The sequence below is a fragment of the Diabrotica virgifera genome, chromosome 9, assembly GCF_917563875.1.
Source record: "Diabrotica virgifera virgifera chromosome 9, PGI_DIABVI_V3a".
Lineage (NCBI taxonomy): Eukaryota > Metazoa > Arthropoda > Insecta > Coleoptera > Chrysomelidae > Diabrotica > Diabrotica virgifera.
In genome coordinates, this window is record NC_065451.1 from 44184726 (window position 1) to 44326879 (window position 142154).

Genomic DNA, 142154 nt, shown 5'->3' on the forward strand with positions numbered 1-142154 from the left:
TAACCATTGCTGTTACGGTCTTCGTTAACTCCACAGGCTGTCTGTCAAATTCTTCATTTAATAAACTGTAAAAATACTTCCTCCATCTCTTTTTGACATCATTTTCGTGAAATAGTATTTTAATATTTAATAAATACTATTGGTGTTTTCTTTGTTTTCCTTTTGGTGATATCTACACGTATCTATTTAGTCTCATTGAGTTTAATTTGCCATTTCTTGGTCCATGCCTTAACCTCATTGAGTGCATCTTGCAGTTTTAGTTTTGCTTCAATTTGATCATAATCAGCTGCTAATATTCCGTGCTGGCTGTATTCAGCTGTGTTCCATGGCCTTCCTTATCGTGTCATTCCAGGATAGTCTTGGTCTTCCCCTTTTCTTCCTACCTGGGGGTTTTCATTTCAGTAGTTTCTTTGGCCATCGTTGTTCGTCCATTCTAGGTAAGTGACCGGACCATTTTAGGCTTCTTCTCTCGAGCCTGTCTATCGCTGTGTCGTGTGCCTACATCCTTCTTATTTCTTTGTTACTTACTTCGTCCAATCGGGAGATTCCAACACTTCTAGGTATGTAGTCCATTTCCACAGCATTTATCCTTCTTCTGGACACTGCTGTTAATGTCCAGACTTTTGCTTTCATACATTAGCACCGATTCAACAAATTTAATGACTTCCCTATTCTTAGTTTTGTAGTTCTGGATACATTTTTATCCCACCACACGGAGTTCAAGCAACCTGCTACCTTGTTACTTTGTTCAACTGGCCTTTGGATTTCTTTGTTGCCTAGGCCTTTTCTGTTTATTAAAGCTTCCAGGTATTTAAATTCTTCAACCTGTTTAACTGATGTGTTCTCTCTTATTAGGATTTCAAAGTGGGCGTCAGAATTCACGACTAGATATTCTGTTTTTTCTATATTTATATTTAATCCCCATTTTTTAATGGCTAAATACAGGCGGGTTAACATGAATTCCATGCCATACGACTCTTGTGCCAGTACTGCTTGATCGTCAGCAAAGCGGATGTTAAACAGGCAGTCATCTCCCATCATGATTCACATTAGTCCACAACTTCTTTTCCATTCTCTTAAAGCGACTTTCAAATAAATGTTAAATATTAACGGTGATAAGCTATATCCTTGCTTCAGTCCTTTTTCTATTTTTATTTCTTCAGATAGTTGTGTGCCAATCTTGACATATAATACTTTATCGCTGTACAATGATTTGATAATATGTATAATAGCCGGACTCACTTTCTTTTCAACAAGGGCATGCCACAGCTTGTTTCTATGGACGGAGTCATATGCCTTTTCCAAGCCTATGAAGGCGGGTCTAGGACGTTTCATCGCCGCCGTTTCGATGCCGCCAGTTCGATGCCGATGCCGGCCGATTCATCGCCAGTCAATTAATCGCTATCTGATATATTTCCGAATTTTCAACAGTTACAATTATTAGTTATTTTTAGTACTAATTAGGAATTCTAGGAAATGCGAGATATGACTGCGATGAAATGGACTGGCGATGAACCGGCGGCATCGAAACGGCCGGCGATGAACCGGCGGCGTCGAAACGTCCCATTCCGATGAAGGCAATGTGGGTTTCTTCATCTACACTCGTCCTTTTCTCTATAAGTTGTTGGATGACGAAAAGGTTGTCCACACATGAGCGTCTTGCGGTAAAACCACTTTGATCTTTACTTATTCTCCCTCTTGTCTCTACGTCTAATCTGTTCTTTATTATTCAGCTAAATAGTCTACTAATAGTACTGTTAATACTAAGGTCTCTGTAGTTAGAGGGATTACTATGTTTCCCCTTTTTGTAGATGATCGAAATGTTGGAGATTTTCCATTCTCGAGGAAAATAATTAGTTGCAACACATCTATACCTATACGTTTATATACCTGCAAATTTTCAAAATCCCTGTTTGATTTATGCTAATGCTGATTTATCCTGATACTTAGTTGTATTGTGGTTTCTCCCACATAGTAATAATTTAACACGTTGACGGACAGTGCGTCAAATGTATAAGCAAGTGTTGTGACACTAATATGTATTTTGCATAGAAGAATAGAGGAAAATGCAACGTCTTTAGACGTTGGATCAAAATCCATTAATGAAAATTAGACGTCTATATAAGTTCTGTCCATCAACGTGTTAATTATTTAGTGTCATTTAATATAAAATTTAAATACGTGGCAATTGTTGTGGAGAATTTTTATTTAATATAATAATCAAGAACATACAATTAATAATTACACTAAATTAAATTTAAAGATTCGCAAAGTCCTTTTCCTCTTCTTTTTATCGTTTTGTTAAAATATGATATATTTCTGAAAATAAAATATGCTTAATATTGAGAAATAAAAGTAGTAATAAAAATTTTACCCCTGGGTTTATTTTGTAATGGCATTTAGTCATTTCCAGAATCTTTTTATTTATTGGTACGTCAGAGCCTAAAACAAACATTTGTTTTCTTAGTAAGTGAATAGTATAAATTAACTGATCAAGTTAATACGATCTCCAAAAATGCAATAAATAAGAAAATTGTTCAACATGTCGGTTATTTATTAATACGTCAATGGTTATGGCAGTGGCGGCTCGTGGCTTTAGGGACAGGGTCGGAAAGGTTTTGTCTCCTCAGATAGGTGTGCCATCTAATAAAAAGGCTTCAACTTCTTCAATTTCATGGGAGATTTTTGGTTTTTGTTTATTTTTATTTATTTTTATTTTTTTTTTGTTTTTTTTTTGTTTTTTCCTATAAATTTAGAACCCAAACCTGTTTATAAATTAACTCTAGTCTATTTTGTTTCGAAGTAGCAAAATGGATTATACCATCATTGTAAAATTTTTTATTGTTTTGGAGAGATTTTAAAAGTGTTTTTCTATTGACATTTGAGGCAAGCTTGACAGTCTCTCTTGTTTCATGGTGTTTCGATTATACGTTTTGACTCTTTTGAGACAAGAGAAATCCCGTTCATTTGAGGCAGAATTTGCCTACGTTTAAGAACAATAATTTATTAATTTCGGGAACAGTTTGTTGTACCTAATTAATTGCAGTATATAAAATTATACATATTTTGTAAGTTATCCCACCTTCCGAAAATATTTGGATCGGCATATAAAATTTCATTTTCTTATTTTATTTGATTAAATAATTAGGATAACTTTTAATGAACTTTTCTAATAGATATTTTGAAAATAAATTCTTTAGCGTAACTTAAATTTTGAATCGTCTAGACTATACAATTCACCGGACATCAAGGCAACGCTGTCATAAATTTGCCTTACCAATTTATTTTTGATATCAAAAAATTTTAATCTGTCCTTTAAAACACCAAAAATATATTTTGTCTTATGGCTTCTACTCACGTCTGAAAACCTAAAGGCCTCTCATAAATATTAGACGTAACGCGTATCGAAGAACAATTGATAATTGTGAATGACATGTTACCTCTATCAGTAGTTTCGTCTACTTCTACCCAAAAAGGATCAAAATGTAACTACTAATTGATTCTTTCATTCTGTGCTGTTTTAGGTACGTCGCTAAATCTCTTCGAGACAGAAAGTAAAATAGAAAATTCCAGGTCGTATTTGTTAAACAATTTCATTTGTTCTCTATAATTAACTTGATTTACCGAATACTCCGATTCATTCTGTCCCCTAAATGGTAATTCCTGGCAACTTAAAAAAACTACAGTATCAATAATTAAACGACGTAAAACTACTTATTTCATAGTTTCATCTCGGGCGCAGTACGTGGCTAGGTACGTGCCTTACTGCCGTTTGCCAGATCACCTATCGGCAGAATGGTATCTGCCGGACTTGCCATTCAAATGAATACGGCTAATGTATAATTGGTTGCCTCTCGGCTAATATTCCATAGCTTCTTATTACAACCAAATCGTCAATCTGGGGTGCATGGCTATAGGATCATTAATTTGAAAAGTCTCTTACGCACAGCGCACAGGGATCATTTAACCTATCGGATCGATCGAATTCTTTTCAAAACAATAAATAAAATTTAGTCTGTATTATCTCCCAGATATTTTTTTATTTCACAGAAACGAATATCATCAACCCTGATTAAATTAAATATTTAAAAAATCTATAATGTGTCCATAAATGTGTGGGTCGGCACTGCCGACCCTGATCAGCCACCAGTGGGTTATGGGCAAACAAATGTTGTGCATATTAGTTTTTATTGTTGTGAGGACACAGACAAAAGCAAGTTTATAATTGTAGTGACTTTTTAAATAGTTTTTAAAAGCAACAGGTACATAATTGTACATGTTTCAGTATTGTAATAAAAAATTACGTACAGTGCTAGTCAAAAGTCCGTACCCCCTCGTATCTTTTGAACGGTTATAGCTATAATAGTGAAATTTGGAGGAAGGAAATAAACGGACGTAAACTTCTTAACTAGTCATGACAGGCTATGTAACAGTAACAGATGACTTTACAGCGCCACTGTGACAGATAATTTTAAATGGGACCTTATGGCAAGTGATACCTCATTTGAAAGGTATTGAAAATACCTATTCAGTCATACTAATTTTGTTTGAGTTTGAGCTAATTTTGATGAATAAATGAAATAAATATAAAATTGTAGTTTCGCATTTAATTTAAAAAATTCAAAATTCCGCCTATGATTATTTGTCAAAAAGGTTGACGTTGACGTAAAAACTACTAGAGAATTGAAAAACGTCATCTTTTTGACAAAAAAACCCATAGGCGGACATTTGAATTTTTATTAATTAAATGCGAAATTAAAATATTATGTTTATTTAATTTTTTCACCAAAATCAAAATCAACTTAAACCCAAAAAAAATTAGTATAACTGAATAGGTATTTTGAATACCTTTCAAATGAAGTATCACTTGCCACAAAGTCCCGTTTAAAATTATCGGTCACAGTGGCTCTGTAACGTCATCTGTCACTATTACGCCACCTGTCATGACTAGTTAAGAAGCTTACCACCGTTTATTTTCTCCCTCCAAATTTCACTATTATAGGTATAACCGATCAAAAGATACGAGGGGGGTACGAACTTTTGACTAGCACTGTAGATACTTATCTATTGGAAAATGGAAAATAGGTACTACCTACCTCGTAGGTAATGCTTTGATTTACATAATTTGATTACCAACAAAATTTCTACCAATCTTCATCTAATATATTGTTTTCTTATTCTATGTTTTGTTGTATTTTAATATTTTAATTCCACAAAAATCAAACTAATTTAATTAAATTCAGAACTGTCAAACCGTAATACGTTTAGTTGGCCCATCTTTCCACATGACGGATATGTGTCGGTGAGTAAATGAGTAGAGTCTTCGATTACAAATCAAGCACCCTAAATATGCGCGGGTTCGATCTCCAATGCAAGTTTTTATTTTGTTATTTTTTTTATATATTTTATGATTGTTATAATTTGTTATAATTTTTTTTTCAGAAAATGCGCATTTAGCTAAAATTTTTGCCAACAATTATTGTTCAGAAATCATTTCTTTGAGGCATTTTCAACGTGTTTGTGTGTGTTTTATTCTTTTATTTTTTTAATTTTTGCTGTTGTTTAATAAAAATTTTTGGAAAGTAGTAAGTATTAAAATTAGTTTAATATTTAAATAAAATATAAATAGACTGTTTAAAGTACATATATTAATTACGTTGAAACCACATAGAAGTATAATTTCTTACGTATGTACAAAGTACACACACACACACACATTTTTTATGTGACATGTTTTAAATAACAAAAAAGATGTCTCATAATGTACATACTGAAGATATTTCTCTTCAATTCTGACGTGAGGCAGTGTAGTAGTCAACGTGATGCAAGGGCGGATCCAGGACCAATTTTCGGGAGGGGCCATAAACTTTTTTTGGGGAGGAGTACCGGAGGTACGGGGAGTAATTTTTAAAAATTAGGGTTACAATGGTGAGTTTTAAGGCACTTTTCACACACTTTTACCATGTGTGAGAAGTGCCTTAAAACTCACCATTTCTGCCATAGTACCGACTCCTACACATTTCTTCGGATCTAAGTGCAGTTCTTTCAACAAATTTAATACTATTTTTCCCAATGCTTCTCCTGCCAGGCTTTGTTCTTTCCCTCTTTCTTGATTTTTACTAATTATTTTTAGGTTCTCATAAGCGTCAATGAATTTGACAAAGTCTTCACGAATGTTGTTATTGTGTATGTATCTCAAATTTAGAGAAAGCTGTTCCACGTGGGATACGTTGGTCGTTCCACCACATGTTAATAATTGATTTTGACTGCTGCTACTAATGTGTGTTGCTCAGGAAGGTGATGTGGATAGGTGTTATTTAAGAGTCTTATCTCCTGATGCGATTTTAAATCTTAACAATTCCCCTCATTACTAGGTTCAGCATCTTCTTCCAGACTCAGAAGGCCATCATCACGATGGTGTATTAGCTTAGAGGAATATTTTGTCGACCTAAGAACACTATAGACTCTAATATTGGTCGTAGTCTTTCTTTATTTTTTTTGTATCTGTTTAGACCTCTTAGAGTCTATCTGGTTAATGACGGACTTTTGAGGGTTGCGATAACTTTGTAGAAAATCCAGCTCAATCTGAACGCACTCCTTGTGGTATGATGTTTTTCATGGGTTTATATGGCTCCGTCTTTGCTCGTGAATTTGGCGAAAGATGTTAAAGGTTTCGTGACAAGGCTTTGGGCTGTCATCCCGTTATTGTGACCATATTTTTCATTAGAAAAATAAAACACAATACTTGTAAAATTCTTTTGACTGTGCGAAAATACCAACCAACTCCTTTGTTTTAAGTGCTAGTGACCCAAGTAACGCTTCATTTCTTTTTTATTCTTTGTGTGTATAGAATATGGAAATTTACATGATTTTGATGGCTGTCAAGGTCGTTCTAACAATTGACACTTTGTAAAATTATCAACATTTTGATTTTGATAAAAACCCAAGTCATTCTTGAAGCTTCAGTTACTTCCTTTTTTCAACTCTAGTCCAGAAAACATATTTATCCCCTCTTTTGTACATATTGTCCATATGTGTTTGAAATTAAAAACATTTGAACTGCAAATATTTAAATTTTTTTTTAAATTCTCGGAGGGGGCCATGGCCCCCATGGTCCCCTCCCTGGATCCGCCCTTGACGTGATGTCGTTTCCGTCTTCCCCTGGTCAGTTCTTTTAACTCATGCATGGTGCATGAATCTTGCATATTCCTGTAATTTGATCGATCCATCTTGTTGGGGATCTTCCTCGTGATAATACAAAAAATAATTTTATTTAAAGTAAGTCAATTTCTGTTACCTTGTCATAGCTTCAGTTACCTTGTCTGAGCTTTAGAATTAAGGTGCAAAAGAACTTATAAGTATACTCACCTAATTCTCTTGCACTTTTGGCACATGGTATAAATTGGCTTAGTTCTTCTGGTTTAATTACTTTTACAGGCCAGTAGTGCTTCAACCTCTCAGGTACTGCTTCCAAGTTGGGTTTTAACTGAAATGGTCAGTATATTGTAAAATTAAAGATAAAATAGTAGTGGACGAACAAACTGAATAACGCATTTGTTAGAAATTCATAGAATTACTCAATAATACAACTAAAATAACTCATAACAACGACCGATCCTGCATCGATAACTATAATGTTGTATTCAATGTGAGCTTCGAATATTTTTAATATTAACAAAGCTTAATATAAGTTATAAATTGTGAATCTCAGTGATATATTGAAATAAACTTTAAGTGTACAAACTCTTTACATAATATCCAGTAAAATTAGCATTAAAGTCAGCAAATTGCAATTATTTGTTATTGTTATCAATAGACACATCCAGTTATACCAGCAAAATAACCGCTTTTAGTAAAGACCGATCTACCTGTTTTAGCAGGTGTACAGGGTTGGACTTACTTTTCACTTAACGTTTATCGAAATGAATTCAAAACATGGAATCCCACAACAGTTCTACAATACAAGACCATCAAAGTCAAATAAACGCATCACAGTCATATTCTTTGGTAGCGTCGAGAGTGCAATTTCCTGTAAAGTCCCAAGCAATTATCTTTAGTGCCTTAGAAAACACCAAACTTCAAGACTACCTTCTCCCACTTGGAAATATGATTCAACCGAAAAATATAACCTTCTCTTCTAGATTATCTAATAATCGCATATATGTATGTATTTATCCAATAAACCAATAGTGGATGATTTTATGAATAATCATGGTCAAACAGAAATACAAGGTGAAATTGTCAGAGCAAGAAGGTTAGTTACACCAGCGGAACGACTTATGCTCTCCGGCGTATGTCCTTCAATACTGCACGACTTGCTAATCAATGAGAATCCCTTCCATGACATTCCTCAAAATTAGTGCTTCTATGCCTGAGTTCAATCACATCCTTAGTTTTCGAAGACAAATCTATATCAGTCCTCACAGTCTAACACTACCAGAGTCATTTACTCTTGTTTTTGACAACACGATATATAGAATATTCATCTCTAAAGACAGTTTCGTTTGCTTTAGATGCAAGAAGCCAGGTCACATTGCATCACAGTGCTCCGAACCACTAGCTCAACTAAACCCCAACCAAAACCATGAAGCATCGGTATCCAGCGCAACAAATATATCTTTGCAAGCACCCAATGATACAAACCCTTTTCAGTGTGAACAAATGTCTATTTCCAATACGGAGATACCGAACAAAGAAGATGCATCAAATAAGGACAGTCACATAATTAATCAACCAAAACGTAACTTTGATGAAATTATTTCACCTGAAGCAGATCCATCTTCAAAAGAATGTAACATTTTTCCACCAGCTAAAGTCCAAGCAAAATCTAAAAAAGCTAAAATTAGTTCAGCAAGCACTTCTGAATTCTCATTTTCTCTCTTACTTGACCCTGCTAAAAACTTCATAGAAAATCACCCTCTACCTTTCCCTCTAAACTTTGATCAACTAACATGCTCCTAATGAATATCACGGGATCAACAGATCCTATAACCACAATTCAAGAATATACCACAGACCTATGAGCTTTGTCCCATATGCTCAGTCTAGTTTACCCCCATTTAAAGGAAAGGTCCATAAAACGAAAATTTACGTCTATAAAGAAAAATAAGAAAAATATTCATCGTAATCTTGGCAGTGAGGCGTCAGACTGGGAAAGTGGCACATATCAATTAAGCCAACATTAAGATTCAAGTTTCTACTTTAAAAGAATATTGATGGAATTTTTTATCGCCTGTTATGCTCCTACATCTTTCTCTGAATTCCAGCATCTATACTGCAGAGCCCTTTGGTTTGTTTAAAGCCATCAAACTATGTATAAATTAAAAACCTCCCTTGTTGCCCAGTCCTTTCCGACTCTCTTAGCACGGTCAAAGCTATGCAAAATATATACCATAAACATCCCATTGAGAAAAGAACCAAGACCGAACTAATGGAAGCTCAAGAAAGTTTCAGAAGAATCGTCTTCCTGTGAATACCATCCCACACAGGCATTGAAGGAAATATGAACAAGCAGATACTAGTGCGCGTAACGCTATCACTAATGATGCATCAGAAAGAGAGTGTCGGAGTGTCGCTAGCCATCTAAAAGTTCATTCCGAAAATAAAGTGTTAGTGCGTGGAATTTAATTATTGCCCAAAGGTTTAATTGTATACAAATTGTAATTCATTTTTACCAATTTTTGATTTAATATTGTTACAAATGTTACAGAAATGTCGCTAATAACCTTCGGGTGGATGCGACTTTGGCTTTTTAAATAAAAAAACTCATAACAACTAATAAATACACTCATTAAAATTACTCCTTAAAACTAGAACCATCGTTAAAATAATTACGCATATTTCTTCTTTTTGAGAACATATGTACATAATAAGAGCATTTTGTTGAATACAAAAAACTGTTAAGTTCATTTGATTCATACCTATTGTCATTTTCCTTGGTACGACTACGTACCAGAGCCATATTAAAAAAAAATGGTTATTAATTTGAATACTTACCACTCCTGATTCAAACCAAAGGCATGATATGTAGGGCTAAAAAATACAAATAATAAAAGGTTACAGTAGTATTCTATCGTTCTAATAAAAGCATTTGAAAAAATAAAGTAAATTATATTCCTTAGTAGGGTGGTTCGAAAAAATGTTTTTTTTTTATTTCAGATCGCTATAGTGCACAAGAGTTTCAATTGGTATAGACGTGAAAAAACCACTAATTATTATCTTTTTATTACTTTGTCTTCCGGTTGTGCAATGTCATCGAAATTAGCAAAAATTGTGAAAAACCTTAATTTTTCATGTTTTTTTTAAGCAGGCCAGATGGTCTTAATTGCGTTCCTATACCATGAATTAACTACTAAAAGTACGTAAAATCAATATAAATGCATGTATTATACATTTGCTTCATATCTTCCGGTCGCGCAACATATTACAAAATGAGTAAAATTAGTAGTTTTTGCAAAATTTTAAAGTTTGACTGTTTAGTACAATTTAATCATACGATTTTTAGAGATGATATAGTTTAATTCTGTTACAATAATATAATTAATATCAAAGTATATAAGATAAATTTTTATGTTCAAGCGAAATTCGGTCGCGCAGCTTCGTCAGACATAGCAGACTACCGTGACACGAGGCGAAAGTGACGAATGCCAGCGAAGCGCGAGCAGCCACAAATAGAGATACATGTGGGAATACCTCTACATTGGAGTACTTTTCTTCTCCATTACAACGAACTATCTTTCCGCCACCTTTATCAACACTTAGATGGAAATACAACAGGCCCAATAGGATACTCCGGACCAATTGGAAAGGCCCTATACCTGATTGTGAAAGACTATCAGTTATTGATTTTAATCCTATTGATTGTGAGATTCCAAAAGTTGACAAGCGTATTCTTAGCAAGAACCAATTGTACTTGCTTGAGATATCAGAAGTCATCAATTCAGGACATTGTTCAGAAGACTTTGTAGTACGTGATCCTGGCCCAATGTCATATTCAAGATGACTTAAAACTGCAAACCGAGTTTTGTGTTTCTACATCAGTGTGTCCAGCTGTTCTGAAAATCTGAGAGAGATTGTCACATTCATTCTCAAATGTTATATGCCTATGTGGTTTGTACCATAAAAATAAACTCCAAATTCATAGATGGGCCTAGATATGTTTACAAAATCATTGAATCTACAAGGTACTTACCAGAAGAGCTGGGCTTCAGTCGTATCGTGAAGACAAAGCAAAGTGACTATCAGAACCTTTAAACCACCAAACTTAAACTTTGAAGCTAAAGAGTATTACGAAATTATCAAATGGACACTGTACACTGTACACTGACTCCTCCTCCACTGTGAAGACCATTGACTAATGAAGAGATAAAACAGTATGTGAGCAATGACTTCAAGCCTGTAATGAGTATAGATGCTTTCCCATGCCATACACGTGAAGTTGAAAGATGCATTAAGCTAGTGACCGAACCTTCAAGTAAAGTATGTGCACACAGTTCCATATTAGAACCACAGTATTGCACCGCTCAGCGATGCCAACTTTGACATTGAGCCAGGATCACGTACTACAAAGTCTTCTGAACAATGTCCTTACTTGACGACTTCTGATATCTCAAGCAAGTACCATTGGTCCTTGCTAAGAATAAGCTTGTCAACTATTTGAATATGTATTACAATCGATAGGATTAAAATCAACAAATGGTAGTCTTCCGCAATCGGGTAGGGGCTTTCCAATCGTTCCGGATATTCTATTGGGCCTGTTGTATTTTCATCTAAGTGTTGGAAAAGGTGGCGGAATGGCAGTTCGTTGTAATTAAGAAGAGAAATATTCCATTGTAGAGGTCTTCCCACATGTATCTCTATTTGTGACAGTGTGCGCTTCCCTGGCATTCGTCACTTTCGCCTCGCCTCTCGGTAGTCTGTTGTTTTTGATGAAGCTGCGCGACCGAATTCCATTTGAATATAAAAATTGATCGTATATGCTTGGATTTTAAATATATTATTGTAATAGAATTAAACTATTGCATCTCTAAAAGTTGTACGATTAAAATGTACTAATCAGTCAAACTTTGAAATTTTTCAAAAACTACTAATTTTACTCATTTTGTATTATTTTGCGCGACCGGAAAATATGAAACAAATGTATAATAAGTACATGTGTATTGATTTTACATACTTTTAGTAGTTAATTCATGGTACAGGAACGCAATTAAAATCATCTGGCCTGTTTAAGAAAAATATGAAAATTTAAGGTTTTTCACAATTTTTTTCTAACTTCGATGGCATTGCGCGATCGGACACAAATTATTAAAAAAATATAGCCTAATAAAATAAAAAAAAGTCAATATGTAAATTCGTACAGGTTAAAACAAATTTTATATCAAAGTTTAGGTGGGTACAAAAGATATTTTCAAGAAAGTATCCAAATCATACAAGGGGATCATTGTTTAAATAATTAAAAAGGGGTCATTTTTGCAAAAAAATTATTTTTTTAACTGCTGAGGTCATTCAATTACTAATGAAGGTCTTTAGGATTTTTTCTGCAAAGTTGAAGGGTAAATTTTTCACATAAGACTTGCTAAATTAAATTTGACCCCCTATTTATTTAAATAATTATACATAAAACCTTAAAAACAAATTTGCAAAAAATTATTTTTAGCGTTTTAAATAAGCAATATAAAATATGTTATTTTACAGAATAAGTTGCGCTATATTACCAGTATTAAGGAAAAAAATTGGTCGAAAAATATTTAATATTTTTTGAGATATTCAATTTGATTATTAAATGTTACTATATTTTCAATTGCAAAAACGCGGTTGTTGCCAAAGAAATATTCATCTGCTTAAGATCATATTATTTTTATTTTTATGTATATTTTCGATAAATGTATTGATAAATTCAAATTTCAGTTAAACTCACCACTAAAATGGCATTTGAAAATTCTTCAAATTTGTATATAATTTGTTTTTTTAATAACGTCGCGGGGATTAAGCATTTTGAAATGCCGTTTCCATAATTGGATTCCTGGGAATTTTTTACTAATTAACAAAATTTTTTTGTCATTTTTCTTCTTCTTTTTTTTTTCTTTGAGTTACATTACTACGGGCCCTTTTAGGATTAAATTTTATTAAGAATGTCGAATCTGTGAGTTGTAGATTCTAGACCTAAAAATATTAAGATTTAACTAAAATCTCTTAAATAAAATGTGGGTACTTACTGAGTTACAGGGTGTTTTATTTAAAAATTTAAAAATTATTGTTACCAAATACTTTAAAACTATTTGACGTATCCTTATCATACTTGGCAGAAAGTGTGGCTATTATACACCCTATTAAATTGTGATTAATAAACGTTTCTAGCTAGTGCCAGAGGCGTACGACAGGGGATAGAGGATGATTGACCTTTCCCAAATTCTACGCCACTGAGTGAATTACTATTGTAGCGAAATTTTTCGATTCTCCAATACTTTGTATGTAAATAACTTTATTGGTATCGATAAAGTCATCAGTTTTGAGAGATATTGGAAATTTAAAATGAATGAATGAATGAATCAAAATAACTATGCCGTTTTATTTTTAACGACCAGTATCTCGAAAACTAATGACTTAATCGTTACCAGTAAAGAGTATATTATTTACATAGAAAGTATTGGAGAATCGAACAATTTCGCTAAAATAGTAATTCCCTCAGTGGCGTAGAATTTGGGAAGGGTCAACCATTAACTGGCCCTGTCGTACGCCTCTGGTGGTAGCTAGAAACTTTTATTTATCACAATTTAGTAGACTGTATAGTGCCCACACTTTCTGCCAAGTATGATAAGGATATGTCAAATAGTTTGAAAGTACTTGGTAAAAATAATTTTTAAATTTGTTAATAAAACACCCTGTAACTCAGTAAGTAGCCACATTTTATTTAAGTGATTTTAGACCAATCTTAATATTTTTAGGTCTAGAATCTACAACTTAGAGATTCGACATTCTTAATGAAACTTAACCCAAAAAGGGCCCCTAGTAATATAATGCCAAGAAAAAAAAAGAAGAGGAAAAAAAGACAAAAAAATTTGTTAATTAGTGAAAAATTCCCAGGAACCCAATTATCGAAACGGCATTTCAAAATATTTGATCCCCGCGACGTTATTAAAAAAATAAGTTATAGACAAATTTGAATTATTTTCAAATGCCATTTTAGGGGGAAGTTTAATTGAAATTTGAATTTCTCAATACATTTGTCGAAAATATACATAAAAATAAAAATAATAAGATTTAAGACAGGTAATTATTTCTTTGATAACAACCGCGTTTTTTCAATTGAAAATAGAGTAACATTTAATAAACAAATTCAATATCTCAAAAAATATTAAATATTTTTGGACCAATTTTCTTGTAATAGTACTGATAACATAGTGCAACTTATCCTGTAAAATAAGATATTTTATAGTGCTTATTTAAAAAGCTAAAAATAATTTTTTGCAAATTGTTTTTAAAGTTTTATGTATAATTATTTAAATAAATAGGGGGTCAAATTTAATTTAGTAAGTCTTATGTGAAAGACTTACCCTTCACCTTTACAGAAAACAATCCTATAGACCTTCATTAATAATTGAATGACCTCAGCAGTTAAAAAAGTATTTTTTTTTGCAAAAATGACCCCTTTTTAATTATTTAAACAATAATCCCCTTGTATGATTTGGATACTTTTTTGAAAATATCTTTTGTGCCCACCTAAACTTTGATATAAAATTTGTTTCAACCTGTACGAATTTACATTTTGATTTACATGTAGTGTAATTTTATTTTACTAGACTAATAATAATTAGTGGTTTTTTCACGTCTATACCAATGGCAACTTTTGTGCACTATAGCGATCGGCAAAAAAAACTTTTTTTTCGAAGCACCCTATTCCTTATTTAGATCCAGTAATCAATTTCTAGATGGTTTAATAAAAAAACGCCAAAATAAAATCTCTTCCTAAATAAAATCAACTTTTTATTTCCGGAAACTTGACAATCAGATTTAAGTCGTACGATTTAGTGTCACTCTAAGCCGAAAATTGACCCAACTACCTACTTGATCAATAGAATTTAGCTCTGTTATGTTATCTCTTTCCATGTTGTCGAGCCCTAGATGACATAGTACTTCTCGCAGTATCTCCGAGTACTATACAGTGTGTCCCCGAAAATAGTACGTTCCTTAAAGGTATAGGTAGAAGGCAACATATAGAGCAAAAAAGTCTTATAACATTTTTTTCTAAACTCAACCGTTTGGCCAAAAAACGAAAATAACGTTTTGTTATGAAAATTGAAATCTGACAACTATGTATACAAAATCTAAAGATAGACACAGTCACAATTCAAAAATAGTTGCCCCATGGTCCTTTAGTATTTACATTACACCCTGTCTTCCTCCTCAACAAACAAACAAATTCTTGTTTTGTTTGATTTTTACACATAGGGTGGTATAACTATTTTGCAGGTATCTACTGTCTGACCTACACTGCTGGTGTCAATAACCTAAGTCACAAACAGTTCTTGTACAGTGATGTCAGATTAGTTCATATTATGAAAATAAAAGTTCGCTTATATAGAGAATAGAGAACAATGTATTTTTTTTTTGGAAAAGGTTAACTTAAAAAAAAGTGTGTGTACTTTGTACGCAGGTAAGAAGTTATACTTCTACTATAATATAATCTAACTTCATATTACGATTTCAACGAAATCAATATACCTATCTACTTTAAACATTTTTTTGACAAGATATTCTTCCTTAGCGGCGAATCGATTGAGGGTAAAATTTGATTGATCCCCACGCATGCGCACACCGACAGTATGGTATTAGTTGTTATACGGGCTCTGATTGGGTGTTGAAATTTTGAAATGATCTGTCAATAATTGTTCAATATGGAGGTTATCGGTAAACAAAAATATTTTATAATATTAATTTTTATTGATGTGCGGACAGAAATAAAATCAAATTTATAATTATAGTGACTTTTTAAATAGTTTTGAAAAGCCGCAGGTACGTAATTCTAAATGTTTCAGTTGGAAATACCTAATAGTTTCAATAACTATCTATTTGGAAAATGTAAACAAAATAATGTAGTTACCTATTAGTAGGGAATGCTTTAATAATTTACATAATCTGATTACGAACAAACTTTCTACAAATCTTCATCTCATATATCGTTTTCTTACTCTACATTTTGTTGTATTTTATTTCGACAAAAATCAAACTAATAATTTTATTAAATTCATATAAATTTATGGTGTAAACGTTTAGTTTGTGTATATTCCCACATGACGTATACGAGAGTTTGGTGCAGTTTGAAATGACGTCAACTTTCGTACGGCGCGGTAGACGTGAAGTGGGTTCAAGCCCCAAGCAAGTTATTATTTTTTTATTTTTTTTTTATAGATTTTATGATGGTAAGTATATTATTATACAATTTTTGAAGATATTCTTCTTTCCTGAAAGTGGTAGATAAGAAAGTTAGTTTGATTTTTAAATAAAATAAGCACAAATAACCTTTTAAGTATATTTACTTCGTTTAAATTACCTATTATATAATAGAAGAATATCTTCTTACGTGCGTACAAAGTACAAACACATTCTTTTTTTTTGTATTGTATTTGAATAGTAAACTAATTTTAGATTAGAACAAAAAGAATACAAAAAAAAGGATATGACTTTGTCCGGATTTGAACAGGGGACCTCTCGATCCCTAGGCGAATGCTCTACCAATCAGCTACCACCGCTTTTGTATTCAGTCGATAATTTCTCGGACATAATTACAATCACGGTGACAGAAACGTTAATTAAAAATAAACATTTTCAATAATACTTATTAGGAGGAAGACAAATTTACAGACATATAAATTATAATAAATATATTTACTAAAAACACTAATTATATATTATTTTCACGCACACCTTATTTGCGCTACATAACTTAAAAGATGTAGTGACTAATACCATACTGTCGGTGTGCGCATGCGCCAGGGAATGTAAAAATTCACCCTCGTATATAAGAAGTATGAGTTCAAAAATGTTATAGGACTTTTATTTGTACATTGTGTAATATATCCATACCTTAAAGAACGCACTATTTTCGGGGACACCCTGTATATTGTATAACCTACTACTTCCTTCGGTTACGAGATTGTTTAATTCTCGAGAGTGTCATCAGTGTATCTTGTGCTGTTGAGTCGCTCTCCATTTATAAGTAGTTCTTCGTTTGATAATAAGAAAATGAAATCCATTGCCACATTTATGTCAAACAAATGTACAAATATGTCTAAATAATTGCAGATAATAAAGAAATGCAGCTTAGAATCATCCCTGCTGTTAAAAGTAATCCATAGTACTCCAATGGAGCTCATGGGCACACAAGCTTCAGAATCTCTAGCAGAGACCCTGAACGGACAAATGTATTTTGCATCACTGAAATGCATTCAATGGCAGACAGAAAACACATTTTGGCGACCACTAAATGACTTCAAAATTACAGGCAAATGTAAAAACAGAAGAATAAGTAAACTTGTTAATGACAATGGAGAGATAATCGTGGACAAAGAGAGTATCGATAATACCTGAAAAAATTACAATAAAAATTTATTTTTTGATGAGAGGGAGAACCAGTCCCCAATACCTACGGAAACGGACCACCTATACTAGTTGCAGAAATAAGCGCAGAAATAATATCACTAAAAGAAGGTAGAGCTCCAGGACCAGACGGAGTACAATTTGAATTTCTTAAACGTCTTGATCATGAATTTTTACGAATACTATGTAAAATCTTTAATAATATCTATGACACAGGCAATATCCCAAAGAATTGGCTAGTTTCAGAATTTATTACCTTACCAAAGAAACAGGGAGCAAAAAAGTGCGGAGAATATAGGCTAATACGTCTAATGAGCCATGCATTAAAACTTTTTTAAAATTATAAATCGTAGAATATACAAGCTATGCGAAGAAAGAACACAAGACACAGAGTTTGGATTCATGAAAGGCGTAGGTACTAGAGATGCACTGTTTAGTCTACAGGTTTTATTTCAAAGATGCAGAGATATGACCTGCGATATTTACATTTGCTTTGTAGACTACCAAAAAGCATTTGATAAAAATCAACATCGAAAAATAGTGGATGTTCTAACAAAGCCCAAATGGATGATAAAGACCGACGTATAATACAAAATTTGTACTGGAACCAATCAGCCACAATAAGAACGAATCTTGGAGGTGAAACAACGAAAGCGATCCAGATTCTGCGAGGCGTTAGACAAGGTTGTATACTTTCACCTATATTATTTAACCTATATTCAGAGGAAATACTTAGTGAAGCCTTGGAGAATTGCGAATATGGAATACTTCTAAATGGAGAACGCCTTAACAACATCCGCTTTGCAGACGACACCGTTATTTTTGCAGACAGTTTGAACAGTTTACAGCAACAAATAAACAAAATAGATGAAGTAAGTGAAAGATTTGGACGTCAAGTAAATATATCAAAAACTAAATTTATGACCATCAGCAAAAATAAAATTAGAGACGCCCAACTACTTATCAATAATACACCAGTGGACCGAACAAAACAGTATAACTATCTTGGACCAATAGTAAACGAACAATGGGATCGCTCACAAGAAATGAAATGTAGAATAGAGAAGGCTAGGAGTGCATTCCATAACATGGCCAAACTTTTTAAAAGCCACAACCTTAATCTGGAGATGAAAATAAGGCCCCTACGATAGTATATCTTCTCAATATTGTATTACGGAATTAAATTCTGGACACTCACTGAAGCAATGGAGAAAGAACTTGAAGCCTTCGAGATGTGGCTATACAGGCGAATCCTAAGGATATCATGGACGGGCAAGATAACCAACCAGACCGTATTACGAAGAGTGGGTAAAGAAAGAGAGGTGATGTATACCATTAGAAGGAGAAAGTAAGAATATCTCGGACACCTAATGAGAAACGGCACTAAATACAGATTACTGAAGGAAATCCTTCAAAGGTAAACTAATCAGAAAGCGAGGAATTGGGAAAAGAAAAATATCATGGTTAAATAACCACATGAGGATATGGTTCTCCACAACAACAACTAATATATTTAAAGCATCAGTTAATAAAATAATCATAGCCAGAATGATCGTCAATATTCGAAACGAATGGGCACTAAAAGAAGAAGAAATTACTTCAAAAATATGGTACAAGCTAGTACATGCACTTACCGCGAATGATTCTGGAAACATACCCTGAGCAGCAGCGTCCACTTCTTCTTGAGTCGTTCCAGTTATAGCCCGACATTTCTCGACCCATTTCGCACTATCAGTTGTTAGGTGAACACCATAGTCCTAAAATAAAAAGTATATAGTTGTGTTAAATAAAGTAAATTAACATAAAGTAAAGCGAAAGTTAGGAGCAGTAATACATTTATTTAATATTATATTCGAAAAAAAAAGACAGTTCTTATTTATACAAAAATAAAAAACCGCTAAACGCCGTAAAAATGAGTGGCGCATACAATATTCCGGCTACAAATTATCTGATATGAATATTACGTGGCGCAAAAATGTATTTTCATTTTGATGCAAAACAAAATTCTAGTTTTATTTTAAAAGATTTTTCCATAATATTTTCTCAATTTGAGGTAGAACGCGCCACAAAAGAGTAACTTTGATACAGTTTCAATTTTGAAACTCTTTTGTGGCGCGTTCACTTCAAATTTAGCAAATATTATGGAAAAATCTTTTAAAATAAAAATAGAATTTTGTTTTGCATCAAAATGAAAATACGTTTTCGCGCCACGTAACATTCATATCAGATCTTTTGTAGCTGGAATATTGTATGCGCCACTCATTTTTACGGCGTTTAGCGGTTTTTTATTCTTGTATCAGGAGTTTTTCAAAGTTATTTATAAATTAAATGTAAGTTGAATGCAATGTTTGTCGATTACACGTTAAGCTTTATAAATGGTCGCCTTTGTCGCATTACCTCCCAAATGATTTAGTGTCCATCGAATGTACATGTAGATGTGAATCTAGATTTTTTTTCTATTCGAAATAGATTGAAAAAAATGGGGATGGCCAGTAAATAAACTCGGATTGCCCGTTGTCAGATCAAATTTAGCGTCGTAACCACTACAACTACATAAACCATTTCGGGAATAATCGTTAATTGGATTATACGTTTGTAGCTTAATAACTTCTAAACGGCTTAACCGATTTTGATCACTGAACATAAGTTTCAAACGTATTGACAAGTAGTATCTGATGCATCTCAGGTTAGGTATGATAACTGAAGCTATTATAGGAATTATTAAGCTTGAAAACTTGTTTTTCCCATAGATAATAGATTTGATCCTATTTATGAAGACTATAACTTAAAAATTCGAAATTTTCCGAATATGATGTATACACCGTTAGATTTGTCTAGAGTCCTCCTACAAACACTCAGTTATTGGCGCAATTCGTAGGTTGAAATTTTGAGTAATTGTCGAAAAACCAAAATTTTACAAGTTTAGTTTTTCAGTTTTTCGGCTATACTGAGCCGTGTGTATGTCTGATCCTGACGGCTTACACATAAATTGAAAGCTTATCTCAACACTATTGATTTGGTGTATGTATTTGCGGTTCTCCTGTATCTTCTTGAAGCGAAGATATTTACCCCCAAAAAATATGCCGTTTTGTACCTACCAAGTCCTATAAATAACTGGCTTATGGGTGAACAAATGTCACAAACTACACCGGTTCTGAATCGGCCCTGAACCACTCTTCAAACACAGAAAAAAAAATTCAGATCGGTTTAACTTTTCCACAAACATACATACATACTGTTGTGATCTTACTTTTGAAATCTAATGATGTTCTCAGATGTAATTTATCTTAATTAATTAATCAATAATTATCTCATTAATCAAACAGATCAAATACCAATATAGTGTCAATCTCAGAGCTAAATTATAATATCAATTACTTACTTCCGTGGCTTCAAAGTATTTCTCAGTGGATTCCTAATCGGGAGAGATAAAAGAGAGTAAAATAATACACACATACGGATTTCAATTAGAAATTATAGAAAACCTTTATTTTATCTAAATGGCAATATCTGCTTAATATTTCTTATATCTTATCTTTCTATCTTTATTTAATACAACAGTTACAAAAATGGGAATCTTATTTCTTTTTGTCTCCAAATTTATTTTATTTATAATGAACTATTATGATTTATCAGTAACAAATTGATTGAGGTTTGATGAAATTTTTATAGTGATTGTGTAGCTCAATTTTCAATGTGTTATTTAATACAAAAACCATACATTCATGTCATAACAAAATAGACTGACCTTTACTGATGATTTGACAATGTCTTCACACAAAACACGTTTCCTATTGGCTTGGGTTGCGATCCAAAGACTCGTCCCAGTCTTCCAGTAATGCCTCTGCTCCTTTGAAAACTAAGCCTCGTACAGCCCTCGTTCCTGCCTTCTCCTGATGCCGTGTTTTACCTTTTTCAAGCACTTCCACTAAACCGGGATACTCTAGACTCAAGGAGTTATATACTATCTCGACTCGGTCTATCACTCGTTCCACGATATCTTACTTTTTATTTTTTTAAATACAAAACTAACCAACCCGGCGTTTCACTTTTTTGTCACTCTTCTCGAAGACTAGACTTCGCCTCTCGATCCCTCCAAACATTCTGACTCTCATTGCTCATTCATTCTCCTACTTCCCCAAGCAACTTTCACAAGCAACTTTCAATTATCCGTATTTACCAACACAAACTTTCCTTTTTCTAAATATCTTAATGGATTTCAAGAAAAAATAATATTCCCCATTTCAATTTTACTTTCCACATTAACCCTCTTTACAAATTCAATAACCTATTATCTTATTTGCTAGAATATGAATTATCGGTGGTTATTCACACCTTTCCACGAATACTTTCTTTTTAAACATCACTCTAATTGTTTACTTGAGTCGTATTGTTCCTGGGGTTCGTAAACACTTCTCCGAAACACTTTTTTAAAAACTACCTATACATAATTTGTTTTATACAGGGTGTTCCAAATTTACATGCCCGCGGTAGAGAAACGAAAACCTTTATTTTTATTTGAATTTTAAATATAACTATAGACTTTTATTTCTTATATCAAATAGGAATATAACAATACATATACATAATACATATCCACAAACATTTTCCTTTTTTAAATACAAATTGAATCATAACTATTTATGAGCCGGCAACTTTTGAATTGTACAACCGATTTTCAAAATTAGACATGCGTTAAAAAGATAATGATCAGTACTATGAGAAGTTGTAAAGGTTGGATTTAAATTTTCGAAGTTTTTGGGAGTTTTGGGGACGAGAACGAAAAACAGACCCTAAATAGGAATGGCCGTAAAATCTACACCCTTAGACCAAAATGGATTTGATTTTTAATTTTTGGCCCAATTTTCCATTCAGTCAGATTTATAAAATCGAATATTTCGTGTATATACAGGGTGAGTCACCACTAACGCGACGGAAGATTACAGCGAAATGGTAAGAGATTTAAAAAAAAATTAATTAGTGGTTTGTAAGTTGATAAAATCTATATTTTAAAATTATTTTGAAATATACAGGGTGTTCCAATAAATGGCAGCGTAGCAAAGTTTTATTTTTTCTTACGTAACACCCTGTATTTTATTGCATTTTTTAATTGTCCGCAAAAAATAAAGTATAGTTTCATAAGGCTTCCCTATACAGAGCTTCCCATACTATGTACAGAGTGTTCTGAGTTATGTTGACTTTTCTTAAAATGTAAAGTTTTAAAAGAAGGCTTATTCTCAATTTATTTAAGAAATTATAAAAAAATACTTTTACATCTAAATAGTTGGATATTGGTTGAATATATTCCATGATTGATTATTACACATTTATTTACAGGGTGTTCAACATTTACAATTTCATTATTGGATTATTTAATGTGTCATATGATGCTTATTTTAAATAGAACACCATATATATTAATTATTAATTATATTAAACGAAGTTGCCTCTTTCGAATGGTATATAGATGTCCTATACCTAGGTCTAATAGTTTTTGCGTAAATTACAATTATTTAAATTCTTAATATGTAAATCGATTTTAAAACAAAAGATGTAACTCATTGTATGACATCGTCATTTTATGACAGTGCGGTCTGGTAAAAATTATCAAAAATATAAACTTCCATGTATGATATTCAAATTTAATTGTTCCTAAAAATGAATAACCACGTTATCTACGAAAGAGTAGACATGGTACTTTGCATTGGAGAGTGTTTGCAAAATTGTATCTTACTTTCTACAGTTTACGCTCAAAAGTAGGTATTCTCATAGGAGAGACCCAAAAAAGGAAATTTTTGAGAAATTTCGAAAAGTTAAATAAAAATAAACCAGTTATTTGTGATCACGTCAAGGAACTTGATGTCCCGCTTTCTGTTACGGAAAACCCAAATATTAGTAAAGAAAAAATTTCGGGTAAATCAGTCAAACGACTGTTAGAATACTTAAGAAAAACCACTTTTATCCGTATAAAACTCAACTACACCAATATTAGACCGAACAGGATTATGATAAATATTTAACTTATCGTTAATGGACTTAAGACTTTAAGCAGATCCTGATTTTTTTTAAATGTATTGTATACAGACCAATCTACCTCCTTTTCATAATAATGGTCTAGTAAGTAGAAATAATTTTTATTTCATTACCAAACATTTCATTCCATTAACAAACATTTATTTCGTACAGTTTAAAAATCGAGAGTGCATAAATATTAATTTTAAAATCAATTTACCGTTTAAGAAAATTGTAAATTAGGCAAAAACTATGACTCCTAGTTATGGAACATCCCTATACCATTCGAAAGAGGAACCCGTGTTTAGTATAATAATTTATTAACATACATGGTGTTTTGTTTAAAATAAGCATCATATGACACATTAAATAATCCAATAATGAAACTGTAAATTTTGAGCATCCTGTAAATAAATGTGTAATAATCAATCATGGAATACATTAATTATAAAATAATTACCAGACCGTACTGTCATAAAATGACAATGTCATACAATGCCATTAATTAACTACATCTTTTGTTTTAAAATCGATTTACAGATTAAGAATTTTAATAATTGTAAATTACTCAAAAACTATGACACCTAGGTATAGGACAACCATATACCATTCGAAAGAGGTAGATTTGTTTAGTATAATTGTTTATTAATCGACATGGTGTTCCATTTAAAATAAGAATCAAATGACACATTGAATAATCCAATAATAAAACTGTAAATTTTGAACACCCTGTAAATAAATGTGTAACAATTAATCATGAAATACATTCAACCAATATGCAAATATTTAGATGTAAAAGTATTTTTTTTATAATTTCTTAAATAACTTGAGAATAAGCCTTCTTTTAAAACTTTACATTTTAAGAAAAGTCACCATAACTCAGAACACTCTGTACATAGGTATAGGGAAGCCTTATGAGTCTATACCTTATTTTTTGCGGAAAATTAAAAAATGCAATAAAATATAGGGTGTTCCATAGGAAAAAATATAACTTTGATACGCCGCCATTTATTGGGACCCCCTGTATATTTCAAAATAATTTTAAAATGTAGATTTTATCAACTTACAAACCACAAATTAAAAAATTTTTTCAAATATTTTACCATTTCGTTGTAATCTTCCGTCGCGTTAGTGGTGACTCACCCTGTATAATGTCTCGTATATAGGGATGTGGGTGTGCGCCACTGGCGAGAACTGCCGTTTTCTGGTAATCGTTTAAAAAAATAAAAGGAAGAATCATAGTAGTTAATTTAACTATAAACCGTAGTTTAAAGAAACTAACAGTGAAGAAAAAACTTCTTAAAATCTCCTTTTGGTAAATAATTTAAAACATCGTCCCAATGGATTATAAATCTTCAAAGCGTGTTCGAATCAATTGCACATCATCCATGAAACATCTTAATAGTAGTTGAAACTAGCCACATTTTTGACTATAAAATCCTTAAATTACGTGATAGTTATTATAATAACATATAAAATTTTGACATGAGGTCGATGTTAAAGCATCCACTTTAAGAGAACTAACATACTTGCCTCTAAAAATGGACAAATCTTACAATGAGTGATGCCAGCCAACTAGTTGTTGATAATGATAATACATACTAAAAATATGGTATGGAATTTTACCGGAAGATCCTTTCGGACAGATTGATGTTTAACAATAGAAGCACCAGCATTTTTGCATACCTAGAAGCACCATAGCGGTCAAGATGACGGGTATTAGAATTTTATATCGCCAGTCGTTTTTGTATCCTTTTTTACTTGAAAAAAAAACCTACATTGTGTTAATACCTACTAATAAAAGACATATTTAGTTAATTTAAATAAATTATTAAATTATTTAACCACAATTTATGCAGTAGCCAATTTTTTAAATTTTGCTTGTACAAGATATACACACACAAATTTTACATAGGTATATGCCAAATTTCACACGTTTTATTTTTGTTACAGTTCCCTGTTTGCCACTGCCTACGTGTATTATTTAATTCAGGTGTTGTATCTCTGATTTGTACTATCTAGAACATTTTTGATTATTTTTCTCTGGTACAACTGGTTTCCATGGTTAGCTCAAGTCTTCGTGTTTGAAAATTTTTGATTTGTATAATTCCATCTTTTCGTTTTTTTTTATTAACGGATAAATTTTAATATCCTTTATTGCTCGGGTTATTGTTATCAGCTGCAACACTGCTGGTAGCCCTTCTTTCGTAATACTTTTTGTGCATCATGACAGTACTTCTTTTATTCATAAATGGTCCCATTAGATGAACTACATGTTCCCCTAGAAGTTGATTGTCTGGTCGTTGTTTATCTATCCCTAGGTAAGGAAATCCGTTCAATTAATATTTGGACTAGACATTAGCTGTAAGCCAGTACTGGGTGAAGTGACATTTTGCCTTCGTGGGAAAAAGCTGTTCGTCAATAGATATATTTCAGCCAAATATAGGTATAGCAAAATATACAATTCTCAATAGATGGGTTCCATATTACTGACACAAGTGCAAATGTATCTGTTGATAATCGCTCAGATCTGGTACTTTTTCTCCATAATAAGGACGGCATTTTTTTATAGGTAGACTTCATTATATTCAAAAAGTAATTACACTAAGTACCTACCTGTAAAAGAGAAATTGTAATCCTTAAATAGATGTACTAAAGTCCTAAATTATCAAGTTTCCAAAATCACTATGAATAGGTAATACAGGTCAAAAATAGAAAGCAGTCAAAATTACTGCCCTGGTACTTCTAGGTAACACATCTCAAAAAGTAATTACGCTAAGTACCTAAAAATGAGGAATTATAATCCTCAAATCAAGGAAAAGTCCTAAACTATCAACTTTCTAAAGCAATTATGAATTAGTAATACAGAGAGTCAAAAATAGAAAGCAGTCAAAATGACCGCTCTGGTGCTTCTAGTGTTAAATATACTAAATTTAAAATCAAGATGCAGTAGAACTAAACAAACCAAGACACGTTAAATGGTACTAGGAGCAATCACGAATAATAATTTACAATGTATATACATTGTAAATCCCAAAAATAATGATTTCCAAAGTTTATAGATTTTAAATTATGATTCGAGAGTGCTCCTATTAGCATTTAACGTATCTTGGTTTGTTTATTTCACTACTGAACCTTGATTGTAAATTAAGTATGACATCTTTAACCTTGTTTCATCTAGCTAATATCGATGCATACTAGCCCAGGGAGACCGACGTTTTTACATGCCCTCCAAAGGCAAGGTGAAGGGCATGTATCGTATTTAGAAATAACAGTGTCGTTGTTCGAAATCTGCTAGCTTAGGGTGCGTTCACTACAGAGACCAAAGGGTGGTATCCTAGCCTAGAGCATGGTATCGTACTCTTTATATTCGTGAATTCTCGCATTTAAAATAATGTATTTATTTTACTTTGCTATCGAAACTATATTATCGATCTCTATCTAAAATAAATCTCTCTCTCTCCTGTCGTTTTCCCATCACTGAGGATCGTGATTTCTTCCAATATTCCTATCAATGTTTCTACATTGGTCTCTATCTTCAGCTGCTCTAAGAGCTTCGCAGAATGAGTTTCCAGCTGAATGCTTTATTTGGTCAGACCATCCCATGTAAAATAAATGCATTATTTTAAATGCGAGAATTCACGAATATGAAGATTACGATACCAAACTCTAGGCTAGGATACCATCCTTTGGTCTCCGTAGTGGACGTACCCTTAGGGTTTGTTTACTACGGAGACCAAAGGATGATATCGCTAGTATCCTACTCATAATGTTGGTGACCGCGCGCATTTAAAATAGTGCATCTGGCGATCGATAATATGGTATGAGCAGTACGAGGGATACCAGGGAGCGAGCGTCGGCACGTCGTCATGATCACAACTTTAGCCTTTCAGTGCTAACGCATGGTCTCATAGACGGAGCTAACCTATTCATACCTATAATTAACGATCTATTCCGATATTCGGGCTAGGTCATTCAATAGCTTCATATTTTACCTAACCGTTGTTAGTATTTAAATATTGTTGAACGTAGATACATAGTTCGTTCGTTACACAAGATTTCGGTCTCAGAGACGGATGTTAGCTTTTGCGGCTGTACTAAAGGTAAGCATTGTAACTTTTAGCGTTGTATTTTTAGTGAATAAAATATTATTTTTTTACTTTTTAGAAATAGAAATGAACTACGGAAGGTCGAAAAACAAAGTACAGTTGTTACTAGTGTAATAAATTTATGTCCTTAGAACACATAAAGGGTATATGTGTGGAATGTTCAGAAAAAGATTGACTTTTTTTAAGTTTAAAATTACTTCGTATTATTAGAATTGCTTAAGTGTGGTTATTATAAGTGGATAATTTCATCTTTAGTTTAAAAATAACTCAGCAAATTTTTTGTTTCTATTAAGATTTTAGAGTTTTTTTCTCCCTTTTTAGAATAGTTGCTTGTTTTTGTTAAGGAATTATTTTTGTCAAAATAATTTTTTATAAATATAATTTTTAAATAAAACTGCATTTATTTTAAATAAAAAAGTATTTAACTAGACCCTTGAAGTAATTAAATTTTGAAAATTTGTAAAATTTACAGTACTAGGGCATGTATAAACATACGGTCCCAGAGACGGACGTTAGCACTTATGTCAAAATATTTCACGTTAGCACTGAAAGGTTAAAAACCCAGTATCTAGCAGTTGAGCTACGTCTATCCACGGATCTATCTGATTTTCTGTAAAGAGTAAAATATACCTATATCACTTATTACCTGCTTGTTAAGGGCACAATTTGATACTTGAAGATATATGCATATTATAATAAAAACACCCAGTTTGAAAGCCATCTTTGCTCTAAAAAGAAAAGACATTAAACAGTCGTTAAAAAAAGAACTATTAGTTTATTTTTTTACTTAAAAGTAATACATTTTAATATATTATTATTGAGTTTCAACTACCAAATCAAAATATGTTAAAAGATAGAAAATAAGGTGTATTTAGGGACAAAACACTAGAAATATTATGCTAGTGCTAGAACATGAAATAAAGGCATAATACAATTTGAAGCAATATCTAGTATTACTACAGACACTGCTAATGAAATTCTTGGAAAAACCTCAGAAAACTTTCAAAGAGATCTGTTAGTTGGTTGTCAAATAATGTTAAAAAAATGAAAGTAAAGAAAAACTTTTATACACACTAGCAAAAAATAGGTGGGATGCGTATTTTCAAAACTGTATTATGGGAGCGAACATAGCTGTAGCAAAAGCTAAAGCAGAAGGGTATACACATCATACAATCCACCTCATACAAGGGGTAGTGAAAAAATATGTACAAAATAGCCAAACAGAGCACAGAAATCGACAGATTTTAATCAGATTAGATGTATCCAAAATGAAAACAATAAAACATCCTACATATAATGTACAATAAAATATACTATAGTTAGTTCAAAAAACTGTTCATATCAAGCGATGAATAAAGTGTCAAAAGTATTTTGAAAGTTTACTAAATTAAGGATTTGACACAAACCTGGATGATTGTAATAACAATGGTAAACCAGCTTAGACTGTAATAACAATGGTAACTCAAGGAACAAGAGGGAAAATTTTTCAAGGATTTTAAAAAAAATATGATGAATAATTTTAGCAAACACAGAAAAATTGGCTAACCGTTTTATTAAAGAGAAACAAATGCTAGACGAATAATGTATCGTTACCTGTTTTCAAAAACAAAAGAGATATACAACAATAAACAAACACAAAATGACTGAGTGAAACCATAAAAATATGGGAGAGAGGATAGATTAATTATTGATAAACGAATACCTGAAGAATCCAAAATATCCGATAATCAGTTTGATTTTATACAACGCAGATTAACAGCAGATTCAAGTTTCAGAAAAAAACATTAATAAAGAAGTAAATGATCAAATTATATTAATATTTATTCATATTAAAAATTTGATTATATGATAAAGGAAATCTCTCGCACTATTAAACAAAATGCTATGTGACCAAAGTATCTCCAAAGAAAATAAACATAACATCCATAACAGCATTTTTAAGAGCATTATAACATATAGTAGATAGCGAAGTTTGGCCACTTAAAGAAAAATCCGAAAATATGCTCAGAACAACTGAAATGGATTTCTGAAGAAAAGCTGCTGGTATATCAAGAATACATAAAATGGGAAATATGAGAATATTAGAGATAATGGATGTAAAGCATAGAATAATGGACGATATAAAAACAAAGCAACTAAAATGGTTTAGCCACGTACAACGTATGAAAGACGACAGATTATCCAAGAAAGTGCTACGATGGGCACCAAAATGACGGCGGAAAAGAGGAAGACCTAGAAAAAGCTGTATAGAAGGAATTTATAGGGAAATCAGAGAAAGAGGCTTGAACGAAGACATGTGCTACGATCGAGAGCAATGGCGATTGGGAATCAGAAGACGTCGTAGAAAGCTATGAACCGATTATATATAATATAAAAAAAGGATATATGGTAGAGTCTTTGAGGGATTGTGTAAAAGACGTTTATAAGGGAGAGATATGTATATTGTACATATATGTACACTATTTTTTACAGTGGGATAAGAATTAGTCAACTTACTTTCTAGTTGTATATTTTTCAACACCTACACCGGAACTGCCATCCTAATGAAAAATTTTTTATTTATATGTGTAAAATATTTCACATGAAATAAAAGAATATAAAAATGTACTTTTATGGATCACATAAAAAGCACATTAAACAATAATTGAAGGTTTATTCAAAGTAAATATTTTTTCTTCTGGGAGCACTAAAATTGTTTAGGGGATATTTCAAAATAATCATTTCGGGAACTATGCAATAACTATTTTTAAGTATAATTTATTAGAGATTATAGTCTAGAAACCAGGGGGGGTGGGTTGAGTTTGCACTTTTATGTCACCTCAGTACCTTGACCCCCTTTTTTAACACTAGAAAGTCGGAGGGGCCACTTTGGCCCCCTCCGACTGTGATTTGCGATTTGAAGATTTTTTTATTAGAGGCAATAAAATTTTTTTTATATTTTTTGACTTTTAATATTGTGATACAAAGTCTTATTTAACAAAAAAAATATTTTTTACTAAATTTATTAAAAGGTTTTTCTAACAAATCTACCATATAAATCTGAAGGGGCCAAATTGGCCCTGTGTAAGTTATTATCGTTTTCTCGGAATTTCGACGAGCCTTTATTTCAAATTCCTGTCGGATGAGTAAAGTTATATTTATGTATGTTTGTTGTTTATCTATTATAAATGGTTACCGTTATACTGGTACTCATCATTTATGTAATAAAGATACAATTGATGGTGGACACGTTGTTTTGCGGATAATGGAAAATCAACTGGAAAAATGCAAAAATGTTGCGATAGATAACTACTTCACTTCGTTTAAATTGGCCAATGCATTGCTAAAGAAATTAATAAGTCTTGTGGGTACTTTGAATCGCAACAGAAAGGAAAATTTTCTAAGCGTAAAATGTGAAATTAGAGCTGAATGTAAATTGCTGCTGAATCCGAATATGAAGTTCGCGGACAAAATTTCTTGCCGGAAAAAAAATTTCAGCTTTTTTCCGCTTTTTTGCTCAAATCTCGAGAACTATTAACTTTTAGTAAATGACCTGTTAACAGAAATTAAAGTACTTAAACTTATCTACAAATATCACTACTTACTTTTTTTTTTTTCAGACGAACCGTTCGGTCTAAATTACAAGTTGAAAATTGACAATTTTTAACGGTCTCGGCAAAACCAACATTTTACATTTCCAAATTTTATTTTTTATTAGAATGCTGTCATTTGATAAATTTCTCCTAGTTTTCTGTACAAATAATAAATGTTAGTTCATAGGTATGGTATGTCTCTTGTACAGCTCCCATGAGTCCATTCCGTCCTAAGAGGCCGGGAATGTCTCTGCTTTTCCATTAGAACCACAGAAGATCAGGCACATATGGAGTCACAGTTTCAGTTGGTGTGAATATTTCCTTCGGATCTGTTATCTTGATTTCTAATAAACCTTGAGGTTTTGTCCTTTTAAAATGAATTAGTTTAACAGCTCCCTGACTTCCATAAACCTCAGGCGCGGGTTTCTTTTTTATCCGAGGAATGGATGCTACTGTATGTTTTGGTGCAATACAAGAAATGCCACAAATGACGTGAAAAGTGAGGTATTCGTCGATTGTATGTACGTTAAAATCAGCGTTATCGTACACCTGCTGTGTAAAGCATGGCAGGTAAATTTTCTGCGGATCATCTGTGAATGCTGACACTTTCAGGCGAACAGCTTCTGTATAGGATGAACAAAACCCCAAAGAGGAAACTACATCAACCTATTTTCTTGAGCCGTACTTTTTGTAGAGAAAACGGCCAACCCTTCAAGGAATGGTGAGACCAACTGTCTGGGCCTTACTGCCGCTACAAGACTTTAAGCAAGCGCGTTGCTTATCTGGAAGTGTCAGCAATCGCAGGCGATCCGCAGAAAATTGACCAGCCGTGCTTTACACAACAGGTGTACGAAAACGCTGATTTTAACCCTTTCTATGCCAAGCCTTTATTTGCATGTTGGTCCCTCAATCCCAAAGGTTTTTTCATGCTTAGGGTCCGATTGTCTTATATATACGTCGCATATAAATAAACAAATATATGACCAAAACATGTTTTTAATGAGTTTTTTTAACCAACTTAACCGTTTTCTTTTTAAAAGTACTCATCAGAGAGCAAAACCAACTTGAAAAAATGTAACTAGGTAACTTTTAAAAAATAATGTAATGTACATTAACATTAAAATTTTTCTTTTGTGTGGTACTCCTCAAAACATGACACTACGCAAAGGTCGACTCCGCATCTTGCACACATGTATCTGGATTCGCTTCGTTTTTTTTCTGGTCTTTTGTGTGACTACAAACGCTTCACCTTCTAGCAGCTACCTATAAGCGTTGCCACCATTGCTACAATATAGCATATATCTAAAATATGTGAACAAATATATACAGCAATGGGTCCGCATGACCTGTCTTAGGTGACAACATTTTGAGGCTTTGGGAACAATAATCTAACATTTTTGGACATATTTGCCTATATGATGTCATAATGAGTCTAAAATTTGACCATAACACCAATTTGAAAATTGAGACCATAACACCTTGAACGTATATGTACGGCGGCTGGGAATACAGACTCACTTTTTCAAAAACATATATATGCAGCACGCTGCAGCGTTGGGACATAAAGGGTTAACGTACATACAATCGAGGGATACCACATTTTTACGTCATGGGTGGCATTTCTTGTATTGCACCAAAATATGCAATAGCTCCTAATCAATCCATTCCTCGGCTAACAACTAAACCCGCACCTGAGGTTTATGGAAGTCAGAGAGCTGTTCAACTAATACATTTTGAAAGAAAAAAACCTCAAGGTTTGTCAGAAATCAAGATCCGAAGGGAATCTTCACACCAACTGCAACTGTTACTTCATATGTGCCTGATCTTCTGTGGCCCTAAGGGAAAAACAGAGACATTATCCGTAATTTAGGATGGAATGGATTCATGGAAGCTTTGAGAAGAGACATACCATATGCATATTATAAGCTAACATTTATTATTTGTACAGAAAACTAGGAGAAATTTATCAAATGACAGCATTCTAATTAAAAGTTAATTATGGAATGTAAAAAGTGGGTTTTGCAGAGACCGTTAAAAATTGGCAATTTTCAACTTGCACCTTAGACAGTTCATCTGAAAAAAAAAGTAAATAGTGATGTTTGTAGATAATTTTAAGTACTTTAATTTCTGTTAACAGACCATTGACTAAAAGTTAATAGTTTTCGAGATTTGAGCAGAAAAGCGGAAAAAAGCTGAAATTTTTCGATTTTCTCGCGATTTTTTCAATGTTCCGGTAAGAAATTTTGTCCGCAAACCTCATATTCGGATTCAGCAGCAAAAAACCAATTTATAATGAAAGAAATCAGAACTACCCCAAAACTTTCCCACTAGGGAGCTCGTAGAGTACAAATTGACTGAATCATAATTCGATTATGTCGCATAATAAAAAAGTTAGGTACTTTAACAATTAGCAAGGTTATTCATCAATACAGGGTGTTTCTAAATAAGTGCGACAAACTTAAAGGGGTAAGTCTGCATGAAATAATAATGACCGTTTGCTTTATAAACATAAAATATCCGCAAATGCTTTGTTTCCGAGATACGGGATGTTGAATTTTTTCTTACAAACTGACGATTTATTTATTGCTCTTAAACTGGCTGAGATATGCAAATGAAATTTAGTAGGTTTTAAGGGATAGTTATTGAGCATTTTTGTCTTACAATTAGGATTTTTATATTCACCACTGGCGTGCATACGGGTATAAACATTTTAGATACATCCCGTATGCACGCCAATGGTGAATATCAAACTCTTGATTGTATGTCAAAAAATGCGCAATAACTACCCCTTAAAACCTACCAAATTTCATTTGCATATCTCAACCAGTTTTAGAGCAATAAATAAATCGTCAGTTTGTACTGTACTGTAATTCAACATCCCGTATCTCGGAAACAAAGCATTTGAAGGGCATATGATTATAAAGCAAACGGTCATTATTGGTTCATGCAGAATTACCCCTTAAAGTTTGTCGCATTTATTTAAAAACACCCTGTATTGATGAATAACATGGCTAGTTGTTAAAGTACCTGAATTGAATTGAAAACTCGTCGTTTATACCCCGTTTAGGCTTAGGCCTCTTCAAGGTGAAGGATCCTCCTTTTCAGGAGTGTGGGAGATTGCGTCGATGGTTGTGGAGAAGCAGAATTGCTAGTGGATTGGGTTAAGAAGGTGGTTTTAGCGCAGAAGCTGTAGAAGCGAAAGATAGAAATTGCCATGCTCAGCAAGCGACCAGTCAGTGAGGGGGTTCCAAATCTGTCACCTTAGAGGAACGGCTCTTAGATCAGCGTGTGGGGATGCAGTTGTTTATCTGCGATACATTAAGGGAGTTTGTTCAAGTATTTCGTAGTACTCATCGGGAAGTTCGTTTCTGGCCAATTGTAGAAGATTGGCCGGAGGGAATGGAACTTTGTTTTTGGGAGTCCCGGTGAGTATATGCCCTCGCCGATTGCAAGGGGTAATTAGGACATTTTTAGCCCTTTGGTTGTTACCATTAATCGTTCGTATGACATATTTGTTGCTGAGAGAACGGATTCTCTCATTTATGGGGGGTAGTTTAGCGAGTGGATGTACCAATACCGACGGATATCTCCAGTGTTTCCTGAGGCACTTTCTGAGAATTCTACGCTCGCATCCGAGGATTTTATTAGTATGATGTTGATTTAGCGAAGCATAAAGGAGCGCTCTGTAGTCGATAATGGGCCTTATGAAGGTTTTGTAGGTGTGCAGGAGAGTCTTGCTAGATGTGCCTCCAAACGTTCCAGATAACGCACCAAGGAGTTTAGCTCTGTTTCTTACCCTGTTTAGGGTGTGTTGGATGTCGATGTTCCAATTGAGTGTTCTGCTGAAGTGGACTCCCAAGTAGACCACCGACGGACGATATTCAAGAGCTTCTCCTTGAAGGGTTATTCTGGTTGTTTCGTACCTAGCACTACGAGGGTGTCTGAAGGCAATCATTTGTGTTTTGGCTGGGTTGAGGATGACTCTCCATTTATTGCACCACCTCACTACCTTGTCTAATAGAGTTTGGGCCCTATCGAAGGCAGAGGGCCGTGTTAAAGTACCTAACTTTTTTATTATCCCACATAAGGAAATAAATCAAAAAGCAAAATGTTAAGAAAGCCTAAGTCTACAGTTGAGTTTTAACTTCAATATTTCATATACGCTAGAGTATTCCACAGGGTGTTCCAAACTTTAAGGAAAAACACACTATCATTTTTACAACCTGTATACAATGACTCTTAGCTGTTTAGCATTAATATTATTACATGGATATTCTTAAAGAACAAAGCTATAACATACTAAAAAAATCACTAAAATCGGATAACAGATTTAGGAAATACGAGCCATCAAAAATGTCCCATTTTTAAGCTGGTGCGTTAATTTTGATGCTTAGTGTATTATCGTTATATTCCAGAGCGACAAAAAATAACACTTACTGAGTACCAATGAAAGAGTGATAAAAATGTGATTTTGTTGAACTCGTTACATCAATCAGTGGATGTCGGTGTCTGTGGAAAAAACTTCCTGAAACAGTATATTTTTATAAACAAACCATATATGGGGTTGGTGAGTGTAGAGGACCAAATGGCGCGTCTTTATACTACGAAAGTTGTTACAAGACAATGGTCTATGCGCATGTTTTATTATACTATTGACTTGAGCAATAAATGCATGGATTATTTTTAAAGAAGTAGATGAACGTAGACTCAGTCTTCGTAAGTTTAATCTTCGGCTGTGTGAAGAATTATGGCCTCCATACCTTGCCTCCCGAAAGATGGTAATACACCCAGCAACACCAGTTCTACCAACAACCAGCAGTTTTTATCCAAAAACAAAAAAAAAATGTCACATGAAAAATTTTTTAAAGGACATCATACTTCCAATCAGTGCCACTGCTGTGACAAGACAATGTGTGGCAAATTTCAAAAACTGCAAACTGTATGGTGTTCCAATTGTTTTTGATAGGCAGCGAACGTGTTAAACAATGAAACTAAAAAATCAAATCCGATTTTATCGTCTAGAGTTGATATAATTTCCTTAAATTAAATTCTTATTGATTTAAGAACTTGGGGCCAAAATGATCCCCTCAGGGTTTCTAGGTAGGTATGCTAACCCAGAGTTTCTATTGTTAAACAAGGTCTTGACGTTTTCTTATGTCTTTGTGGACCGTAGATTGGATTTTTCGAGGATACAACGCTATCTCCCCTAAACTGTTAGAGAAATGGATAATAATGCAATATTCCATTCTGCGTTTAGATTTTAAAAAAATAATTATTAGTTTTCTCCGGATTCGAAAAAATAAATGCATTTAAAACACATTGACACGAAATTTTGCGCCTATGCCTTTAATGGGATAGGCAAACAATTTCGGCTTCAATGCTTTTTGAATATATTCATTTTTTCCGAATTCTGAGAAAACTAATAAGTATTTTTGAAAAATTTGAATGCAGAATGAAATAGTATGTTATTACCGAGGGCCAAAAGTTCCTGAAAATTTTATAATGTATATTTCAATAAGTTACAAAGGGTGAAAAAAAAGAAAAAATTTAGTGTGATTTTTAATTTTAAAAATCTCATTAAAAAAAACTTTTTGTGTATTCTAAAGGACTTTCAGCGCTTGGTAATAATATAGGTAATCTTTCATTCTGCGTTTAAATCTTTGAAAAATATTTATTTCTGGATTCTCAGAATTCGAAAAATGAATGCCAGTTAAAAGCATTTACGGACTTAAATGTCATTGTGTTAATAATTTTGACCAAAAGTAAAAAAATTTAAAAATCGTTTGAACATAAAAATACTTTTTGGTGTCAAATCTATACAATTTTACAGAGTGTTAATATTGCTACGAAATTAATAAAAAACATATATCTCATTTAAATTGTCTTGTATAACATTGTAAAACGTTAAATTAAAATAAGTACTAAAATATCCATATATGCTGTTCCACTAAAAAAACATTTTGTGAACACATACACACATTATTAAAAAAAGTAAAATTTTTTGCTTTCTGTCAATATTGGTAGTTCTGTATGTATATTTGACAATATTTTTAAGATAGAGTTATATCTCTATGATCTCACTTTGACAATAATAGTTTTTTTGCATCTCTTATTACAAATAAGTAATTGATCGCACTCTTTTATGCACTAATGTCCCCCTTGGTACAGTTCCTTTTGCTAAAATTTTATTTTTGAGACCCTGCCATTGACAGAGTATGTATCAATAGTGTCCTAACCGTAATTGGCCACTTCAGTTACAGTTGATTTGATTTAATCAAATGAGTTATCCTTCAATCGAATTACCAAATTACCAATGCGATTGATTGTATTGGAGATCAAAGGAGAATGTTAAATCGGTGAGACAATGAGCCTTAGGAACATAACTTCCATTATGGGCAATAAAAATGTAAAGTATAATATATTCATTCATTTCTATTTTTTGTTTCGAACGTAAGGTGTAATTAAAATCTTGTAATTCTTGTAACTAAAGTACGTACTCTTGTAACTAAAATATTACGTCTGTCTATGGATTTTTAAGTTTTGACCCTTAAACGCCCAACCTTTTTTAGGTTCCATGTACGCCCAAGGGTGGGTAAAAAATGTCCACCTCGAAAGTATCTAATATATTTATTGAGAGTTGTTGGAAATGAATTATACTTAAGATTCTCATGCTTAATAAATACAGCATCCTCTAAAATATTAATATAAACAATTTACAAACCTTACAATAAAATTACAATGTACATAAAAGTTACATACCAGTAAAAGCCACTAATTCAGATTTGTCGATTTTTTCCACATTCTTCCTTTCAATCTCCTCATTGGCGGATAATTATGTAGATTATGTGATTATACGTCGATAATTATATGGATTATCTTCCTACCAACCAGAAATTATATAGAAATCTTTAGTTACAAGTTTTACCAAGGGTGTACTTTTTATGCCCACTCATATTTAACTCAAGATACTACTTTTATTTTCAAAAATATCGGTAGAGCCAAATTAACATTCGATAAAGGGCTGTATTTTTAACAATAAATAATTTTTTAAAAATTTTTAAACACGTAATAAATATGTTACAAGGGAATACGCATTAGGTGGACATTTTTTACCCACCCTTGGGCGTTTAAGGGTTAAGAGAATACAGTAGCGCGTCATCAATATAACTTTGGGAGATATTAGCATACCCTTTTTCAAAAGTTCTGCGAAACTTTGGCAACAATGTCAATATTTGACGTCATCTAAGTTCAATATTTTGACATATATACTCATAGCCGCGCTAAATGGAAGTAACAGAAATCAATTTTAGTATTAGTAAATAAATAATATTTATAAAAATAAAACAAAATGGGTGAAAATTTTATGTTAACATAGGTATTTGCAAGAAATAATAATAAAACAATATTAATAATCATTTCGTTGTAAAGCGAAACAAGAGCTGTCTTATTTTATTTAGTTCATAGAGCGCTAAAAGCCCTCTATCTAGTTTCAACCTTTTTTAATAGAACTTTAAAGGAACTTTTCATTTTTTTAATAATATTTTTAGAATAAAAATCCTCCTAAAACTTTATATACTCGCATTAGGATTCGAAATATTTTTACGTAAATATACTTACCTATAAGTAAAACTCACAATTAAAAATAATCTATTTTTTCAAATAGTAAAACAACTTAGTTCTATTACAAAAAAGATATAATAAATTAATTATAAAATAAACACTACTTCCCTATGTGTGTGTTCAAAAAGAGGGGATGGCATCTACTTGTACTTCCCTATGGATCAGTGCTGGATTTAGGGTATTTGCGGCCCTAGGCCAAATTACCCCGAGCGGCCCCCGATATCTTCACGATTATGTAATTAAAGGATAAAGACTTAATAATAATAATAATTAAAACATTTATTTTAATTTTACTTTTTAAAATTCGTAATACAAAGCATAACATAAATGAATAGAAATGCCTCTAATGTTCTATTTGAATACGGACATAAATATGTTGAAATGTATTTACTAATTAAATAATCTTGGTTTGCAAATTTGTCTAAAACCCCAAAACAGCTCTAACAATTTTTACAGCGTGTCTACTTAAGTTGGAAACATATGGGAAACTTTTTTATTATTAATTTTACGAAAAAAAGTTATTCTTTATAAAAAGTTCTGCATGCCCCAAAACCTAAGATTCAATCATCAGATATCAAATTTTCTCAATATTATACGAGGTATGTCAAAAAATATGAATTTCGGTCAAGGATAAAGTACCTTTATTTCTCTCAATATCGAAAATTCTTATGATAAAAAGTTGTTTGGAAATAAAAACTAAGATCAAATATGCAATTACATGCTTCTAATTGGAAAAAAAGTTTCTCAAAGTTATGGATACCCAACATCGTTTTTAATTATTACAAATATAACTCGTTTATTATTCATTTTATGAAAAAAAGTTATTCTTCATAAAAAGCTTTGCATAGTCCAAAATCTAAGACACAACCATGATATATCAACTTTTATTAATTTTATACGAGGTGTGTCAAAAAATATGAAATTCGCTCAAGATTATAGTACCTTTATATTTCACAATATTTCAATTAGAAGGATGTTATTGCATATCGAAACATAGTTTTTAATTCTAAACAACTTTTTTAATAACCGTTTTCAATATTGTGAAAAATAAAGGTGCTTTACTCTTGAGTGAAATTCATATTTTTTGACATACCTCGTGTAAAATTAATAAAATGTGATATATGATGGTTGCATCTTCGGCCTTAGGACATACATAGATTTTTATAAAGAATACCTTTTTTTCGTAAAAGTAATAATAAAAGAGTTATCGTATGTGTAATAAATAAAAACGAAGTTAGTATCAATAAATTTGAGAAAAATTTGGAAAATATTTTTTTCCAATTAGAACCATGTAATTGCATATTATTTGATCTTAGTTTATATTTCCAAACAACTTCTCATAATAAGAATTTTCGATATTGAGAGAAATAAAGGTACTTTACTCTTGAACGAAGTTCATATTTTTTGACATACCTCGTATAATATTGAGAAAATTTAATATCTGATGATTGAATCTTAGGTTTTAGAGCATGCAGAACTTTTTATAAAGAATAACTTTTTTTCGTAAAATGCATAACAAAAAAGTTTCCCATATGTTTCCAACTTAAGTAGACACGCTATATTTATAGAAATTTTGAAAAAGAAAATTTACAGAAAGAATTCTATATTTATAGAAGCCTTTGAGATGTTGGTTTTTCGAAGGATGCTGAAGATCTCTTGGACCGATCACGTGACCAACAACGAGGGGCTGAGAAGAAAGGAGACTTGTAGAGAATTCCTAAATATTGTAAAAAACAGAAAACTGAGTTATCTATAAAATAATTTACATAGGGGAAAGATACAACTTTTTACGACTCATAATGGAAGGGAAAGTGGAAGGAAGAAGAGGTTCAGGAAAAAGAAGATGCTTCTGGTTAATAAACGTGAGAGACTGGACAGGCATGGACACACATTCGATACTAAGAACCGCTCAAGATAGACAACAATTTGCTGTAGTTATAGCCAACCTTCAGTAATGGAGAAGGCACCTTGAGAAGAAGGTAGAGAATATATAGTTCAAAATGTTAGCAAACAGCAGTTATTTGTAAAATTATTAATATTGCTAAAATGATTATATTACAAATAATTAGTATTGTAGTTAATTGTTAAAATTAAATACCAAAAGAACAAGCAAAATAATATGAACTGTACTAGAAATAGGCTACGGTACTAAAAAATAAAAATATTGATACCTGGTTACACCAACAAATTTTAAGCTCCAGCTTAACCCAGCTCAGCTTATAGATAGGGACGATTTAAGTATCACATACGTTGCACCATAATTTTCAATTCTTATCAATGCAATCCACATGACAATCCATTGTGGCAAGCTGAAAATTGATCTAAGAATCAATGGTGCAACGCACATGTTTCGCTAATGCACGCCTTAAGCTTAAGATCTGTTGGTGCAACCAGGCATAATAATACAACAAATAAACTTTTAGATTGTTCAATTCATTATTCATTATTCTCTTATAACAAATATCATATCTAAACTCTAAAAACTCACTTTTCTAGCTTTTTGGCTGCAAAGTCTTTATCAAATTTTTAAAGTATAAAGCTTGAAAAAGCTCAGCATTTGAAACAAAACTGGCCGAAATATACAATCTAAAATCTTCGTCAGAAGTCGAGTTACTCAAGTAGTTTTTGATTCTTTTCAACACGCTGCATGATCTTTCTCCAGATGCATTAGATGTCATCATGCACAGTAGAATGTCGAAAGCCGTGTCCATATTTGGAAATAATGTTGACTGTTTTTCATGAATGATTTTCAGATACTCCAAAAGTGTATTTCTCGGAAGCTTGGTAATCTTGTTGTCATGAGGTTCTCTTTCTTCATCAAATATACCTTCAACAAAGCTGTTGAACTGTACACACTCTTCTCCAAAGTCGTCATCTATGTCGATTCGATACTTTTTAGTCAAAATAGAAACGTTTACCCCGAGTTCTTCATTGGAAATGATGAAAGTGGTTTTAGTTCTTTATTTTTCATTAAGACTGAAATAAACTTCGGACCTTTCATTCAATTCTGAATAAAGCGTGTTAATTTCAATATTCAATCTTTAATGTTGTTCTGAAGCTATTTTCTTGTGGCATTTTTATGATTAATTATTTATATGGGAAATAAGCCACAATTAAAATGAAAAAAATAATTTTATTAACGTTTCGACGCCCATATCGGGTGCCGTTGTCAAAATACAAAATATTACTAAAATAAACAAAAGTGTTGTTGCTAAGCAAAAAAATTCTTCTAATAATTTATTTAATCTCACTCATTTATATTGGCAATTCAGACATATATTAAACATTTTAAAGTAGAAGACTTTAAAATGATATTGCCGATATTTATGAGTTGCGTTCCTGGGACGACTTACTGAAAGATAGTTCATTCGATTACATGAAATCAACCCCAACTGAAGAATATCCGTCATAAAAAATTATAGCATGTGATTTGTCTTTAAAAAGACAACCAAATGCAACGACAGTAAAATTCTCGCGTTAGAAACTTCATAGTAAATCACAAGGGAAAACCAGGAAAAAACCCTGTGATACTATCCCGACATCGTAAGTATTTGGTCTTACATTAATTTACTCTCAAAAAATTATACCAAATTCTGACTTGTAACATGTTTAAATTATAAATAATATTAATAATACTAGATATATAAGTAATACAAAATATAAACTATGTACTAGCTCGATATTATTGACTTACTAATCTTGGTATTTTCTTTCTATTGACTTCCTCTTTCAGTATGGGTAACCACATCCTACTATGCAAATTCCTCGGTAGAATGCAGTAGAATGTGGTTACCCATACTGAAAGAGGAAGTCAATAGAAAGAAAATACCAAGATTAGTAAGTCAATAATATCGAGCTAGTACATATTTTATATTTTAGTATTACTTATATATCTAGTATTATTAATATTATTTATAATTTAAACATGTTACAAGTCAGAATTTGGTATAATTTTTTGAGAGTAAATTAATGTAAGACCAAATACTTAGTCGGGATAGTATCACAGGGTTTTTTGCTGGTTTTCCCTTGTGATTTACTATGAAGTCTCTAACGCGAGAATTTTACTGTCGTTGCATTTGGTTGTCTTTTTAAAGACATATCACATGCTATAATTTTTTATGACGGATATTCTTCAGTTGGGGTTGATTTCATGTAATCGAATGAACTATCTTTCCGTAAGTCGTCCCAGAAACGCAACTCATAAATATCGGCAATATCATTTTAAAGACTTCTACTTTAAAATGTTTAATATATGTCTGAATTGCCAATATAAATGAGTGAGATTAAATAAATTATTAGAAGAATTTTTTTGCTTAGCAACAACACTTGTGTTTATTTTAGTAATATTTTGTATTTTGACAACGGCACCCGATATGGGCGTCGAAACGTTAATAAAATTTTTTTTTCATTTTAATTGTGGCATATTTCCCATATAAATAATTATTCAATCTTTAAGTTTTCTGTGCTATTAAAGTGGGTTTCAGTGGATATATCTTCTCTGTTTTAGCCAGGGAGAGCTTTTCTTTTCGGGCGTTTTTTATTTCAAGAATATGGGTTTCATTTTCAGACAACTCTTTTCCTCTTTTTTCATAGGAATCAAAGTTGTCTCTCAGACTCAATCCATACTCCTTTAGAGATTTTTATGTTGCAAGTCACATTCAAGTCTGTAGCAGTTAATGTTTTGCTGCTCTTGTCAAAACGTTGTAAAATAATCTTTCTTGCCTTTTTTCATATGTGGCGCCGTTTTTATGCAAAAAAATTAAACATCTTAACGTTTACAAAGTATTTGAACTAAGTTTCTATGCATATGGAAACTACCTCAAATACTTGGTAAGCGTTAAGATTTTTTATTTTTTTGAATAGAAACGGCGCCTCGTATGAAAAAAAGGAAAGAAAGCTTTTTTATCGTAAATTGAACGAGGAATTCAAAAATAATTTTTAGTTTGACATATCTCGGTGGCGTACTATTTTTTTCTTCAAAAAATTCAGACCATTACCCGTACGCGCGCCAATGATGAATATAAAATTCTTCTGTTATCTGTAAAGGAGATCATTTTAAACATTTCTTGCAGCTTTCCACCTAGTTGAAATCTTATTAGTAATATTTTCTGTTATTGTTCCAGTTTAGTATTATTATATTGGATAGTTCTTGATGATGTATTAAGAAATGAGAAATACGCGCCAAGATGATTTATTTTTCTGCATAAAAACGGTGCATCATATGAAAAAAAGGAAAGAAAGGTTTTTTATCATAAATTAGACGTGGAATTTAAAAATAATTTTTAATTCGAAATATCTCAGTGGCGTACTATTTTTTTCTTTAAAAAAATTCAGACCATTGCCCGTAGGCGCGCCAATGATGAATACAAAATTCTAAATTGTATGTCAAAAAATTTGTAATAACTACCTCCTAAAACTCACTAAATTTCATTTTCATAGCTCAACTGGTCTTAGAGCGATAAATAAATTGGCAGTTTGAAATAAAAATTTCAACACCCCGTATCTCCGAACTAAGCATTTGCGGACATATGTTTTTAGAGCAAACTGGTATTAATTTTTCATGTAGAATTAGCTCTTAAAATTTTTTATACTTATTTACTAACACCCTGTATATATTTATTAAAAATTTTTATCAATTATGATATAAATAACATTACTTGGTAGTTGTAGACTTAAAACAGGGTAAAAAAGTAAATTTTTTTGGAAAAAGTTATTTAAAAAGTTTATAAAGAAAAATTGACGATACGTTTGCATAATTATTTATTACTTATAAATGCATTTTTGTTCACTTTTTTAAACAATGTTGAAAATGTATCTCATGCTCTTTCATTTGACACATGTGGAATGGTTTTAACGTTAACGGACTTATGTTATTGCAAAAAAAAATGCTCTCTGGGAAAAACAATTTGAATAAAATTTAAACAATTTCGCTTTGAAATGAATCGCTTTGAAATTTTTATCACATACTAACCCCCATTTGACAAAAATTTCAAAGCTGTACACTTAGTCCAGAAAGCCACTGCGCATCCGCTACGAAAAATATTCTAATTCGGATTTTTTGCACAATCTTACTCAAAAAGGACCCCTTTTAACAAATTTGCATGTTGCCAGGACCAAAAGTTGGTCAAAAATTGTTTAAACGTTTTTTTTTTGTTTTTTTCCTAAAATTATTTTTTTTTGCATGGAACAAATTTTTTAGGTTTTTTGGATCATTCCAAACAGAAAAGGTCTTTAGTGACTTTTCTCAAAAGTCGATAGTTTTTGACATACAAGCGATTAAAAATTGAAAAATTGCGAAATTGGCCATTTTTAACCCTCAAAAACTATGTGAAAAACTGAAAATTTGAATGTTGCCAAGGTAGGTAGATATTATTTAAACATCGATCGATGAAATCCCGAAGAGTTTTTTTGCAATACAATATCAAAAACTCCTTTGTTTTTTAATTGCCAATCAAGCATGCGCGACACTTTTTTCCACCGTTGCATGTGTATGCAGTATGGTGCAAATGAAAGGAATAAATTCGTTATTTCGTAAACCGGCGACTTTAAGGAAAAATCCTGAAACAAGCCGATTTTTATTTTTAAGTTATGATATTGTGACATATGTGGTATACTAGTGACGTCATCCATCTGGGCGTGATGACGTAATCCATGATTTTTTTAAATGAGAATAGGGGTCGTGTGCTAGCCCATTTGAAAGGTTCTTATACAGGGTGTCCAATAATTTAATTTTTTTGTCAATTTGCCAAATGATTTAATTAAATAAAAAATGTTTGGACACCTTGTATAAATAATTATGTACATGTTTTTATTACTAAATAGAGAACTGAAGGACCTTTCAAATGAGCCAGCACACGACCCGTATTCTCATTTAAAAAAAATCATCGATTACGTCATCACGCCCAGATGATGACGTCATTAGTATGTCACAATACCATAACTTAAAAATAAAAACCGACCTGTTTTGGGATTTTTCCTTAAAGTCACCGGTTTACGAAATATCGAATTTATTCCTTTCATTTGCACCATACTGTACAGGGTGAGGCAGATAACTGGCCTATTAGAAATATCTCGAGAACTAAAATCAACAGAATCATGAAAATTGGAATACAGGGGTTTTGAAGGATGATCCATTAAATGAAAATATTTTCATCTCTTTGCAACTTCCGGTTATACCGGAAGTTGCTTATAACTTCGTTTTTTTAAATTGGACACCCTGTATATTTTTACATTTTTGGATTCTCTTCGATGTCTTCTTTCTTAAAATATGAGGATTTGTAATGTTATACAGGGTATTTTAAAAGATAATTACGTTTGTTTATTAATTTCGTAGCAATATTCACACCCACTAGAATTGTAGTAGTTTGACAACTAAAACTGTACTTACGTTCAAATGATTTTTAATATAGTCTACTATTGTTAAGAATCATTAGTATAGCTAAATTTTTAATTTTAGTATACAGGGTTGGTCGAAACTCGGAATGAGTATTTTCTGAGTTTTCTTAAATGGAACACCCTGTATTTTAGTTTTGTAATGAAATGATATTTTATGGTACTTTTTTATTTCTTAAGCATTCCCTATACCTAACTGCTTTAATTTGTGATTAATTGTTAGTCGCACCAACAATCTTAAATACGTAGCTATTTTGATAGCTAAACCATTATTGGTAATTTTAAGGATCGGTCTGGATTAATATGTATTTATTTCTGAAAAATTGTTTGTGATTGAATATTTTCATGGCCAACCTAATAAAATTTTACGTGTTTTTTGTTGCAATTAATGTTTAGCTTGAATCACCAATAACTCACAAATTAAAGCAGTTAGGTATAGGGAATACTTATAAAATAAAAAAGTACTATGAAATATCATTTCATTACAATACTAAAATACAGGGTGTTCTATTTAAGAAAACTCAGAGAATATTCATTCCGAGTTTGGACCAACCCTGTATACTAATATTTCAAAATTAGCTATACTAATGATTCTTAACAATAATAGACTATATTAAAAATCAGTTGAACGTAAGCAGAGTTTTTAATGTCAAACTATTACAATTCTACAGGGTGTGAATATTGCTACGAAATTAATAAAAAACGTAAATATCTTTTAAAATACCCTGTATAATATTACAATATCTCATATTTTAAGAAAGAAGATATTGAGGAGAATCCAAAAATGTAAAAATATACAGGGTGTCCCATTTTAAAAAAACCAAGTTATAAGCAACTTCCGTTATAACCGGAAGTTGCAAAGAGATGAAAATATTTTCATTTAATAGATCATCCCTCAAAACCCCTTTATTCCAATTTTCATGATTCTGTTGTCTTTAGTTCTCGAGATATTTCTAATAGGCCAGTTACCTGCCTCACCCTATATACTGTATACACATGCAACGGTGGAAAATAGTGTCGCGCACGCTTGATTGGCAATTAAAAAACAAAGGGGTTTTTGATATTGTATTGCAAAAAACTCTTCGTGATTTCATCAATCGATGTTTAAAGAATATCCACCTACCTTGGCAACATTCAAATTTTAAGTTTTTCACATAGTTTTTGAGGGTTAAAAATGGCCGATTTCGCAATATTTCAATTTTTAATCGCTTATATGTCAAAAACTATCAACTGTAGAGAAAAGTCACCAAAGACCTTTTGTGTTTGGAATGATCCAAAAACCCTAAAAAAATTTGTTCCGTGCAAAAAAAATAGTTTTAGGAAAAAAACAAAAAAAAAACATTTAAAAAATTTTTGACCAACTTTTGGTCCTGGCAACATGCAAATTTGTTAAAAGGGATCCTTTTTGAGTAAGATTGTGCAAAAAATCCGAATTAGAATATTTTTCCTAGAGGATGCGCAGTGTCTTTCTGGACTAAATAATTTTTACAACAGTTACTGCAAAAATATTTTTTTTGCAATTCCGACCTTTTTTGCACTTATATTAACAAAAAATGAGTATATCAAACTTTGTAATACGTCATTTTAAAGCTTTTTCCATAATCTCTAAGATATTTGTACTAAACAAATCATAAGTTTCACTGTTTTCCGTTGATTTGAAAAAGAAGGGCAAAATGCCATTTTTTGACAGTTAATTGTTGATAAATAAAAATGGCCGCCAAATCCTACGCAGGAAATAGTTACAATTTGTTTCTATATGTATTACCTGTCGAAAAAACGCTTCAGTGCCCTGGCTGCTGAAGTGTCATGAACAAGGTATATTTTTGTCTTATTACCCTGGCCTACACAGCTTTTCATAGAATTTGCCTTGGTAAAGTAATATCACTAGAGTCCATTGAAATGTTACATTTAGGGTTGCATTTCTTAAAGGAGTCAATTTTATTTTTTAGTGTGTAGGGGGTTCAGTATAAGCTTAAGTTCAAGTTTTGGGGGTCGCCGCCCTTGTTCCCCGACCGCCATCTTGGAAAAAGTGGTGGAAAAGGCTTTCGCGCTGTATCTCCTAAATCAGCAACCATACAGAAAATTTAATTACACATAAAATGTAGCAAATTAAATTTTCTACAAATTTAGATGTATTACTTTTTATCGTCAAGTGACCAACAAAAAAGTTATAAACAAAAATAAGAGAAATTTCTTTAAGAAGTTTCCTTTTGGAGGTTATAACTTTTTTTTTTTCGTTCATTTTACAATAAAATAATAGGTCTGGATTCCGCGTATGAAAAAAAAGTTGATTAATAGCAAACTGAAAATTTGTTAATAGCTTAAGGGTGTCTAGTCGGATAAACTTTGATATATGTGAACACTGGAACAGGGGCAGTTTTATTTGTGGAACAGGTTAAAAATTTGGAACGGTCAGACCACGAAAACGGCACATGTATTTTGTCCGACAGAACAGACTTAAAATCTCCGAACAGATATTAAACTCTCATGCAAAAATCAGACTGCTATTTATCACCTGTCATAATTCCTGTTATTTGACATATTCTACATTTTCCACTCATTAAAACGCCCATTTGGTGATAAATAGCAGTCTGATTTTTGCATGAGAGTTTAATCTCTGTTCGGAGAGTTTAAGTCTGTTCTGTCGGACAAAATACATGTGCCGTTTTCGTGGTCTGACCGTTCCAAATTTTTAACCTGTTCCACAATTAAAACTTCCCCTGTTGCAGTGTTCCCATATATCAAAGTTTGTCCGACTAGACACCCTTAAGCTGTTAACAAATTTTCAGCTTGCTATTAATCAACTTTTTTTTCATACGAGGGATCCAGACCTATAACGTCATAGCGATTTTTTAGAGGATCTTTTAACGAATAATTTCCACTATAAAATTGTTTAATTTTATTTATTTATCTAGGTTTTACAGCGCTCCAAACTTGACCAGATTCTCGAATTTTCATTGGAATACAATAAAAACAAAACCTTGGGCTCACTTTTCTAGCTATATATTTATTTATTATGATTTTAACATTCCTATGTTTTATATTTAAGCTATTATTGACCCTTTCCCCGGCCACCTATGAGGTAGAGTCTGGAGACGCGTTTTTTGTGTGGCAACCCAAATAGGCCTAATCCACGGACAATTTATAGACAACATAATATTATTTATTATTATATGTTGAAAAATATTTATCATAGTTATTGTTTTTTAATATTTTTCGATGGTACAGGCTGCCAGTCAAGATCTGAGTTAGAATTGGCGTCATTGTCGGTAATTTATCTACCAATTCATTTTTTTAATAATTAATGTTGATATGTCCACGATGTTTCTGCAACTTTCACCACCACAATAGAAGCACACTGCTGAACATTTGAAGTCTGCTTTTCGGCAACCACATGCACTTCCAGTTTCCATTGCATCTGCTAAAAATGAATTTTTTCATAAACTCGGGGTACTGGAGGCTTGGAAGTGTGAATTGGAATTCAAAATTTTCCGTGCTATTTCCATCCTAAATTTTCTGGATCACAATGTTTACCGAGCCATGAGTGAATCTGGTGATACACTCGGAGTCTGTGGAAACGGGCTGCATTTTCTGTTGGAGGGAGTGAGAAGAGATTAAATGCCTTTTTTGTCACTGTTTAAGCGAATCGTTTGTATCTCAGGGTATACAGAGAATCGTCTTTATTTCCGCCATATAAAGAGACGAAAAACGTTTGCCGACAATCGTGAGTAAATATCGACTTTCCCACTGAATAATAATTTTCCCTAGAGGTTTCTTACAAATAAAATAACCGCCACTCATGAGGCGCTCTTACAAAACACACAAAATGCTTATCTAATCACAAAAATATAAATTTTACCCACAAGACTCTCAATAGTATTATCTATAAAACCGTTGATTGAAATACATCAATCAACGATAAAACTCAAAATACTTTTCACAATTTTTAATCCGACTCCACGTGGCCAAATAGGTAGCAGAACTGTAAGAATAAAGAATAAGTAGAGGGGGACCGCCTGCTGTGCCACCCAGGATAAATATATAATAATAAAAGTAATAGCAGGCAGATATTCATTCAGTCCGGTACGGAAGAAAAATGACGTAACTGCAAATTTTGTCAATTCTTGTTTATTGCGCAATTAACTTCTAAAATAGTATGTAAAGATGATAGAAAAACACCGAACTGTAAAAATGTGCTGAGCAACTATAAGGTAGTTGCGCCGTTACTGAAATACGCGCTATGTTAGACCTTATTTCAGATGCATAATCACGCAACTGTAGGTAGGGTTTGAAAATGGGGCGATTAAATTAAGATAATGAAATTCGAACCAATATCGATGAAAATAAAAGCTATCGTTGTCAAAAACAAAAAACAAACACCATAACGATGCTCCTGGACGATTACTCTTTTTTTAATCCGACTCCACGTGGCCAAATAGGTAGCAAAACTATAAGAATAAATAATAAGTAGGGGGGGACCGCCTGCTGTGCCACCCAGGATAAATATATAATAATAAAAGTAATAGCAGGCAGATATTCATTCAGTCCGGTACGGAAGAAAAATGACGTAACTGCAAATTTTGTCAATTCTTGTTTATTGCGCAATTAACTTCTAAAATACTATGTAAAGATGATAGAAAAACACCGAACTGTAAAAATGTGCTGAGCAACTATAAGGTAGTTGCGTCGTTACTGAAATACGCGCTGTTAGACCTTATTTCAGATGCATAATGACGCAACTGCAGATAGGGATTGAAAATGGGGCGATTAAATTAAGATAATGAAATTCGAACCAATATCGATGAAAATAAAAGCTATCGTTGTCAAAAAACAAACACCATAGCGATGCTCCTGGACGATTACTCTTCATTTAATCCCTATTTTAGATATTCAAAAATCGTTTTTTTGCTCTCCTCAAGAATTTTGCATTTTGCGGTTGCGTCATTCTTCTTCTGGACCGTCGAATTTGTCCTCAAACAACTTCTTGGGCCTTTTCTAAATATGCTTATGGTTCTAAGTTTTATAGTTGGGAGAAAGGTCAAAAATAGATAGGAATAATAGCATAGTAATGTTAAAATCATAATAAATTGTATAAATAAAAAATATTAAGATAGAAAAATAAGCCTAAGTTTTTATTTTATCCCTATGAGCGTTCGAGAATATGGTCAAGTTTGGAGCGCTGTAAAATCTAGATAAATAAGTGGAAATTGTTCGCTAAAAAACCCTCTCCAAAATTGCTATAGTAATATTTTATTGTAAAATGAACTGAAAAAAAGTTATAACCTTAAAAACCTTAAAATTTTTACTTATTTTTGTTTATATCCTTTTTGTTGCTAACTTGACGATAAAAAGTAATAAAAACAAGATTGTGGAAAATTTAATTTTCTACATTTTATGTTTTATTAGATTTTCCGTAGGGTTAGTAGTTTACGAGATAAAGCGCGAAAACCAATTGCACCCCTTTTCCAAGACGGCGGCCGGGGGACAAGGGCGGCGACCGCAAAAACTTAAACTTAAGCTTCTACTGATCCCCCTACACATTAAGAGAATAAAATTGAGTCCTCTATGAAATGCAAGGATGGCCTAAAAAACGTAACATTTCAATGGATCATTGTGATTCTTTTCCTCCCTATGGAGCAGTATGTTTGCAATTTCGAGGTAGTCAATAACAATAATAATTGCAGAATACAAAATTACAGATATCATCAAAATAAAACAAACTTATTGTTGTGGAGAATATATATTACAGTTTCTACAAATAAGTATCAAGCCAAGTTTTTTGACATGAGTTCCGGTTCCTCTTAAGCTGTCTTAAAATATGATGTATTTCTGAAACAAGAAAACAAAAACAAAAATTAGTAATTAAATATTTCATAAAATCTTTGTATTTGACTTACATCTGGATTAATTTTGTAATGGCACTTGTTCATTTCCAAGACTTTTTTATTAAAGGGTACATCGTCTCCTGGAAAAAAAGATAAGAACTATTTAATATCAACTATAAATTAAAGAAAAATTTTAATGATATAAAAAATCAAGTATGTGTGTAGATTAAAAATTTTAAATTTGAAAAATTGCTATAAATCACAACATAATATAATTTTTTTTTGTCTTTCGTTTGGCTCCCTTAAGACGATTAAAAATCAAATTATATCAGCCAGCCCAAAACGCGTCCCCATTGGCTGTGACGTCATATAATTGTAGTATTGGATGTCTTCGCCATTAATTCAATAGGTTTGGTATTCGTTTTGACACTGACACTCAGTTTTATAAATATTTTGATGGGTTTTCCAACCTCAACACACTGGTATACAGGGTAGCGATAAAGTATGGAAACACGGTGATTTCTTGGAAACCGCTTGAACGATTGTTATAAATTTTAGTGGGTAAGGGTATTCTAATACGGTCGATATTATAGTGGTAATTACATTGTTGTCAAATCTTCTGTTTTTCTGGAAATCTAATGAACTTTCTTATTTTAAATGGAACACCCTGTATATTTTTTGCGTTTTGAAGTCCATAAGAAATAATGATTATTTTTCATGTTATATTCCCTATACCCAAATGCCATAATTTCGGAGTTATTTCTACATTTATATAAAAAAAAATTTAACAATAATTTATAAAAATCAATTTTTTCGGCCCAGGTAGATATTATTTTAGGTTCTTTGGATCATTGGGAACAAAAAAGGTCTTTTCTAATTTTCCTCAAAAGTTAATCGTTTCCGAGTTATAAACAATTTAATAAGAAAAAAAATCGAAAAATGACCATTTTTAAGGTTCACAAACACAAGTAAAAAAATCATTTTTAAAATTACGAAGTACAGTGGAACTCTGATAAGTCGGCCCCCGATAACCCGGAAGTCCGGCTAACCCGGACCGATTTTTATCAGACAAACATTGCAACAATAAAAATGTATGTAATATAATATTTGAGAGATAATGGGTATTTGTGTAATTTGAACTACATATACCATAGTAAAAATGACTCATGGCACACGACGTTCATTGTCGTGTTATCGAAAACAACAGGCACCTGAAGTAGTATCCTTTATTTATCCTTGAAACTGTCTTAGCATTGTTTAGAAAAGACTATTAAAAAATTATTTTTTAAACAATGGTCTTAGTCTTCACTGTTATTAAATAACATAACATCGTTGCGATTGAGACGGTATTGTGAGTAGTAAAGCCGTATTGTTCGCTTCCATTCTTTAATCGTTCGTAAATCTATTCAGATTATGTGTTTGCGTGTTTTTTTGTCTACGTAATGGCAACAAAACGTAAAAATATTGTAGTGGCAATGGAAAAGAAACTAGATGCATTAAGTAGAATTGATAAAGGCGAATCTTGCAGCATCATATGGTGTCGGTACATCTACAGTATCGGATTGGAAGAAAAATAGAACTAAAATCGAAGAATTTTGTTTCAAAATGATAACAAAAGACAGTTTGGACAATCGGTGCAAAGCTAATAAAGCTAAAAAATGAGACTCCCCACGACGCTTTGTATGTGTGGTTTTGTGCGGAACGCGAACGTGGTTTACCAGTGTCTGTGTGCCAATTATAACGGAGTTTATCTGTATACCATATTTTATTAATTTTTACCATTTTCTCCGGCTAACCCGGATTTTCGATAACCCGGATCAGCCGCGGTCCCGATTAATCCGAGTTAACGGGGTTCCACTGTACCTAAATTGAAGCCCAAACTTTTTTCTATGAAATCCCTATAAGAATTTTTGGGATATTTTATTCTAAAACATTGTTTTTTTTTAATTGTTAATAAAGCTCATATGAGAGGACGGGCTATCGGGCTGCATTAACAACTAAAAAATAATGTTTTAGAATAAAATAAGACCAAATCACTTATCGGCGCCTGATAAAATAAGGTTTGAACTTCAATTTAGGCTCTTCATAGTTTCAAAAATAATATTTTTTACTTATGTTTTTGAACCCAGAAAATCGTAATTTTTCGATTTTTTTCAGTTTTAAATTGTTTATAACTCGAAAACAATTAACTTTTGAGGAAAATTACAAAAGAAATTTTTTGTTCCCAATGACCTAAAAAACCTAAAATAATATCTACCCAGCCCAAAAAAGTAAATTTGTATAATTTGTTAAACATTTTTTTTTTTAATAAATGTAGGAATAACTCCGAAATTATGGCATTTAGGTATAGGGAACTCATATGAAAAATAATCAGCATTACTTAAGGACTTCAAAACGCAAAAAATATACAGGGTGTTACATTTAAAATTAGAAAATTTACTAGATTTCCAGAAAAACGGAAGATTTGACAACAATGTAATTACCACTATAATATCGCCCGTATTAGAATACCCTTACCCACGAAAATTTATAACAATCGTTCAAGCGGTTTCCGAGAAATTACCGTGTTTCTATACTTTCTCGCTACCCTGTATATTATTACAATGACATACAATAAATATCATTGAAATGTAAATATAACCATAAACATAAACATAAATAAAGTATAATTATGTGACGTCACGGGTCGTTTGAACTATTACTATTACTATTAAATACGCAGAAGATTTTGAATTTTTTTTTATTTAGGTAATGCCTAGAAAACTAATGGCCATTGGTATGGTAGGTACGGTAATTTTTTGCAGTTAGGTACCTAGTGTCATGTGTAGTGTGTGTATTGAGTAAGTGTCTTGTTACTTTGCAAAATCGACGTCATTGTCTTTGCAAAGAGACGCTAATTGTATCCGAACGTCTGCGGTCCCTCAGACAGAAACTATTTTCATTTATTAATTTAAAATAAACGAAAAATTTCAGACCATGGTGAGATTCGAACTCACGACCATTCGGATCTTTCTATCCAAAGGTAGGCACTCTTACCACTGAGCCACAGAGGGGGACATTTTGAATTTGTACTTCTAAGTTATTGAAGCGTGAAATTTTGGAAAACTCTTTTTTAAACAAAACTGAATATTAACATGTTAACATTAAAAAAAATGTGCAAGGTCCCTATTAAACAATTTGAAGTTAGAGAGACAATATTATAAATTTGAAATTTCTTCGTGATGTATAGAAATTTTTTGCTTTATCTTCTTCTATATAAATAAGAGTAATACCTGTATGTCCTTTATATAATAGTAAAATATGCATTTGATCATGTGATGATCTTAGGCAAAGTTGTTGTGCATTGCGCATGAATCCGGGAAGGTTTCTCAGTTGGTACGACCAACCTAAGGGAAAAGGGGAGTTGGCCTCCCCCGCCCCCTCATTTTTTTTACTTTTTGGGACAAAAACCCTAAATTTTCACTTTTTATTCTTTTATAATATGTACATAATATGTTTAAGTACTTTTTTGAATTTTTATTTATTAAACTTTGATACATTATTTATTTGTAAGGCGGTACGAAGTTTTACGGGTCAACTAGTTTACAATAAAAATGTATAAATATACATAAAATATGTAACCATAAGTGTGTAGATTATAAATATCTTACCTAATTTTCTGGCATTGGCAGCACATGGAATGTATTGTGCCATTTCATCTGATTTAAGAACCTTATCGTTCAAATAATATTGCAGTTTTTCCGGTATAATATCCATAGTTGGAGTCATCTAAAATTCAAAATTAAGTTAATAATTTGGTATTAACTAACAGGACCTATATGAGTATCTACTAGGTGTATGTATTGTTCACTAGATTAGCTGGCCACCTAAAGATGTATTTTGAAAAATATCGTATTATACTTCGGCCACGTAATAGACAACGAAGAAAAATGGTGAATTCTTTATCTTGTCACGCAGGGTAAAGTATTAGGCAAAAGGGAAATGAACATTGTCATCTCTCGTAGCTAAAGAACCTCCAATAATGCTTTGAAATGATCTCCACTGAACTGTTTCGAATAGAGGTCAACAAAATTATGATCTAGCCAATATCCAAACCGGATAAGGCACTGAAGAAGAACAAGAGTAAATTAACTCAAAAATAATGACTGGATTTGATTTATGCAAGTACAGTACCCGCTTATTAGAATAGCCTTCGTGCCAGACAAAATACGCACTTCGTGCATTCTTATAAGTGGGATATTCTAATAACCGATCATTGGTGACTAGCTAAAATAAGTGTACCGAATATTCGTTATAACAGAACATACTATGTCAATATGTATATGCATAATCTATTTAAAAAATAATTACGAAACGATTAGACAATAAATTGGAATTGGGTTTTAAAAAAGACTTCCGAACAAACGATCAACTATTGGTAATAAATAATCTTATAGAAAAATGCTGTTTCTACACACAGCCAAGTGTGTGGCAATTAGGCTATTGATTATATTCAAAATAAGATAGCTAAAAGGAACTACAATGTTAACGGGGTTTTATTATTTCATATGGTCAATGGACATCTACATATGAAAAACCCCCGAGTGCTACCATTTAAAGGGGTGCGTTTTTGAGAAATGGGTGAATTAGTCCCTGGGCACAGGTTACATTAGGGTGCGTTCTATGCACTTTTGGTACAAACATACCTGCATAAAAATTCCCGGTTAAATTTCCTATCTAAATATCACTTTTTAAAGTCAATGATACTTTTTTTACAAAAATATATTCAAAAGAAAAAGCACAAAGAAACCCAAAAGAAGGAAATTTTGTTTTTTGTCCCATAACTTTTGTCCACGAGGATATAGGTATGGACATTGCTTTAAAGAAAAAAAACCTACATATTTCTTCTTTAAAATGTTGTTTAGTAGAGGTAATTAGGATTTACAGTTTTCTAAATATGATTTTTCAAAGTTCGCCACTCACAGCAATTTTGGGCAATTTTCCTTGTTACTTCGCAGATATTGTTCTGTAACTTTTTTCTACGTAACTTTAGGTATATGCAATGGTGAACGTAATAGGAATAGAAATCAATTACTTTTAAAATGGTCTACTGTATAACGTTGTACGACTTTTTCTTTTCGAAAGAGATTATGGTTTTTCAAAGTTTTATACTTTTAACGATTTTTTATAATATAATATAAAAATAAAATAATATTATTATATAATATATTATATATTATATTATATATAGTATATATAATATAACACTATATTATATATTATATAATACCTAAAAAAAATATTATTTTTTACATTTTTTACGATTATTTTTGAAATTTCTCACTATAACTTTTTTTTTCTACATTTAGGTATATATTATATTATATAATAAAAAAGCTTATTTTGTTTACTTTAAAATGGTGTATTACAAAAAATTCTAGGATTATTTTTGAGTAAGATATTATTTTTCAAAATGTAATAAGTACTTGCAACGATTTTTGATTTAAGGATTATTTTTTAAATATCTCATTATACTTTTTTTCTTGTACATGAATATACTATATATTGCTCAATAAAGAGGGCTTATTTTCTGTTCTTTAAAATGGTGTATCATCTATATTTAAATAATGGAAACCGAGTGATTCTTTGATATTTTTTTACCTGTATTATTTAAAGTTATTTCTTTTACAAAAATTACATAAACATTGGTCTTAGAAAACATCACTTTAGTTAAAATTATTTAAACGTTGACATTTAAAAAATTTACAAAATCAAAGTCCATCTCTTCTTTAGCATTAGCTTTCCTCTGACACCTCAGTTATCTTAGAGTTCCCACAATTAGTACCCATGCACATGCACCCTTTGCAGCATATTGAACAACTAATTCCTATCTTCCTACAACCGCAGTTTTTTGTTCATCCTTTGGTACATTTACATGCTATTTTTTTAAGCAAAGCTTGTGGTGCAGGAGCTTTGACAGTAAATATTGGAATTAATCCATATTTTGAAGTCTGCCCGGCCGAGTCAAGTTCCAAAGTATTACGTATAAAAAATAAGATTCAATCATAATAGTCTAAGAGCTGGGAGCGGATTTTGTGCGTGATAAGTAATATGGAAAAACTATACGGGGATATGTTGAATTAGTTGTGTACATGACTTTCACCAACGGCTGGAAACCAGAGTTGGGGCCGAGGGTAGTTTAAGGGGTCAAAGTCGCGGATTTTATTATTTTTTTTATGACGCTCATGATCGAGATAGTGCACCAAAATTTAGAAATAAGTAGGTCATGACGTACCTAAGTAAAATTTCTAGGGGCTCAACGCTTCGTGGCCGACAAAGGGGTGGGGGTAGGGGTGAATATAAAAAATATAAGGGGTTTTTTGCGACGTTCGTGATTGAGATAGTGCACCAAAATTTTGTATAAGTAGAACATGACATAAATAATTAAAATCCCCAGAGCCGGAAACCAGAGTGGGGAAGGAAGGTAGTTATAAGGGGTCAAAGTTCCGTTTTAAATTATTTTTTTTGTGATGCTCATGATCGAGATAGTGCGCCAAAATTTGGCAATAAGTAGGTCATGACGTAACTAAGTAAAATCTCCAGGAGTGGAACGCTGCGTGGGCGACAAAGGGGTGGGCCAGGGGTGAATATACAAAAATATAAGGAGTTTTTTGCGGCGTTCGTGATTGAGATAGTGCACCAAAATTTGGGAATAAGTAGATCATGACATAACTAAGTAATATCCCCAGAGGCGGAAACCAGAGTGGCGGAGGAGGGTAGTTATAAGGGGTAAAAGTCGCGGTTTTTATTATTTGTTTTTTGTGGCGCTCATGATGGAGATAGTGCACCAAAATTTGGGAGTAAGTAGGTTATGACGTAACTAAGTAAAATCTTCAGGGGCGGAACGCTGCTTGGGGTACAAAGTGGTGGTAGGCAGGGGTGAGTATAAAAATGTATGGGGGGTCTTTTGCCGTTCGTGATCGACTGCACCAAAATTTGGGAATTAGTAGATCATGACATTACTAAGTAAAATCTCCAGGGACGGAACTCTGCGTTGGGGACAAATGTTGTGCCGGGTCACTAAAAAATAATAAACACTGCGACTTTGACCCCTTAAAACTACCCTTATCCCCAACTCTGGTTTCCGGCTCTGGGGATTTTACTTAGCTAAGTCATGGTCTACTTATTCCCAAATTTTGGTGCACTATCTCAATCTAGCACGTCGCAAAAACCCCTTATATTTTTTATATTCACACCTACCCCCACCCCTTTATCGGCCACGCAGCGTTCCACCCCTGGAGATTGTACTTGGTTACCTCATGACCTACTTATTCCCAAATTTTGGTTCACTATCTCGATCATGAGCGTCATAAAAAAAATAATAAAATCCACGACTTTGACCCCTTATAACTACCCTCGGCCCCAACTCTGGTTTCAGGTCGTTGGTGAAAGTCATGTACACAACTAATTCAACATCTCCAGGTATAGTTTTTCCATATTACTTATCAAGCACAAAATCCGCTTCTATCTCTCCGACTATAACACAATCACATAAAAAAGTTGTAATGAGAAATTTAAAAAATAATCCTAAAATCAAAAATCGATGCAAGTACTTATTACACTTTGAAAAACCATATCTTATTCAAAAATAATCCTAGAATTTTTTATAGTACACCATTTTAAAGTAAATAGAATAAGCTTTCTTTTTTATTATATAATATATGCCTAAATGTAGAAAAAAAGTTATAATTTGAAATTTTAAAAATAATCGTAAAAAATATAAAAACTAGTTAAAAGTATAAAATCTTGAAAAAGATAACCTCTTTAAAAGAAGTCGTACAATATTATACAGTAGAACATTTTAAAGGTAATTGATTTATATTACATAAATAATCTTACATATACCATTGCATATGCCTAAAGTTGCGTAGAAAAAAGTTACAGAACAATATTTGCGAAATAACAAGGAAAATTGCTCAAAATTGCTGTGAGTGGCAAATTTTGAAAAATCATATTTCGAAAACTGTAAATCATAATGACCTTTCCCAAACATCATTTTTAAGAGAAAATATGTAAGCTTTTTTTCTGTGAAGCAATGTCTATACCTATATCCTCGTGGACAAAAGTTATGGGAAAAAAACAAAATGTCTTTCTTTTGGGTTTTTTGTGCTTTTTCTTTTGAATATATTTTTGTAAAAAAAGTATCATTGACTTTAAAAAGTGATATGTAGATAGGGAATTTAACCAGGAACAATTTTTATGTAGACTTGTTTGTACCAAAAGTTCATAGAACTCACCCTAATGTAACCTGTGCCCAGGGACTAATTCACCCATTTCTCAAAAACGCACCCCTTTAAATGGTAGCACTCCGCGGTTTTTTCATATATAGAGATTCATTGATCATATGAAATAATAAAACCCCGTTAACGTTGTAGTTCCTTTCTATAGTACATAATCAATAGCCTAAATGTACCTATATAGAAAGTATATAGAAATATGTAAGTATATAGAAATTTGTAGACAAATGATATTATTTTATGACCTTGTCGGCATACGATTGAATTTTCTATGGGAAAAGAGCGTTTACTAATAACACAGTAATAACGTGTTTATTAGGTACCTGACAAACCGTAATATTTTTTTCATTTAAAAGTGCGTGGGTGATTAATGGAAATGTTTATGTTAATTGTGAAAATTTCGTTCATAGAATTTCGGATGAATCCGATATTAATCGATTAAAAAAATAGTTCTGGTGATATATATATATATATATATATATATATCAATCTTGTTTACTGGTCAAAACTGTAAGTAAAGGCGCGTTTACATGTATCCAGTAACTGGCGCCAGTCGCACTGGAACGACAGTGCTGGCATCATGTAAACGCTTTTTTGTTCCAGTCCAGCGCTGTCTCGAATAGAAGGCTGGTCTATTTTTCGTGCCAGTGGCACTCGTCCGCGTCCCCTCTAACCCCGTGCCAGTGGTTGTAGACACGTGTAAACACAGCGTTCCAGTCGCTGGCGCTGTCGTACCTGTGGTTTCAGTGGCCGTATTAGGATTTTTAATAAGAGTGCCAGTGAGATTGGCGCCAGTTACTGGATACGTGTAAACGAACCTATCCAGCGCTGTCTTAGTCAAGCACTCGCATTCCAGTGAGACTGGCGCCAGTTACTGGATACGTGTAAACGTTACTTAATACCTAATGGATTTTCCTTTTTATATAGACCATGTTTTGATAATTTACTACTAATGTGGTTTAACATCCAGTTATTTATCTTTTTGTTTGTTTATAATCTTATTTAATTTTCATTATAAGCTGTTCTAGCAATGTGACACATGTGTTCCATATTAGCTAATAAAAAGCATATTTAGAGCCAATATAGTTAAACGAAGGTTTTAAGCTATTTTTGTCACTTATAAAATAAATAACATCCTAGTAATTAGTATATAATGGCAATAAATAATTTCAGAATTGGTCATCTGAATGTTCGCTCTTTATTTTCCAATTTTAATGAATTTAAAAACTTAATTGAAGAGAAAGATTTTGATATTATATTGTTATCGGAGACTTAGTTAAATACTATGGATAATACAGCTGTTTTTAATATTCCTAACTATCACTTTATTAGAAAAGATCGTCTAGGTAGGGGCGGAGGTGTGGCGGCTTACATTAAAACACAGTATTCCGTGGAAATTCTAAATTTCGATTTTTCTATTAATGCGCAACTTGAGGTTTTGGTATTTAAATTAAAAATATTGAATAAAACTTATGGAATATGTGTGTTTTACAAGCCACCTAAGCTTAATTTTAATAGTTTAATTCCTGATTTTGACAACATTTTTTCATATCTTTATCCAGTTGTTGACGACATTTTTTGTTTAGGTGATTTCAATATTAATCTCTTCAATCTTCAAAATCCATTGATACCTCTTTTTGAAAATTACAATTTTGAGCAGATCATTGATGAACCTACACGCATCTCTGGAACAGTGAGCACACTGTTAGATCCAATTTTCTTAACCAATAAATCGTTAGTCGTTAAATCTGGAGTATTTTCGGCGGATAATATTTCTGATCATAAACTAACCTATTGTGACCTAAGCTTGCATAAAATAACTAATGCCTGGTTGCACCAACAGATCTTAAGCTCCAGATTAGCTAAGATCTACTTATAAATAGGGCCTCCTTGAGTATCACTTACGTTGCACCATAATTTTAGATTCTTACCTTATTATCAATTATGTCTATTATTATATTTTGGTATTCTTATTGTAATATATTATAATTATGTTATATTAATTCTTATGATATTCTCGACTTAAGCTTAAGATCTGTTGGTGCAACCGGGCATATAACACCCAAAATTATAAAACATCGTTCTTTTAAGCACTTTAGACTGGACAACTTTTTACTCGATTTGCAACAATTGCCATGGGATGATATAATTTATGAAAATAATATGGAAAAGAAAGTTGAAATTTTTAACAATTTAATTATAAGTTTATTTGATGTTCATGCACCTTTTAAAGACTCATTAGTAACCAAACCCAAAGCTCTATGGCTAACGGAAAACATAAAAATGATTTTAAAACAAAAAGAACGAGCACTGCAAAAATTTAAAAACTCCAAACTTCAATTGGACTGGATAGAGTACAAGTGTTTGAGAAATTTGGCGGTTGCCGCAGTCAGACGAGAAAAGAAGAAGTACATAGATTTTTTTACGGGTAATACAAAGCAGCAGTGGAAAGCTTTAAAAAATCTTAGCATATGTCCCAATAAAAATAATGAAATACCTTCTAGTTTATCTGAACCTAATGACATCAACCAGTTTTTTGCGACGTTCTTACAACAAAAATCCAACTGTACTGAAAAAATTAACTTTTATGACAATAATACTTATGAAGAAAATTTAAAATTTTCATTTAAAATGGTGACTGTACATAAAGTTAATAAAGTTCTTAATTCAATACAAAGCAATGCAACCGGTATGGATGAAATTTCACCTCTTATGTTAAAATACTGTAGTCCGTTCATTGATAAATACATAACACATATTATAAACTGTTGCATCGAGATAAGCTATTTTCCAGACCAATGGAAAATTTCTGTAGGAAGGCCACTCCCAAAGTCAGCTAACCCAACAAGTTATAATGACATTAGAGTTATAAGTATGCTCCCTGCTCTGTCAAAAATATTTGAGAAGGTACTTTATGAACAAATGTATGACTATTTTACTATGAACAACATAATTCCAAACTCACAATGTGGTTTTCGTAAAGGTTTTGGAACATCAGTAGCACTAACGAATGTTTTGGATGATATCTTTAGAGCATATGACAATAAAATGTGTTCTGCTTTGGTACTTTTGGATTTTTCTAAAGCGTTTGATACTATTAACCATGAGTTGCTGGTAGCCAAATTTAAATACTATGGATTTTGCGGAGAATCATTTTTGCTCATTGCATCTTATTTAAGCAATAGATTTCAGTCAATTTTCTCTAATAATAAGTATTCTAATAGAGCAGAAATACTTGCTGGCGTTCCTCAGGGTTCGATATTGGGTCCTTTGCTATTTCTTATTTACACGTCTGATATATTGAAATCTATAAAATATTGCAAACTGCAAGCGTTTGCTGACGATACCCAGATTTATGTATGTTTTGAATTAGAGCACTATAGAATTTCAGGAGTGCCTTAATCAGGATCTTCAGACGATTTATAAACTTTCTTTGGATCATAATTTAAAGCTAAACCCTGACAAATCGTGTATTATGATTTTTGGTAATCAAAGTAAAACAGAGTTTCTTAAAAAAAATTTAAGTATTTTAATTAATAATTCCAAACTAAACTTTGTAGAGAAAAACAAAAACCTGGGCGTTATTTTAGATGAACAGCTTAGATTTAAAGAACATGTAAAAAAATTAGTTCAAAAATCATTTTGTTCTCTAAAAATATTATATAATGATAGACATGTCCTAAACAAAAAATTAAGAAAAAATTTATGTGAAGCTCTCGTCTCATCTAATTTTAATTACTGTGATTTTATTTATGGTTTTTGTTTAGACAGTGACAGTAAAAACCGTATACAGAAAGTCCAGAATGCGTGTATCAGGCTTCTTTATGGTTTGCGCAAATTTGATCATATATCACATTTATATAAGGATGTTAATCGGCTTAAAATGAATGACCGAAGGACTCTTCATTTTGCTACCTTTTTATTATATATAATAAATAATCCTACTTCACCAACTACGCTTAGAGAACGCCTTATCTTTCGTAACGATATACTGAACCTTAACATCAGAAACAGGATTAAACTAACAATGCCTCAACATAGCACCGCTATATTTCAGAGATCTTTCTCATATAATGCTGTTAAAATTTTTAATTCCATTCCTAATGATTTCCTCCCATTAAATATAAATACATTTAAAGTCAAATATAAAAAATACCTGTTAAATATGTCATAATAAGTAAACAGTGCTTAAATCTTAAAAAACCAACTAAATTATTAAATTTTAATTTATTAGCTAATTTGTAGACCAAATAAAATATTTATTCAATGTTATTATTAATTGTCAATCCGTAATTTTCTTTTATCAGTATAAATTAACATAAAAGCCTTTGTGTAACTTATCTTATAAGTGACAAAAAATATAAACGTATTAGGGTTCTGGTTTGGTTCAGTTGAGTAGCCTTGAGCTAGACTTGCGCCAAACCAGGACATGATAGGGAACATTTTTTTTTATTATTATTGTAACTGACTGTAATTTTTTCCCCTTAAATAAAGTCCTTTATTATTATTATTATTATATTATACAAAAGAGAAGGATTTCGAAGCTCTTACCGACAAACCATTATATCAGGCAAATTTAAAATTTTTAAGTTAGGTACGTAAAAATTGATTTGTTGACCCGAAAAAATTATTCTAAAAAGCGGTATTAGGTTACTAAACCATATTCCAATAAACGGATATATTTATTAAACGGCAAATGGAAACATTTCGGGACCTCGAATTTATATTCCATAAATCGGGATATTCGTATAACCGGTACTCTCATAAGCGGGTTCGACTGTATTTCTAAACTAAAAATGTATTACTGAAAATCTTGTGACACACGACACACAAATCTGAAACAGTGTTAGGGATGTTTAACACTATTCTTTTTTGTACCTGATGTCAACAGAACTTTAATAGGTAGTGAATATGATTGTAAAGATTACGTTCAACAATCTGTATAACGGCAATTTTTAGAATGGCCCTTTCAGGAGATTTCGGGTAAACTAAGAATAAAGACAAGGCCTCTAACTGAATTGCTAGTTTACATAAAATTTGTTTAATTTTTTTTAGAAACGAAAATGGAAAGAACTGACACGTTACATGTTGTTCATTTGGAAGAAGTGGGTTACATCTCAAAATATTAAAGTTTTTTTTATTGCATCAATACCTTCCAAATAATGACTTCTACAATGGAAAAAATAGTTACATGTGTAAGTACACTAGTCTCCGAGAGATGGCAGATGTAACTCTTTGGTTTTCCCCTAACTTTCTCTACAGAACGTTATTCGGTTTAGAGAATACAATCATATCTTGGAATATACTAGACAAAAATAAGTTAGTTTAATTAAAAGGATGATTTATTTTTGGGACATAGAGTTATAAGTAAAGATAAAATTTTTCTTTTTTCTTAAAAGTTATAACACTAAAAGTGAACGGTATGTTCTGATAGAAGGATACTTCCTTAGTTGTAACTTTTTTTTGGATAATTCATCATAAAAAAGGAGCAATATAATGTGCGCAAAAAGTAGTTTTGTGAAATGTTACCTTATTCTTTAAAGTTATTTTGTTATAGGTATGTGAATTACCTTTTTTTTTATTGAGTAAATTATTATAAATTAAACTGTAGTATTATTTAAGGATTAATTTAATTTCACAACAAATGCTTGTTGTCTTTAATAGGGCTTTTCATCGATTGTCATTTGTTTCGAGCTTCTGTCATATGTTGTATAGTCTGTGTATAATATTAATATACACGGATTATACGACATTTGACAGACGCTCGAAACAAATGACTGTGAATGAAAAGCCCTATAGAGAAACGTAATGTTTTCCTGAATACTATTTAAGTTTTCACAAATATTTGTAAACAAAAACAATTAGGTATTATTATTATTACTTATTTATGTATAGCCCTAGATATATATATATATATATATATATATATATATATATATATATATATATATATATATATATATATATATATATATATTTAAGTATAACCCTAGAGATGACAAAACTTATACACAAACTAATATTGCACTGCAAGATACCAGACGCATGGCGAAACAGCATAATGATACCAATGTTCAAAAAAGGAGACAAAGAAGACCCCAACAATTATAGAGGTATAAATCTACTAAACACCGCACTTAAGCTAACCACAAAAGTCCTAACCAACAAAATCAATAAACTAACAACTTTATCAGATGAACAACAAGGATTCAGATCCGGAAGATCCTGCGTAGACGCCGTATTTGTACTGAGACAAATCACAGAAAAGGCCATTGAGTACAATAAACCAGCATATCTATGTTTTATAGACCTGACAAAGGCTTTCGATCGCATCCAAGTCGAAGACGTCTTACATTTACTGTATGGAAGAAACATACCAATCAATATTATATAAACCATCGAAAACATCTACTTTCATAATCGAATACAGGCAAAGATAAATGGAAAACTAACGCAGTTTATACCAGTACAAAGTGGAGTCAGACAAGGTGACTCATTAAGCCCACTGCTCTTTAATATAATAGTGGACGAAATAATAGAAGCAGTACGTAAAGGTCATGGTTACAGAATGGGGAATAAAGAAATCAAAGTATTGTGTTATGCAGACGACGCCGCATTAATCGCCGAGACAGAAGACGATCTCCAAAGATTAACACACATCTTTAATACAACAGCCAAGAAATACAATATGATAATATCAGCAGAAAAAACCAAATGTATGACAACATCTAAATACCCACTACGATGTAAAATCGAAATTGATGGGAAAATAATAAAGCAGGAAGCAAGGTTTAGATATCTGGGAATAGATATAACCAGTTACGGAGATGTTGAAGAGGAACTACGACAACAAAGCTTAAAAGCAAGTAAAGCGGCGGGATCTCTTAATGACACAATCTGGAAGAACAAACACTTAAGACAAGACACAAAAGCAAGAATCTATAAAGCAGCAATTAGACCTATATTAACATACACGCGTAGACAAGGCCTGACACATCTAAAACGAGACGACTACTAGAAACAACAGAGATGAAAATACTCCGACGAATATCAGGGAAAAGTCTGTTGGATAGGGAAAGGAGCGAAAACATAAGAAGATCATGCAATATAGAAGACATAAATGGATGGGTGACAAAACGGAAACAAGAGTGGAACGAATACATTATTAGAATGGCAGAGGATAGGATAGTCCGAATAGCACGAGATAAGTCACCAAATGGACAAAGAAGTATTGGCAGACCAAGACAAAGGTGGTGCGATAACCTAAACAATTTAGGAGGATAATATTGAAGAAGAAACAGGCTTTAAAGCCTACATACAAGAAGGAAGAAGAAGAAGAAGACTTATTTATGTTTAATTTTGTGTTGTATAAGGGATACGAACAATTTAATTTAATTTTTTTTAATGTTTTATTAATTACTAAGATTTATTAAATTATAATTGATATAATGGCATTTTTAATAATACTTTATTAATACAATTCCTAAAATGTAACTTAATGAGCAAACATAGGGCTTTAAAAAGATAACATTTCTATATTAAAGAAGGTTATATCAAAGTTTTTTTTCTAAACCTGATATCTTAAAAAAGAAATTCTTGACAGAGCGATAAAAAGATCAGAAATCTATCACACTCAATCATTAAATCCTATAATCTCAATAAACACTGCGCGAAATAAATGAAATAAACTAATATGAATCTTAAATCTTTTCTACTGAAAAAGTGAAAATTCTTAAGTCGACTTTACACTACATGATTTATCATGTGATTTATCATATGATTTGGCCCATGACGAGCTGCATGACAATACTTATGATAAAACACAATGCTTATGACAAAATATTATGACAATTCACACAGTGTGAACATGTAAATCTCACTCCATGACCAAATCGTATGACAAATCACATGATAAATCATGTAATGTAAAGTCCACTTTAGTTATAACCCTCTTCTTCCAAATGAACGATGTAATAGAGGTTTTTTAGACATTTATGTTACCGTTTTATTAGTTCGGAATATGCTAGTTTCAAATTCCCACAACTAAATTAATTATTTTACTTTTTATCAATTTAAATCAGCCTTTTAATAGTTATATCTGAGCACACATTACATACAGGGTGGGGCATTAGTGTGACAAAGTCCAATTACTCGTTTGTCGTAAGAGATACGAAAAAAAGTTATTTAGGTAAAAGTTGGGGCACACATACTACCATAATTTAAAAATATTTTCAAGTATACAGGGTCGTCTGTATTCACAGGGTGACACAAACTTATGTTTTTTTAATGGAACACCTTGTATATTTTTACATTTTTAGATTTTCCTCGATGTTTCCTTTTTTTAAATATATGGTTCTGTAATATCATACGAGGTAGTTTAAAAGTTAATTACGTTTTTTTGTTAATTTCGTGGCAAAATCTACACAATGTAGAATTTTAGTGATTTGACATCAAATTTTTATTTTATGTTCAAACGATTTTTAATATAGTCTACTATTGTTAATCATTAATAGTATAGCGAAATGTTTAATTTTAGTATACAGGGTGGGTCGAAACTCGGAATGAGTATTTTCTGAGTTTTCTTAAATGGAACACCCTGTATTTTAGTATTGTAATGAAATTATATTTTATGGTTTTTTTATTTCTTAAGCATTCCCTATACCTAAGTGCTTTAATTTGTAAGTTATTCGTCATTCTTTAAGCAAACATTAATTGCAACTAAAATTAAGTAAAATTTCATTAGGTAGCCGTGAAAATATCCAATCAAAAGTAATTTTTCGAAAAAAAAAATACATAATAATCTAGCCTGATCCTTAATTTATTAATATTGGATGAGATATCCAAATACATTCGTAGTTAAGGTTGTTGGTGCTTAAGATATGAATCAAACATACAAAATTCTGCCTAGTTGGCTATGACACAAAATTTTGCTTAAACATTAGACATTATACTATTTATATAGTTTCAGTTGATTTGATACCATTACTAATATTAATTTTTCTAATGAGGAACGGATTAAAATGGCTTTGTGCTAGGAGAGTATAACAAAAATGAGCTAATAGCAATAAAAATTTATCATCAGCAGTTCCCTGATAGACGACAACCAAAAAGAGAAACTTTTGAAATTATACTAAAATGGTTTCAACAGACTAGATACTTAGATTGTAAGAACGATTGTACTAATATGCAGATCCTCAGTGACACTAAGGATTACATATAATTGCTGTTTTCTTCACTTACAATAGTTTTATTCGAGCAGATTTATCATAATTTAAGTGATCAGTCCGTTGAAACCGTTCTAGTATATTTTTAAACGTTTCTCTTCTTAGTTTTCGTCTATCAGGGAATTTCTAATGAAAAATTCTTATTGCTAGTAGCACATTTTTGTTAGATTCCACTAGCACCAAAATCTTATTAGTCAGTTTCTCATAAGAAAAATACATATTAGTAATGGTAACAAAGCAACTGGATCTATAAAAATAGTATAATGTCAAATTTTAAGGAAATTTAGTGTCATACCCGACGAGGTAGAATATTGTATGTTTTTATTAATATTTTGCGCACCAACAAACTTAACCACGAATTTATTTGGATATTTCATCCAATAGTAATAAATTAGAGATCAGACTAGATTATGATGCATTTTCTTTTCCAAAAATTATTTCTGATTAAATATTTTCACAGCCACCTAATAAAATTTCACGTAATTTTTCTTACAATTAATGTTTGGCTTAAAGAATCACGACTTACAAATTAAAGAACTGAGGTATAGAGAAAGCTTAAGAAATAAAAAAGTACCATAAAATATCATTTCATTACAATACTTAAATACAGGGTGTTCCATTTAAGAAAACTCAGAAAATACTCATTCCGAGTTTCGACCCACCCTATATACTAAAATTAAACATTTCGCTATACTGTTAATGTTCAACAATAGCAGACTATAATTAAAAATCGTTTGAACATAAAATAAAAATTTGTTGTCAAATCACTAAAATTCTACAGGGTGTAGATTTTGCTACGAAATTAACAAAAAAACGTAATTAACTTTTAAACTACCTCGTATAATATCACAAAACCATATATTTTAAGAAAGGAAACATCGAGGAGAATCCAAAAATGTAAAAATATACAGGGTGTTCCATTAAAAAAAACATAAGTTTGTGTCACCCTGTCAATACGGACGACCCTGTATATTTTAGAATATTTTTAAATTATGGCACTATGTGTGCCCCAACTTTTACCTAAATAATTTTTTTTCGTATCTCTTACTACAAATGAGTAATTGGACTTTGTCACACTAATGCCCCACCCTGTATACAATTAAACAATTATTTAAGTGCGTAGGCGCAAAATTTCGTCCAATGCTTTTTAAATGCATCTTCAATCCAAAGGAAACTAAAAAATATTTTTGAAAAATTTAAACGCAGAATGAAACATTTTACATTATTACCGAAGGCCGAAATTATATGAAAACTTCTATAATAATATTTGTTTTAATATGATACAAGGGTGACAAAGAAGAGAAAATTTAGAGTGATTTTTAATTTCAAATATCTCATTTAACCTTCCGATGACCAACCTTTTTTTGTTACACGGATGACCAAGGGGGGGAAAAATGACCCCAGGTCAAAAATGTCAAAAATGACATTTAACAAAAAAATGAAGTTTTTTTTATTTCTTTTTTTTAATTTTTTTTATGGCATGGATTTTATGTCATTCAGCCAGTCACAACATGAGTATTAGTGTCATGTGTAGTGTGTATGTTGAGTAAATGTCTTGTTACTTTGCAAAGTCGACGTCATTAGCGTAAAACTACTTGGAATTACACATTATAGACGGTATTTTACTAAACATCAACTTCAGAATATATTTTTTATTCGTAAAATAAAGAGAATTGTTTTTATTTCAAAATATGGGGATATCTACAATGATATTAAAGTCAAATAAAAAAATAGTGAGTTAAAAATTGAAAATACTTTTGAATTTATCAAAGAAAAACATACGCTGGGGTCTCAATTTCCCCCGCTTGGTCATCCGAAGGTTAAAAGCAAATTTTTGTTTATTCTAGAATACTTTTGGTCTTCGGTAATAATGTAATCTTTCATTCTGCGTTTAAATTTTTCAAAAATATCTATTAGTTTTCTCAGGATTCGAAAAAAATGTGTGCATTTAAAATGCATTGGCCCGAAATTTTGCGCTTACGATCTTAAGACAAGTGTATCTGAACTAAATCTAAACTACACTTTAAATAAATAAAAAATAGCTTTATATCTAATTATTTATACAAACTTACCACTTCTGAAGTTAACCAAAGACAAGTAATATATGGCTGAAAAAATAAAATAATTTTTAAAATAAAAAAATTCGACAAACTGGACAAGTTGTTTACCCCAAAGGTGTCTGGAAATATTCCTTTCATGGCATCTTCGACTTCTTCTTCGGTAACTCCAGTAATGGCATGGCAACGTTCTGCCCATTTGACACCATCAGTTTGTAGATGTTCACCCAAATCCTACGAAAGAATATTTTTAGAACGCCAGGTTGATAATATTTTATGTAGGCAATAATTTTACAAACATCTCGATACCTAACTAAAACATTATTAAAAATAATAAATATGTTCTAAATAATTATTTTAGTAAACTACTAGCCATATTAAATATGGTTAAATTTTAACACGCTTGGTTGGATATTTATGACAATAGTTAGTTTAAAGTGATAATAGCATACTAACGCGTACTAGAATATGCCTTTCTACTGCAGCCCCCAGACGAACCCTATCAGCAGTATCACTAGGAAATAGTAGTAGACAGGGGCGTAACAAATTCCGTCGGGGCCCCCCCGCGTAAATGGAAATGAGGCCCCCTTTAAAAAATTACTAATTGCGATTTGTGTAACAAAAACTTATATATGTTATAGCCCCGTAAATGAACGTGAAATACGGTGATACTGTGTAGTTTTCAGTGTTACCACCGAAGTGATCGAGTGGTCAATTGTACTAGTTATTTACAAGTTAAAATGTTTATTGTTAAAAAAAAAATCAGGCGGTTTTTCGCAAATAACTCAAAAAGTAAGTATTTGATCGAAAAAATATTCTTAGCAAAAACGTAGCTTATAAAAAACATGAAGTCTATTGACCCAGTAAAAGCAAAGTAGTAGCTCATGAAAAATTGTTCTTATTCATCAAATTCCAAATCGCATATTTCAGCGTGAAATAACCAAAATATGAAGCACTTTTCGGGGAAAACACATTAAAACTTTTTTTAAAGTGCTTAAAACAGCGTCATTTTTATGTTTTATACGAGTTTCTAGCATCAAAACTAAGCAAGTTACACTCAAAATAAAGTTTTACCAAAAAAAAGGGACCAACTTTCTTTTGAGCGTAACTAACTTAGTTTTGATTCTAGAAACTTTTATAAAAAATAAAAATACCTAAATTTTTTTTAGCATCTAAAAAAAGTTTTAATGAGTTTTCCCCGAAAATTGCTTGGCAACGTTCTGCCCATTTGACACCATCAGTTTGTAGATGTTCACCCAAATCTTACGAAAGAATATTTTTAGAACGCCAGGTAGATATATTATGTAGGCAATAATTTTACAAACATCTCGATACCTAACTAAAACATTATTAAAAATAATAAATGTGTTCTAAATAATTATTTTAGTAAACTACTAGCCATATAAATATAGTTAAATTTTAACACGCTTGGTTGGATATTTATGACAATAGTTAGTTTAAAGTGATAATAGCATACTAACGCGTACTAGAATATGCGTTTCTATTACAGCCCCCAGACGAACCCTATCAGCAGTATCACTAGGAAATAGTAGTAGACAGGGGCGTAACAAATTCCGTCGCCCCCCCCCGCTGAATTGGAAATGGGGCCCCCTTTAAAAAATTACTAAATGCGATTTGTGTAACACAAACTTATGCGTGTTATAGCCCAGTAAATGAACGTGAAATACGGTGATACTGTGTAGTTTTCAGTGCTACCACCGAAGTGATCAAGTGGTCAATTGTACTAGTTATTTTGTTTACAAGTTAAAATGTTTATTGTTCAAAAAGAATCAGGCGTTTTTCGCAAATATATCAAAAAGTAAGTATTTGATCGAAAAAATATTCTTAGCAAAAATGTAGCTTATAAAAAAAATGAAGCCCAGTAAAAGCAAAGTAGTAGCTTATGAAAAATTGTTCTTATTCATCAAATTTGAAATTGCATATTTCAGCGTGAAATAACCAAAGTATGAAGCACTTTGCGGGGAAACCACATTAAAACTTTTTCTAAAGTGCTTAAAACAGCTTTATTTTTATGTTTTATACGAGTTTCTAGCATCAAAACTAAGCAAGTTACACTCAAAATAAAGTTTTACCAAAAAAAAAAGAACCAACTTTCTTTTGAGCGTAACTAACTTAGTTTTGATTCTAGAAACTTTTATAAAAAATAAAAATACCTAAAGTTTTTTTAACATCTAAAAAAAGTTTTAATGAGTTTTCCCCGAAAATTGCTTCATTTTTTGGTTATTTCACGTTGAAATATTTGATTTTGATACGAGAAAATAATAGAGAAAAGAGTAAGATTGATCACAGAAATAACACTAACAGAATCTCAAAGTGGATTTAGAGAAGGTAGAAGTACACACGATCATATATTTACTTTGAAAGAAGTTATTAACAGGAAGTGGATGGCGGAGAAACACATATATTTAGCCTTTGTGGATATGGAAAAGGCATTTGATAAAGCAAATAGAGCAACTATTTGGAAATGTTTAAAAAAGAAAAATGTAAATCAGAAACCAATAAGGGTAATACAAGGTTTATATAAAGAAACAAATAATTGTGTGATAATATATATGATATCAGAAAAATTTGCTACAAATGTAGGAGTTAGACAGGGAGGGGGATTGAGTCCACTCTTGTTCATAATATTTATGGATGAAATAATAAGAGAAAGTAAACAAAGAACTAAACCAATATACATGGGATATAGGAAATTAGAACAAACAGGGATGACAGAATGTGCATTTCCGGATGATGTGGTTATTACAGCAGGAAACGTGAAAACGAGACAGCTTGATAGTATGGAGTGAGGTAACAAAATACCGTATGAAATTGTACAAGAGTAAAACAAAAACTATGGTAATAGATATAAACAGGAAAAGGATAAATATGCGAGTACATGGGGTAGAAATAGAGCAAGTGAGTAAATTTCAATATATAGGTGTAATATTTGAGGAAAACGGAAAACAAGAAATAGATATAAACTATAGCATACAAAAAACAAATAAAATATATTATGCAATAAACAATGGATTTGTAAATAGATGAGAAATATCAAGAAAACGGGAATGAGTGTATACAAAACTTATCCCAAAAGGGATAAAAGTAAACTACAGGCAATAGAAATGAAATATCTAAGAAGAGTAATCGGAGTAACTAGAAGAGATAGAGTTAAGAATATAAAAATAAGAGAAGAATTAGAAATAGAACCATTAGAATCTTATATAGAAGAGAGAAAGCTGGGTTGGTGGGGACACTTACAAATAATAAGTGATTATATACCTGTTAAAAGAATCTGGGAAAGTAGAAATATAGAAAGGAAAAAACGTGGTAGACCAAGAAGACAGTGGAATGCAGTAATAATAGATATTTTAGAAAAGAGGGGAACAACATGGACCGATGCCAAAAAATTCACAGAGAATAGAAAGATATGGAAGAAATTTGCGAAAAAGGAAAAATACTGAAAGAATCAGAAACAGATCCCTACACCTCAGGGTAGAAGGGATAAAGATAATATATATTTTATCTTTGATCTTTGGTAATTCTGCTTTATTTATGATATCATTCATTAGTTCTTTCATGCTATCCATTCCTCTGTCCCCATGAATTTTATCATTTCCGGGTTAATATGATCCTTGCCTGGTGTTTTGCCCAATTTTACTCTTTCTATTGCTTTCTCTAATTCCTCTCTTGTTATGGATTTCACTTGTTGTTCTTCATTCCTTTCTTGTATCTCCCATATGTTGACCGTGTCTGCATGAGTTAGCTCTTTAAAATATTCTCTCCATATTTCCATTATTTGTTTTTCTTCTGTTATTACGTTTCCATTCTTGTCTTTTATATTCGGCATCGTGTGCTCTTTCTTTTGTCTGAGTTGTTTTAATGCGCCGTAGAAGAGTTTTTGGTTTTCCCTGTAATTTTTTGTCATTTTTTGTCCAAATCTCTCCCATGACCTTTCCTTTCCTGCTTTGACCGCTATTTTAACCTCTTTCCTTTTTTCTTTATATGCCTCGTAATCTTCCGTGTGTTTTGTACTTAAGTGTCTCTTCCATTTTTCTTTTTTGTTCTTTATTTTCTCTCGTATTTCTTCCGTCCACCATTCCGTTCTCCTCATGTCAGTATTTGCTATTTTTGTTTTCCCACAAGTTTCCTCAGCTGCTTTGATTTTGCTGGTTTTTAGATATTCCCATTTTTCTTCTATATTTGTATTTTTTTGCCCTACCTTTCAGAGTATTATCTAATTTTTCTTGGAATTTCTTCTTATATCTTTGCTCTTTTAATATGTAACTTTTTCTTTTTTTCGTTTACTACCTTTCTTCCCTTTTCTTCTTTTTCTTCTGTTGTTATAATTCTCTTTATTACTAGATAGTGGTCACTGCCAATCTCTGAGCCTCTTTTCACTTTCGTATCCTGTACTCTTTTCCATTTGTTGCTGCTTACCAAAAAGTAATCTAAGATTGATTTTTCGTTTCTGCTGTCTTGTACTCTCGTGTATTTGTGCACATCTTTATGTTTAAATTTTGTATTTGTTATAACTAGTTTGTTCTCCATTAATATTTCTATTATTCCTTCACCATTTCTGTTTAGTATTTCTTCTCCTTCTTTCCCCATACACTCCTCTATTCCGATGTTGTTGTTTCCGACTCTACCGTTTAGATCTCCCATTACAATTATGTTTTCTTCCCCATTATCAATTTGCATTTGGAGCTCCTCGAAAAATTTATCTTTCTCTTTCTTTCTTGCATCTTCATTTACTCCGTAGGCTGTTATTATTGTCCATATTTCTTCGTCCATCAGTTTCATTTTCATCGATAATATTCTCTGGTTAACATAATGTTTCTTCTATAACGTGTTGTAGTCTATTCGGTGCAATTATTATCCCGACTCCTTCTTTTGCTCTCTCTTTTGTATCCGCTCCTACCCAAAGTAACCAATATCGTTTGTGTATTTTCTTAAGACTTTTTTCTTTCATCTTCGTTTCCGTTATTCCTAGTATTTCAATTTTTTTTTATCATTTCTTCTAAAAGTTCTTCCTCTTTTCCGTTGATGCTTCTCACATTCCATGTTCCCATTTTATCTCTCCTTTTTTCTGCAATCTAGTTTTCCCGTTTTTTTTTATTTTCATCCTTGTTAACCTGTGCATCATCTTTTTCCCTATCTCTTTTCCCATTCATTGCCTTGGTCGTCATTGTTGTGTGTCCGGTCTCATTATTTTTTATTACTTCTTTGGAGTCCTTTACCCGATGTTTCTGTGAATTTGTATAATTTTCTCATTATATGGTCCCATTTCCACTCCTTCCCATTAATCTCCAGTTTCATATATCCTATCTTCGTATTATTACCTTTGTCCTTTTCTACTTTTGCCATTTTCCTAATTTTTGCTTGTATTTCCCTTTCCTTTCTTGTTAAATCTGATTCAATATACACCTTTTGTCCCTGTAGATTCGTCAGTTTTCCTTTGTTTTTTAGTACACTTAGCTTATCCGTTAGGTTTTCCATTTCTGCTACAAAAATTTGGTCTCCGATCTTCACCGCTCCTCTCAGTTTGACCTGTAATTTCAGATGTCTTCCTATGAAGTGTTCTACTGACTCCTTTACTGGTTTTCTGTCGTTAGGATCCAGTGTTAGGCCCTTTAATACTATATTATTTCTTCGTCTATCTTTTTCCAATTGTTCTATTCTTTTGTTTGCCATTTTCAAACCTTCTTCCAATTTTTTGTTTTTTTCTTTTAGCTCTTTAATATTGTCCATCGTTTCCTTTTGGTGTTTCCGTATGGTTCTTATTTCTGCCATCATTTCATCATTTTTCCACATAACTTCCCGCATCATTTTTATCATCTCTTCATTTGTATTGTTGCTTTTATTCGGTGTTCGTCTTGTCATATTACTCTTTTCAAAATACAATTCATCCCCTTTAAATTTTTTATTCTTCGATTCTTCGTCGCTACTATATTCGTTCCTTCTATTGGTTTCCTTTCGAATTGTACCTCCATTAGCCATTTTAAATTAAATTAGTAGATGTTATCGTCAGCACTAATATAAATATTATTATATATACTTTAAAATCTATTTTTTATTTCGCACACGTACACTTTTTATCTTTAATGATTATCGATAACGATAGGTCTTTTAAAAACCGGTGTTTTTATTGTGATAGGTCTCGATTCCGAATTTACCTTATCGCCAAACACACCGGCCCCACAACCTCTCGCTTTGCCTGCCAAACTCGAACTCCTTTATTTTTTGAATTATTTTCGAAAAACCACCTGAACACGTTGTATTTTTTGTTGGAAAATAAATAATTTCACTCGCAAATAACTCGAAAATTATTGACTTTTTAAAGAATTTCTTTTAGTAAGCAACAACATTTTTGTTTAATTTATTAATACTTTGTATTTTGACAACTACCACCGAAGTGGAAGTCGAAACGTTAACAAAATCATTTTTTAAGTTAAATTGTGGCTTATTTCCCATTTAGAATAATAAATTACATAAACGCCACAAAGAAATAATAGCTTCAGAACAAAATTTTAGGTTAAATTATATGTTTTAAGTACATATCCATAAACTTATAAAAATAATAACCCATTCGTACCGCGTATGCATAGAAAGCTAAAATCGCCCCTTACTACTTGTGCATGTAGTGGGTTCGGTTCCGTTCTATTCCTTGGCGCAGTGCGGACCCGATTACCTGCAGTCCGATTACCAATTTCGGCTCATTCGGCTTAGCTCGCTATTTTAGTAAACTCGTAAAAAGAAAGATAGAAGGTGGAGGTTCTAGTTCAAAGATATTTTCTACATGCCAATGTTAATGTTGCTATGATTTCTGGTGTTAATGTCTGGAACTTTTATATTGGTCCACTATTTCAAATGCAGTTCAAACACAGAGTTTTAAAACCTTATGATCCGTTTTTCTTTGATTTGTACTGTACAACATAAGTTAATAAATGATTACAGTATTACAAAGTATTATTCTATGAGATCAGGCCCGGACTGGCCCGCCGGCCCACCGGCCCTTGGGCCGGTACGCCTTTTGCCTTAGTTAGTAACTATCCATAAAAAAAAATTAAATTCTGAAAAAAATTTTTTTTTTGAACTTTTACACAAAGATGATGCAGCTATTATTCCCCTAAAAATGTTTTTACTTGCCTCTGATTTCGCCGTTTAGCCCCGAGGGCGCACCAGAAACCTACACAATGAAGCGAGCAGACAACAAAATACCAGGTATCAGGTATCAGATAATCAAATAGCTTAGATACGGCGCCCTCGAAGACCAATTTTACGATTTGGGCGCCTTTCCTAGCTATCAACATCCACTGTTTCTTTTATAATAAATATGTAGCTTTGATGCAAGGAGCAGCGCCCCAGAAGACAATTTTTACGATTCGGGCGCCTTTCGTAAGTATCAGTTTCAGCTGTTTCTATTCTAATACATAGCTTAGACGCGGCGTCCTCGAAAACAATTTTTACGATTTAGGCGCTTTTCGTAGGTATCAATTTCCGCTGATTCTATTATAATAAATAGTTTAGATGCAACGCGCGGCGACCTCGAAGACAATTTTTAAGATTCGGGCGCCTTTCGTAGGTATATCAATTACTGCTGTTTGTATTATAATAGAAATAGCGAATATTTATACCTACGAAAAGCGCCCAAATCGTAAAAATGATCTTCGAGGGCACTGCGCGTCACATCTAAGCTATTTGATCTTATAGCTAATATTATTATAAAGAGTATTACACTCCACAATTGGCCTAAAATATAGAGGTGTAGTTTTCTGCGCTCCATATAGATACATTATACATATAAGTTTTGCGCCCCAGAATCCTAAATATTGAAGTCAGACAATGAACAAAATACAACTTGACAACTTGTATCAGGTTTTGCGATTCAGGTACCTTTCGTACGTATCAATATCCGCTGTTTCTATTATAATATAAGAGTGTCACATCTCACAATTGGCCTAAAATATATGAGTGCTGTTTCCTGTGCTCCATAACTACACTATACATATATAGAATTGTTGCGCCCTAGAGTATAATTAGAATAGTAGAAATTAGAACCGTATAATGAAGCCAGTGGGTACAACAAAATTCAACTCGTATCAGGTATCAGATAATCAAAGACTAGAACACATAGCTCGAAAATGGTACCCAGGGTTTTATGTTAATAGTCTAGATGCAACGCGCGGCGCCCTCGAAGACCATTTTTACGATTAGGGCGGCTTTAGGTATCAATCTCCCCTGTTTCTGTTATAATATAAGAATGTTACATCCTACAATTGGCATTAAATCTACATGTGCAGTTTCCTGAGCTGGTTAACTACATTATACATATAAGATTTTCGCGCCCGATAATCTTACATAACGAAGTCGGTGAGTACAACAAGCAGCGCCCTTACACTTTAGGTTTTGTGTTAAAATAGTTAGCGCCAATTAGCATGTATAGTGTAACCAAAACCGTGGACCCAATAAATGGTACCCAAATCCTAACGTTTTTCTAGTACGCTGCTTTTTGTTCTCAATACGATATACCTGTATAAAAAAATAATACCTGTGAATTTTAAAGTTTAACACATGGGTTTAATTTAGCCATCATAGGATTTTTCTTCTTCTTTTTGTATAGATATGACCCTGTCTGTTTTTTCAATGTGCCTCTAGTAAGTTGTCGTTCCATTGTTTTCGTGGTCTTCCAATTGATCGTCTTCCTATTTGGGAACCGTGTCTCGCTGTCCTTAGTACTCTATTTGTTGTCATTCGGCTTATGTGGTAACTCTATTCTATTCTTCTGTTTCTTACCCAGTTATCAATGTTATCCATCTTACATCTCCGTCGCATATCTGTACTTCTAGCTCTGTCTCATAGAGTCTTACCATCGATTTTTCGAAGGGTTTTCATCTCCGCTGTTTCGAGCAAACTTTTTGTCCTCTCTGTGTCGAGTCGTGTTTCTGCCGCGCATGTCATAATTGGTCTGATGACTGTTTTGTAAATTCTGCCGTTCATTTCTTTTCCGATATTTTTATTTCTCCATATTGTGTCATTCAGGCAACCTACGGCTCTGCTTGCTCTATTCACTTGAACTTTCATTTCTGTTTCGAGCCTTCCGTAGGTAGATAGTGTGATGCCTAGATATTTAAACTCCATCACTTGTTCTATTATCTGACCATCCAGCTTCAATTTACATATTATTGGATTTGCTGTTATAACCATGCATTTTGTCTTTTTGAGGAAATTAGCATGTTAAATTTTCTGGCGGTTATGTTAAAAAATGATGCAGCATTCGTTGTAAATCAACTTTCGATGTCCATCTGTGTGGACACGCTTGCCGTGTCCTTAGTCGTTCCTTCCTCGCCGGATTTCTCCACTATTCTATCTCGTTTCTCAATGCTACCGAGGGCGACTTGTCTGAAAGTGCCCTCCATGTCTTCTGTGACTTTTTTAAGGTTTTTACCGCATTCTTGATCTCGACCTTCGTGTCTGTAAATTATTTGTAACGCTGGTAAGTTTCTCCATTGCTCTTACCATAGCCTTATGTCGGAGCTCTCCCCAAATGAGGAGCTCCTTTCAAGTTTGCCTCCCTGGAAGATCCGTCTTGGTCAGGTCCCTACCCCTTCTAACCGAAGACCCCCTTCTCCGAAGATTATAGTCTCCTCCTTCCTCTTTTCCTCTTCGCTGAGTACTTTCCTTTGTACATTCCTAGTTTGTTCTAGCTGCAACCACTGGTGACTCGCTTCATTGTCTCTTCGTTTTGTTTTATTTCCTGCGTGATTAAATACTTATTCATATAGTTCCCACAAGTAGGGGCGAAATATACTATCCGGCAAGGCAGTGCGCCCTTGTCCACACTAAGGCTTGAATTACAAAGGGTTTCGTCAGTTCTCCGAGGGCTCCGTTTGCGGCCGTCTGACGCTAGACCGCTAGACCATTCATCACTAACACCAATCATCATGATTTTTGTCAAATGTTTTTGAACCAGTAGATTATTCTGTAAAAGCAGTTGAAAAATTATTAGCACTTTTCAAAACCAAAGAGCGTAACGTAGTAAAAGGAATACTTGAAAACTGAAGCTATATGTTTGTGACATCTTAATATAATTTACTATTCCCAATAAAAATAGTAAATTACTTGATGGATTTAAATTTAAATTACATTTAAAAAAATTCACAAGTAATATTGATTTACTTAACATAAAAAGTTTGATGTAAAAGCTTAGGAGGGGGTCTGGCGCCTTTGTTTAGAGATTAGGTTGGCGCCTTTTTTAGAATTTGGGTTGGCGCCTTTTTCATGAGCCAGTCCGGCCCTGTATGAGATGAACAACTTTCTTCGTGCACTACTATCAGCGAATACATCAACAATTTTATTAGTACATAAGTATCAAGGTCAACTGGTCAAAGTTGACTACCCGTGTTGAGCTGCCCCCCCCCCCCACTTGCAAAAATTAAAAAACGAATAGCCCTGATTTATGAGCTATTTATGAGCTCTCACATTCCGCAAACTAAAAATTTTGAGCAGGAATTTAATACTTTAGTGGGGGGGGGGCTGAGTCAGCCCCCCCCCACTACTTAAAAATAGGAATATTGAATCGGTTTTTGCGGCAGAATTACGAGCTATTTATGAGCTCTTGAAATTATATAGTTTCGATTTTTGAGCTCATCCCCTTCACCCCCAAACAACCCTTTAATTGATTTAACTTAAGAGAAAAATGCTGAGAAAACTTAAAATACATCGTATTGACGATATAATTCCTATAGCGTATATACTCTAAGAATAAACTATTAAATCACGTGCATTTCGATTATTGAGCTACAACCCCTTCGCAAGAAAACCACCCTATCTCTCCCGGCTTAAGAGAAAGTTGTACTTGAAATGCATTAAATTAATTATTTTGCGACTGCATATCATTTAATAATTTATAAGCTTTCAAATTACGCGCATTTAAATCAGTAAATTGCAATTTATTTTATATAGTGCAGTCACTGAAAGTAAAAATCAACGATTACCTTTAATTTCGGTGAACCTTCATCGATTTTCACGAAAATTGGTCAGTGGTTAGAGGATACCTCAAGAAACAAAGGTGACATGATACCACCTTGCGCCTTTACCCTGAGGGTGGATACCGCCCCTTCTCGGGGGTGAAAAATTATTTTATAAAAAATAACTGCACAAATCTATAAAAGAACAAATTATAAGCAAAATGTATTATATAAAGTTATTAAAATAAGTAAATACTTTTTAAGTTATTAAAGATCTAAAATTTTAATTATTCGTGAAAAAAATGCATGTTTTGAAGCGGTTTTTCGTAAATCACTTAAAAACTGTAAGTTTTTACAAAAAAGTTAATAGTAGTTTTATTCGTATAGCTTATATTCTAAGAATAAACTCTTAAATCATGCGCCTTTCGATTATTGAGATACAACCCCTTCGCAAGAAAACCATCCCATATTCCCGGCTTAAGAGAGAGAGTTGTACTTAAAATAATTTAAATTAATTATTTGTTGACTAGATATCGTTTAATAATTTATGAGCTCGCAAAATATACGCATCTTAATTATTTAATTGCCATTTTCTTTCTATAGTGCAGTCACTGAAGGTAAAAATCAACTATGACCTTCGATTTCGGTAAATCTGCATTCATTTTCACGAAAATTGGTGAGCGGATTTTGATGCTATCAACTTTTTCTGGAGCTCATTTTGGATAGGTATTTCTAAGTACTTTGATAAGTATTTAGTACCTAAGTGTTATAAAATGCATCTCTTTCCCGTTATTTAAGCTTGAATCCTTAGATTTGAACAGTAGCAGAAAAAAATATATATTTAATTACCAATAACTTACTTTAAATTGACATTAAAGGGTTTTTCAAGTAAGCAATTTATTATATTTTTTATTGGCTTCAATTTTAGTGATGAACACTTTTTTGTAAAAACCTACAGTTTTTGAGTTATTTATGAAAAATCACTTTAAAACATGAATTTTCGTTCACAAAAATTAAAATATTTGATCTTTAATAACTCAAAAAGTATTAATTTATTTTAATCACATTATATAACAAATTTTGCTTACAATTTGTCCCTCTCTCAATTTGTGGGGTTATTTTTAATAAAGTAATTTTCACCCCCGAGAAGGGGTGACATATACCCCAGGTTAAAACCCCAAGTTGTTATTGTTAATTCGTGAAAATGAATGGAGATTTACCGAAATCGAAGGTCATAGTTGATTTTTACCTTCAGTGATTGCACTATAGAAAGAAAATGGCAATCCAATAATTGAGATGCGTATATTTTGCGAGCTCATAAATTATTAAATGATATGTAGTCGCCAAATAAATACTTTAAATTATTTTAAGTACAACTCTCTCTTAAGCCGGGAATATGGGATGGTTTTCTTGCGAAGGGGTTGTAGCTCTATAATCGAAAGGCGCGTGATTTAAGAGTTTATTCTTAGAATATAAGCTTTACGAATTAAACTACTATTAACTTTTTTTTAAAAACTTACAGTTTTTCAGTGATTTACGAAAAACCGCATCATAACATGCATTTTTTTCACGAATAATTAAAATCTTTGATCTTTAATAGCTTAAAAAGTATTGACTTATTTTATTAACTTTATATAATAAATTTTGCTTTTAATTTGTTCTTTTATTGATTTGTGCAGTTATTTTTAATAAAATAATTTTCACACCCGAGAAGGGGCGGTATCAACCCTCAGAGTAAAGGCGCAAGGTGATACCATGTCACCTTTGTTTCTTGACGTATCCTTTAACCACTGACCAATTTTCGTGAAAATCGATGAAGGTTCACCGAAATTGAAGGTAATCGTTGATTTTACCTTCAGTGACTGCACTATACAAAATAAATTGTAATTTACTGATCTAAATTCGCGTAATTTGGAAGCTTATAAATTATTCAATGATATGTCGTCGCCAAATAATTAGTTAATGCATTTTAAGTACAACTTTCTCTTAAGCCGGGAAGATAGGGTGGTTTTCTTGCGAAGGGGTTGTAGCTCAATAATCGAAATGCACGTGATTTAATAGTTTATTCTTAGAGTATATAAGTTATAGGAATTATATCCGCAATACTATATATTTTAAGTCTTCTCAGCATTTTTCTCTTATGTTAAATCAATTAAAGGGTTGTTTGGGGGTGAAGGGGATGAGCTCAAAAATCGAAACTATATAATTTCAAGAGCTCATAAATAGCTCGTAATTCTGCCGCAAAAACCGATTCAATATTCCTATTTTTAAGTAGTGGGGGGAGCTGACTCAGCCCCCCCACTAAAGTATCAAATTCCTGCTCAGTGGAACGAGCTCAAAATTTTTAGTTTGCGGAATATGAGAGCTCATAAATAGCTCATAAATCAGGGCTATTTGTTTTTTGATTTTTGCAAGTGGGGGGGGGGGGGCAGCTCAACACGGGGAAGTTGACTGGTTCTTGCGGCAAAGATATAAACAATAGGATCATAATTTTCGAACCATCACCTTTTTATTTTTGTCCTCTTTCTCCACACCAATATTAATATCTTTAAAATACTCATAACATATATTATTATAATTGAAACTATCGATATTACCAGTGAAAATTGCCAATAATAGCAAAATTCCAATCAAAAATTAAGTTGTAGAAAATGTAGACTTAAACAAAATCGATATACGTTAAAAAAAATGAATTTTCTTGACTTCAGATGGAGCATTTTCTTCATTCTTTTTTTGTTTCCAAGTAACTCGTGTAGAGCCATCTAACTAACGCATTAGTAAATGTCAAACTTTCTTTTGTTTTGTTATAATAGATTCATTTATTTATAAGAAAAGAAAACTACATATTTTTCCAGCTGTAGACTTTTTTAGATAAACTTACTACAAGTGTACCTTTTAACATTAAAAACACAATTTATTATAACAAAACAAAATCAGCTGTGACATTTATTAATGCGTCAGTTAGATGGCTCTACTCGAGTTACTTGGGTACAAAAAAACAATGAAGAAAATCCCTCCATGGGAAGCCGATAAAATGCATTTTTTTAACGTATACCGATTTTGAACTTTGAGATTACATACCTCCAACCTAATTTTTGATTGGAATTTTGCTATTTTTGGCAATTTTCACTTGTAATATTGATAGTTTTTATTATAATAATATATGTTATGAATATTTTAAATATATGAAAACTGGTTTTCAGAAAGAGGACCGAAATGGAAAGGTGATGGTTTGAAAATTATGATCCTATTGTTTATATCTTTTCCGTAAATGCTGATCAATTTTGACCGGTTTTATCTCAGGAACCACTCATCACAATTAAACGTTTTTTCTTTTAAATGAAGCGTACTGTCGCTTTATTTTCAGTACCGTTTTCATGATTTAATTTACTTTAATATTTCCTGAGGTATTCTATTTGTTTATAAGCAAAAAATTGTTTACAATAAAATATTTCTGAGGCCGTTTAAATAGTCCAATTTCAATTCCGTAAAGTATATTAGATAGGTAAAGTGTCTTTTTATACAAAGCTTACAGTTATTCTTAAATTTTGTGGATATTATAGCGACCGTAAATTTTTATTTTACAATTCAATTGTTGCTAACTTCAAAGTGTTATAAGCTATACGAAAAGAGCTTTTATATTACCCTGTTCTTTAATTATTGATAAATAATTACTTATCTAAAACTTTAGTTGAAAATTAAAGATTTTGTTGGAAAAACCCGCATTTTCCGGCGAAATTTTTCGTCGAAATAAATTGGTAAAAACACGTCTCTATGCAGAATTTTATTACGGTGAATTTCTATTTGGGTATTTTTGGTGTAAAGTTAAAATATTTGGAATTATAGAGCATAAATTGAAAAAAAAAAACGAAAAATAGACGAAAAAACGAAAAGAAAATTTACCGTTTTTTGGTCTTCGTTTATAACTATGTATATCATCCAAACCGGCTGCGGGAAACATATAAGTTACTATTAGAGATATCCGTACTACTCAAAAAATTTTGTTTTGGCCTGGAGGGGGTTGTTTCTCCAACAGGATATTTTTTTCCTTATTTCTCTGAACTATTTATAGAAAATCTGTTATCGGTCTGATTGTACTGTTTCTGTTCTCACAATCATAAAATTGTGAAATTCTTTAAACAGTTCATACAGTCATTTACTTTTATCCTTCTCCCTTATCTTTCTTCCATTAGCTGTTTATTATATAGTCTACGAGAATTTTTCATTCCCATTTTGCTAGTTTATTATTAGACGTCTTATTTATCACCTACGTTTTGCACAGGACATTTGGCCACAATACTATAATAATAATATACCTGTGCACAAAAACGAGCATAAAACTAGATATAGAATCTTTTCTCCGTTTCACAATTATTTTCCTTCGCTTTATTATTATTTATCATCACCCCAGATACATGTAACTATCCACTTCTTTGAATTTAATTAGCTCTTCGGATTGTGTTTGTATGTACACTATAATATGTAAATTTCTATTTTGCCTGTTATTTTTTAGTTTAAAATATTGGCTCTTTTGTTGATTGATTGGCAATGAATTTTATTATTTCCCTTAGGTATTTTATAAAACACACATACTTACTTTAAAACTAAGTGAGCAATATCCTGTGTGAAGATACATGCAAACCAAGAGGACGGTGATATATTTTGTGGCCATTCTGAATAGTCTGAAAAATAAATCAGGTATTTTAGCAATCCGAAAAAGGTTTGAACATTTTAATAATAGGGCAGTCAATGAGGGTACTTGGCTCAGAATTCCATCCTACTATATCGATTTACTTGATATTTTCACAGTAAGTAGGGAATAGCTCATGAAACAAAGTCTACCCTATGCCGATGTGCGCTTTTTTCTTGGGGGTGGTTCCCATCCCTTCTCGGGAGTGAAAAATGTTTTGGTTAAAATAGCCACGGACGAGGCTAGAGAATCTAATTTTTAGTAAAAACTGTTCTATAATTATTTTTTGAAAAATAAATACTTTTTGAGATATTCGTGGTTGAAAATTGGCCATTTTCATTGAAAAATGACACCTTTTCGGACAGATTTTCGCGAATACCTAAAAAACTATGCATCTAACAAAAAAACTATATAAAATATTTCTGTAGGTTATAAAAAAATAAAGAGATTCGTTCCTTCGTAAATCTTCTAGTTAAAATGGAAAGAGGGATGTGGTAGGTAAGAAGAGTTTGCTTTTTTGCTGCATGCTCAAATCAGTGTATTCAACTTGAAATCACAAAAAACGGTCGATTTTAGCTGTATAATTCTGCCCTCCTAAGGAAAACCACCGCATCTACAGTATTTATAAAAATGAGTAAATGGACTTCAAAGAATCTGCAACTTTTAAAAGGTGCTAAAATTGTTACAACAATGCGGTTAGAAACGATTTTACTTTATATCAATAAGTCTGTAAATAAACTGTGTTTAAAAAAAAGCAGCCGTAATTTATCCTAATTTTATGCCTACTATGGCAGATACTGGGAAAAAAATTGTAAGTAATATTAGGAATTGCTAAGTAAAACTACAGCATCTACGGATGTTATGTATATGCGATGTTTTTTCTTAGCATAATGTTACATAAAATATAGTTAAACAACAAAATGATTTTTTGAATAATTTATTAAATCTACATATTTAATAAAAAAAACAAATTTATTATACCGATTAAACCCTAACAAACAAAATTTAAAACAAAATAAAAAAAAATTAAATATACAAAGAAATTATTTTATTAATTCTTATCTTACTCAAGGTTTTGTCAAAATTGTAATCTATTTGAAGGCATTATGATTTTTAGATTTTTAATAAGGGTTTCTTTTTTATTTTTTGATACTCCACAAGGAGATGTAAATGCCTGAGGACTGAGAAGTTTTTTATTTAAAACTTTATTTTGAAGAAAAGTTATTTCAAACATACTATCGGATTTATTTGTTAACTTGTACTTTTTAGAGAAAATAATCCCCTGTTGGCAACAATTTGTTATTTTCGCCAAGTAAGGACGTTTCTCTATTTTTTTTAATTTTTGTTTGTGACGCGAAATTTTCCCACTTAAAAAAATCTGTATGCTGCATTCTTTTTATTGTAACCTTTTTTAAACTTGCCTTTCCAACAGCTGTCACAAAATCATTAAAATCGTAATTTTTTTTTAAACAGTTCCACCTGATGGTGGAAACTATCGGCGAACATGAAGGTGTGCCCTGGTTCGAAATACTTAATACAAATATCTTGAGCAGCTATAGCGTCAGAATTTACAATATGTATATACAAGGAAACGTAATTGTAGGTGAATTAAATTATTATGTTGTTTTACAAATTCAATGAATATGGACTCACACATGCAACCCATTCATTATTTCAATGAATATGATTAAAACATCTTAAATTGTTTTAACTTATGTACCTACAAAAAAACTTTTTAAGCAAATTAAAAAAAAAAGTATATAAGCAATTTTTTTTAATCTAGACTACTTACTCTACTTGATTTATTTTCAATATTAAAAATTTTACGTTGTTTCTTAAGACACAAACTAACACAATCGCACCATACACAAGTTGAAAAGAAAGTAAATAAATTGATAAACCGAGCCAATTACGTAGCAAAAACACCGCAATTGGGTATTGCTTAGAATAAACACAGTAACTGCAGGCTCCGACAAGTATATGTGGGGTTTTACCTAAGTAATGTTGTAGTTGCGGGGTTTTTCCTTAGTTCCACGCATGTTTTTGTAGATGCTGGGTTTAGCATTTCTTTCAGAATATATAGTTGGGGTTGTAAATACTGTACTTTTTTTAAATAATCATGTAATATAAACCCTCTAGATCAAATTTTCGCTCCTAACTCAATTTTCATAATTTTTGCATATGCGGTGTTTTTCCTAAGGACGGCAGAATTATACTTACAACTTTTATAGTGATTGAAAAGACCTTTAAAATGAGCAATACCAAGTGTCGATTACATTCAAACTAAGCGAGATATTCTGCAAGAAAATTAATGACTAATATATTTTAAGAAGAAATGAGAAGTATATTTAACCCCTCATCCATCATAATTTAATTACATCGTTTTCCTTCTCCAATACTCTTTATTATAGTGTTAGTTATATGTTAAGAAAGTTGGACTGGTTTAAAATGAATGGTTTTGGAAAAAATTAAATCAAATTATAGAGCGCATTTTTAAATTTTCTTTAAAATCTCCCTTTTCTCCATGTAACTCGAAAATGATAAGAGATACAAAAAAAGGATACCACACAAAAATGTAGGGTTTTTTCAGATAAAAATTTCCTTTTTATTTTGCAATACTGTTATTATTTTCAAGCTAAATGGAGAAAAAGGAAGATTTTTAAGAACATTTAAAAATGCTCTCCAAAATTTGATCTTTTTTCTTTAAAAACCATTCATTTTAAACCCGTCTAACTTTCTGAACATAAAAATAACACTATAGTAAAAGGTATTGTAGAAGGAAAACGATGCATTTACATTTTGGTGGATGGGGGTTAAAATTACTTCTCATTTTTTCTTAAAACAGATTAGTTATCAATTTTGTTTGCAGCATATCTTGCTTAGTATTAATGTAATGGACCTTTGGTATAGATCATTTTTAAGGTCATCTCAAGCACTACAAAAAGTATTGGTAGAATTATACACCTAATATCGACTGTTTCTCTGTTATTTCAAGTTGAATACAGCAATTTGAGAATGTTCCAAAAAACAAACTATTTTCACCTACCATATCTCTTTTTGTATTATAACTAGAAGAGTTATGGACGCAAGTGTCTCTTTGTTTTTTTATAACTTACAAAAATGGTAAATAAAGTTTTTTTAGTTAGATGCATAGTTTTTAAGGTATTCGCAGATATCCGTTCAAAAAGGTATTATGTTTCAATGAAAATGGCCAAGTTTCAACCACGAATAACTCAAAAAGTATTGAGTTTTCAAAAAAAAATATAGAACAGTTTTGCTTAGAATTAGGTTCTTTAGCGAATTCCGTAATAATTTATTCCAAAAATTTTTCCACCCTTGAGAAGGGGTGGGAACCACCCCCAAGATAAAGGCACACATCGGCATCGTGTAGACTTTGAATTAGGAGATAAGTAGAGGCTAGGCCGAAAATTTTATTAAAATCCATGCCGTAGGATAGAGTTCGGAGGTAATATCCTATTCTTGCTCCCATTCAGAGGCGTATAAATTTATTTTCAAATTTTAAATGTAAAATTTCTCGTTTTTTGATAAATTTGAAAACTTCTCTGGTAAATTAAAGATGGTGAAAATAATTTTTAAATACAACAAAAAAAAAAAGGATTTCTAAATCTTTATAACGAACTTTACACATTTACTTACTGTATTTGCTTAAGATTTTTTCTTTGAAAACTCACACACGAACTGACTACTGTACGGTAATTAGCGCTTTTATATACGAATATAATATTTCAAAGTTGCAAAAAATTCAATAAAAAAATTATAATATTTATTCATCATATACAATTAAATTTTATTATGTTTGTATTCATGGTTACTTTTAATTATATACCAGCATGCACACTTTCAAAACTACCCAATGGTACCCAAAAATGACATGATAAAAACTGTTTTTACTAATTAAATAACGCTCGTTTATAATTTTAATATTATAAATTAATGTCGACGCTGTAAAACCAATATTTTCAAAGATAACAATTTTTCAATATAATCATCATTAAGTAGCCTATAATTATTTTTTCCACCGTAGGCCTCCCATAAACGTTTCCAATGATGTCTATATTGAGTTTCTTGCATCCATTGGTTTTACTCTTTTATACAGGGTGACCAGAAACTCTACCGACAAACGAAGAGGGGAGATTTCTCAGATTATTTCATTCACAGGAGATTCTGACCAATAAAAAAGCTACATAAATAAAATGATTTTAACTTCAAATCGTATAGTAAGATATTTGATCACGTGTTAATTTCTGTCCAATCAGATTAAAATTATACTGAGAATTATCTACCGTAGAAAATTACCGATATAATTTTTTTAAGTAGATTGTTTCTGTTTAGTGGCAACCAGTTTCCTAGTTTTGACAACTGTCACATTTAAGAAAATAGACATAATACGTATTAAAAATAATCTTACAAATATCACACGACAGTAAGAATAAATAAGAAAATAATGCTTCATTTTTACTCAAATTTGTTGTCATTGGGCAATAGCCCTGCGGGCCTCGAGCCCTGCGGGCTCTCGTGTCTATTGCCAGACAACAAATTTTCGAAAAACTGTCGCATTATTTTCAATTTATTCTCACTCTCTTGTGATATTATACCCGAAAATTTTTGATAATTTCCCGTCATCATGTATATTACGTCAGATGCTCTTCGTTGCTATGAAAAAATACATTCAGTGACATCAATGACAATTAATGTTTTAAAAATGATAAAAGTAATGACTTTTAACCGTCAAATATTTATAACAACTTTGTGTTTAATTGTACTAATTTGTAATTACACAAATAATTTAAAATAAAATTTTGGTTTTAAACAGTTTTATTCATGAAATAATCGCAACAAATTGCACTCGATCTCTAAAATTAATATATAAATTTTGCCCTCGTCACACTCTGACATAATTTCACTCGTCTTCGGCTCGTGAAATTAAACCTGTCAAAGTGTCACTCGGGAAAAATTCAATAATTTAAGAGCTTTTGTGCAATTACTACTGATAACTTTAAGACAATTTATTCTCTATATATTTACTCTCCAGAAATAAATCGATTCCATCCATTGCGAATTTCTAGTACCTATCGGTCATAGGCGTCCATCTTGGGCAGGGCAACAGTTATTTTATCGCATGACTTTTTTTGTCTTTAAGTTTTAAGCATTTTTGACACTGGATTATTAAATTGTGAGGTATGCTAGTACTAAAAAGTACTCTTGCTTTAAGTCGGTAGGACACACCGTTTTTTAAAAAAATCGATTTGAAAGTTTTTCGTTTGGAATTTGAAAAAAAATTGAAAAAAATTAAAAAAGAAACTATGTGTTTTACTAACTTAAAGCAAGAGTAACTTTTAGTACTCGAATACCTCATAATTTAATAATCTAGTGTCAAAAATGCTTAAAAATTAAAGACAAAAGTTATGATAGAAAGTAACTGTTGACCTACCCAAAACGGACGCCCATGACCGGTACTATAAATTCGCAATTCATGAAATCGATTCATCTTTGGAATATAAATAAATGTACCAATTTTCGTCTTTCTAAATGGTCTTTTTTTAAATTTTTTTTTTGAAATTCAAAAAACGAAAAATTTTCAAATCGATTTTTCTAGAAAATGGTGTATTCTATCGACTTAAAGCAAGAGTAAGTTTTAGTGCTATAATACTTCAAAATTTAATAATACAGAGCCAAAAATGCTTAAAAATTAAAGACAACAATGTTATGCGATAAAATAACCGTCGCCCTACCCAAAACAGACGCCTATGGTCGGTACTAGAAATTCGCAATGGATCGAAAATATTTATCTCTGGAAGATAAATACGCGTACAAATTTTTGTTTTTCTAAATAGAAGCGTTCTGGAGGTATTTAGCAAAAACTCATTACAATAATACGCCATCCTCAAAGAGCTCTAGCTCCCTTAGGAAGCATTTTTGGACTAAGTGAATTGGGTTAAATTGTGTTAAAATTATCTGAAGAATATTCTGTCTTCGTTTGTCTGTAGAGTTTTTGAACACCCTGTATAATCCGTTAATAATTAGTCGTTCTTCTCTTCGGTATGGATCTTGTTTTGGTCTTCATTCCAGTTAGTATGTACAATCATTCAAGCTTAGAATGGATCCAAACCTCGCAATTCTAATCGCCTTCATCGATGTTCTTGAAAATTTGGAACTAAGTTCATTTTGCCCTCCTCTTCAAACCTGACTTAGTCGCAAAGTATGCTTTTTATTTTTAAGGGGTGAAAACTAACCCCTACTCCAATAAATTGAAAACTAATGGATTAAAGCGGTATTGAGCCATAATTATGTTTAAATATATTAAATGTTGATTGTCTTGAATCATGACTTTAATATTTTGATATTTTATAGGTCACCAACCCTTAAAGCAATCCCTCATACAAAGAATATTTAAAAAATATGATAAAGACACATAAAATTTTTTTATTTTGGATCGTAATAGGAGAGTTTCTTTCCTTCAAGTACAAGAAATCTGACACTTACTTTTTTTAATATCGCAACCATCAAAAACTACCCCTAAGAATGAAAATTAGGAAAAAATTGAAAATTAATAGACATAATAACATTAAAAGGGTATCCACTACAAGTAGTTGAAAACCACAAATTTCTAGGGGTAATTTTTGACAAAAATTAACATGGAAGGGGCATATAGAAAAAACCAAAGCCAATGCTGAAAAAAGTATAAATCTTTTAAAATCACTAGCCAATCGCCAATGGGGAACCGAAGAAGAAATACTGTTAAGAGCATACAGAGCCCTAATAAGATCTAAGTAAGACTATGGATCAATATTATATATGCCTGCCCCTAAAACTTATTTAAAGTCACTAGATACAATTAAAAACACTTCATTAAGAATATGCCTCGGAGCCTTTAGATATAGTCCTACAGAAAGTGTATAATATGTCGAATCGTGTGAACCCCCTTTAAATATTAGAAGACAACGTCTATTAAACTCCTATTTTGCCAAGGTCTCTGCAAATCCTAATAATATATCTTGCCAACTCATTAAAAATATTCAGTTAACGGGAACACACAGTTCAGCTATTTCCAATTCATCTCTACATTTCCTATTGCCACTCTTAGAAAATATTGACCTTGATCTCAACACCCCCATTATTCAGCCCAATACTCCACCTTGGCTAAAAATATTACCTGCCTTTAACGTAAATTTGTGCAGATATAAGAATATGGAAACCTCCACGATACTCATGAGACAAACTTTTAACGATATAATTAATAGAGGCAAGTTTGATAACATAATTTACACAGATGCATCTAAAGATGAAGAAAGTGTAGGATGTGCTGTTACTTCCACAAATAATACACTAAACATAATGTACACAGATGCATCTAAAGATGAAGAAAGTGTAGGATGTGCTGTTACTTCCACAAATAATACACTAGCCATGTGTAGACTACCCAAGATGACTAGTATTTTCACAGCTGAACTCTACGCCATACTCAAAGCTCTAGAAGTTCCAATGCAGGGTACCAAAAATTTAGCAATCTGCACAGACTCATTATCATTCATACATTCAATTATAAAAATTTATACAACAAATCCAATAGTTATTAAAATCCATGAAAAATCTACAGCACTTGCTAAATCAAATACTTCAGTTTCGATTATATGTAATTCGTCACATGTTGGTATCAAAGGAAACGAGAATTCTGACCACGCAGCAAAGGAAGCACGTCGCTATGATCTTACAGATGAAAATATTCAGTTGTTTCAAGACATAACAACTGAAATCAAAAAGTTATCCGCCTCAATGTGGCAAAATCAGTGGAGCAAGTGCACTACCCAATTAAAGTCCATCCAACCAAGCATTTTAGGACCTAGACTGGTAAAAATGGAAAGGAAACCGAAGACCATCATCAGAAGGCTCAGAATTGGGCACACCCGCCTTACCCATGGATACTTGATGGTTCCCGAAGAACCTCCAAACTGCCAACACTGCAACACTCGACTAAGTTTACTGCACTTACTTGTGGAGTGCAACCACTACGAAGCAGGACGAACCAAATATGGCATCCACGGAAATTTGTGTACTATTTTAAACTCTAAAAACAAATTGTGTAATGTGATAGAGTTCCTTAAACATTGTAAAGTATACCACCTACTGTAAATTTAACTTAATTATTTATTGTTATTGTAATTTTCCTTGTGTCAATGGCCGCAGCAGCCGAGACACGTTAATTGAAATAAAAAAATATATAAAAAACCTGACACATACAAGTTTTTAATTTGATTCAACCCCTAAAAACTACCCCTTATCATAAAAATGGGGAAAAATTTTTTTTAAGGCGTTACAAATCTAAGTTAATAAGCCTCTTCGGAAATTTAAGAGAGCGTGTGAAATACTAAGAAGCCGTTCTAATAATAACTATAATAAAACGGCTCAATTAAAATGTAGCAACTTTAAAAAAGTGTCTGAAGGTAAAAAAAAGGTTATCTTTCAACTGAATAATGAAGTTGCAAAAACACTTAATGAAAATCGAATGAAACTTGTTCCGATTGTAAAAACAATTATTTTATGCGGTCGACATAACATTCTTTTAACCTTCGGAGTACGGATATTATTTGCCTTACTTAGATTACGATGATGGGTCAAGCGTGACCCATTCTCATTTTATTTATAAGGATGTTTTAAATAGTCAATATTATTAAACAGTATCTTTAATTCAAGAAAAAACAAACAAATATAACAATTATAATCCTAAATTATTGTATTTAAATTTTTTAAGATGGCTCCCCATGGGCATATACTAATTCGCTCCGGCAGCCTGATTTTAATACCTTACAGAAAACGGGTATAGGTAAATTCGCTCCGGCCTTATATTTGAATACGTATACGTAAACAGAGACGGTTGCGATTTACGTGTACCTACAAACATATTGAAAATATTGTTCGCAATCCGAAGACCGGGTCAGGACTGACCCGGCATCATAGATATTACGTAGAGGAAAAACTATAATTTGGATGTTCAGGAATTATATACGAAAAAATAGATTGAAACAAATAAGGAGAACTTACGATCAATCGGATTTGTAAAAAAATTATTTCATAAAATATTAACCCGGCACCTGCCACGTGGGACTACCATCAAATATTTGGTATTTCAAATTTGTTAACCGTCCTGTGCGTCATAGTAGCTTTCAATAATATTATATAGCATAGATCTGTTTGTGTTTGAAGTGGATATTTAGTGTCATTCTGAAATTGTAGCTCTAAATTCGAATTGGGGTGTCATCATCTGGCAGTAAAATTTTTTTGTTTTTGATAAACAGGTCAGATTTACATTTTTTTTTTGTAATAACTAATCTAAATTATTAACATATTCTCTATACTCAATAAATTTTAATTTTCTTAGATATTTTACATCACTTCATTTATTATGGGTTGGTACTTGCTAATTTGCTTATAACACCTTTTTAATTTTATTTTTTAACTTTTATAATATATTAGTAGCTAATAAGTTAATAAAACATGTTTTTTTTATATTCTTGTGTAACTCAACACATTATTTTGTTTATAAACAAGTAGATCACAGAAAATTTTTAAGGGGTGCTCTGAGCACCCCACGTGGCAGTTGATGCCTTGCAAAGCCACGTGGCAGGTGTCCGGTTAAGAAATAAGTGAATTTCGGGTCACGCTTGACCCAGTCTTCGTACTCCGAAGGTTAAGAGGGCACAGATATGTTGGTGCTGATCCTGACCTGGAAGTTAACCAGTACAGTAACAAAATATCGTCTCTTAAATTAAGTGAATTTTACGTTAGATATACCCGTTGAAAAATTACAAGAGTGAGTTGGTGAAGTTCCTGCGTAGGAGTTGCATCAGATACACTGTAAGTCATATTACATTACATCAATAACAGTATTAAACAAGAATAACCATTTAATAACACAAGAATAACCTTCAATTATTTCAATAATTACAAACAAGAATTCGTTATCTTTTTGTGTTTTACACCGGTTGATTGTCTTGTTATTGTCTTAATACAGGACCGTAATCAGATCAAATGACTTATTTCAATGTTTATTTAAATGGATAACATAAATTCCGAATTAGCTCCTTCTGCAGTTACCAGTACTCCTTCTAATGCTAGTTTTCCATCCAGAAAGCAATCTGTTGTATTCAGCTCGTTGGAAAATGTAAAACTTGAAGATTACCTTATATCACTTGGATCAGTTATATCTCCAAAAGATATACTATTCATCTCACGTATATCTAATAACAGAATTTGTATTTATTTATCTAAAGAAGAATTAGTGGACAAATTTATCAATATTCATCAAGGAAAAATCAGAGTTAACAATCAAATAATACAAGAAAGAAGATTAATTACTCCTAGTGAACGACTAATATTATCCAATGTATATCAATTCCACATACTATTCTAGAAACAGAACTACAGAAACTAGGTGTTAAATTTATGTCTCCCATATCATTCCTTAGAATTGGCACATCTCGTCCTGAATTTCAGCACATACTAAGTTTCCGCAGACAGGTATATATTTCACCTTTAGTCGACCTAATACTTCCTGAATCCTTATTAATTTCTAATGACAATACAACCAATAGAATTTTTATATCTTTAGACCAACATTCATGTTATATTTGTAAAAATATTGATCATGTAGCCTCAAACTGTCCTCAAAAAAATAATAATTTCAGTTCAGTAATAAATAACACGTTAACTACAGCAGACACTATATCTGACGTGACAATACATTCAGCACAAATCCATTCTGGACCGAATCATTTTGTAGAAGATAGTCAATCTAAACAACATAACAATAAAGACTTTAATATAACAAACAAATGCGACACACCAAAGCCAGAAACCGAGAACGCGCCCACAAATAAAGATATAAATGTTAATGAACCAGGACCAGAAACCAATGAATCATCGTTCACTCCACAGTCCACAAATTAACGAAGAGTTAACCCTACAAATACAGAGCAAAAGATCTTTCTCTGAAACAGTAACACCACCTGATACTCCCGAATGCTTTAAACAACCTACTACAGATACACGTTCAAAAAAGAAGAAAACTATTCAAACAAGAGATACTATTGATATAAAGAAACAGATGGAACCAACTAAAGCATTTTTTGAAGACGAAAAAAATCACACTGTTCTTAATTATCAAGAAACGATACACTTTTTTGAAAACGCATATGGTTCAGCTGACACATTGAGTGTTGCTCAAACTTTCACAAAAGATATTGAGGGATTACTAGAATTATTAGACAACATCTATCCTCTGTTCGATGAAAAAATCATGAAAACACGTTGTACAAAAATTAAACGTTAAATATCTAAACAGTTGGATGTATTATCTTCCTCCTCCGAAATAGATAGCGATCAAGTACAAGAATAAAATTTAACATATACGTATAACAAAATGTCAATACTACAGTGGAACATAAACGGTTATTACACACAACTAGAAATGCTTAAATTATTAATTGCCAAGCACTTACCGTCAATTATATGCCTCCAAGAGACTAATTTTACTGAACAGAAATTAGCAAAATTAAACGCATTTAAAGGTTATCATAAAAACCGACATGATTCTAAAAAAGCTAGTGGAGGAGTTTCCATTTATGTAAATAATTCATTGGAGTCTGAGCAAATACCTTTAAATACCAACTTTGAAGCAGTAACAGTAAGCATAAAAACTCCCAAAATTATTAATATCTGCAACATTTATTTTCCACCAAATACTGATATAAGTATAAAAGAAATAACTCATATTTATAGATCAAATTGCATCGCCTAAGATTGTAGTGGGAGATTTAAATGGGCGCAATCCACTTTGGGTATCTAATAGGTATAACAAAATAGGACACATAATAGAAACTGTCATTAATAACACCAATATCACTCTGCTTAACGATGGATCTCCAACAAGATTTGATTCTTTTACTGGAAACACTTCCTGTATCGACTTATCTCTTGAAGATCCTTCTTTAGTACAAAACATAACTTGGGAAGCTAGTACACAACTGTATGGGAGTGATTATTTTCCCATATTTATACATTTCGAAGATAAACAAGAAATTCAACCTTACACTAGATGGAATACAGAAATAGAGGATTGGTCACCATATACACAGTTCGTGGAGAATCAACTGGATTCTTTTTCAGATCCCTCTCCTAATGATAATATAAACGACATAGTAAATAAATTTTTCCACCTACCTCTACCGAAAGTATACTTTTCCGGACCTGATTGTAGGGAGCAAAGTTGTACTTTTCCTCCCTAGGGAGGAAAATATTTTTCCTCCCTAGGGAGGAAAAGTAAAAGTGACGTCATGGTATTTCATTCATGAAATATAACTTATTGACGCCCTGTACAATATCTATTTTCTATTACGTAAGTATCTATACATTTTAACGTTTATTTAAAAACACTCTGTATTTTGCAGAATGGTAAAAAACAGTAAATTGTTATTCTGATTTAACAATGTTTACATTAATAATTTGACTTATATTTGACAGTTGACAGTTATATTGTACGTACTTGTTAGTTTTAGTTCTAATAAATTTTGTTGGTTAGTTACATAAATAAATTAAGCAAAAATGAAAAAATGACTTGTTATTTGAGGAAGGTGGAAAAACCATATGTATAACATGGGAGTAAAGTGCCTTTTCCTCCCTTGAATGATTACTGCCCTCCGCTACGCGTCGGGCAGTAAACTTCATTCTCGGGAGGAAAAGTAGCACTTTCCTCCCTTGTTATACAAATAGCTATTCCTCCGTCATACTTACCGCGGCAGATCATTTCATCGGAAAAAAGAAAATAGTAAGAAATCGCATAGGAGTACCGTGGTGGAATAATCACTATCAAGATGCTATAAAGAAGACTCACAGAGCTTTCAATAGATATAAAAAACAGAAAACACAAGAAAATCTCCTGGAATATAAGAAGTTAAGAGCCATAAGTAGAAAAGTGGTCAAAGAAGCAAAAAAGGAATCATGGAAAAAATTTTTATCAACAATAAACAGTACAACCCCGGCAGAAATAGTGTGGAAACAAATTAACAAAATCTCGGGACGTCACACAAACTCTTCAATAAGATATTTAGAATATAATAACAAAATTCATACATCTAGACCTCAGATAGCTAATGCATTAGCCTCATCATATGAGTCATATTCAAGTAATGAAAATTATTCTCAAGAGTTTTTACAGTTTAAGACTAAAGAAGAATTAGTCGAATTTAGTCATAATGAAACCGATAGCCTGCCAATAAATTCACCAATATTAGAAGAAGAGTTAACTGAATCTATAAATTCTATTAAAAACTCAAGTGCAGGTCCAGATGATATCCCTATCATTTTCCTTAAAAAGTTGCCTAGAAATGGAACTGCCTGTTTACTAAAGATATAACAAAATATGGCTTGAAGGAGTGTTTCCAAACACTTGGAATAATGTCTACACAATACCTATCCTTAAGCCTGGTAAACCACGTTCAGACCCAAACTCCTACTGGCCGGTATCGTTAGGATGTGCAATGAGCAAAGTACTCGAGAAATTAATCAACCAACGCCTTATTTGGATACTCGAGCAAAGATCTGTTATATTTAACAAACAAAGTGGATTTCGTAAAGATAGATCAACCCTAGACAACTTAGTTGACCTCGAGTCCGAAATACACGAAGCTCTAGCAAATAATCAGAGCTGCATAGCGGTATTTTTTGATATAACCAGAGCATTTGATACAGTGTGGCGCCATGGTATAATTAAAACTTAACAGGAATTAGGTATACAAGGAAATATTCTAAATTTTATCACTAATTTTTTAAAAAACCGAAGCTTCCAAGTAAAAGTAGACGATTTTATTTCTGACAAAAGAATACAGGAAAATGGTTCCCCCCAAGGATCATCGATTAGTGTTCCTCTTTTTCTTGTTGCAATAAATAGCATTATGGAAAATGATACTCCACCAGTAAAGAGTAGACTATACGCAGATGATCTCATAGTTTATTGTAAAGGAAGAAACATAGAACTAATTAAACAAACTTTACAAGATGCTATTTTTAAATTAGAAAAATGGTCAATAAAATCGGGAATGAAATTTAGTGCCAATAAAAGTAAATGTATTCATTTCACCAGTAAACGCAATGTTGGTAGTCCCGAACTTTCGATGTTTAATCAAAAAATAGATTATATTGATTGTATCAAATTCCTTGGAGTATATTTTGACAATCATTTAAATTTTAAGCAACATGTTTATCATCTTAAAAAATCTTGCCAACAATATTTGAACATAATGAAGGTCCTATCCACTAAAAATTGGGGATGTGATCAAGATATCTTATAGACAGTATACAGTGCGTCCATAAAGTAATGCATAAATTCATTATTTCGTAAACCGGCGACTTTAAAGAAAAATCCCGAAACGGGTCGATTTTTATTTTTAATTTCGGATTTTTTGGCATATACATCATACTAGTGACGTCATCCATCTGGGCGTGATGACGTAAGAGTTGATTTTTTTAAATGAGAATAGGGGTCATGTGATAGCTCATTTGAAAGGGTATTCAATTCTCTATTCCCTAATATAAACATTAACATAATTATTTATACAAGGTGTTCAAAAAAACATTTTTTTAATTAAAATAATTGAGACAAAAAGAAGAATATATGTAATTTATCTAATTCAAAATACGTTTTAATTTTACCAGAAAACAGGAAAAAAGGTTTATTTGACAAATAAATATTGTTTTTCGCTTAAATTCAATGTTAAAGCTGCCACCCACCTGCCTCTTGCCAGTTTGAACATTTCGTTCAAGCGAAAATCAATGTTTATTTGTCAAATATTTTTTTTCTGCTTACTGACAGTAGGAAAACGCATTTTGAATTAAATAAATTACATACATTCTTCTTTTTGTGTTAAGTATTTTAATTAAAAAAATATTTTTTGAACACCCTGTATAAATAATTATGTTAATGTTTACATTAGTGAATAGAGAATTGAATACCCTTTTAAATGAGCTACCACATGACCCCTATTCTCATTTAAAAAAATCAACTCTTACGTCATCACGCCCAGATGGATGACGTCACTACTATGATATATATGCCAAAAAATCGAAAATTAAAAATAAAAATCGACCTGTTTTGGGATTTTTCTTTAAAGTCGCCGGTTTATGAAATAATGAATTTATGCCTTACTTTATGGACGCACTGTATAAAAGCCTTATTAGATCTAAAGTCGATTATGGCTCAATAGTGTATGGATCTACCAGTCAATCACTTTTAAAAGAGTTGCAAACAATCCAAAATGCTGCTGTAAGAATAGCCTTAGGATCTTTTCGTACGACACCCACAGATAGCTTACTATGTTTAGCAGGAGAAATGCCTCTGGAATTAAGAAGACAATACCTAAGCCTAGCATATGCCGCAAATGTGTCAGCAAATAGTGAAAATCCCGTCAGAGATAATGTCTTTGCTTCTCGTTTTCACACAACATACCTTCAAAAGAAAAGATCTAAGCCTCCTTTCTATGAAAGACTTAACAGATACATGTCCAGGAATAATATTGTCTTCCCTACGTTATACCAAACCAACCTCTTTACCACTCCTCCTTAGATTGTCAGAAAACCCTTTTTGGACATGAGTTTAACAAAGACTAGTAATCAACTGAATGCGTCCATTATGGTTAAACAATTTTATAGTAATATTGATAAGTATCAGAATTATCAACATATATATACTGATGCATCCAAATCAGAAAAAGGAGTTGGATGTGGTTTTGTACACAATGACTGTACTGCTTCATACAAAATCTCGAATTTTAGCACAGTACACACAGGAGAACAATTCGCAATCTACAAAGCATTAGAATATACCATAAATGTTAATATAGACAGATGCCTAATAATAACAGATTCTTTAAGTTCTATTAGCAGCTTAGGCACCATTTACCTAACCCATCCTTTGTTGCGATTGATAAAGAACCATTTATACCAACTTCAGCAAAAGAATGTCATAGTAAAGTTTATGTGGATTCCGTCGCATATAGGTATACATGGTAATGAAAGAGTAGATGCTGTAGCCAAATCTTCAGTTAACAACGAATAGTTAACAGACACCACATACAGGAAAGATTTTCATCACTGGATAAACTCCACACTAGGTAAACGGTGGCTTCAGACCTGGAACCAGTCTCAACAAAAGTTGCGGGACATAAAAACAACAGTTACAAGATGGAAGAGTAAGTGTACCAACAGGAAAGAGCAGACTATATTAAATAGACTGAGATTATATTAGGACATACACGCCTAACACATGAATACCATATTACTGGAAGTGTAAATCCAATGTGCGGTAGGTGCAGTAACAGCTTAATTGTAAAACATATTTATTACTTGAATGCCCGGCATATGCAAACAACCGGAAAAAGTGTAAACTACCGATAACGATACGTGAGTGTTTAGAAGAGGACTGTGACTTTTCGTCAGTTTTGAGTTTTTTTAAATCAATAGGGATCTACAACCAAATATAAACATCAACACTGTAAAAATCAATGTATGTATGTGAAAATCTATGTATACGTATTAATGTTAATTTATGTATCTCTCTATGTATCAACAATTGTTAACATAAACTTTGTAACACCGAGTGGCGCTTATAACCATATAGGTTGATGCGCCTTAAATTTAAATAAATAAAAAAAAAGATGTTGGTGCTATTGATTTGGAAATGAAATCGTCTGAATCAATCAATAATTCAAAAGAAAGAAACTTCAGGCAACTTATTAAACACAGAGTTGATGCAGGTGATCAGATTCTCGAACACCATTTCAAAATACTCCCAAGAATTCAACGTTTATAAGTAAAACAACGCAAAATGACCTCATAGATTGTTGTGGCTCTGTTATTGAGAAAAAAATGTTGAAGCGGGTTAAGTGAAGCAAATTTTTTCTATTTTGGTAGATGAAACAACTTCGACATCAGCTTCAATGTACATTATGTGTGGGATATGTAGACAAAGAGAAATACCATTTAAAAGGAGATTTTCTAACAGTAGTAGTGCAGGATTTAACTGGAGAGGCAAATGTCAAGCGGGAACTCAGACATTTAGGGCTAGATATTTAAAATCTTCGTGGGCAAGGTTACGACGGTGCACAGTGGTCCTTTCTGACGATCTATGGTTGCAAAAGTATTACACCACAATTAGTCGGAGAGATAGAAGCGGATTTTGTGCGTGATAAGTAGAGAGCAGAATATATGCAAAGGGCATATAGATGCATATGTTGCTTATTTTCAGACAACAAACACAACATTGCATATTTAAGCTAAACACGATTTATTTTGAATATTTTAAAAATAAATTATATAAAAGTTTAAAATTTTCCTCTCTTAGTTGGAATTTTATAACTTCGATATGAACGAGCTCGTTATTTATCTATCTATCGCTTTCCTATTACTACCTGAATTTAACAATTATGGGTGTTCCCAGAAAAATATTATTTTATTAGCGTAGCAAGTCTTAGGTACCTACCTGCTTTTAAGGGTCTAATAATTATTTGGTCAGTTTCCGGCCAACATTTGTTTAAAGTAAACGTTGTATCGTATTTAGTGTTTTTGAAGCGATTGGTATATATTAAATTTAAATATGCCTACCATTCAAAAAAGTGCTTGGATAAAGTGTTTTCCCGAGTTAAAGCTAAGTGGAGACAAAGTATTTTGCAAGGCCTGTTCCAAAATCGTAAATTGTAGATCTGGGATGAATGAACTTTACCCTTTGAGGAAGTGTGAGTATCGCTAAATCTGGAATAATAAAGTTGTGCTGCTGCTGCTCTCAATAATTAGATCTGGAAGAAATATTTTGGAAGATAGCCCGACAAAGCACGTCACCTACGGCTCGATAACACGATAAGAGTCCCACCAGAGATCAATCCTTTTGAAGACGCTTCTTCTTCTTAAAGTGCCGTCTCCTCAATGGAGGTTGGCTACTACAATTGCAAACTCTTCCCTGTCTTCAGCTGTTCTTATTAGCTGTTTAAAATTTAGCCCTGTCCATTGTCGGATATTTTTGAGCAACGATAGTCTTTTCCTTCCTAGTCCTATCGTTCCCTCGATCTTTCCTTTCACTACAGAGTGTAACAAAAATACAAGTCATAAATTAAACCACATATTCTGGGACCACAAATAGTTCGAATGAACCTAACTTACCTTAGTACACATATGCACACAAAAGAAATTACAGCCCTTTGAAGTTACAAAATGAAAAAGGATTTTTTTGAATATATCGAAAACAATTAGAGATTTTTTGTTGGAAATGGACATGTGGCATTCTTATGGAAAGAACATATTATGGAAAAATTTTAGTGAAATTTTTGCACCCCATAAAATCTTTATGGGAGTTTTGTTCCCTTAAACCTCCCCAAACTTTTGTGTCCGTTCCAAATAAATTATTATTGTGGTGCCATTAGTTAAATTCAATATTTTTAAAACTTTTTTGCCTCTTAGTATTTTTTCGATAAGGTAGTTTTTATCGAGTTGCAGCTTCTTTTTTAATATGTTTACATAAAAATTTTATGAGGGTTTTGTTCCTTTAAAACCCCCAGATGTTTGTGTACGTTCCAATTAAACTATTACTCGGTACCAGGAGTTAAACACGATGTTTTTAAAAATTTTTGCCTCTTTGTATTTTTTTGATAAAGCATCTTTTATCGAGATGTGGCTTCTTTTTTAATATGGTTCAAAATATACTTAAAAATGTAAATCATAAATAAATTTTCATATTATTACCAAGTCTCCATAATCGTACTGTTGGGTTATTACTGTACTGATTTATTTATTTGTGAACTATTACGCGAATTGACTTTTAATTATTATTAAATAAATAAAAGACTTACTTGAAATTGTTTAATTTATAACACTTACAATTTAACACTTAATTTTACAACAATATATCTAATTTATTTTACACTTACATACTAACTTATTTAATTCATTTGCAAATATTTATTTATCTACTTTAAAAATACATTTCAACCCGTTCACAAAAACGTAACAATATAATATCGCGTCGAAATTAGTAACTGACTGGCCTGCGAATGAGTTTCGGTTCTTTATATTATATACTTCGGCAGCGCTCGCTCCGAACGCCGTGGATAGGAATGGTATTGTCTCGTAACCCCGGGAAGCATCGAGAATAATTAGGCCGGGTTGTGAGGCGTCACAGTACTTTACCATATACAAATATGTGGTGGATTTGACAAATATTCAAATATCTCGATAAACACTGACTTTTGGAGAAAGTAATAAGAGACAAAAAAGTTTTTAAAAACTTGTGTTTAACTAATAGCGCTACAATAATAATTAAATTGGAACGTGCACAAAAGTTTGGGGGGGTTTAAAGGAACCAAACCCTCATAAAATTTTTATGGGGTGTCCAAATTTCATTATCATTTTTTTCTTAAAATACTACTGCCATAAGAATACAAGATATTCATTTTCAATAAAAAACCTCTAATAGTTTTTGATATATTGAAAAAAATCGATTTTGATTTTGTAATTTCAGAGGGCTGTAACTTTTGTTCCGTGCACATTTGTACTAAGGTAAGTTAGGTTCAGTCGAACTATTTTTGGTACCAGAATATGCGATTAAATTTATGACCTTATTTTTGTTACACCCTGTATAAGTTGAGCATATCGGTACTTATTATTTCTCAGTATGTGGGCCAGGTATGATGTTTTTCTAACTTTCACTGCGTTGAAAAGTTCTCTTGCCTTGCCAATTCTATGCAGCACTTCTTCGTTTGAGGTATTCGATGTCCACGAAATTTTGAGAATTCTCCTGTAGATCCACATTTCAAAGGCCTGCAACTTATTTATGGTTGATATTTTAAGGGTCTATGTCTCAACTACATAGAGAAGAGTCGACCAGACGTAGCATTTGTATAAACGTAGTCGAATTTCGAGATTTATTCGAAAATCACAAAGCAGTTTTTTGATTTTTTGGAAAGATTTTCTGGCCTGTTCTATCCTCGATCTTATTTCTAGATCAGGATTTAGGCTGCTATCGATCCAACATCCCAAGTACTTAAATCTATTGACTTGTTCTAAAATGTGCCCATTTATTGTGCAAGGTTGAGGTACGTTTTGGTTTTTCGGATTGACATCACTTTGGTTTTTTTAATGTTTATTTTCATACCAAACTGCTCACAGGTCAATTTGGTCTTGTAGATGAGTCGTTGTAGACCCAAGTCGGAATCCGCAATCAACACCGTATCGTCGGCGTATCTGATGCTGTTGATATTTACGCCATTCACCTTTACTCAATCCTTGGAGTCCTCCAGTGCCTCTTTAAATAGAAAGTCGGAGTAAGGATTAAACAGCAGATGCGACAGAACACATCCCTGTCTAACTCCCTTCCTAATTTCTACTTCTGCAGATGTGGAATCCTCGATTTTAACTCTGGCGTTTTAATTTCAATACAAGTTCTTTAGTAAATTGATGTCTTTTCCATCTAAACCGACTTCTTGCAAACGTTTAAGACTCACTCATCTGCAATGAGTGCATTACTTTATTGTAGTAAAGAAAAGAGAGACGTTCTCACAAACAATTTATTTTACAACTGACGACCGGTTTCGATGTCTACAATATTCACTGCATCTTCAGGTCACGGTAAAAGTAAAATTAAATGCAACAAATAACAAAAACCAGAGTTAGTTAAGTGGTCTGGTTGAAATCAAAGGGTAATGATCAAGCCAATATTAAAGTATATATATTTATGCATACATATAAATACTCACATGTACGTAAATATGGTGTATAACCCTCACACTCGCATACATGCAAGCATTCAAATGTAGTGGCAACAAAAGTTTGTCAATTATAAGTATAAAATATACACTTACTTTCCGGTATAAGGGAAATAGTAGTATTCAGTATCATACTTTTCCTCTATACTATGCTAAAGGGAGAGTTGGTAGAGGAACAGATTAGAATGTAACACATTAATTAAAAATATAAAAATAACATCATTTTATATATAACTAACAAATTTTTTTGTTTTTTTTTTGAGGGGATTAATAAGGAAACACGACATTAAACCGTGAAACCAAAAAAATTTGTTAGTTATATATAAAGTAATGTTATTTTTATATTTTTAATTAATGTGTTACATTCTATTTTGTCCCTCTACCAACTCTCCCTTTAGCATAGTATAGAGAAAAAGTATGATACTGAATACTACTATATTCTTCCCTTATACCGGAAAGTAAGTGTATATTTTATACTTATAATTGAGATACTTTTGTTGCCACTACATTTGAATGCGTGCATGTATGTGAGTTTGAGGGTTATACACCATATTTACGTACATGTGGGTATTTATATGTATGCATAAATATAATTATACTTTAATATTGGCTTGATCATTACCCTTTGATTTCAACAAGACCACTTAACTAACTCTGGTTTTTGTTATTTGTAGCATTTAATTTTACTTTTACCGTGACCTGAAGATGCTGTGAATATTGTAGACAGCGAAACCGGTCGTCAGTTTAAAAATAAAATGTTTGTGAGAACGTCTCTCTTTTCTTTACTACAATAGTATGGACTCACACATGCAACTCATTCATTTTTTATAAGTAGTTCTTCGTTTGATAATAAGAAAGTGAAATCCATTGCCAAATTTATGTCAAACAGATGTACAAATATGTTTAAATAATTGCAGATAATAAAGAAATGCAGCTTAGAATCATCCCTGCTGTTAAAATCAGTCCATAGTACTCTAATGGAGCTCATGGGCACACAAGCTTCAGAGTCTGTAGCAGAGACCCTGAACAGTCAAATGTATTTTGAATCACTGAAATGCATTCGATAGCAGACAGAAAGCACATTTTGGGGACCACTAAATGACATCAAAATTACAGGCAAATGTAAAAAGAGAAGAATAGGTCAACTTATTGATGACAATGGAGAGATAATGGTGGACAAAAATAGTATCAATACCTGGAAAAATTACATACGAAATTTCTTTTTTGACAAGAGGAAGAACCAGTCCCCAATACCTAGGGAAACAGGATCACGTATACTAGTGACAGAAATAAGAGCAGCCATAATATCACTAAAAAAGGAAGAGCTCCATGACCAGACGAAGTACAATCTGAATCTCTTAAACTTCTTGATGATGAATCGTTACGAATAATATGTAAAATCTTCAATAATATCTATGACACAGGCAACATCCCAAAATATTGGCTAGTTTCAGAATTTATTACCTCACCAAAGAAACAGGGAGCAAAAAAGTATGAAGAATATAGGCTAATAAGTCTAATGAGTCATACATTAAAACTTTTTCTTAAAATTATACATACATCTTAGAATATACAAGCTATGCGAAGAAAGAATACGAGACGCACAGTTTGGATTCATGAAAGGCGTAGGTACTAGAGATGCACTGTTTAGTCTACAGGTTTTATTTCAAAGATGCAGAGATATGACCTGCGATCTTTACACCTGCTTTGTGGACTACCAAAAAGCATTTGATACAGTTCAACACCGAAAAATAATGGATGTTCTAACAAAAGCCCAAATGGATGATAAAGACCGACGTATAATACAAAATTTGTACTGGAACCAATCAGCCACAATAAGAACGAATTTTGGAGGTGAAACAACGGAAGCGATGAAACAACGGAAGCGATCCAGATTCTACGAGGCGTTAGACAAGGTTGTATACTTTCACCTATATTATTTATACCGCCTATATTTATAACGCCTTGGACAATTACGAATATGAAATATGTACTTCAAAATGGAGAACGCCTTAACAACATCCGCTATGCAGACGACACCGTTATTTCTGCAAACCATTTGAATAGTTTACAGCAACTAATAAACAAGCAAATGAAGTAAGTGAAAGATTTGTACTTCAAGTAAATATATCAAAAACTAAATTTATGATGATCAGCAAAAATAAAATTAGAGACGCCCAACTACAATCAATAATACACCAGTGGACCGAGTAAAACATTATAACTATCTTGGACCAATAGTAAACGAACAATGGGATCACTCACAAGAAATAAAATGTAGAATAGAGTAGGCTAGGAGTGCATTCAATAACATGACCAAACTCTTTAAAAGCCACAACCTTAATCTGGAGATAAAAATAAGGCTCCTACGATTTTATATCGTCTCAATATTGTATTACTGAGTTATTCTGGACACTCACTGAAGCAATGGAGAAAAAACTTAAAGCCTTCGAGATGTGGCTATACAGGCGAATCCTAAGGATATCATGGACTGACAAGATAACCAACCAGACCGTATTACGAAAAGTGGGTAAAGAAAGAGAGGTGATGTATACCATTAAAATGAGAAAGTTAAAATATCTCGGACACATAATGAGAAACGTCACTAAATACAGATTACTGAAGGTAATCCTTCAAGGTAAAGTATTTGGAAAGCGAGGAATTGGGAGAAGAAGAATATTGTAGTTAAATAACGACCTTAGGAAATAGTTCTCCACAACAACTAATCTATTTAAAGCATCAATATTTAATAAATAGCAACTTTTCAATAGCATTTATACATCAGGAAAAATACCACAAGAATGGCTTTTATCCACCTTTGGTATTATACCAAAAAAGATGAATGCCAAACAATGTAGTGATTACCGTACAATCAGTATGAAGAGCCGTGTACTGAAAATATTCCTGAAAATTATACACACTAGAGTACACAGAAAACTAGAACTGGATATCAATGATACCCAGTTTGGATTCCGAAATGGACTCGGAACAAGAAAAGCGTTGTTTGCACTGAACGTTATGTCTCAAAGATGTCTTGACATAAATCAAGATATATTCATGTGTTTCATAGATTATAACAAGGCCTTTGATAAAGTGCGGCATGATCATCTAATCAGACTCCTGGAAGAAAAGAATTTAAATAAACGAGACATCCGACTAATAGCAAATGTGTACTACAATCAGAAAGCAGTGGTGAGAGTAGAGAATAATACCACTGAAGAAATTGAAATAAAGCGAGGTGTAAGACAAGGGTGTATACTGTCACCAACCCTGTTTAATCTCTGTTCCGAAGACGTAATGAATAGAACACTCTCTGAGCAATCCATAGGTATTAAAATAAATGGTGTTAGGTTAAACAACCTGAGATTTGCCGACGACACCGTTCTGATCGCAGAAACACTTGAAGAGCTACAGACATTGGTGAATAAGATAGCAGACTGCAGCGAAGAATATGGACTATCTTTGAACATAAAGAAAACTAAATTTATGGTAATATCGAAATCAACATGAAATATCCAAAATCTATATTTACACAATGAAATTATCGATCGAGTTAGCAAATACAAATATTTAGGCACTTTTGTAAATGAACACAACGATAGCTCAGCAGAAATCAAAATAAGAATAGAAAGAGCCAGATCCATATTCACTAAAATGAAGAGAGTGTTCTGTGGAAGAGATTTGAGCCTTGAAATGAAACTTCGCCTGATGAGATGTTACGTACATGCTGTGCTGTTCTACGGAATGGAGTTATGGACGCTGAAAAAGATTGATATAAAAAAAGTGGAGGCATTTGAACTGTGGATGTATCGCAGGATCTTGAGAATATCATGGACGGAGAGAGTCACAAGTCATATTTACGATCAAAAAACGAAAACTGCCATATTTGGGACACATTACAAGAGGCGAAAAATATGAACTGCTTCGAATAATTATGCAGGGGAAGATAGCAGGAAAAAGGTCCATAGGAAGAAGACGAAACTCCTGGCTAAAGAATCTACGGGAATGGTATAGCTGTAGCAACAACGAATTGTTTCGGTCAGCAGTTTCGAAAATACGTATAGCCCTGATGATCGCCAACCTTCGTAACGAAGATGGCACTTGAAGAAGTTAATAAAATAATCATAGCCAGAATGATCGCCAATATTCGAAACGAATAGGCACTAAAAGAAGAAGAAATTACTTCCAAAATATGGTAAAAGCTAGTACATGCACATCCGCGAATGAGTCTGGAAACATACCCTGAGCAGCAGCGTCCACTTCTTCTTGAGTCGTTCCAGTTATAGCCCGACATTTCTCGACCCATTTCGCACTATCAGTTGTTAGGTGAACACCATAGTCCTAAAATAAAAATTAAATGAAGGCGTTAGAAGTAAAACCGCCTAAGTGCAATTTTCACGGAAAAGACTTTAGTGCTGTTTCACGTTCTGAATATTGTTTGGTAGTAAAATCGACTACGCTCTAACTCTACTTTATCGCCATCATTTGATGAATAGAAAAAACAACCAAAATGAAATTCACCAACCGTTAACAGCAGAAATCGCCTTAGTGCACCTAGGCTGTTTTACTTCACGGTTTGGATTTGTTTATGGAGTATAGGTTATACTGCTCGAGTAAATTAATAGCAGTGTTTAAGTGATACTTTTGTTTGCAGAAATTATATATTTTGTCATTAGATTCATTACAATATTTGGATTATGTTTTTGAGGAAGGATTCATTATTTTGGATTATGTTTGTCAGGGAAGTTATAATGATTTTTGGAAAAAAACAGACAATAAGAATCTATTAGTTAAGAACTGATCAAGTAAATGTGATTGCTTACAGTGACTCACGCGGCGGTCAGAATAAGAATAAAAATATAAGCAAATTATTCATACAAATTGTTCGCAGTACACATATTGAAACTATTGACCACAAATTTTTTGTACCTGGTCTCACCTATATGGAGTGCGATCGGAGTTTCGCTCTAATAGAAAAACTGAAAAATAAAAATCCTGAGATATTTGTACCTGATCACTGGTGTGACTTAATAAAAAAGTGTTCAAAAAATTTGTTTTTCTTAAAATGACAGATTTTGTGTCCCTTTCAAATTTAAATAATTTCATTAAAGATACAAAAAAGGATAGCGAAAATCATGTGATCAAATGGAGGGACATTAAGTGGTTTAAATGTAATAAAGACCAAACATACCAATTTTCTTTTAACAATACTTTAGACGAAGACGAAGAAAAATGCAATAAGAATGTTGGACTACTGGTGAATAATGTTAATTTGGAGCCCCTTGGAGATCAAGCAAAATAAAAAAAATTAAGTTTCAAAAATGGGAAAATTTACAACAGCTGCTAGATTTCATATCCCCCATTTACCATCAATTCTATAACGATTTGCTGCATGAGTCAAAGCCGCGAAAATACAATGAAAAAAGCAAGCACTGCTGTTGAGTCTTCCAAAGAAGATGAAAATGACTAGATTATAAGTAACTTTAGTGTTATAAAAGAGTAAAATTGGTGTTTTTTTATAAAAAAATAAGTAATATTAATTGAAAATTAAGCTTTTGTTTAAGCTCGTTTTATGTATTATGAAGTCATTTTTGCTTAAAGGTAAAACAACCTAAATGCATTTTTTTTTTGTCAAAAGAGGTAAAAAAAATAAAAGTATTTTCTCGCCAGAAGTATCTTTAAAATTTTATACTTATTTTGAATTGTTTACTAGTTTAAAATTTTTAATTTGGACGTCCAGTACTTTTAAAGGATCAAAAACTATAATGCTTTATTTCTCAAAATGTGTATTTTGCTACTTAGGCGGTTTTGCTTCTGACCCCTTCAAATAGTTGTGTTAAGTAAATTAAATTAACGTTAAGTAAAGCGAAAGTAAGGAGCAGTAATATATTTATTTAATATTATTCTCGAAAAAAAAAGGCAGTTCTTATTTATACAAGAATAAAAAACCGCTAAACGGCGTAAAAATGAGTGGCGCATACAATATTCCAGCTACAAAAAATCTGATATTAATATTACGTGGCGCGAAAATGTATTTTCATTTTGATGCAAAACAAAATTCTAGTTTTATTTTAAAAGATTTTTCCATAATATTTTCTCAATTTGAAGTAAAACGCGCCACAAAAGAGTAACTTTGATACAGTTTCAATTTTAAAATTGTTTTGTGGCGCGTTCACTTCAAATTTAGCAAATATTATGCAAAAATCTTTTAAAATAATACTAGAATTTTGTTTTGCATCAAAATTAAAATACATTTTCGCGCCACGTAATATTCATATCAGATCTTTTGTAACTGGAATATTGTATGCGTCACTCATTTTTACGGCGTTTAGCGGTTTTTTATTCTTGTATCAGGAGTTTTTCAAAGTTATTTATAAATTAAATGTAAGTTGAATGCAATGTTTCTCGATTACACGTTAAGCTTTATAAATGGTCGCCTTTGTCGCATTACCTCCCAAATGATTTAGTGTCCATCGAATGTACATGTAGATGTGAATGTAGATTTTTTTCTATTCGAAATAGATTGAAAAAAAAAATATTGGGATGGCCGGTAAATAAACTTGGATTGCCCGTTGCCAGATCAAATTTAGCGTCGTAACCACTACAACTACATAAACCATTTCGGGAATAATTGTTAATTGGGTTATACTTTTGCAGCTTAATAACTTCTAAACGGCTTAACCGATTTTGATCACTGAACATAAGTTTCAAACGTATTGACAAGTAGTATCTGATGCATCTTAGGTCAGGTATGATAACTGAAGCTATTATAGGAATTATTAAGCTTGAAAACCCGTTTTTCCCATAGATAATAGATTTGATCATATTTATGAAGACTCTAACTTAAAAATTCTAATTCTTCCGAATAAAATATGATGTATACACCGTTAGATTTGCCTAGAGTCCTCCTACAAACACTCAGTTATTGGCCCAATTCGTAGGTGGAAATTTTGAGTAATTGTCAAAAAACCAAAATTTTACAAGTTTAGTTTTTCAGTTTTTCGGCTATACTGAGCCGTGTATATGTTTGATCCTGATGGCTTACATATAATTTGAAATCTTAACTCAACACTATTGATATAGTGTATGTATTTGCGGTTCTCCTGTATCTTCTTGAACCTAAGATATTTACCCCCACAAAATATGCCGTTTTGTACCTACCATGTCCTATAAATAACTGGCATATGGGTGAACAAAAGTCACAAACTACACCGATTCTGAATCTGCCCTGAACCCCTCTTCAAACACAGAAAAAAAATTCAGATCGGTTTAACTTTTCCACACACATGCATACATACATACATATCCACAAACATTTTCCTTTTTTAAATATAAATTGAATCATATTTCTGAGCTCGGTAACTTTTGAATTGTACAACTGATTTTCAAAATTAGACATGCATTGGAAAGATAATGATCAGTACTATGAGAAGTTGTTAAGGTCGGACTTAAATTTTCGAAGTTTTTGGGAGTTTTGTGGACGATACCGACCCTAAATAGGAATGGCCGTAAAATTCACACCCTTAGACCAAAATGGATTCAATTTCCAATTTTTGGCCCAATTTTCAATTCAGTCAGATTTATAAAATCGAAAATTTCCTGTATATATAATGTCTCGTGTATAGGGGTGTGGGTGTGCGCCACTGGCGAGAACTGCCGTTCTCTGGTAATCGTTTAAAAAAATAAAAGGAAGAATCCTAGTAGTTAATTTAACTATAAACCGTAGTTTAAAAAAAATAACAGTGAAGAAAAAACTTCTTAAAATCTTTTTTGGTAAATAATTTAAAACATCATCCCAATGGATTATAAATCTTTAAAGCGTTTTCGAATCAATTGCACATCATCCGTGAAACATCTTAATAGTAGTTGATATTAGCCACATTTTTGGCTATAAAATCCTTAAATTACATGATAATTATAATAACATATTATACAATTTTGAAATAAAGTCGATATTAAATGATTCACTTTAAGGGAACTAACATACTTGCCTTGCCTCTTAAAGGTAAAATATTGCAAAACCTCTACATTTTACAGAACCGCTTTGATTGACATGAAATTTGGCATACACATAGCTAACAAGTCATAGAAAAAAAGTGATAGTGTGCCGATGTATCCTAGGGGTTGAGTCCTATTGTGTCTTTTGCCCTAGGGGTGACCTTTGGGAGTGAAAAATATATGTTCGACATAAGTCCGGAAATGGATAAAATGACCAATTAAATCTAAACAACTTTTGTTCTATAAAGTTTTTTCACCAAGTTAATACTTTTCGAGTTATTTGCGAGTGAATATGTTAATTTTTCTACAAAATAACCACGTTTTCAGACGGTTTTTCGCAAATAAACTCAAAAAGTAAGTATTTGGTCGAAAAAAATTCTTGTCAAAAATATATCCCGTAAAAAAGTGAAAAACATGGTGTATATACTAGGTGACTATGCTTAGTAGAAACAGAGTTATGGCTAATGAGACATAGGTTCATATTCGTCAAATTCCAAATAGAATATTTTAACGTGCCATAACCAAAAAACGAAGGACTTTTTTGGGGAAAACTAGTTTTAACTTTTTTAAAGTGATTAAAAAATGCTTATTTTTATTTGTTAAAAAAATTTTTTAGCATCAAAAGTAAACAAGTTACGCTCAAAATCAAGTTGGTCCTTTTTTTTTGGTAAGAAATCGGGAAAATCACCCCCTAATTACCATTTCAAATGAACTTAATTGTTACCACTAAACAAGTTTTTTACTCGCGATTGTATTGATTATATTATGATCTGTAAGTTTCATCGGTTCAGAGTTCTTATTTTTGAAATAGCTGTAGTTAAAAGGGATTGAACGAGTTACTTATCACGAGTGTATGCAAATTTAGAAACACCGAATCTTAACCAGTTTTGTCTTACAGAAAAACAAAAAAATACAAAATATTCAGAAAAGCAAAGCCGTCTTTTTTGTTCTTTAAGATTTTTGGTATCTCTAACCATTTTTAAGTTATTTTGAAAAAAGCATTGTTTTCAAAATTAACATTTTTAAAAATTTTACTTTAAAACCAAATTTTTTCAAAAATGAGCACTTTGAATCGATGAAACTTACAAATCATAATATAAACAAAACATAACTAAAATAACTTGTGAAGCGGTAACAATTAATTTCATTTAAGTTGCTAATTGGGGGTCATTCTAGCACGAGTCATCGCATGAGACGGTTGTGTTATTGTATTCGTTCCTCATTGTAAAAGCTATTTATTTTAAAATGTATGTCAATGTGTTTTATTCTAATTATATTATTATCGTTTATTAAACTATGTAGTAAAATGCAAAAAGAAGTTTGTCTATTATCGATTAACGTAATATCGGTTTTTTGTGCTTCATTGTCGGTCGGTGTTATCGGCAGTCAGTGGAAAGAAACACAAAATAACAATAATAAACCTCAACCTGTTAGTCCAGGAAATAAATCCAAAAATTTTTACTAAAGTGAATGTTACAGCAGTGAAAGATGCAAGGAAATAGCGATGGTGTACCTCCAGTTACGACTAACTCTGGATACAACTACCAACCACAATGCCCTACAACTATACCAAGTATGCAGGCAAGTACATATATGCTTTCTAATGTAAACAATATGCCATTACATCCCACTCATATTCAACCTATGATGTATCAACAGCAATATAACCACATGATGCATCCTGTGCAAACATATTACATGGGATTATCAAATCAAATCCAAAACCAGCCAATTCAAAATGCTGAAACTCTGCACCCACAACATGATTCAAACAGTAATGCACAAAATCAGTGGAAATGAGGGGAACTAAACTCCGAATACTACAGTGACTCGGACATAAAGGGAGACGTAGATACACAATCAATCATCAGCGCAGACTCAGTAGTAGATAGACCAAACGACTTCCAAGAAGTAAGAAGCAAAAAGAGAAAGATATTACCAAATAGCCCAAAAGAAACAAGAAAACGCCCAAATCATGAAATCAAAACCCAAAACCGTTTTGAAAAGCTAACATCTATAACGTCTACAGAAAAAAACGAAACTAGTAATGATATTACCCCTCAAGAAAACAAGGAGAAAGTACCACCATTTATTCTCCACTACGTTGAAAAAATACCTCCATTAATCAAAATATTAAATAATACAATAGCGCAAAAAGACTACTATTACGAAGTACTTAAAGGAAATAAAATAAAATTGCAGGTAAAGTCGTTAGAAAACTACAAAAAAGTCTAAAAAGTACTGGATGACAATAAAGTAATACGACACACATATACATTAGAAGAAAACAAGAAATTCAGAGTGGTACTACGTAACCTGCACCATACCACTGATAATAATGAAATAAGAACTGCATTACAGGAAAAAGGACACACGGTGCACAGTATAAACAGCGAATACTTAAAAAACCAGCAAGGTTCCCCAAAAAATCTTTTCTTCATTGATCTTGAAAAGAAGGAAAATAATAATGAGATATTTAATATCACCTTACTGCTAAATGCCGTAATAAAATTCGAGGAACCCAAGAAAAAATCCAAACTGGTACAATGCATGAGATGTTGCTGCTATGGACACACTAAAAGCAACTGCACACGTCCAATGAGATGCTACAAATGCGCTGGAAAGCACGACTACAAAACATGTGAAAAGAAAAAAGAGGATGGTAGAGATCCAAAATGCACATTATGCAGTGGAAACCATCCTGCCACTGCAAAAATCTGCAAAGTATACCAAGAAATAATCAAAAGACGTTTCCCAAATGAAAACATAGTACCAGTAGCATTACAAACACAACGACAACAACAACAACAAAAGAAGCAGCTTATGCCTGTAACCCAATCACACCAAACGATCCCGCAACAAACAAATCCACAGATTCCACAACAACCTACTCCACAAAGTGTACAAGCTGCACCAACACCCCAACAACAATACAGGCCAACATATGCTCAAGTTGCCAGTGACAATAATATATTATCCATTGTTCAAAATACAATTACAAACCAACAACAAATAATGAACCAAATGGCAGCAGAAATAAAATCACTTAGAGAACAACTCACACAACTAACAAATCTCTTAATTAGAAATGGCCCAACTGTATAAAATTGCCCTTTGGAATGCAAACGGCCTTGCCAAACACAAACAAGAAGTAGAAGTATTTCTTGCGCACAACGACATTGACATTCTTCTAATATCAGAATCCCACTTTAACAGTAGTTCTTACTTTAACATTAAAAATTATTTAATGTACCACACAACACATCCAGAAGCTGACAGGATAGCCAGAGGAGGAACGCCAGTGCTCATTAGACACCAAATTAAACACTATGAGTTACCTAAATTCAGTAAAAACTTTCTACAGGCAACCAGTATCGTAATTGAAGATTGGCTAGGTCCATTAACAGTATCAGCGGCATACTTCCCACCAAATTACCCACCAAATAAACAAGAGATGGAAGAATACTTCTTGTCTTTAGGTCACAGGTTCCTAGCAGGAGGTGATTACAATGCGAAAAACATAGCATGGGGCTCAAGACTAACAGCGCCAGGTAGAGGTAGAGTACTATATAACATCATCCAAGAACTGCAATTGAGTTACCTATCCACAAATACTCCAACGTACTGGCCTAAGGACCCAGCTAAAATACCAGACCTACTTGATTTCTTCATAGTTAAAGGCATAGGAGCTGGTTACCTAAATGTAGAATCAAATCTAGACCTTTATTCTGATCACACACCAATAATAGCACAAGTTAGTGCCACAATTATAGAAAAAGAACTTCCTGTAATGCTGTTCAACAAGAATACCAATTGGGAACAATATAGAAACCAAATTAATGCAGAAATTGACTTAAAAATATCATTAAAAACAAAAACAGAAATTGAAACTGCAGTAAATCAATTAACAAACATCATCCACACTGCTGCGAAAAATTCAACACCAGAAATATCAAATCACAAAAAAAACAACACTGCCCAGTAATAATAAAAAAGAAAATAGCTGAAAAAAGAAAATTCCGAAGGATTTGGCAGCGCAATAGATACCCGACAAACAGGATAAATTATGACAAAGCTTCTAGAGAATTGAAAGAGCTTATTAACAATATAAAGAATGCATCATTTAACGAATACTTAGAAAATCTGACAAGTACAGAAGATACAGACTATTCGTTATGGAAAGCGGTTAAGAACTTAAAAAGACAAAATGAACAAATTCCTCCGATTCGTAAAAGAGACCGAACATGGGCACGCACTTATGAGGAAAAAGCAAATACCTTCCGAGAATATCTGGAGGAAGTCTTTCAACCTCTTCCATCGCAAAATACGCCTGAAATAGAAGCTAAAATCAAAGAAACTCTTGAAGCTCCATATCAAATGTCCCAAATTCCAAAACTCTTCAAAGTCAAAGAGGTACATGAGACAATCAGAAGAAACTTAAATCCAGATAAGGCTCCAGGGTTTGATCTGATCAAAGGTCGTCTTATTAAAGAACTCCCAAGAAAAGGGATTGTGCTAGTAACAACAATATTTAACGCGGTGCTACAATTGGGGAACTTCCCTGCCCAATGGAAAGTTGCCGAGCTTATACTTATTCCAAAACCTGGAAAACCAATAAATGAAGTAACATCATACAGACCAATCAGCCTTCTGCCAGTCCTTGGTAAACTCCTAGAAAAGCTACTCATAACCCGACTGACTCCCATAATAGAAGAAAACCACCTGATTCCTGAACACCAATTCGGATTCAGAAAGGATCATAGCACAATTGAACAGATCCGCAGAGTAGTGGACGAAATAAATGAAGCATTTGAGCAAAAAAGTTACTGCACGACTGCTTTCTTAGATGTGAGTCAAGCTTTTGATAAGGTTTGGCATAATGGACTACTATTTAAATTAAAAAATCACTCCCCCACACACTGTCCATTATTATGGAATCCTACCTAAAAGAAAGATATTTTACTGTAAGGTATGGACAGACAACATCAGAAATCACATTGATAAAGGCAGGGGTACCACAGGGCAGTGTTCTTGGTGCACTTCTCTATCTTATGTACACAGCTGACCTTCCAGTAAGCAACCAAACAATCACAGCTTCCTTTGCAGATGATAAAGCGATAATGGTCAAACACAAAGACCCAGTCATAGCCGCAAGAATTCTCCAACAACATCTAGTAAAAATACAGGACTGGACAAGAAACTGGAGAATCAAAGTCAATGAAGGAAAATCAGTGCAGGTTACATTTACCAAATGCAGAGGTACAGTGCCACCTGTTACACTAAATGGACAAGATCTGCCTCAATCTGACAGCGTTAAGTATTTAGGGATGCACTTGGATAAAGGACTGACCTGGAGAAAGCACATTTTTAACAAACGAAAACAACTTGGCTTAAAACTCAACAAATACTACTGGCTATTGGGAACACAGTCAAAGCTTAGTTTAAAAAACAAATTATTGGTGTATAAAGTAGCCTTAAAACCAATATGGACATATAGTGTACAACTATGGGGTACGGCTGCAAACTCAAACATAGAGATATTGGAACGCTTTCAGTCGAAGGTACTACGGACCATAACAAATGCACCTTGGTTTATACCTAACAGAGAAATCAGAGACGATCTTCAAGTAGCCACAGTAAAGGAGACAGTGAGTGAATACAGCAGCCGCTATTTGGTAAAATTAGAAAACCACCCTAATAATCTTGCACTAAACCTGCTGGATAATAGTGAGCCGACTCGGAGACTGAGGAGGCACAAACCACTGGAGCTACCACATAGGTTCTAAGCAGCAGTGAAGTGAAGTGTCGTGCAGTGCAGTGCAGTGAACTACTTACCTTTTCAGGGCACAGTTCAATAATTTAAGAGGCTAGTGGAGTTTTTGTTATCATTGGATAACAAATCCAAATTTATACTTACACCCCTTTGAACAAACAACTAACATGCTTATAATTTTTTTGTTTATTGATTGCATGTAGTGAATAACCTATAATAAAAAAAAATTGGGGGTGACCTTCCTGATTTTTTTTGCCAAAACAAAAGGGACCAACTTTATTTTGAGCGTAGCTTCTTACACTTGATGCTAGAAATTTTTTTTATAAAAACAGAAATAAAGCTTTTTTTTAAACACTTTAAAAAAGTTGTAATATATTTTCCCTAAAAATGCTTCATTATTTGGATATTTCACATTGAAATATTCTATTTGGAATTTTTCAAATATGTACCTATTTTTCATTAGCTATAACTCTGCTTTTGCTAAGTATAGAGACCTAATATATCCACCGTTTTTTTCACTTTTTTATAGGCTATAGTTTTACTAAGAGTATCTTTTTCAAAAAATTCTTACGTTTTGAGTTATTTGCGAAAAACCGTCTAAAAACGTGGTTATTTTGTTGAAAAATGAACATATTCACTTGCAAATAACTCGAAAAGTATTGATTTGGTGAAAAAACTCTATAGAACCAAAGTGGCTTAAAATTAGTCAGTTTATCCATTTCGGGACTTATTTTGGACATATATTTTTTCACCCCCGAGATGGGGTTAAAGTCACCCCCAGCGCAAAAGCACACATCTTTTCTTTTCACACATCTTTTCTTTGACATGTTAGCTATGCGTATGCCAAATTTCATGTCAATCCAAGCGGTTCTTTAAAATTTACAGCAAAAACCTTGAAAGAATATACTACCTTTAAAAATAAACAATTCGTGCAATGAGTGATACCAGCCAACTTTACCAGTTCTATCTGATAATAATAAAATTATGGTATGGAATTTTAACCGGGAGGTCCTTTCGGACAGATTGAGGTTTAACTGCCATCTTTAACCTTGTTTCATCTAGATAATGTTGATGCATATTAGCCAAGGGGGACCGACGCTCTTACATGCCCTCCAAAAGCAAGGTGAAGGGCAGGGTCTAGGACGTTTCATCGCCGCCGTTTCGATGCCGCCAGTTCGATGCCGATGTCGGCGGATTCATCGCCAGTCAATTAGTGGCTATCTGATATATTTCCGAATTTTCGACAGTTAGAATTATTAGTTATTTTTAGTATTAATTAGGAATTCTAGGAAATGCGAGATATGATGGCGATGAAATGGACTGGCGATGAACCGGCGGCATCGAAACGGCCGGCGATGAACCGGCGGCATCGAAACGTCCCATTCCGGAAGGGAATGTATCATTTTTAGAAACCCAGTATCTAGCAGTTGAGCTACGGCTATCCACGGATGTATCTGATTTTCTGTAAAGAGTAAAATATACCTATATCACTTATTACCTGCTTGTTGAGGGCACAATTTTATACTTGAAGATATATGCATATTGTAATAAAAACACCTAGTTTGAAAACCATCTTTGCTCTAAAAAGAAAAGAGGTTAAACAGTAATTAAAAAAAGATAAGTTCGTTTATTTTTTTCTTGACTTAAAAGTAATACATTTTGTTATATTATTATTGAGTTTCAACTATAATAAACCAAAATATGTTAAAAGATAGGAAATAAGGTGTATTTAGAGGAAAAACACTAGAAATATTATGCTAGAACATGAAATAAAGGCAATACAATTTTAAGCAATATCTAGTATTGCTACAGATACTGCTACTGAAATTCTTGGAAGAACCTCAGAAAACTTTCAACCTTCTTGGAAAAGAAGGTTGAAAAGTAAGAGACCTGTTAACTGGTTGTAAAATAATGTTAAAAAAATGAAAGTAGAGAGAAAATTATATACACATTAGAAAAAAATAGGTGGGATGCGTATTTTCAAAACTGTATTATGGGAGCGAACATAGTTGTAGTAAATGCTAAAGCAGAAGAGTATACACAGCATACAATCAACTTCATACTAGGGAAAGTGAAAAAAGATGTACAAAATAGCCAGACAGAGCACAAAAATCGACAGATTTTAATCAGATTAATTATATTAAGCATATTAATAAAATATCACATCAAAGAAATAAGGAGAAACCAAAACAGAAGTAATGAAGCAATAGAAAGACTAATTGCTGATAACCAGACTTTAAGAGAAGAAATTGAAGACCTGAAGAAAGAAAATATGGAAATCAAAAAGGAGTTAAATGAAGTTAAGGAAACTATTGAATTCATGGAAAACAAAGAAGAAAGAACAATGTAGTCATGAGTGGACTAACAATTGAAACATACGCTCAAAGCGTCTTAAAAGAGGGAATGAGCAACTTCATTAAACACAATTTGAAGATAGATGTTAAAATTAAAAATGCATACAAATTGGGGGAGAAAACCTGTCTGATTGAATTAGCAGAACATGAAGAGAAGGTAAAGGTTATGAAAAATAAATCCAAACTAAGACATGTTGAAGAAGGAAAAGTATACATCAATGATGATACTACGAATAAAGAGAGAGAAATTCAGAAATTAATTAGAAAACTTGCGCAAGAAGAAAAGGAGAAAGGAAGCGATGTAAGACTTGGAGGAAATAAAATATGGATCAACAAGGTCGGCTGGAAATGGGACAACAAAGAGGACAAACTAGTCAAAATGGGGTCAAAAAACTAGTAAACAAATATGCCGGAAATACTATGACAAACGAGGAAATGACAATGGACACGAACAATTATAGGATAGCTAGTAAAAACAAAGATAGATCCAAAAATATTGACCAAGGACGTGAGCAACGAGAGACAAGAAAGAGTAAACCCATAAAAATGCAGTCTGCAACGAGCGAGAATATAAACAGTAACTATTTAAAACCCACAAGAGCAGTGCTAAAGCCCAAAGGGTGGACATTAGCAACATGGAATGTCAGAGGTATCAACGGCAAAGAAGTCGAACTTGCTGAAGAATTCGAGAAACATCAAATAGACTTACTGGGTATAACAGAGACCAAAAAGAAGGGAAAAAACACACACTTTTTAGAGAATGGACACTTCCTTATCACCAGTGAAGTGTCACTTGGCGAAAGGGCAAAAGAAGGGGTAGGCTGCCTGATACACAGCAACCTAATAAAGAACATTAAAGATTGGGAATGCATTTCCGAAAGAATTTTAAAGATACGACTGGTAACCGAGGAACACAAACTAGTCAATGTCATCGTTATATATGGAATAAATGATGACGAAAGAGCAGCTAGCAAAGACATATCCTGGGATAAGGCTTCAGAAATAATAGACAGCTTAGAAGGCAATACTATAGTACTGGGGGATATAAATGGTCGAGTGGGTGTAAGAGATGAACATACCTAAGGTGTATTAGGACCATATGGAGAAGAAATAAAAAATGAAAATGGGGAACGTATTATTGATATATGCAGAGAAAATGATTTAATAATAATGAACACGTTTTTTAAACACAAAGATGCACATAAATATACAAGAGAAGTCAACAGTAGAGGCGAAAGATCCATCATAGACTATGTGTTAGTAAATAGATCAGCAAGGCAATGTATTAAGGATGTAAAAGAGTAAAACGAGGAGCTTAATTATATAGTGACCACTATCTAGTTGTAGCCAGGACCGGCTTGGGAGTGCGACAAGAATTAATAACGAAAGAGACCAAGAAAACAAGTAGAGCTCATGATACACCTACTATAGAACTAATCAGGTCACATAAGCTAGCAGAGAAGGAGACAGCAAACAAGTTTAAAAACTACGTTAATAACTACCTAACAGAGCACGCTGAACATGACGGTGACTTAGACCAAACTTGGCAAATACTGAAAGAAGCACTCCTAAAGGGTGGTAAACAAGTATGCGGGATAACAAGAAATAACAGAAGCAAAAAGTGTACAAACTGGTGGAACAATAAAATAAAAGCAGAAGTGAAGTCTAAGAAGATAGCTTGGAAAAATTATTTAAGGAACGAAACCGCAGAAAACTACCAAATATACAAACTGCAAAGAATCAAAGTCAAGGATATGGTACTAGCAGCGAAATGGAAAAGTTGAGAAGAATTTGGAAACAAGATGGAAGAAGACTACCACCCTAACGAAAAGTTATTCTTTTAAACCCTGAAGAATTTAAGAATCGAAAAGGCTCCACAAACACCAAAGTAAATAAGGGACAAAGAAGGACACTTACTTCATGACAATGACCACATCCTAGAGAGATGGAAGCAATATTTCGAGGATCTACTGAATATCCAAAACGATGTAGATATTATCACAGAAGAACCAGAAGAGGTAGAGCAGGAAGACCAAATTCAAGACGAAATAACTATAGCGGAAACAAAGGAAATCATACAAAAGCTTAAGAAAGATAAAGCGGCTGGATTTGATAAAATCACAGCGGAAATGCTTAAAAACATGGGAGACAAGGGCATTGAACTGCTAACAAAAGTGTGTAATAGGACATGTAGTGAGAGCCAAATACCAAAAGATTGGGAAGTGGGAGTTATTTTACCCATTTTCAAAAAAGGAGACTGACGCGAATGTAGCAACTACAGAGGAATAACACTACTAAGCATCCCATCCAAAGTATATGAGAAAATACTGGAAAAACGTCTTTTACAAAAAGTTGATTCTAAAATGGAACAATCACAGAGTGGACTTAAAAAACGCAGAAGCATCCAAGATCACATTTTTACTATCAAGAAATTAATACAAAATGCACGGAACTCAAGCACCGAGTTATACCAAGCATTTATAGACTTAGAAAAGGCATTTAATAGTACTCCAAGGAAGGTGATTGACATATGTTTAAAAAAAAGGTGTGAAAATCAAACTCAGGCAAGCCATTATGAGTATATATAGACATACAAGGAACAGAATCAGAACCGATAATATGGAATCCGAAGAGTTCATAGTAAATGAGGGGCTACGTCAAGGAGGAGTCCTAGGCCCCATACTGTTTAACCATTTTCTTGGATGACATAATTAAAGAAACTAGAGCAAAAACATTAAAGTTATATGCCGGACATAGAAATTTAGAATCAGTGTGGATCTCAGAGTGTGCATACGCAGACGATCTAGTGATATTTGGGAAAAATGAAGAAGCACTCATTCGAAATTTACAAGTATGGAACGCTGCAATAATTAAACGAAATCTGATAATCAATAATGAGAAGACGAAAGTAATGGTATGTGGAAAAAGTAGAAAACAAACGAAGATAACAATTAACGGAAATACACTTGAACAAGTCGATACTTACAAATACTTGGGAGTACAAATAGAGAGTAGAGGAACTGAAGAAACTGAAATAAGTTCCAGAATAGAAAGTGGTGCTCGGATGTACCACGCAATCAAAAGTACGTTTCTGTCAAAAAAAGAAGTATCCCAAAAAGCCAAAGTGTCCATATACAAGACGGTGTTTGTGCCGATTTTAACTTTTGGTAGTGAAAGTTGGACGCTTACTAATAAGTTAAAATCGAAAATAGAGAGCATAGAAATGAAATGTCTTAGAAGAATAATGCGTATAACCAGGTTAGACAGGATTAGCAATGAGGCAGTCAGAGAACATCTTAAGGTCCAACCAATTATTAAAAAAATTGAAGAGGCCCAATTGAGATGGTATGGACACATGGTTAGAATGAACCAAAAAAGACCAGTTAAAAAAGTATGGGAAGCCAGAAGACAAACCAAGAGACCAAGGGGCAGGCCAATGAAGACATGGGACGATAATGCCCACACACCATTGAGGTTTTAATTTAAAAATCTTTTAGTAACATTTATTAATGCCGCTATTAGGATTGAAAAACTTTGCCTTTTGAGTTTATATTAGTTTAGTCAAATTATATTAATATTTATTCATATAATAAAAGGATTTTTCCCTGTAAGTTTTATCCATATAGAAAACTTTTTTAAAATTAATTTTACGAAAAAATGTTGTTCTCTATAAAAAGTTCTGCATGGTGCAAAACCCAAGATTCAACCATCAGATATCAAATTTTATGGATGATATATCAAAAAGTTTGAATTTCACTCAAGAGTAAAGTAGCTTTATTTTTCACAATATTAAAAATTGCTATTATGAAAAGTTATTTGGAATTAAAAACTGTATTCTAATATGGAATTACATTCTTCTAATTGAAAAAAATATTTTTTTTTGAAAATTATGGATAACTAACATTATTTTCAGTTATTTCAATTCTGATAACTCTTTATTTTAATTTATTATCAATTTTACGAAAAAATGTGATTCTTAATAAAAAGTTCTGAATGGTCTAAAACCTAAAATACAACCATCTTATATCCAAATTTATCAAGTTTATACGAGGTATGTCAAAAAGATAAATGTAGATCAAAAGTAAAGTACCTACCTCTATAAATAGTTCAGAATATTTCAATTAGAAGGATGTAATTACATACGGAAACATAGTTTTAATTATAAATAACTTTTCATAATAACAATCTTCGATATTGTGAAAAAAAAAACGTATTTTAATCTTGATCGAAATTCATATTTTTTGACATACCTCGCATAAAATTGATAAAATTTGACATAAGATGGTTGTATTTTAGCTTCTAGACTATGCAGAACTTTTTTATTAAGAATCACTTTTTTTCATAAAATTAATAATAAAAGAGTTATCTGAATTGAAATAATTGAAAATAATGTTAGTTATCCATAATTTAGTTTTTAATTCCAAACCACTTTTCATAATAACAATTTTCAATATTGTGAAAAATAAAGCTACTTTACTCTTGAGTGAAATTCAAACTTTTTGACATACCTCGTATAATTTTCAAAAAATTTGACATTTGATGGTTAAATCTTAGGTTTTGGATCATGCAGAGCTTTTTATGAAGAATAACTTTTTTCGTAAAATTAATAATAAACAAGCTGAAAATGCGAGCATTATCATAACGAAAACTTTGTTTATATACCTATTTAAATTCATAATATAGAAAATTGCTATTACGAAAAACTGTTTAGAATTAAAAATGATGTTTTAATGTGCAAGTACATCATTCTAATTTAAATGTTGTGAACTATAAAGATACTTTACTCGAAATTCATATTTTTTTAAATACCTCGTATAAAATTAATAAAATTTGATTCATGATGGTTGCATCATAAATCTTAGACCAAGAAGAGATTTTTATGAAGAATAACTTTTCTTCGTCAAATTAAAAATACAAGAGTTATAAATGAAAATGGTGTTGGTATCCATGATTTGAGAAAATTCGTCAAATATTTTTTTCCATTAGAAGGATGTAATTTCATATATCAGAACATACTTTTTTATTCCAAACCACATTTTAAATAACAATTTTCCAATATTGTAAAATAAATAATACATACATGATAAAGATACTTTTTACTGATGAACTTTACTTGGATCTACAGACCTAGCGAGACTCGTAAATTCCACGGCTTTGCGCCACGCTTCACGCAACCGTATTTGCGTACTTGTGTTTTGAGTTGTGTGCGCTGGTCGCTGGTCGAGTGGAGTTATAGATAATTTACCAAATTTAAATATAATTGTTTCTACTGATTCATTATTAATATAGTATAATATGTATTATTGCTTTCAAAATATACTCAAATTGCATTTTTATACATTTATTACACATATTATTATAATAATTAAATTCACTATAAAATGTCATTTATGTTTTATTAATAGCTAAATAATTTAAAATTTAGTTTGACATTAACGAAGTGTCAAACTCAAATATAAATAATAACATTTGCTTTGCTTAACAAATTAAAAAAAGTAGCCTACTTCCTAATCAAAGATTTCAGCTGACGTTTAGTGCCTGGTAGGAGATAACCGGATTGTGACGTCACATTTTAGATTTTGAGGTCGATTATCTCGAAGACGGTTTGAGATATTGAAATCCCGTTTTCAGATTTGGATTCAGAAGACAAAACTACATAAGAATCCATTGATACATCTGCTCTAAGTATTGCAGGAGCGGCGACGCAATAACACACAAACTTTTGCAAATTTATAAACGAAAAGTTTTCGTTGAAAAGTTTTTCATATGGATACAACTTACAGGGACATACTGTATATAGGATAAAGGAAAGCTCTCGCATTATTAAACAAAATCCTATGGAACTAAAGTATCTCCAAAGAAAATAAACATATCATCTGTAACAGCATTGTTAAGAGCATTATAACATAAATATAGTAGCGAAGTTTGGCCACTTCGCCACAAGAAAAATCCGAAAATATGCTCAGAAGAACTGAAATGGACTTCTGGAGAAAAGTTGCTGTTATATCAGGAATACATAAAATCATAAATGCAAACATATTGGTGATAATAGATGTAAAGCATAGAATAATGGACTATATAAAAACAAAGCAACTAAGATGGTTTGGCCACGTACAACGTATGGAAGAAGACAGATTACCCAAGCAAGTGTTACGATGGGCACCAAAAGGACGGCGGAAAAGAGGAGACCTAGGAAACGCTGGATAGAAGGAATCCATAGGGAAATCAGAGAAAGAGGCTTGAACGAAGATATGTGCTACGATCGAGAACAATGGCGATTGGGAATCGGAAGACGTCGTAGAACGTTATGAACCGATTATACACTAAGCATCAAAATTAACGCACCACCTTAAAAATGGGACATATTCGATGTTTCATATTTCCTAAACCTGTTGTCCGAATTTAGTGATTTTTTCAATTTGTTATAGCTTTATTTTTTAAAAATATACGTGTAATAATATTGTTGCTAAACAGATAAGTGTCATTGTATACCGGGTGTAACAATGATAGTGTGTTTTTTCCTCAAAGTTTGGAACACCCTGTGGGATATTCTAGCGTATATAAAATATTGAAATTAAAACTTAACTATAGCCTTAGGATTTCTTAACATTTTTCTTGTAGATTCATTCGCTTACGTTGAATAATAAAAAAGTTAGGTACTTGAACAACTAGCAACGTTATTCATCCATACAGGGTGTCTCTAAATAAGTGCGACAAACTTTAAGGGGTAATTCTGCATGAAAAAATAATGATCGTTTGCTTTATAAACATATGTCAGCAAATGATTTGTTTCCAAGATACGGGATGTTGAATTTTTTCTTACACACTGACGATTTGCTCTAAAGCCGATTGGGATATGCAAATGAAATTTAGTAGGTTTTAAGTGGTAGCTATTGCGCATTATTTGACGTACAATTAAGAATTTTATATTCACCATTGGCGTGCATACGGGTAATATGACCAGATAATATTACCCGTACGCACGCCAATTGTGAATATAAAATTCTTAATTGTATGTCAAAAACTGTACAATAACTACTTCTTGAAACCTACTAAATTTCAGTTGCATATCTCAACCGGTTTTAGAGCAATAAATAAATCGTCAGTTTGTAAGAAAAAATCAACATCCCGTATCTCGCAAATGAATCATTTGCGGACATATATTTATAAAGCAAAAGGTCATTATTTTTTCATGGAGAATTACCCCTTTAAAGTTTGTCGCACTTATTTAGAGACACCCTCTATTGATGAAGAACGTTGCTAATTGTTAAAGTACCTAACTTTTTTATTATCCATCACAAGCGAATAAATCAAAAAGCAGAATATTAAGAAAGCCTAAGGCTACAGTCGAGTTTTAATTTCAATATTTTTTATAAGCTAAAATGTTTCACAGGGTGTTACAAACTTTGAGGAAAAGCACACTATCATTTTTACACTGGATATACAATGATGCGTATCTGTTTAGCAACAATATTGTTACACTAGTATTACTGAAGAGAAAAGCTATGACATATTAGAAAAATCACTAAAATCGGACAACAGGTTTGGGAAATACGGGACATCAAATATGTCTTATTTTTAAGGTTGTGCGTTAATTTTGACGCCTAGTGTATAATATTAAGAGGGATATATGATAGAGTTTTTGAGGGATGCCGTGAGTTGTGTGAAAGACGTTTATAAGGGAGAGATTGTATGTATATTGTATACATTATTTATAGTGAGATAAGAATTAGTCAACTTACTTACTAGTTGTATATTTGAATACCTATACCTGAACTGCCATCCTAATGAAAAATTTTATATTTATATGTGTAAAATAGTAAAATATTTCACATGAAATAAAATAATACACATAAAAATGTACTTTTATGGATCTCATAAAAAGCACATTAAACAGTAATTGAAGGTTTATTCAAAGTAACTATTTTTTCTTCTGGGAGCACTAAAATTGTTTAGGATATTTCAAAATAATCATTTCGGGAACTATGCAATAACTATTTCTTAAGTATAATTTATTAAAGATTATAGTCTAGAAACCAGGGGGGGGTGGGTTGCGTGTGCACTTTTATGTGGCCTCAGTACCTTGACCCCCTTTTTTAACACTAGAAAGTCGGAGTTGCCACTTTGGCCCCCTCCGACTGTGATTTGCGATTTGAAGATTTTTTTATTCGAGGCAATAATAATTTTATATTTTTTGACTTTTAATATTGTGATACAAAGCCTTATTTAACAAAAAAAAATATTGTTTACTAAAATTAAAAGGTTTTTCCAACAAATCTACCATAGAAATCTGAAGGGGCTAAATTGGCCGTGTATAAGTTATTATCGTTTTCTCGGAAATTCGACAAGCCTTTCTTTCAAATTCCTGTCGGATGGATAAAGTTATATTTATGTATGTTTGTTGTTTATTTATTATAAATGGTTACCCTTATACTGGTACTGATCATCTACGCAATAAAGATATACTCTGGGCTAATTAGCAAAATACAAGGAAAAGTTATTTACCAGCAATTTTATTGCTGGAATCGAATCTTATTATTGTATGTATTAATAATATAGGTATGCAAAGTCCGCAGAGAGTGTGCTACTTTTTTTATAAACAAAATGGCGCCTGAAAATCGTGTTTTTTTCAATTTTTGCCCTATAACTCCAAAGGTTTTAACTTTACACCAAAAACACTCGAATAAAAATTCACCGCAATTAAATTATGCATAGAGACGTAATTTTCCCGATTCACTTCGACGAAAACTTTCCCCGAAAAAAGTGGGTTTTTCCAACAAAATCTTTAATTTTCAACTAAAATTTTAGATAGGTAAATGTTAATCAATAATTAAAAAACTTGGTAATGTAAAAGTCCTTTTCGTATAAAATATAATTCCAGAAGCAGATGGAAATTGAATAAACAGTTTAGCAACAATTGAATTGTTAATTAAAAATTTACGGTCGCTATAATAACGACAATAATTATGATACATAAAAATAACTATGATTTTTTCATAAAAAGACACTATACCTATCTAATGTACTTTACATAATTGAATTTGGACTATTTAAACGGCCTCAGGAATATTTTAAAATTATAAACAATTTTTTGGCTTATAAACAAATAGAATATCTCGGGAAATATTAAACTAAATTAAATTGTGAAAACGGTATTCGAAAAACAGCGGCAGGATGCTTCTTTTAAAAGAAAAAACGTTTAATTACGACGAGTGGTTCCTGAGATACAACCGGTGAAAGTTGACCGGAATTTACGGCAAAGATATAAACAATAGGATCATAATTTTCAAACCATCACCTTTTTATTTTCATCCTCTTTCTCCACACCAATTTTCATATCTTTAAAATACTCATAACATATATTATTATAATAAAAACTATCGATAATACGTGGGAAAATTGCCAAAAATAGCAAAATTCCATCAAAAATTAGACTGGAGAAAGTGTAACCCTCAAAGTTCAAAATCGGTATACGTTAAAAAAATGCATTTCCTCGGCTTCCCATGGAGCAATTTCCTTCATTCTTTTTTTGTACCCTAATAACTCGAGTAGAACCATCGAACTAACGCATTATTAAATGTCAAACTTGCTTTTGTTTTGTTATAATAGATTAATTTATTTATAAGAACAGAAAACTACATATTTTTTCCAGTTGTAGGCTTTTTTTAGATAAACTTACTACAAGTGTACCTTTTAAAGTTAAAAACATAAATATTCTCATTTGAAAGCTGTATAATTATTTAAACAATTTTTATTTAAACAAATTAAAATTTTGTGTTATAATAAATAAATGCATTTTTTTAACGTATTCCGATTTTGAACTTTGAGGGTTATATTTTCTCCAACCTAATTTTTGATTGGAATTTTGCTTTTTTTTTTTTTTTTTTTTTTTTTGAGTGAATTTGATGGCCTTGGCCGAGCCAATTAGCCAGACATTTTGTTATTTTAAAAACAAACAAATTTGATTTTTCAATCAGAGGAATTTTTTCTGTATTTCTAACTCTGAATACATAACAAACTAACATTATTATCTACAATTATTATCTAAATAATACTCTGTTTTGGTTGTTCATTTTTTTTTGTAAATTTTTATTTTTTTTTGTATTTTTTTGCATTTTTTTTATATTGGGAATTTTGCTATTTTTGGCAATTTTCACACGTATTATCGATAGTTTTTATTATAATAATATATGTTATGAGTATTTTAATGATATGAAAATTGGTGTGGAGAAAGAGGACAAAAATAAAAAGGTGATGGTTTGAAAATTATGATCCTTTTGTTTAAATCTTTGCCGTAAATTCCGGTCAAATTTGGCCGGTTGTATCTCAGGAACTACTCATCATAATTAAACGTTTTTCTTTTAAAATAAGTGTCCTGCCGCTGTTTTTCGAATATCGTTTCTTCAATTTAATTCAGTGTAATATTTCCCGAGATATTCTATTTGTTTATAAGCCAAAAAAATCTTTATAATTTTAAATATTCCTGAGGCCGCTTAAATAGTCCAATTTCAATTCTGTAAAGTACATTAGATAGGTATATTATCTTTTTGTGAAAAAATCATAGTTGTTCTTATGCATCTTAATTATTGTCGTTATTATAGCGACCGTAAATTTTTAATTAACAATTTAATTGTTGCTAAACTGTTCATTTAATTTCCGTCGGCTTCTGAAATTATAATCTATATAAAAAGGGCTTTTACATTACCAAGTTATTTAATTATTGATTAACAATTACTTATCTAAAAGTTTAGTTGAAAATTAAAGATTTTGTTGGAAAAACCCGCTTTGTCCGGGGAAAGTTTTCGTCAAAGTAAATCGGAAAAAACACGTCTCTATGCAAAATTTAATTGCGGTGAATTTTTATTTGGGTATTTTTGGTGTAAAGTTAAAATCTTTGGAGTTATAGAGCAAAAATTGAAAAAAACACGATTTTCGGGCGCCATTTTGTTTATAAAAAAAGTAGCACACCATCTGCGGACTTTGCATACCTATATTATTAATATATACAATCATAAGATTCGATTCCAGCAATAAAATTGCTGGTAAATAACTTTTCCCAAAAATGGCCTATTCTCCGATAATCAGCCCAGACTAATAAAATTGCTGGTGAACACGTTGTTTTGCGCATAATGGAAAATTAACTGGGAAAATGCAAAAATGTTGCGATAGATAACTACTTCACCTAGTTAAAATTGGCCAAGGCATTGCAAAAGAAATTAACAAGTCTTGTGGGTACTTTGAATGGCAACAGAAAGGAAGACTTTCTAAGCGTAAAGTTTGAAATTAGCGTATTGTATATACACTAAGCATCAAAATTAACGCACCACTTTAAAAATGGGACATTTTGACGTTTCGTATTTCCTAAACCTGTTGTCCGAATTGAGTGATATTTTTAGTATATTATAGCTTTATTGTTCAAGAATATCCATGTAATAATATTATTGCTAAAAAGGTAAGTGTCATTGTATACCGTGTGTGACAATGATAGTGTGTTTTTTCCTCAAAGTTTGCAACACCCTGTGGAATATTGTAGAGTATATAAAATATTGAAATGAAAACTCAACTGTAGCTTTAGCCTTTCTTAAATTTTGCTTTTTGATTAACTCGATTATGTCGGATAATAAAAAAGTTGGTACTTTAACAATTAGCAAGGTTATTCATCAATACAGGGTGTTTCTAAATAAGTGCAACAAACTTTAAGGGGTAATTCTGCATGAAATAATAATGACCGTTTGATTTATAAACATATGTCCGAAAATGCTTTGTTTCCGAGATACGGGATGTTGAATTTTTTCTGACAAACTGACGATTTATTTATTGCTCTAAAACAGGTTGAGATATGCAAATCAAATTTTGTAGGTTTTAGGGGGTAGTTATTGAGCATTTTTTGTCATACAATTAAGATATTTATATTCACCACTGGCGTACATACGGGTATAAACATTTTAGATACATCCCGTATGCACGCCAATGGTGAATATCAAACTCTTGATTGTATATCAAAAAATGCGCAATAACTACCCCTTAAATCCTACCAAATTTCATTTGCATATATCAACCAGTTTTAGAGCAATAAATAAATCGTAAGTTTGTAAGAAAAAATTCAACATCCCGTATCTCGAAAACAAAGCATTTGCAGACATAATATGATTATAAAGCAAACTATCACTATTTGTTCATGCAGAAGTACCCTTTAAAGTTTGTCGCACTTATTTAGAAACACCCTGTGTTGATCAATAACATGGCTAGTTGTTAAAGTACCTAACTTTTTTATTATCCCACATAAGTAAGTAAATCAAAAAACAAAATGTTAAGAAAGCCTAAGGCTCCAGTTGAGTTTTAATTTTAATATTTGATATAGGCTAGAGCAGGGGTCACCAATTAGTTTCCCTGAGGGTCCGTTTCGAAAACCTATGACACTTCCGGGGTCCGGATATATGCTGCCTGTGTCTGACTGTTCTGATTCGGTTTCTTTGTGGATTCTTGTTCAAAAATATCCCCTATAAACAAATCAGAAGGGTGTCGGGCGAAATTTTTGGACAGAAATTGTTTAATATTTTTTTAACAAATTCAAAACATCACCTTTTTTGCCCGCGAAAATATGTTTTTAGCATTTTTGGGTCATCTTAAATAAAAAAGATCTGTCATTTTATTAAAACTTAAGAGTTTTCAAGCATCGCAAATGCATATTTTAGCATTTTTCAGATTTTAAATCGCTTATAACTCAAAAACTATCAACTCTTCAGAAATATGACAGGAGACCTTTATTGTTTATAATGACCCAAGAAACCTAAAAATATATTTTTCTAGCCAAAAAAGTCATTTTGAATTTGCTTAAAAAATTGTTTCACCCGGCACCCTTCTGATTTGTTTAAAGGGGACACTTTTGAACAGGAATCCGCAAAGAAATCGAGTCAGAAACATTTTTCATACGAAAGTGGCCTCACATATCGACTAATATGGAAAGGAAAACTAATAATATCTGATTGTTTTTTGGTTACTGTATACTTTTCTGTAAGTTTTCCTGGTACAATAAATAAAATATAAATTCATTGTGTATTGTTTTGATGTTATGATCAGTACATTTTGAAAACAGCAGTATTGTAAATTGTTACTGAGAATATTTTAAAAATTAGGAATTTATATTTTGAATGCTAATGAAGTTTTTAGACATCTTCAATTTTGTAGAAAGGAAATTGAGGAATTTATAATAAATAATCACTAGTTTACAACCAATTTGCGACTGGAATGCAATATGCCGTTTTTTGTTAATTTTTGCTCTCTGATTATGATTATGATGATAAAAAGTTTCTAACACGTAAGATTTTTGAGTTATGATTTTTAAAAAAAAAATGAGTTACCATTTTTGAGTAATGAATATTTTACTAAAATTTTTTTTAAAATAGTCATTTGTAATATGTCGGGGAGTGATGTTATCAAATTAACATTTTTTTAAAAATTGTGCATAATTTGACAACACTGGGATATCTAATGTCTACGAATAGCACTTTAAGATTTAAATAAAGAATAAACCAAAGGTAATCCTTAATTAGTAAACCTACCCATTAAAACTTATATAGTCCTAAACCGTTTTAACGACTGTTACTTCTGCATGACAAAAGTGTCTGTGTTTTCAAGGAAAAGCAAGCATACAATTGAATATCCAGATATTATCTCAGCAATAAAGCCGGTTTTCCATGGAGAAGATTTACCAGTTCCAGGACCCACGGCAAATTGGGAGGAAGATTTGGAAATGTATGGCGATAAAAGTAAACCCGATGTTGTATCAGAAAAGAATGATTCTTATTTTCACGAAAGCGACGAAAAGCACCTTATTGCATCCAACAAGCTGAATTACATGATTTAGTTCGAGACCTTCACTTGTCCAAAGGACATGCCTAACTCTAGGTTCTAGATTACAATAATGGATTTTTTTTAAATGGAATTTACTAGCCAGTAAAACTTATAATATTTAGGAATCGTAACCAGGAGCTATCCTAGTTTTTTACTATGCAGGATAAAATGTGTGTTCGTGTTAATCCACATAGTGTTATGGGAAAATTGGGATATGCACAAAATTGTGTACAAAAGACTTACTATAGTTTTTGTTTCTAGTTCTGAACTTATGTGTATATAGTATAAAAGAATTTTTATAGTAAACAGCAATATTTGATGCATTCTATAACTCAAAATCTAATATTTTACCTGACAAGACAATGTACGCGTGGACCCCTGCGCAGAAATGCACGGTACTTTAAGAAGAAGATAACTCAAAATCGATACGTGGTGGAAAATTTTAGTGTTTGAATTCGCATTAAGGGCGCTTTAAACTCCACGGTACAGCCATTTTAACATCTGTCGCAAATTTTTTTTGTTTATTTGTTGACTAGTGTAATCATAGTACAAAAACTTATTAAATCTGAAAATTATTTTAATTATATGCACATCTGAAACGTACTCCTACTGCACATATAGTAGAGAGGAAATGAATATAAAAAAATGCACATGACAATTTTTTATTTCAGCTTACTTAATTTCAAAATTAATGATTAGTAAGTATGTATAACAATAAGGGTAAAAACTCTGCAAAATTAAATTACCAGAGAGAAAAATGACATTTTTTTATGTACAACCTGTCTGAAGTTTGGAGTAAGCTTAGTGCAACTAAGTCTCATTAGGGAATTGAGATATTCATCTGTTAAGTGAGATCTCTACCGATTTTTAATAAAGTTCATTCTTGATAAAGCGGCTTCGCACACATAAGTTGAGCCAAACATAGTACACAATTTCATGGCCAAATATTTTCAAAATTGCCAAACACTAGGTATATTCTGAATTAATTGACGGTCCGGATGCGGACCGCGGTCCGCTAATTGGTGACCCCTGCGCTAGAGTATTCCACAGGGTGTTTTAAACTTTGAGGAAAAAACACACTATCATTGTTACACCCGGTATATAATGACACTTAGCTGTTTAGCAATCATTTTATTACATCGATATTCTTGAAGAATAAAGCTATAACATAATAAAAAAATGACTAAAATCGGAAAACAGATTTAGGAAATACGAGACATTAAAAATGTCCCATTTTTAAGGTGGTGCGTTAATTTTGATGCTTAGTGTATTATCGTTGTATTCCAGAGCAACAAAAAATAACATTTATTGAATACCAATGAAAGAGTGATAAAAATGTGATTTTCTTGAGCTCGTTATATCAATCAGTGGATGTTGCTGTCTGTGGAAAAAAACTTCCTAAAACAGTCTATTTTTATAAACAAACCATATATGGGGTTGGTGAGGAGTGTAGAGGACCCAATGGCGCGTCTTTATTTTACGAAAGTTGTTACAAGACAATGGTCTATGCGCATGTTTTATTATCGCACCTTTAAACATAAACCGTTACAAAATTTTTTGAGAATTGAATTATCAATGCCATCTATCTAAAAATTTTATAAGCTACCTTATAAATTTGACTCTCACATTTGACTTTTGTTTTTAAACAAAATATGACCGACATCGTCATGAAACACAACAGTGTGACTATACTAGTTGTTCCACATATTTTGAGGAGTGAACACAGATTTTTAAAACAAAATTGTGATTATTTGTACAGACACGGTTGAAAGACGAAGTGAAGCATGTATTTGAAACTTTTAATTCGTAAAGTGTAACATATTGTTTAATCACAGTTTCTACTTAAACAAATTTCACAATGAACATACAACATCATGGACAAAGTGTTACTTTCAGTATAACCACTAGGGATCGCGGTTTTTGACAAAACACCGGTTTTCGGTTATACCGGTTTTTTTGCTTACGGTTGAACCTGGCGGTTATAACCGGCCAAAAAAACCGGTTTTTGGTTTTTTTTTTAATCCAATAGGTTACAAAGTTACATTTACAATAGACTTTAGTTTGCGATACTCCATTCGACTCAATATCAATATGATCAAAATTAGTACTATCGAAAGAACATGTATTACTTTTAACACGTTTGTATATTTGTAGAATAGATAAATTTTAACTAATTTAATACTTCCTGTACGAGTGTATCGTTTTGAAAACGTAGCGAAATTCTTGAAGATTCGTATTCGTAATCAGTAATTCGATATTCATATTCAGAACATTACTTTTGGTAATCAGAAAAAGTCATTCATCCACTTTCAATGCCAAGAGTTAAGTGTGAAAAATAGATGATATTTGCATCTAATTCAACCAGACACTTCTTATGTAAATATTATGATTACAAATACCTTTTCCAGGAAATATTATAATAAAACTTAATAATTGTTTCTGGGAGATGTGAGATTGCACTTTCAGTTTGCTTCTGTATTTTATAAAATAAAATAAAATTTGAATTATGGTTTTGTTTGGAATAATTACTTGAGAATAATAATTATGATTGGGATACGAAATAATACCTAACCTAATCCTAATCACCGTAAAAACCTAATAACCGGTTTTTACTTTAAAAAGAAAAAACCGGTTATAACCGGGAAAAAAAAACGGTAAAACCGGTTATTGCGAAGTAAAAAACCGGTTTTAGGTTTAAACCGGTAGGTTTTTCCCATCCCTAATAACCACACTTTACTTTAAAAAGGGTAGCAATCTGTACACTAATTTTTATTACTACTAGAGTGTTACAATTCCTTTAGTCACTCTTTTCTTTTACGTAGAGGGTAAAGAAATCAATGTTGTTAAATTTATTCAGGTTAGTTGCAGTTTACAAATTCACACTATGAAGTATTGCGCTAGTAGTTGCGCTTACAAGTACAAGAACTACTCCAAACTGAATCAGTAACTCATTCAGTTACAGATTTTCTGGTTACCGAAGAAAATGAATGCTTTGTACAAATGAAGTGCAATGATACGAGAGAGAAGGACAATTGTGAATTTCTGAGGATAGTTGCATAGACTGAAGGAAGTGAACAAGTTCTAAGTTCCAGAAAAAGATCTCTTTCATCTAGTTCATCATCAGCATCATAATGTTCCTCGTCATCTAGCTCAACCTCATCTTCGTCAAATACGTCCACATCAGGTAAATACTTTTCTTCCAATGATGCAGATAAAGATCCAGACCATTTAATATCAACTCAAAGTAGACGTCAATTATTATACAGGCCCGTTTTAGACCGTAATAATATAATGCAGAAAGGAAAATAATGTAAATCTCCCTGCTGATAGCAATGTACCGAAAAAACGAAGGCGTAAACATTTTAATCATTTGTCTCGACAGCAAAAAGCTAACAATGTAATAGTGGACAAAAATATATATACTTCCATGTATAAGAGGAAAAAGACCGTCCCTGAGAAGAAGGTAGGACCTCGATGTGGGGAAAAATGTCGCCTAAAGTGTATCTAACGAAAGAATTACACAAGTTTTACAAACTTTATATTTTTATTATCAATTATTTTGAATTTTATGATAACTTTTCAAAAGATTTTATTATTTTCAGTTAGTTTATGAAAAAAATGTTTTTGGTTGTTAGCCTTCTTTTTATTATTAATATTTTAATATGACAATAAAACATTAGTAAGTATGATAGTTTGTTAATTTATCATATTTAATACCCACAAATATCAACTTTATTATTTTTTGGTTAATTTTATTATTTATAAATTTCATAGTTACCATTTATAATTTAATAAATTTAAGTGGTAAAGTGTTACTATAAAAATTAAAAATTCAAAAAACATGTATATTTTAATGTAAACATATATCTATCGTATCTCACATCAATAGGGTCACTGTATCACTTGCATTGTATAATTTTCGCTCTACTGTGCTTTTGCTTTTTTCATTTAGTAACGGTTTAACTTTAAAGGTGCGTTATACTCTTAACTTAGGAGCAATAAATGCATAAATTA

The 142154-nt window shown here is 32.2% G+C and overlaps 2 protein-coding genes across 4 annotated transcripts; both read right to left on the reverse strand.

The window, feature by feature from the left end:
* Window positions 1-2188: 2188 nt before the first annotated feature.
* Window positions 2189-30299, reverse strand: LOC114328143 (uncharacterized). 2 transcript variants are annotated; one of them, XM_028276920.2, is made up of 7 exons: window positions 30213-30299; window positions 28363-28444; window positions 19230-19352; window positions 9997-10032; window positions 7369-7486; window positions 2375-2442; window positions 2189-2319 (listed from the first exon to the last, which is right to left on the reverse strand). In XM_028276920.2, the coding sequence occupies exons 2-7, from the start codon at window positions 28435-28437 to the stop codon at window positions 2302-2304; spliced, it is 438 nt and encodes a 145-aa protein (XP_028132721.1). In that variant the 5' UTR covers window positions 28438-28444; window positions 30213-30299; the 3' UTR covers window positions 2189-2301. The 2 variants fall into 2 exon arrangements, with proteins under 2 accessions (XP_028132721.1, XP_028132722.1); XM_028276921.2 differs by having other exon boundaries at window positions 30217-30235.
* A 21722-nt stretch (window positions 30300-52021) lies between these two features.
* Window positions 52022-112492, reverse strand: LOC114328142 (uncharacterized). Of its 2 annotated transcripts, none has more exons than XM_050662689.1 (7): window positions 112403-112492; window positions 87250-87334; window positions 71794-71916; window positions 71698-71733; window positions 55776-55893; window positions 52198-52265; window positions 52022-52129 (listed from the first exon to the last, which is right to left on the reverse strand). In XM_050662689.1, the coding sequence occupies exons 1-7, from the start codon at window positions 112465-112467 to the stop codon at window positions 52112-52114; spliced, it is 513 nt and encodes a 170-aa protein (XP_050518646.1). In that variant the 5' UTR covers window positions 112468-112492; the 3' UTR covers window positions 52022-52111. The 2 variants fall into 2 exon arrangements, with proteins under 2 accessions (XP_050518646.1, XP_028132719.1); XM_028276918.2 differs by lacking the exon at window positions 112403-112492 and adding an exon at window positions 91000-91108.
* Between the last annotated feature and the right edge of the window lie 29662 nt (window positions 112493-142154).

Excerpts from the sequence above, each read along its gene's own strand:
- LOC114328142 (XM_050662689.1), bottom strand. The coding sequence starts at position 112,467 with ATGGGTCGAGAAATGTCGGGCTATAACTGGAACGACTCAAGAAGAAGT. Across the intron at positions 71,734-71,793 it reads TATTTCCAGACACCTTTGGG|CCATATATTACTTGTCTTTG; the intron begins GTAAACAACTTG and ends TTATTTTTTCAG. Across the intron at positions 52,266-55,775 it reads TGCCAATGCCAGAAAATTAG|GAGACGATGTACCCTTTAAT; the intron begins GTAAGATATTTA and ends CTTTTTTTCCAG.
- LOC114328143 (XM_028276920.2), bottom strand. The coding sequence starts at position 28,437 with ATGGCTTTCAAACTGGGTGTTTTTATTATAATATGCATATATCTTCAA. Across the intron at positions 10,033-19,229 it reads TGTTTCCAGAATCATTCGCG|CCCTACATATCATGCCTTTG; the intron begins GTAAGTGCATGT and ends TGTATTTTTTAG. Across the intron at positions 7,487-9,996 it reads TTTGGTTTGAATCAGGAGTG|TTAAAACCCAACTTGGAAGC; the intron begins GTAAGTATTCAA and ends TGACCATTTCAG.